This window comes from Cryptomeria japonica, chromosome 2, assembly GCF_030272615.1.
Source record: "Cryptomeria japonica chromosome 2, Sugi_1.0, whole genome shotgun sequence".
Taxonomy (NCBI): domain Eukaryota; kingdom Viridiplantae; phylum Streptophyta; class Pinopsida; order Cupressales; family Cupressaceae; genus Cryptomeria; species Cryptomeria japonica.
Window position 1 is genome coordinate 456,204,652 of NC_081406.1, and position 110,003 is coordinate 456,314,654.

The 110,003-nt window shown below is 36.6% G+C and overlaps 1 protein-coding gene across 2 annotated transcripts; it reads right to left on the minus strand.

Annotated features, from left to right (window-relative positions):
- Positions 1–1,563: 1,563 nt before the first annotated feature.
- Positions 1,564–93,219, minus strand: LOC131031612 (uncharacterized). 2 transcript variants are annotated; one of them, XM_057962775.2, is made up of 5 exons: positions 92,988–93,219; positions 76,510–76,571; positions 34,179–34,243; positions 29,249–29,297; positions 1,564–1,928 (listed from the first exon to the last, which is right to left on the minus strand). In XM_057962775.2, the coding sequence occupies exons 1-4, from the start codon at positions 93,062–93,064 to the stop codon at positions 29,271–29,273; spliced, it is 231 nt and encodes a 76-aa protein (XP_057818758.1). In that variant the 5' UTR covers positions 93,065–93,219; the 3' UTR covers positions 1,564–1,928; positions 29,249–29,270. The 2 variants fall into 2 exon arrangements, with proteins under 2 accessions (XP_057818758.1, XP_057818757.1); XM_057962774.2 differs by lacking the exon at positions 29,249–29,297 and having other exon boundaries at positions 92,988–93,217.
- Positions 93,220–110,003: the final 16,784 nt, after the last annotated feature.

Consider the following 110,003-nt stretch of genomic DNA (forward strand, 5'->3'; position numbering starts at 1 on the left):
CTTCAATGGTATCTTCATTAAGGTATTATAAAATGGTTTCAATAATTGCGTCGTATGTATGAATTCAATACTACTACCTATCTATATATAAATGAAGCAATAGAATTATATGAGAACGTCTTGAGCAAACAGAAAGAGACTAATTTTGAACTTCAAAGTTAAAAAGAAAGAGGATACCTTACTCATTGTTATAATAAAAGATTTGCAGGATCTTAATAAAGTTGACAACAATACTTTGATAGGAACAAAATAGCTAAGTGGCTAAGTGCTATTGAATGGGAGAATTAGATCAGTAAGAGGTACCTAACTGGGTTAAACAAAGCATTGAAAAGCTACAACTCATTACTATTTGATCTCAAGACTAATTGTATGAGCCTTAATTTCAATATTGTAGATGACGATATGAATTTGAATGATTAAAAATGGTAAAAAATAACTTCAAGATGCAGGTTACTAAGGAATTGATCAACATAGATGCTATTGATGGAAGCACAATGTAGACTCTTACCCATAGGAATGCTCATCATTCAAATATTTATTTTCTTATAATTAGGAAGTTTTGGGTGGTGATTTTAAAATATCTAGTTTCAGCTTATTTGCTGTAAATCGCTGTAAATAGTTAGTTGTGATACTTTGCACTCACCCTAGATCAAACTTTCAGAAAATCCCTTTTGTGCTTTCAGGTTAAAAGCACATCCCCTATTCATTCCAAGTTTTATCACACAAGGGAGGTACCCCTTTCAAAAAAAAAAAAAAAGTTTATCTAACTATAACATATCCAACTATTAGTGTGTTTTGTTGCTACCATTGGGCAAGTCATATGCACAAAACTAGCGACAAAATTTGTTCACTAACAATGTCAAAAGACCAAAATGTAATCTTTTCATAACTCAATTTTATTTGGCAGTTGATTTTTCTAGCCTTTACTTGCTCCTAGACTGACTGGGTGTAGACATTAATGTCAATATTTTTTTCCAAGTTTAGGGTCCATTAACCCTATTTGTCTTAAGAAAAAAAATAATCAGTACTTTCACACATTGACAGTAGGCTAGAATAATAATAGGTAAAATTATGCGTATTTGATAAAAAACAAAAGATTAACCATTTAATTTCATAGGTTTAATCTTCCATAATATATTGACATCACACAAAAAAATCCCTTTATAATCCAGGTCCTTATGCTTTTCAGTGTTTGCTTGATGCTTAACTCTCACACCGTCAACAATACACGGGCTTTTTTTTTAATCCAAGCCAAAAATATTAAGGCACAACTTCATATATGTTAATCGAAACAACATTCACCGGTAGCAAAATAGAATTCAAGTTAAGAGACAAATCACTTTGCTAAGGGCTTAATCATCACAATTTAAAACCGTGTGCTTTAAAGCAGGCATGTTTTCATTCAATAGCTACCCTTACGAAAAAATTTAATATTAATATAAACTCAAGTCTACTGAAATTATTAGCTATTTTCATTTATATCTAAGCTCATTTGAAGTCTACCTTGAGTCATTGCTGACAATAGAAGATTAGCAACTACAATGCTTCAAAATAATCACAATAAACAATAGAAGGAACATTTACATTTAAATTGCAAAATATGATAGTTCAAATTCTTCGAATCTATATATAAACATTTTCTTTAATCTTTAGATGTATTTAAGAATGAACAGAAAGTACGAATCCCATATTAGAACAACCACAAAGATCAACAAATAAATCATATACAGCTGTTGCGAGTTGCAACAATATTTAACTAGATTAACCACATCTATTCCCATAGGATGAAGCCAGATGCAAGAAATCAGAGCATTTTAGAATTAAAAGTTGTCAAAACCATGAAAGTGGAACACGCTAAGCCATGGACACAAGCATTCCCTGCACAGCGAAATTTATTGCCTTTCTTGATCTCTGAAGCCCTTTCCAATCTAGTCACAATATACACAAAATCATTACTAAAACTTGTGTTATCTTCTTGCCCTTACAATTATGCTACATTTTTAAGTTTTAACCCAATAACATGTCTAATGAGGTACATCACTAAATACTTAGAGCAACTGAAATGTTCAAAAAAACAAAAGAAGTATTGACAATAGAAATTGCAGATTCAACTAGGGGGAAAAATAACCGCTTCACAAAATTTACAGAGAATTAGCATTAAAACAAAGCTTAGTTAAACATCTTATATAGATGGTAGTGTTTGGAAGAAATTGATCCTTTTTATCCCTTATACAATTTATGCATCTAGTGTGCCATTGCTTCTACAAGTATCCTCCCACAAGGGTAGAAATAGATAGAATGTTAACCTTCTCCCTATCCAAATCCCCTATAGTGCCTTGAATCATAACTCAGATTTAAGAAAAAGACTACTAATACCCTTGACACCTGTAATAACCAATGGTGCCAGAAAGTGTTGGTCACACTCCATATCTTCTAAAATCTAAGAACGATTGGCTTTTGACTATGTGTTTTGCAAAGTATATGAAAAATTGCTAGTCCTTCATAAAGCGAAGTATCTAACTGACAATGCAGATCTACTAGAGGCTTTTAATGAAAGTTCAAGATTAGATGACTGAGAATAGAAGAAACTGCTAAATCTAAGAGCACACCAATGGAATCATTCAACTCACAGAAAGCCTTTTAATTTTCAGTATAATATCAAAACTATAACAGCAATATATCAAAACTAAATCATAAACCAATCTTGCATTCAATAAACTATTACTTAAATCACACTTGAAATTTACCACACCACATAAAACAATAAACGGCAGTGTTTTAATTATCATGTACACAAGGAGTTATGAATAAAAGACAGCGATTTAATTAATAATTAGCACATAGGGAGCGTTTCACAATAAGGATAATGTGCAGCAATTAATGTCTTTAAAGGGTAAAGATTATAATTTATAATAAAAGGGGTTATTAATGAAGGATATGTCCATTCAAAGAGTTATCTCCATTTAAAGAGACATAAAGATATAAAAAGGAGATGACTTCCTTGAAGGGAATGATGGAGCCAATCGGCATGGAAGCAGAGAAAGCAGTCAATCAAGGAAGAAACAATCAGTTTCAGATTTAATAAGAATAGTCAACAGACTTATATAGTTACAAGTATTTGGTATGATGCATATTACATATTACTTTTCTTGCTGATCCAACTAGCATGTCTGCAATTAAATAATATTTTGGAATAATAAGTAATTAGTAGAATGCTCTAATGTATATTATCATTCTTGCTAATATCCTTAATATATACATAATTAGTTCGTAATGATTCATTTAATACTTTGCTCCAACCAACCATCCCATTATGGGGTGAAGGAAGAAATACATGATAAGAAGGCAGCAGCGCTGACACCCCCATCAAGTACACGAACCCCATGGTGGGGCCAAGAGGCCGAATGACTAGGTTCTCATTCCATGCTCTTGGGCTTGATTGGAAAGGACAGGCTCCCGATGTCTTATACGATTCTGCAAGAGATTCCATAGTGTGGATTGGTTGGTAGGGTAAGCCTTTGATTGAAACCCATCATGCTCTCTAAATAAGGAAACATTGATAGGGGGTGCAGATACAAGCATCCCACTAGGTAGACCACCCCATGCTGAATGTCCAAGGTGCCTACCACTTGGGGCCAAGGGGGATAATATATCCGCTCTTGGGTTTAGTGTGAAGATTGCTTCAAGCCGATCCTATCGTGCTCATTCAAACTCTTTTGTGATTAGACCTATCTAATGAATTTTATGATAATTATTTGTATTTATATGTGTGATTACTAACCCTAATGGAAATAATTGAGATTTATGAATCATATAAATATGCATATCCATGTTTGATATGGTTGCTGGACTTAAATCAGAGTTTATCTTCTTAAAAGGCATTCTTAATGGTAAAGTTATACCTCTAAGTTTCTAACGATCTTACATTTCTTATTTGAATGGCATTTGTCATTTTAGGGCAATCCCACAAGGGGACATTACATAATTTCATTAATTTCCTTGTAGCATCAAAGATTGGCATGACTTTCCTAAAATTATGGATGCATCAGTGTTGTGACCATTTCACACATCGCCCCATTAGAATGGGGACCCCCTTTTCTTCGCTTTTGTTTTGCCTTTTCTTCGCTTTTGTTTTGCCTTTTCTTCTCTCTGCTTTTAGGGTTTTGAGTAAGTGGTCTGTCTGGGCTAGGGCTAAACCTTAGGGGTTTCTTTTAGACATTATTCAAGCTGAGTCTAGACAAATTTTGGAATTTGTTAAGCGTCCTCCCGAGGATTGAGATTGTTGAATTGAGGTGTGCTTGTCAGGAAAGTCAGATAGGTCCCAGGTTAGGTCTAGTCAGGGTTCTTTGGGTAAAATCCAAATTTTGTCTAAGTGTTAGCATTTTGAAGGTGAAACTATGTATTCTTGCCTAGGTTAATTTTGATCATTTTTTTTGAGGTAAGATGATGCCTGAAACAGAGAAATCGCCCCTGTCCTTCACTGGAGGCCCAGGGCGAATTTCATTCTAAGTGCAATCTCTTGTTTTGAGAAGGCTTGCTAACTGGTTCCTGGCCTTGAAGATGACCTGACTCTGCCTTGTGAAATGATTGAGACCTAAATTTTGAATATTTTAGCCAGAAAGGACAAAATCGCTCATGTCCCTCACTCAGGGACCAGGGCGAAAATGTTATTTTATGCATATTTGTCACTGACTTTTCTATTTTGTTTTGTGCAGGGTCTCCAGGAGAGATGATTGGACGTGCCTTGATGCTTTTGAAGATTTCGAAGGCATGAAAATAATGAATTTTGAAGGATTAAGAGAAAATCGCTCCTGTCCCTCTCTGAGGGACCAGGGCGAAAAGACTTAGCAGAGTCATTCCTGACCTTGTTTGGTCAAATTGAAACATCAAAGGCATGGTGGACGGCGAAATGAACGTAATAGAGCATCCAGACTTGATTAAAAACAATGAAATGATGGAGTTTTTGTCTAGAAAGGTAAATTCGCTCCTGTCCCTCACCAAGGGTCCAGGGCGAAATTCATTATATGCACAATTTTAGACCTTCCTTGGACATTAACTCTTATTCATAGCGTCAAGTAAGATGAAATCTTCCCTAGCAAAGGAATTTCGAGATGAAAAATGAGACAATTTGATCATGGTGACAAAGTTCGCTCCTGTCCCTCACTGAAGGACCGGAGCTTGATTTTTCAAATTTGCACTGTTCTTGTAGGATCAGGACAATTTTATAATTGGAAGAGATCAAGGAGGGCATGTTTTGTCCATTGAATATAATTTGAGTGGTCCACAAAGGAGGAAATCAACCCAAGTGACAATAGGCGCTCCTGTCCCTCACTGAAGGACCATGGCGTTTTTTCAAGATTGTCCTCTTCGTTTGAGATTTTGAGGCAAAACCTGACTTGGATGGGAAGGAAAAATGATGTTTTATGCCTTAGATGCGATTGAAGGTTTAAAGAACAAGGAAATATACCTAGAAGGCAAAAGGCGCTCCTGTCCCTCTCCAAGGGTCCAGAGCGATTTTCCAAAAGTGCAAATTTCTTGCAAAAGACAAGGCAAGTTTGTGATTGAAATGAATGGAATAAGGCATGTTTAGCCCGTTGAAGATAATTTGGAAGGCTAGCAAAGGACGGATAAGTTTGAAATTGCAAAATCGCTCCTGTCCCTCTCCAAGGGACCAGGGCGAAAAATCTAATAGTTAGCTTTTCTCTCCAAGATTGGACAAATCTAGGCCAAGGCGCAAGCTTGAAAGAGTGTTTAAAATGCCTTGAGGTGGAATTAAGAGGCAAGATTTACAAATTTTGATGATAATAAGGAAAATCGCTCCTGTCCCTCTCCAAGGGTCCAGGGCGAAATTTCCAAATGTGCCCATTTACCTTACATTTTGAATTGATGATTTTGTTCCCAAGACTCAAGATCAATCGTATCCAAGGAAGGGAACACTTTGGCTTACCTTTCAGAGGAGGCTATAAGTGAAGCTCTCCATCTCCCAGAGCATAAAGATATGATTTACAAAAGCTTAGAAGGAGCCAGGTCAATGTATGAAGATGATCCAGACACTTGCTTGAGCATCATCAATAAGAATTGGTTACTCAAAAGCCGTCCTCGCCTAAGCAAGATTCCCAACACACCACATAGGATCGACTTCCAAGAGGAATACAGAGATTTGATAACTTTTCTCAATCGAGTTACGGGGGCTCCTCAAGCCTTCTACTTTGAGAAGTGGATGTTCTACTTCATCCAAGTGATAGTTCAAGGGAAAGGAACGATTCATTGGGCTAGAATTATTAGCCATTGCCTGGATGTGCAGTTAAAAAGACTAAAGCCTACCAAGTCACTCCACATGAGCTCATACGTCATATATGCCTTGATCAGGAGTTTCGAATATGTAGGACTACCTCACAGGGGAGTGATCGGAAGAGGACCCGGAGAGGTGAGAGTTTGTGACTCTTATGTTCATTTGCATCATCCACCAGGAAGTGACTACAAGTTAGTCAATGATACCTTCACGATGAACGTCACTAGGATATTGCAAGGCGGGATTCACAATCGACTATCTCTGGATGCACAAGAGCTTGTAAAGAGGTATGGTGCTTGGTTCATCCAATTTCAAAAGTTTACATATATCAGAGTTCATGGGTGTCCTTCACCTCCCTACATGTTGCCGAGGTATCCGATAGACAGGATAGTGCTACTTGAGGTGACTAGGCAGTTGGCAACATATGCGAAGGCATTCAGACATAGGCATGGAAGTGGAATTCCCGTGCCCATCATATTGGGGAATTCAGTTGAGGTATGTCCTAATGCTCAGGCCTTGGATGATGCAGAGAGGGAATTGGCTTTATATTCATTCACGTTATTTGCCTTGAGGGAGAATTTTGATCCTTATGGGTATATGGAGGAGACAGCTGGTAGGAAGTACAAGCACGAATTTCAGGTAGAGGACTTTTGGATGAATCTCTCAAGTGATTTAGAAGTGAAAAGAAAGATGCATTCCAGATTACCTTTAGATTTCATCAGGAAATGCAAAGTTTACAGAGTGGCCGATCAAGCTCAGGACAGTGGTAGACATCTCCAGTCATCCTATGACAGAGAAGACAAAGCAGTGAAGATAGATTGGAACGAGCCTGAGATTTCAAACTTGAGAGTCTTGATGGCCCCAGTTTTGTCATGTACTCGCAGATGGGTGGATGTGCAACATCAAAAGTTAAGAGAACAGAACGTACCAATGACTTTTACTTTGGAGGAAAGACTAGAAGAAGGAGGAGCAAGCACAAGGGAAGACAATTCTCATACTAGAGGCGCGAAGAGGAAAGAAAGACCTGAGAAAAGGGAACCCTCCAAGAAGAAGCAAGAGGCCAATCGAGATCGCTCATCAGGCACATCTTCTCGACATGAAAAAAGGACAAGTCAAGTTGAAGGACAAGAGAAGATGGTACCTGAGGTTGATGAATCTATGGAGTCAATGGTACAGAATGATAAACCTGAAAAAGGGAAGGCACCTCAGCATTCATCAAGTCAATCTCCCCAAGTCGATGAGCTACATGAAGAGAAGAATGATGATGAAGTGACATCTCCTCTCCAAGAAGACGAACCATTGCCTAAAGAAATACAAGTTAGAGAGACGAGATCCGCCATTCCAAATTGGTTGAAGGAGAGACTGATGAGGGTGATTGTGATTGAGGATGAGGATGATGTAATTGACTTAGAGAGCCTTATAAGAAATTCTCAAGAGGCAACGGAAAAGAGGAAGGCCAAGAAGATGTCCAAGATGATCACAGATGAGACAGGGTCTAGGAAATTGCAGATTGCTACACCAGTAGTGGACAAGTATGAAGGTGAAATTCTTGCAGAAGAATATGATGTAGAGACGTTTGAACTTGGTCCACTCACTGCTGAGCAGGCACTGGATGAGGCAATCGATTCATTTGAAGCACTTAAAGACAAGCTTAAGGAAGAAATGGAAAAGAATAGAAAGCTTGAGAGAGAGAGAGGTGCTTGGAGAGGCTACTTTAGCCATCTCAATCAGCCCTTGGGACGTCAGGATCCAGCAGTGTCTCCTATGCAAGCGCTTCCCCTTGAATCAGTTGGCGAGGCAGAGAGAGTCAAGAGCTTGGTTCAGCTTATGAGCTCTTGGATTGACAAATCCCACACAGTTGCCGTTGAATTTACGACAAGAATGATGCAGACAATCCACCGGGCTATCCAGGTCCTTGAGATCGTCCACAACCTGATGATAACGGTGGCCGCTTTCGCTCACACTAGAGATGTTATCATTCCTGTTCTGCAAGTAATCAGGCAAACACCAAGGAAGATCCTAGCACAAGAAAAGATAATGGATGGAGGAGCTCATAATTTACTCCAGTGGTCAACTCTACTCCAAATGAAGGAGGTTCTTTTCGAGGATATCAACACCAAATGCAATCAAGTTGAGGGCGTCATTCATCCAATTCAGGATAAGGTGTTTGAAGTGTTATGTACCATTCTCGGCAAGAGGATCGAAGTTGAGACGAATGTGGACCTTCAAGAGTTGGAAGAGAGAGTCAAGGTCATCTTTTGCAAAGATGAGAATGTCATCACAGATGGGCAACGAGATCTAATGTTCACTACTATGCTCCTGATTGAGAAGATCAAAGAACTTGAACCTGGATGGGAAACGGCTCTTCTCAAGGCCTTTGATCAGGTTATCCACTTGGAGGAACGAATGAGGAATCTTCCCGAGATTCCTATTGCTGAGATTGAAGGAACTGTGTCCAGATTCGTTGCATATGCTAAGAAAGAACATTGGAAAGGGAATAAGGTTCTAGAAGAGAGGTTGTTATAAAATGATGTGGCATCTTAATTATCATTGGTCTATGTTCCCTCGATTTTTGTGCCAATTAAATATTTGGCTATGCATTTAATAATGTTCAACTAAAAAGGGAACTTTTTGTAACAAACCCTAATTAGGGTTTAGGTGTCAAAATCTCAGTCGTTGATCTTCTTTTGATCTGGGCCGTTCATTGTAATTGAGGATGCTATATATACCCTCACTCATTTTCATTTTGTCATTAGAGATAAGCAATTAGAAATTAGGAGATTAGAGCTTTTGGAGAGAAGAAAGTTATTTTGTAGCAAGATTGAGCATTGAAGAAGGAATTTCAAACAATTGTTGTCTATTTTGGCTTTGAGATCAATAAAATATTGAAGTTATGGTGTTTTATTGCAATTCTTGTGGCTATCTTCATGGTTGTTTACTTTCTTGAATCATTCTCAGTCGAAGTAGTATTTAAGTTTGAAGGACTAAGTGTTAGGCTTGATCTTTGGTGAGATTCACGTTCCAAACCACTAGCTTCTTACTGATTGTAAGGACGCCTTGTGTGGTCAACTAGAGATATCTAGATTGCTTGAACCTTCGATCAGTATTGAACTATTGATATGTACCTTCATGGTAGTGTCTATAATTCTTGATGATTCGAAAAATCACTAATCACCTTAGAAGATCGCATCAATTCCAGTAGAGTTGTAATTCCTTGGCAATACTAAAATTGGTAGAATCTTACCGAGTCTAGCCTACATTGAGTCATTCTTAGGATTAGATTAGAATTCATCTCTTGCAAACCCTATCTTTTGATCTTTTTTGAGAACTTGTTAGTTTTAGGAAAATTTTGTTCCTGCAGCTCGAAAACGTAAGGCCCCTTGAAGAAACAGCATTTACAACGACCACTGGTGCTTATCCACACGTAGAGATCCTACAACGAAGAACCTTGAAGTCACCCCGATTGATCCATTCTCGCGATATCTTCAACATTCGGAGGCTTTACTCAAGAGAGGATAAGGTACCCTTGGGTATTTTATTCTGTGTTTGATAGTGTACAAAATACACGTCAACAATCAGCCACAATTGAATTACTGTAAGCACTTTTCTCTCTATTTGATGAGGTAGTTGTTGAAGTAGGGCTGCAACATGGGGTCCAATTTATCATAGACAATGTTTCTAGTAGTGTGGTTTGTTGGAAAAAAAATTATGGAAAAGTATCCTACATTATTTTGGAGCCCATGCTCAATGCATTGTCTTGATTTGACCCTAAAATAAATTAAAAAACTTCATTAGGTTAAATATGTAGTAGAAGGGTTGTGGACCATTAGAAAATTTATCTATAATCACACAAAGGTGCTCAATATGATGCATGCTTTCACGAATGGAAATGAACTTGTTTTACTAGGGCTGATGAGATTTGCTACCCATTTCCTCACATTTCAAAATATGTCAAAAAAAAAAAAGAAACGTTCATTTTGACTAAGTGGGTTAAGTCTTGCTTTGCTAGTTGCTTGGATGTTTTTAAGGTAAATTCTTTGGAAATGATGTGTAGGTAATATAAGGCCTCCTCAAGTAATTGAGAGATTTTTTCTTGATGCAGAGCAACAAAGGACAGCTACAGTAGAGTTGCCCATGAACCAACAAGCAAACAGATTCTTCTCAAATGTATGTATCATCGACTCTAAGACATGCTTAAAATGAGGTATGTATCATCGACTCTAAGACAACCTTAAAATGAGGTATTTGCAATCGACTTTTACCTCTTCCCTCTTTGAAACTAAGTGGAATACTGATAAATTTTGGTATTGATCAGGGCAATAATGAAATATTTTTGGCAAGGAAGCCAAATCCATTTGATAGATGGTGTAGACACTAAAAAATGGTCAACGCCTACATCTCCTATTTTTAACGTGTTTACTAGTCATCCACATAATCCTTACTGCTTGTTGATCTTGTCGCATTCTTCTCTCCCATTTTTTGTCCAATTAATATCATTTTCTCCCAAATTTCGATTCAATGATATCAATTTGTCCCATTTTCTGACCAATTGATGTCATTTCATCTCCATTTCAATTTTATGACATCAATTCCTCCCAAAACATGTCCCAATGATGTCAATTTACTACCATTTGGGTTCTGCAATATCATTTTCTCCCAAAACCTGTCCAAATGGCATCATTTTGTCCCAATTTCAGTCTCATAACATCATTTTGACCTCATTTCTTGTTCCATAGCATCATTTCGTCCCCATTTCATGTCCTTTGACTTATTTTGACCTGATTTACCCATTTTGACCCAATTCTTCCTAGTTTCACTCAGTTTGACATAATTGGACCAATTTGAGGTCTTTGGATGTCAATTTGACTTATTTGCCTCCAAGGTTTAATTAATTTAATTAATTAAACCCTCTTTCCTACTAACCCTTCTAAAAATTAAATAAATAAATTTAAAATTTATTTATTTATTCCTTTTGCCTATTAATTAAATAAATTCATTTTATTTAATTACCTCACCCAAAATATGAATGATAAATTAATAAATTATATATATATATTAATTTATCATATTTATCTTCTTCTAAAATTGAGATAATTAATAAATTTTATTTATTAATTTTCCATAATATCTTCTTTTTATGAGAAGTTTACTAAATCATATTTATTAATTTCTCCTATTTATCCTCTCGCATGGGGATAATTCTCGTTTTTTATTTTTTTAATTCTTCTATTTATCCTCTTATGTGAAGATATTTAATAATTTTTAATTATTAAATCTCCATAATATCTCCAACCTACTAATTTGATCTTTATGAGGAGATAATTAATGATTTTATTTATTAATTCTCCATAATATCTTCTCCTCGGCTTTTTTCCATTGTACAAGAAATAAGAAGACACAGTCCCCAGCAAAGTCGCCAAAAATCTGTTGATTAACAAATTTTGTTCTCTTCAAAAATATAACAATATTGACTCCCAACCCGAACAAGAGAACAAACTATTAACAATAGTTGGATAAGTTGCAATTACCTCTACAACTTTCCTCTAGATTTGAGAGGTACAACTCCCTCTGATGATATAAATTTGAATTTTTCAGATGTGCTTTTAAATAGAAAGCAACAAAGGTGGGACTTTCAACCGGAAAGCCTTAAAGGACAAAAAAAGGGAAAAGATAGCATGCAAAGCAAGAAAGAGATTTTAACTAATCATCAGTGCATGTTACTATTATTTATTCAAAGATAAACACCATGCAACAGTGATTAATGGAGGAAAAATAAATCTTTAACACTCAAAGCATAGAATCTTGAACAAGGATGCATTCACTTAAGAGAAATGCATATTTATCCAACATAGCACAAAGTCTAATCACATCAAATAAACTTTTCAAAACCCCATTGCTTGATATTAAAGCAGAAAAAACTACTAAATCCAAAATTTCAAGAAAACAACACAAGTCTGTATTTCTAAAAACCTTCCTCCCCCTTCTTTTTTCCTATCTGCCTCCTTTTTATAACTAAAACCCCTTTAGCCATTTCCAAGAAACAGTTTCAGAGTAACGGTCTTGAAAATGACCGTTTTAAACACTGTTCAGAGTAAAACAAAATTACCAGAAAAACCCATCATTAACACTAAAGCCATATTGTAAATAACTTTCTAACTTCATACTTCTTCATCAGGTACGGGGTTCCTGCCAGCAATTCGTTTGTCGATCAGTTCAGCCTTTATTTCTTCTTCAATTAGCACCCCAAAGGACTGCTGCAAATTCATCTTCATCTTGTATATGCTCTCGGGCGAAGTCGGTTAAGTCAAAGGGGATGTTGTCCTGCATATGTTCAACATCGGGTTGTATCACCGGAGCTTTCCCTTTGAGCACCATCTTGTTTGTCATCTGAAAAAACTAATTACCAGGATTCCTCCTCACAATTATTTCTTCTCGCAAACATTGTTCCTGATTTTCGGCCTGCTCCGCAATTTTTCCTAATAGGGTGATGGTCTTTCTATATCCGGCAAAATCAGTTTGTTGTTCCATGCAAAAGATCGTAGCGCTTGGATAATATTCCCTTGTTCATTTTCCAGCCAATTTAGGTTTGGATTATCAACCGGCAGTTGGTTATCATGAGGCAAAACCATTCTGACAAAGGAAACTCATGATGGCGTGCATTACTATGGTCGGTTTCAGAGGGTGGTGCATTAAATTCCATCTACAAAGGTGATAATATCGAGCGCTACGACACATGCTGCCACCTTTATGTGCCTTAAACCGTTTAATCAACCATTAATGAGGGTACTAGCAAATCTTCATCCGATTTGTTTCTTGGAAGTTGTGTGACGTGCAGCAACAAGCTGACCTGGAAGCCTGCAGAAAATTTGAATTCTTCGATACCCCGATATTGGCCTACAAGGGAGTATCGGTCACTGGGAAGAAAAAGGAATTGGGAACAATGCGGATTTTTGGTTATCATCCGATTGCCCGATAAATAACGGTCCCTCCTTTGGAATCGCCGCATCGGGTGAATTTGGAATTCAAGAACCTCGAAACATAGTTTTGATGCACTAAGGTTTTACCGATAAAACATAAACGATGAAGAAAAACCATTAGTTAAATAGAGGCAGGCATTTTGAAAAATAAAGGGGGGCTAACATAACTGAAATCCAATGCATGCAGGGCGAATGCGAGAGCTTCAACATTTCATTTGTAGCCTCTAGTTTGTTATTTGGATTTTGTAACATTGTATTATTATTATTATAAGTTACTAGATTCAAAGTTGTGATTGATTCCTGGGTTCAAAATTTTAACTTAGAGACAAAGTGTGTACTATAGATTGTAATCAACAAAATCAATCAAAAGAATCCATATGTATTTTTTGTAGCCTCTTATTTTATTTCACTTTTAATCTCTCTACAATTTTTTGGCATGTAAAAGAACTCCAATTATTAATTTATTTCCTATTTTTTATGATTTTTTTGGCATTTTTTAATTTCCCCTTTTTTCCAGTTTAATCCCAAGGCATTGAACTACAATTATACTATTGGTTTGTGGCATTAGTTCCAATCCCAAGTCATGCTGCTATGGTTCAAAGCATAGTTCCCAAACTCGGACTCGGCAAAGCCGACTCGACTCATGACTCAACTATGACAAGGCAATGACTCGGCAAAATTAAAAAAACCCTTGAAATTTAGAGATTTTTAACGATTTAAAACTTGTTTCATGCACCCATTATTGAATAAAGCTTAAAGACACTATAACATCATCAAATAGAAGCTAATTTGATCACATACATAAACATACATCCATCACATGCGTAGAAATGTAAATTGTAGCTGAAGGAAATAAAAAACATAGATATATAGAGCTATAAATGTTGTCAAATGTATATAAAATCCATGACATCGAATGTTCCCAAACATATATGTAACTGTAAACAAAAACAAGTCTATGGCTCAAGCTCTAGCTCATCCTCATCCTCAGAGTAGTTTGTCTGCCTCCTACAAATGCGTCTAAGGTAGCACCTGGATGACTAAGTAGTCATAGTCTCCGCCTGTGAGGTGCCCCAATGATCAACATCAGTTGTGCCTGTGTCGGATCATGCTCTATCCTCCTCCTCTGCCATAGCCACAGCCTCAGCCTCTCTGTCTGCCTGGTCAGCCCACTCATGGTCCTCCTCAGTGAAGACGGGATCAGTAGACTCAGTGATCCACTCAGACTCTGGATCGATCTCAGCTAAAGTGATCAGAGAGGAGTCAGTGTCCAAAATTTGTCTAGTCCTAAGACGGAGGTTGTAATGAACAAAAACAAGATCATTCAGCCTCTCCACAGACAATCTATTACGCCTCTTCGAGTGGATGTGCTCGAACATGGACCAATTGCGCTCACATTCAGAAGCGCTGCATGGCTGAGTCAAAATACGGATGGCAATTTTCTGAAGGTTTGGGGTTGAGGGCCCAAACATTTGCCACCATCTATCTGAAATAAAGAAAAGAAAAAAAAATCAAACTCATTTCCAACTTTAAGGCTAGATTATAAAATCAAAAATTAAAATGCATAAGCAATAAACTTTAAAAAAATCAAACTCATTTCCAACATTTGCAACCCTTTTGGCTCCAAGACTGTCGGTGGTTCTCTAGCTCAACCTTCATATCCTCAACCATTTCTAACAAGAGGGGGCCACTTAACTCAGCATCAGTAGGGGCTTTAAACCCCGCACCACAAATGGTTATGGCATCTACCATGCCTTCCAATAAGGAGAACTATCACAAATAGATTATGATTAGACAAAGTAGAGTTCAACTTCAAACTATAAATTTACTTTTAAACTTAAAGCAATCAAATCAAAAAGAATTACCTGGCTGCAATAAATGGAATGTTGCAAAAGTACCAAAACTTGCAAATTTGTTTTCTTGCAGCATCATGAACCTCCTTGTTCCAACCCATGCTCTCAAGCAAGGGTTGTGCCCCAAGAGTACTGCATGGCACAAAATAACTATCCAACCTAGATTTCCGAACTCTAGGGCCAAAGGTCATAGTGCCACTAGGAGGAGTAGAAGTAGAATCACTAGCACTAGCAGAAGCACTAGGACGGAAGGGAGGCATGGAAGAACCCTCTCCAACACAGCCTGCAGATGTGGATGTAGACGCGGATGCGGATGCGGGTGCATGGGAGCCAAAGCACTTCACTCTTCCAATTACCTCTTCTTAGTTAACTTTTCTTATTCATGTGTTTCTAATTGGACATAACAGAAACGTTTTGCCTCAGCAGTTTGTTTTTTACATACCTCAATATCATGGCCAAGTATGCCGGCAATATGGTATTTAAATCTATTGATGCCACCAAAATTAATTTCTTTACAAAAAAAACATTTTGTTTGATTTTTTTGTCTGCCAATAAAGTCTTCAGTATATTTCCAAGCCTCATCCTTTTTAGGCATTGTGAAAAATGAATGTTTTTTAAACGTGAAGGCTGCTGCAATAAGAAAATTTTATAAAGTTATAAACTAATAGAAAAAATCAGCAAACCCTACTTTTTTTTAAGGAAAAATTGTAAATACATGTTTACAAATTTTTTCTTAAAAATTGTAGGGTTTGCACTTTGCTATTATTCTACTTCTCTCATTGAAGTTAAGCTAAAAAAATAAAAACATTCAAGATTTGGAAAGTTACCAAACAAATGAAAAAAATCCATTAACATACCTAAAAAAACTAACAAAATCTACAAAGTTTAACACTTACCTCTTTCAAATGAGTTGAGAAGTCTTGCTATGGACTCCTTGATGCTCTCAATGCAAGCCTATGGCCTCCCCAATGTGATTTGTGGTCTCCTTAATGCTCTTCTTCCCTGCTAGTTGCAAACCTATGGCCTCTTGTTTTCCTTCCTCTCTCACTTTTCCTCTCTTCTTTTCACAACTAGCAATTAGAAGACCTTTAAGGGTTAAATGAAAGAGAAATTAAAAAACAAAACATGTGAAAAAGCTTTTGTTTTTGTTTTTTGTTTTTTAAAATCGAAATTTGACATGCCGCCGGCCGAGTCCTGGAGCTCGGACTTGGCGAGTTTTGGCATAACTCGCCTGACTCGCTAGTCAAGCGAGTTATGGCCAAAAACCGTCGAGTCCGAGTCCAAGTCCCGAGTTAGCAAAACTCGCCGAGCTTGGCTCGACTCGCCAACTTGGCGAACTCGCCTGACTCGCAGCGAGTCTGGTAACTCTGGTTCAAAGTAGTCAAGATAGGACAACCTGCTAACTGGACCAAGTGCAGGTTGCTCCAAATTCTATTTCCACTACTAATAGGCAACAAGATGGAGATGAACACTTTTTAAAGGAGTATCTATGATTCCATTTATCTGAGTTGTACCATGTTGCACATATATCCTTGTGGTATAGGGCTACAACATACCATATTGCATCAGCACTTACAGATGTTGCTCCATTGCTGAACTTGTCACTCTTTGCAACCTCATGATCTATTGACACCATGTTTGGCACAATAAAAGTTGTTTAAAGCACCCACACCTTCTGTATGGTAAATACACTACATTGGACCTTGCACCAAGTCCCATCACATCAAACCACACTTCCATGGCCCATGTCAAATCAGCACTTGTCAGTGCTACTACAATGTGGGAGACCGGCCATCACACCTATAAAGATGCACCGTCTTGAGTATCAATTGTTAAGTGAAACCACATAGAACAAGAGTACAGCACATGCATGTCAGATGATAAACTACTTGTTCCCATATTGCTCTGCAAAACAAATAAAAAAATAAGATCTATAAGATACACATCAACATAACTTGCCTACATATAAGCTATCTCCATTCAGCATCAGCAAAACAGAACATTATTCTTAATGTCAAGATTCACAAAATTGAGTAGTTAATTTTGTCAAACTTAGCAAAATAGATAAACGAGAGAGTTCAAAGTAATTAACTCAATTTTTATATGCCTTCCACCATATAAAGAATAGTAAATAAGACACCAAAATATCAGTGTTGTACAGTTACTACCCATATACTTGTCCCCCAAAGCCTGGTGCTTTCCATTGTGTCATGTGTTAGTTTTTGTGTCTTAGACCAGCAATCAGACTTTCAGTATTTAATTTCAGATTAACATTAAGTAAATGATAAGCAAGTAAACGAAGGAAAGAAAACAAGTGCACAAGAGACCAACTCAATTACCCTGGGAAAACCTCCAAGGAGGAAAAACCCAACACTAAAGACCCACATGTCAGATTATGTATTCAATTATGTCTTGTAACAATACAATACTTAGCTCAAATCATGTGACTCAGATCTGGGATCTTCAAATTGCACACTTGAATGAATCAGATCTGCCCTTTTAACACACCAGGTCTACACTTCTATATTCACTAGGTCTGCTCTTTAATGCACCATCTAACAGCAATAAGGAGCACCAAAATTCGCTATATCTTCCTTGGATAAATTCGCCAAGTTCACCCTTTTATTTTCGCACACCAAGAAGCAGATGAATTTCGCTAAGAGCATGAATGAATGAATGTATTTTAAACTTGCCAAATAGTCTTTATTTATATGGTGCATATACCCTTTTAAGTCGGCTTTATTTAAATATATATTTGGCACCAATTTGATTTAGACTGTGGCGTGTTCATTATAGGGCTGGCCCTATTTAGGAGCACGCTATCTTCTTTGGCGTGAAGGGTCCAGCTCTTACACGTTACCCTTTGGCAAAAGGGCCCAGCCCTTTAGGGATTCGGATGTTGCCTTAGGCAATCCGAATCCCCCTTTTTATGAGCCTAGTTACAAACAACACTCCCTCTTAACTAGGGAAGAAAATGAATACATAATCAGAACCTTTAGAGTTCCATCTAGCACACAAGCATAGAATTACATCTTCCACCTAGCACACAAGCATAGGATGATTCTAGCACACAAGCATAGAAAGTGTAATACACAAGTGGGTCTTTACATAATTACAATTTTCCATCTAGCACACAAACATAGAATGGAACCTTCCATTCTTGCACACAAGCGAAGAATGGACAAACCCTGCAGTAAAGAATCACTGAGATTGAAGCTCCCTCTCAACCAGGGTTTCATTTTCCACAATACCAAGTCTGTCTCTGAAGTATTCAAACTTCACTCTGGATAAGGGCTTGGTAAGAATATCTGCAACTTGTTCATCTGTGCTGATATACTTCAGCTGAATGGTACCTCTTTGCACCAATGCACCATATCCCGAATGAAGTGATAATGAGTTTCCACATGCTTGGACCTGTCATGAAACACAAGATTTACCGACATCTTTATACAGCTTTGATTATCACAATGAATAGTGGTAGGACCACTAGGTTGACCAAACAATCCAACAAGAAGTTTGCGGAGCCACACTGCTTCTCTAGATGCAACAGATGTTGCAATGTACTCAGCTTCTGCAGTACTCAATGCTACCAAAGATTGCTTTCTACAGCCCCAAGAGATTATTGTAGAACCCAAGCTAAAGTAAATACTCGAAATGCTTTTCTTGTCCTTGACACTTCCTGCCCAATCTGAATCTGAATAGCCTTCCAAGGAGATTGAGGTATTAAGTGAATACTTCAGCCCATAACCAATAGTGCCTCGCAGATGTCTTAGAATGTGCTTGGCTGCAACCAGGTGAACAAGTTTAGGCATGCTCATGAACTGACTGAGAGCATTCACAGCATAACAGATATCTGGTCTAGTATTGACTAGATACATCAAGGTTCCGATCAACTGCATCTACTCAGATGGATCTGCAAAATCAAAGTTAGCTGCAGGAACACTCAACTTCTTTAAGTTAAATTCCATACGAGTAGACATAGGTTTACAATCCATCATTCTAAATCTTTTCAGAATATCAATAGTGTACTTTCCTTGACTTAGAAAAATTTCATTGGATCTTTGCCATACTTCTAACCCTAGGAAGTAATGCATTAGACCTAGATCCTTCATTTCAAATTCTGAGGCTAATTCTTTCTTACATCTCATGAGCAGTTTATTTTCACCAGTGAGAAATAAATCATCCACATATAAAACCAGAATTAGCATATCATTATTACATATTTTCAAGTAAAGGTTAGCATCAGCATCATTCTTACGAAATCCTAAGCTTAGTAAGTACTTATCAATTCTTTCATACCAAGCACGAGGAGCCTGTTTGAGCCCATATAAGGCTTTCTTCAACCTGCAAACATGAGAGTCTCTTTTATAGATTACATAACCTTCTGGTTGCTCAATATAGACTTCTTCCTCAATAACACCATTAAGGAAAGTTGTCTTAACATCCATTTGATGTAGCTCCAAACCTTTAGCTGCAGCAATAGCTATAATAGATCTAATAGAAGTATATCTAGCAACAGGAGCGAATGTTTCCTCATAATCTATTCCTTCCTTTTGAGAAAAACCACGAGCTACAAATCTAGCTTTATATTTCTCAATACTACCATCAGCATTATGTTTAATTTTAAATAACCATTTAGAGGAAACAACAGACTTACCTTTGGTCTGAGTACAATGTCCCAAACATCATTCTTGATGATAGACTCATACTCTTCATCCTTGGCTAACTTCCAAGCATGGTGAGTCATAGCTTCTTCGACATTGTGAGGTTCAGACTCAATGATGTTGCACATTACTGAAATTTAGTTGGCATGATTTTGAGGTCTCTTGCTATCTCTGAAGGTTCCTCTGGGAGCAGCAAATCTTTCAGCATCTTGAATGGTGTTTCTAACCCAAAGTGGCCTCTTCTTGCTGACCACAATATCCTTAGGTATATCTGTAGAGTCCATGGGTTCAACTGGATCATCCTGAACTTCCTGATCTGGGAGGTCAATAGACTCCTTCTGTATCTTAGGGTTAGTATCAACATTTGATTCTTGATTTTCAGTCACAATATCATCATTATCAGATAATGAACCTTTAGATCTTTTGGATGCAATATCTTCTTCAAAAGTTACATCTCTACTTACCTCAACATACCTTTGACGTGAAATGTAGATTCTGAAGGCTTTGGAAGATTCAATGTATCCTACTAAGATGACTTTCTTTCCAGAGGGATCCAACTTGGTTCGCTTTTCCTTAGGCACATGAACATACACAGGGCTCCCGAAAATCCTTAAGTGGCTGATGTCAGGTTTGATTCCTATAAAGGCTTCTTCAGGAGTTACATTCTTTAGAGCACGATGAGGACATCTATTCTGAATGTAAACTGTTGTTTTGGATGCCTCCGCCCATAGGAAGGGTTGCAAGTCTTGATCATGAATCGTGGCTCTTGCAGCTTCAACAATGGACCTGTTCTTTCTTTCAGCAACTCCATTTTGCTGAGGATTGTAGGGAACACAGAACTCCCTCTTAATTCCTGTCTCAACACAAAAACCATGAAAACAACCTTAGGTGTACTCACCTCCATTGTCAGACCTTAAACATTTAATTCGCTTTCCAGAAGTATTTTCAACCAAGGCTTTGAATTCTTTAAATCTATTTAGGACTTCGTCAGACTCTTTAGATTTAAGAAAGTAAATCCTCCATGTTTTCCTAGAAAAATCATCTATGAAGATAACATAATAAAGGAAACCGCTAGCAGATGCTACAGACATAGGACCACATAGATCTGAATGGATAAGCTCTAACTTTTCTTTAGCCCTACTATCACTTTTATGAAATGGACTCTTCACATTCTTACCCATTGCACAACCTTTACAAGCATCATCATGAGATAAATTGAGTTTAGGCATACCTTTAACCATTTTACCAAGAGTGGTGCAGATGTCCAAGTCTTCTATGCCATAGCTCGCATGATTCAGGAGCCTCATGAATGAGAGCTTGAACTGGGTTAGCTGCAAGCTTATACAAACTATCACATCTATTTCCAATAACACGAGCAGATTTGAAACTAGATTTCTTAGACCAAGCAAGTACTTTACCTTCAGAAAATGCTACTTGCAAACCCTTATCTTCTAAAGCAGAAATGGAAAAAAGATTTCTTTTAATTCCAGGTACAAAAAGAATATCACTGAGTTGTAAGGAAATACCAGAATCTAGTTTTAAAGTAGTACCAGAACCTTTTACCGAATATCGAGCATCATCACCGATTACCACATGAAGGTTGGTATCCTTTTCTATCAGATCTGAAAGATGCTCACGGTAACCTGAAATGTGTCTGGAGGCTCCACTGTCAATTATCCAAGTATCACTGTCAGTAGGAACATTGCTCGATAGAATAGAGATAAGAAGATAGTCCTCATTTTGTTCAGCGACTTCATTTAAATTGGCTTCCCTTTCCTTAGGATCATTCTGACAATCTCTAGCATAGTGACCATACTTATCACATCTGAAACAACGAATGTGGGAGGAATCTCTTAACTTCTTTCTTGGATCGTAGGAAGAGGGTCTAAAATATTTGCTTCTCTTTTCTTTCTTTCAATGCCCACCTTTCCTAGACTTAGCTGTGAGAACATGATTATCATCTTTGTGAGAGTTCTTGTGTTTTCCTCTTACCTCAATGCGAGATTCCTCTTCAATGCAATCAGATTGGAGATGCTCAAAGTTGGGTCGTTCAGCTCTTCCACCAATGCTACAAATGAATGGTTCCCATTCATCAGGTAGACCATTTAATGCAATCATAACAAGATCTTTATCTAAAATTTGGCAATCAAGAGTACTTAGCTTATCCTTCAGTTCATTGATCTTCATGAAGTAGGCCATGATTGAGTCTTCTTCTTTCATTTTGATGTGAAATAGTTGCTGCCTTAGAGCAAGAGCCCTGCTAAGGTTGTTAACTTCATACATTCCTTCCAAGTGTTTGATCATTTCCCTAGCTGAAGCAAATTTTGATATGACGGTGACAAGATGATTCCTGACAGATTCAATTATGATCTTCCTGGCCTTGAGAGAGTCTTTCTTGAACTGCTTCGGTTTTTCAGCATCTTCAGGAGGGGATAGCTTTTCTTCTTCTACAAATTTAAGCAGCTCATTCTCTTCAAGAATCAATAGAATACGGACTTTCCAAGCAGCAAAGTCAGGGGCTCCATCAAGTCTATCTTCAGCCCTCAAACCTGACATTTTAATCTGAAAACAAACAGCAACTAGATGCAACCAAATAATTTACTGAAATCTAAAGTTAGTAAAACCTTAGCTTTGATACCACGTTAGTTTTTGTGTCTCAGACCAGCAATCAGACTTTCAGTATTTAATTTCAGATTAACATTAAGTAAATGATAAGCAAGCAAACAAAGGAAAGAAAACAAGTGCACAAGAGACCAACTCAATTACCCTGGGAAAACCTCCAAGGAGGAAAAACCCAACACTAAAGACCCACAGGTCAGATTATGTATTCAATTTGAATTGTAACAATACAATACTTAGCTCAAATCATGTGACTCAGATCTGGGATCTTCAAACTACCCACTTGAATGAATCAGATCTTCCCTTTTAATACACCATGTTTGCACTTCTATACTCACCAGGTCTGCTCTTTAATGCACCATCTAACAGCAATAAGGAGCACCAAAATTCACTATATCTTCCTTGGATAAATTCGCCAAGTTCACCCTTTTATTTTTGCACACCAAGAAACAGATGAATTTCGCTAAGAGCATGAATGAATGAATGTATTTTAAACTTGCCAAATAGTCTTTATTTATATGGTGCATATACCCTTTTAAGTCTGCTTTATTTAAATATATATTTGGCGCCAATTTGATTTAGAGTGTGGCGTGTTCATTATAGGGCTGGCCCTATTTAGGAGCACGCTATCTTCTTTGGTGTGAAAGGTCCAGCTCTTACACGTTACCCTTTGGCAAAAGGGCCCAGCCCTTTAGAGATTCGGATGTTGCCTTAGGCAATCCGAATCCCCCTTTTTCTGAGCCTAGTTACAAACAACATCGTGAACCAAAGTGGAACCTAGCTCATGACCATAGGGATGGAAAAGGTTCACCAATCCATTCAAAAAGCCCAAGGCAGAGCTTTCCATCTGAACCAAACACCATATCTAAGAATGTGGCTGAGCCCACATCAGTCATAATATTGTACATCTTCCGATAATCCAGATGCAGCACTCTTACAAAGAATGATTTCATGGATTTCTCTTGATTATCCAATTCCTTATGAGGATTTACTTGGTAGACCAGCAATTACACATTGCAATTTTCCAAAACTGGGTTTGTCATTCCTGTGGTAAGGTCTTGGGCACCACACACTAATTGCTAACTAGTCTCGATGAGCTTTGTTATACATTCCTTTAATAACAACCAACACTGTGTTAGTCTAACAATAATATGTATATTAATATGGTAATCTGCATTTCATCCCAACACCCCTGTGCCCTCTTCAATGACATTTACAAAAGACATCGTGAGGACCTGTAGAACCAGTTATATCCTACTTTAATAACCACCAATACTTGATTTTCAACACAATGCTGGTATAACATGTAAATCCTAAGCTTAAATTAAATGTATATACCAAAACCACAACATCCTTCTCTAATACCAATCGACATGGATATTCCATTGTATGCTTAATTACTATGGATTCATTTTCTTCATATGTTGATCCCAAGTTCTATGCTATTGAAACACACTCAAATGATAAAACTTGATGCTTTCCACAGCACTTTTGCTTCTAATCCACAGCATACATTTCATCATGCAATTCTTGAAATGCTCCCATACTAATGCATTGCATATCATGTTTCAAACCCCAACTAAGGTACTACCAATCATGGGATTCTTCTTATAATTCTCGAAAAGATTAGTGCACAAGGATGTCTGGTTCTTTAAGTTCTTAGAAGACTTAAGTCAACTCTTAATTGTGTGTGAAGTAGTAGGTAATTTTTGGTACTTTTCAACCAAAGACTATCTAATCGGCAAAAAAAAGACAAACAAATCTTCAAATAATACTGCAGACAAACTGTTATGAACTATGCCTCTGAAAACATCATCTAACTACCTTTATCATGCTCCCAGTCACTTCTATAATTTAGTCTTTTAATATTAACCCTAAAAGGCAAAGTAATGTTTCAGATAGCTTAGCTTCTCAAACCCTAGTTAAGAGTATGAACAAGTTAGCAAGAAGTGTAGTAGTAGATAATTTTGGTACTTTTCCACTTTACTGTTCATCATGACTATGACCTGCTACTTTGCTTTTCTTCTTTAAAAAAAGGTTTGCACTTGTACTTTTAGGTCTCTTAATTGACCAGCCATTATGTGTGCCTTGACAATGGCTGGTATGTAGTTTAATGATCCTTCTTATAATAAAACTCAAGGGTTGGTGCTGAAAGAGAAGGTAGCAGAAAGGCAAATTGAATAATCAGTAATGCACCACAAGGAGAAAAAAAAGTTGCCTATAATGTGTGATGTTTTGATCAATGATAGAAATCATTAACAAGTCAATTTTCTTCTCACTTCACTGAGTATTTGTCGTCCTCCAGTTCATTGATTCTTCATTGAAAGTGAAGAAAGCTGACTATTTATGTGTGGTATTGGAGGAGGTTTTGATTGAGGTGAGAATTGAAAATGAAATCCAATTAGTTATTAACACAACCTCCAATTATGAAGCCATGAGAGAGAAACTTGTAGAGAGCCACCTGACAACTTTCTGTACTCCCTATGCAGATACAATGCTCTTGGATATCACATGAATACCTTATCCATACACAAGCCCAAATTTAGATAACATTTAATATTTGGATACAGCAACACACTGAATCCAACCCAGGATTACGAAAAAACACAAAAAAATTGCAAAATATATAAATTGTTGGTGTGTGTGTGTGTACGTGTAAAGACACAAATAACAAAATCAATATTATAAAGGAAAAGCATTTAAACCTAAATAATAACAAATAAGTATTTTTAGTGTTATGCTCTCTATTTTTAGATGTCGAATTGGCTGTTGATACTGATAGGTAGAATAAATTAGTTTTTGTTAGCTACAACCTTCACCTTTGACTTGAACAAAATTATGAGGACCAACTTAGATCCTTTCCAGCTAGAAGAGATCAATCCACAATTGAGCAGTAAATAGAGTGGCCATATGGGTAAAACAGAAGAAAAAAAGGAAGTTACAAGTCCAAAGTATGGTGTTGATTGCTCAAGTTCTATAGCGGCCAATAGACCCTCTTGTTCCCAGCTTATCATGATTCTTTTATTCACAATTTTGATGTCATGGATATCAAAATCCATTATCATTGTACTCTTGAATGAATTTTTGAGCTTAAATATACAGTGAACCTCCTTTCTTCCTCTTGTTCAACCACAGTGAACCTCATTTTTTCTTCTTGTCCAACCGCATTGTTTACCACCCCCATTGATAGATAATATGTTTATGAAGAGCACACGGTTATACTGAGAGGAGGGGGGGTGAATCAGTATAACAACAATCTTTTACCAAATTAAACTTTTTCAACTTCAATCATAAGTATATAACTTATCTTATTACCATATTCATTGCATACTAACATTCATATGTAATCTATCTAATATGAACACAAGATATATGAGTGGAAACCCTTACAGGAGAAAACCACAATAAATCAATGCTTTTATATATTTCTTCTTTTACAATATTTCGTAGGCACCAACCTACTAGAGGCACCAATCCCTAACACTGTTTGGGAGCACCAACTCCCAAATCTGAATTCGTGAGCACCAACCCACTGGAAGCACCAACTCCCACTTCAGAATTCTGTGAGCACCAACCCACTGGAAGCACCAACTCCCAAATCTAAATTCGTGAGCACCAACCCACTTCACTTAAATCTGATTTTCCACCTTGACAATGTTGCTAACTCAACAGATGATGGACCTGCAATATTACTATAAATTTTCACCACAAATCTGCTATAATATCTTTCTCAAATCTGCTATAAAGTCTTCTTCAAATTTGTTATGAAGTCTTCGATAAATCTGCTATAAAATCTTCTTCAAATTTACTATAATCTCTTTTATATCCTTCCTTATAAATCTGCTAATAATTTCCTCTGGACAGCTGCTGAAACTGCATTTATTCCTCTAAATTACTGGCCAAGGAATTCTTACAAATCATCTTTAAATCTGCATAATCTGCTTCATTAATCTGCTCAAACTCCTCTATTCAAATCTGCATAAGTTATTACATTAAGAGACAAACCCACTTCTCATTGACCTCCTCATATATTACTCTAACATACCTCTTCACCAAGAGAGGTAACCCTTCACAAAAATATTTTCATTTTTACTTCTTCACAACAGTAATAAATCTGAATTAAATATAACTTGCACACTACAGATACAACACTACTCTCTTTTCAGATTTATATTATCAGCATTATCTTCTTTTTAACATTTCTTACAATCTAAAAAAAATAATTTCAGATTTATATTCTTCACACACAACTCTTTTCCACGTGCCTGATGTTACCTTTTCAATATTTACACCCAGCACTATACACTCATATTCACTTACAACCTCATTTATTCACATCTGTTGTAATAAATCTGCTCTACTTAGAATCTGAATTTTATTTTATTTATTTCACATAGTACGCAGTACGCACAACATCTGTTACAAAATCTGATCCAATTTTTTCTTCAATCAGACATAAAGTCTACTCCAAATCTGATCCAAACTTTTGTACAAGATCTGCTCATAAGGCCTTCATAAAATCTTCATAAATCTGATATAAAGTTATTCTCATGTACTGCACACACGTAAATCTCAAGGATCTTTTTATTCCATATACAGCACTCCTACTTCAAACTTCTCACAAAGATTATTTATACCTTTGGATTTATTCATGAAAGGAGATGTCTATTCATTTCATGGGTCACATCTTTTTACAAACTTAATTACTCTCATTTAAATTGAACTTTATTTATTCCTTTATCGGGTTTAACTTCAGATTAGTCTCCTTCCATAATGTCACACCTCTTGATTAGACGGCATTTGTTTTTCAAACAAATTAAACACGTTTTGTCAAAACATTACTATGATTCGATTCTTTAATGGATTGCATTCCTTGTACTAATGAGACTTTTTCTTCCATTATCATAGCCTTGACTTTTATTACGTTAATATTGGATGTGCACAAACATAAACTTCAGAGGGACTACAAGAAACAATTAGTTCCCAGATTGTGAGTTTGCGTTTCTTCATGGTTTGTTATCAATGCATTATTATTAATGTCATCCACTGATTATAATTTTTCTTACTCGTAGTATATATCAAAACCCCTTGTTTCATTCTTCAAATTGTAGCCATTCATCTTTCATAATTTCTGCCATAAACAATTGATATGTTTCTTCATACATTAATTGCACCTCTTTGTATACAAAGCACCCCCTTTTTATTATCAAGTCCAAAACATATAGTAATCGCTTCTTAACAAATCATTCTTTAGCACGATATTAATATTTTTAATATGAATGACAAACGCCATGCATTTTAATCGTGGTTATAGCTGAATGGAAGTCGCTTTGATCAGATGTAAATCTTCAGCTTGAATTGCCATGTTATGTAATCGATCATCTCAACTATTATTCTTTGATATTGAAATATATTATAACCTTTCTATCGGGCTTTATTGATTTCTTTCCTTTTGTGATATTCCATCTTAGCTTTCTAAGTCGCTGCTCATGTTCCAGCATGATCGATGCTTTCTTACGAGACAATTATTACTTTGTCCATTAGTGATAATCGCTGCATTCTTTGAATCAATGTTTTGATGCTTCCTTGATGGGAATCACCATATTTATTTATTCAGCCATCAGACTAATAAATGGCCGCTCTTTGGTCATGAGTCGACTTGCACATTAAAGAAGTCTCTCATTATTATCACTGGCTTCTTAATCTTTACTTGCTAAATTAAATAGCATGATCTTCATAGCAAGCTGGTCTACATTCCTCAATCTCTGTTTCTATACTCCAACCAGCAGCATAAATCACTTGGAACATTGAATATGTTTGATACAATCTTATTTGAGAAGTTGGCTGTGTGTATTACGGCTATACATGATATCGTTTTGTTTATTAAGCATATACAACATAAAAGTGTATCATCGCTACACATGAAGTCAACCAATGTTCTTGAACCACTTCCGAAAACTTGTTATTCCATACATATAATATATCGCTGTATCAACATGATCGATCCCCAAAGAATTATGCATATAATGAGGTCTCCATCTTCAAACTTTTCATTTGCTGCTTGCTCATACATTAATGCTATGAAGTCGGCAATGTTGCTGATAACCAAAGTTGTAGTCTTCATTATATAATCGCTGATTCAGAGTCTTCTTTGTCTCAGTGCTATGTTACCATAAGTATTTGATTACTGTCACTGATCAGTCATGTATTACTATTGCTGTCATACAGTAGTCTTTGTCATCTGTTATATGTCATTGCTGCATATGATCACTGCATACCCACATCTTGTATATGGAGTTCATCTTCAATTCTGATCATTCAATGATTATGGAAATGTCTTCTTCATATAAATCACAGCTATCCATCACCTTTGACATTGATGATAGCCTTCTTGCATCTTTGACATCATTGACAATATTTCCATCAGTTTATTAGCAAGTTGATTTGGTTAAATATTACCTTGATATTAATTTGATAAGGAAAAATAACACACTGCTGTTAAATATGTTGTTTGTGTCAGACCTAAAAGTGGTTCTATAAAATGAAGACCCTCATAAAAGAAAAAAGATAGAAGACCATTCTAGATCCATCACAAAACAAGAATGCTGGTCTACAAAGTGGCTTGGGGTTATAAGCAACAGTTGTTTGTAAGAAGAGTACCACTGTGCACTAAGCAAGAGCTATGAAAAATATAATGCCAATTTGTGGTAAGTGAAGACTATAGCTAACAACGATATAGAAGTATAGTAATGGACAATACCATGTTATCTAATACATGCACACAACATTCACAGTATGAATACAACTATTGAAAAAGAAGAGATTTCGGTTACGGATACATACCTTTTGTGAACTTGTCAGCACATTAATCTCCAAATTGGCTAGTGGAACTCTGTGAGAAAAGGTTATAGGTGAAGTCAAGATTGATAGATGAAGACCTGAGTAAACCATAGTTGTGGACAACAGATACCCAGAAAACCTCAATGGTACAACTACTATTCAAATCTACAATACCTTTCTATTGACTTAGCTTTCACAGTGTAAGCTCCTCTAACCCTAAATCCGATTAAAAGAAATATATTTGCATAAGCAGAGCAAATAATGCATCTTCTTTTCTTAGGAAAAAAAAAGTGGTGTACATAAGTATGGACTAAAACCCTAAAGGAAAATCTCAATGTTAACCAACATCATTGGCCCAACCAATGGCATCGGCTAATACAGTAGTGTTGCAAAACATCATCAATCGAAGCAATATCAAATACAACCAAAAAATCAACAAAAAATAGAGTTAGGGGAATTCAAGGAATCAAGGTAACAGATATGCAAACATGAGAGTGATAGGAAGGAGGATGGTTGATGGCACATCTCTCACAATGTATTGTAAGCCAACCTATTCAAAGCCATGATATGTGTGAACATATATGTTCAAGGAGATTAATGATAATAGTGTCTATAAAACCAAAAAACGTGTATACATTATTTCTGTGACCAATATTTATTTACGAACTGTAGCCAAACTTTTTCTATCAAGAATCCAAGACCAAAATGGATTTGTCAATTCTAAATAAGTTTGAGCCTAACTACCCTACAAGGAATTAATTTGGTGGAAGCACATTCTCAACTCACCAAAGCAGACCCTCAAAACAATGCAACCAAAAATGTATGAGATAATTAAGTTGAATAATGATGCCATTGGAAGTCTATAACAAATTCCCAACTTAGAAATTCATCCTGGATCTAAGAGTTGAAAAAATGTTGACGTAACCCAAAGGATATATTATATATCAACTCAAATTGATTCTCCTCCTATTAAGGAAGATGCATGTGGGATATACAAGGAGTACTTGAATGGAAAAAGGTGGTAGCAAATCCATCTTGGATTATAAACAAAGTCAAATTCAGCAATGCCCAAAGAGGAAAACCTTTTTAAAGAACAAAGAACCAAATATGGGTATCTCTTGTGACCTTGCATTCAAACACCCAAGGATTTGAAGCTGAAGGGAAAGTCAACCTAAGGTATTCGCAAGACAAAAGGGTTGGCCAAAAAACTCCACTTCAACGATGCACTACAGAATCATTAGTTTGCAATAGATCACATGTTGAGGATGAGAAAAGTTGGGGGGGGGCAAACTTGAATTGGATTACCAACAATATCAAATTAGGTGATACCAAAAGAGGAAACCTTCTAGCATGACCTCAGGCTGAATCACCCAAAGATCTGAGATTGTAGGGAAAACAAACTTAAAAGTATTCACAAAGGTAAAAGAGTTGGCCAGAAAACTCAACTTTGGGAATGCAGTAAGGAATAATTAGTTTGCAGCAGAGCACATTTTGAAGATGATAGTTTGAACTCTCTATATAAGAACTTAATTAGTACTTCCAAAACCTCTCACCAGTAAATAAAAGTAGAGTTAATCATAAATGACTACACTGATCAGACATCATGAAGGAATGTAGTGCAAATGAATCTGTACAAACTAGCACTCAAAAATAGACAGTGAGACATATCCCTTGGAAGGATGCAATTAAGAAGGTTTCAAACTGAAAGACAAAATATAAAATATAACTCCCAAGTATAGATTGTCATGATTTGCATAGGCTCTCTTTTCTAAAAGAATTGAAACCTGAAAAGAGCATCCTCAGAGACACCATTTAGGACACACTGATATGGATGGACAGTATGAACCTATTACAACTCAAGTAAGCATGCTCACTAGCAAATACTACAAACTTTTAAATATAATTCTTGGTGAGGGAAAGCTAAGCTTTCAAACAATTTATGCCAGCTTAATCAACTAATCCTATGCCTCCCCTTGAAATTCTTTAGAGATAAATCATAAAACAAAACATCTATATATACCTGATTCGGAAGGCATACAATTTTATTCCTTTGCTTTCTCAGTCATTAAAATTCTGACTTTTCTTTTAATTTTTAACAAATAGAATCCAGTAGAGTATCAACGGTACATAATTTTCAGGCATTAATTCTAGAACATTTGCATAAAGCTGTACAAATCATATCATTCCAGCATGGCATACATGTTATCTCAGTGCACCATTTCATAAAAGATGCAGAAAATAAAATAGTATTTTATGTATTTGATGCATTCCTTTCATTGATCACTCACATCGTTTAAGCAAAGTATTTTGAGATTATTTGTTATGAATTGGAGATCACTTCCTTATTCTATTAAAATTTAATAAACATACTAAGGTATAAGCCAAGGAGTTTTTGTTATGCCATCCTTGGAAATATCTAAATATATGATGATTTTTTAATTTTTTGATGAGTATACATGATACAAATAACATGTTATGCATACTATGAGAAGTTTGACTTCTGTAGCATAGTTTTGCACATGCAATTAGAATAGCATAGCATTTAATATTAACCCATAGACGAGAAGAATATCGAAAAGTTTCAAAATTGCATAGGCAATAAATTAAGGTTTGAATAAGAATGCATCAGAAAATCAAGAGGGCAAAAATAAGGTCAAATATGTTGGTGGGGATAAAATTCCTAAATGAGCTACAGAATTTAGCATCAAGAATTATGGCTAAACCATTTTTCAGGTGGATGAGAATCAAGAGCTTGTAAGAAATCACAAATATTTGACTGGAACAGGAGGGTCTATGACTTACTTTGCTATCATAACTGAGTTTTACTGCAAGAGAATTGTATGCCTTAGATTGATCGTTAAATTGAAACCTGTACATTAGAATCTAAATAATTTTTGTAATGAAAACTAAGGCATCACTGAGGTAAAACTACATACTATTTAACTATAATTAAGAATATGAGGAACTTAATGTTAGAAGATTTGTCATTGATGTCAAGATTATACAAAGTTTATTTGAGCTGCCTGCCTGTGAGCTTGAGGTGCTTGGGTATGTGGTTGACCTATGTGTATGTCTTCTTGAGCTGCCTGAGTGTTTGCATCAGCTGGCTGTGTGCTTGCTTGTCACTCTTGCCAGCTACTCATGCCATGTCAGCTTTGATTATTCAAAGTTATGCAAATTGGTGTAAAATGGGCTTGACAGTTGATATAAAACAATTTTATTTTATCTCATTGAATGCTTTGAAATAGTTTTTCAAAGGCTGCCGTTACTTTCTTTTGTGAAAAAACGAGACGTGGTACTTAATTTTGTTTGATTTTTTTTATTGAACACGTCTTCTTCTGGAGCGATATTTTTTGAGATGCCGTTGAAGTTTTTTTTGGCAGAGGTCACGGTGATTTGGAAATTAATTCCCTGTCAGTTTTTTTATTTTTGATGCTGTATGAAGGAAAGATGCCTTTTAGTCTGAGCCGTTTATTTTTCTTAAAAGGTTATTTTATGCTTGTGGAGCCAGATACAAAATTACAAATGATACGAACTCAGAATCTTTATTTTCTGGATATGGCTGGACATTTGTCTCATCAAAACATGGTTATGGGAATTAATTTCGAATGACAGAATATGCCATCGAAAGATATTTTTATGAATTGGCAAGCATCATGGGAGAAAATATGGTGCAGTTTCCCATCATGAAAGCGCTCAGTTATGAATTGCTTTCATGAATGAAGAGTATCAGCGGCAATAGTTGTGCCTAAAAGAAAAATATAGACCATTGAAAAAGTTTAAAAAGATGCTAGTAAATTAAAAATGAATGCTTCTGGAAATGGCGTGGATTGCGGATGTAACAGCCTGTAGCAAAATTCGAAGTCAGAAAACTTCTCGTGTGTGTTAGTTTTGACTATGCACGTTGGGCTTACCAAGAAAAACTATGTGAAAATATTTTGGAGGATATGCTAAAAAAGGGAATGATGTGGTTGTGTTTTTTTCTTCTTGATCAGCCGTTTGTGATTTTGTGTTCGACTTTGACTGTAGTCAGGTTTTGGATTTAATTTTTTGTTGAAAATCGAATTAGATATATGAGGGGTGTTGTTGTGTGTTTTGATACTTATGTCTACTTAGTGCACTAAGTAATTTGGTAGCGGTTTTGTGCAGAGTGGTGCTGGAGTACATGGTATTTTTGGTGTTTGAGAATTTCTGTAGGTGGTGATGAACGAGATACGTCTTTGGAAGCTGATTTATGATATCTTTCAGAGATGTTTTTATTTAGCTGAAAATGGACGTTTTATTTATTTTTGGACTGAGAACTAAAACTCAAATAAGATATTCTCTTTTGGACTGAAGGATGTGCATATGATTAAAAAGTATTTTCCTTCTGTATGTGTTGGATTCTCTTAAATATTTTGGGAGAAGATGTTAGAGTTGATGCTCGTTGTAAAAGGGTTATAGACCTTGCTATTCTTTGTTGATGCTGTGAGGAGAGTTGGAGCTCTCTCTTATTGCTTTTAATCTGGGTCAGTGCCCATTCAAGCTAATGAAAGTATTTTGATGCCGTGGTTTTTCACCAGAAAGGGTTTTTCACGAGAAATCTTGTGTTCTTGTGTTCTTAATCCTTTTATGAATTTTTGGTGTCTAGTTGATAATCTGGATCAATTTTTGAAACACTGATTCACCCCACCTCCCCTCTCACAGTGTTTCCTGAGTGTCACTTAACACTTGGCATGATTATTGCATGCAATTAGGTAATTTCTGATCCTTCTAAAAACACAACCCCTTATTTATTTAGGTATGTATTATTGGAATCATGATTTCTATTTTCTGCTCTATTTGCAACATTTTATTCACCATATACGCAGTAAGTACAAAGAAATTCAATGAATTTATGTGAACAAAGATGGATAAAAATATATATACAAAGAAGCACAAGTCAGAACCTAACCTCAGATTTCCAGGTTTCCGAAACTTTTTTCAGTTGTTCAGCAAGTTCCTCCCTTTTCTGAATACCTGAATAACAAAGTCATGATTTGAATTACAATAACAGAGATACAGTTTAATTTTCAACAATGATTCACACACACTTCAGACACTTGAATTAAAAATCTCTCTTCCAAGCCAGAACAATACTGGGGGATACACATATAGCAAATGAATACTCCCATAGAATTAAACCACATGGCATAGTTGAAAAACTTGTGTAAAACATGAAATCAATATAGAGACAAGTGTTGCATCACAATTCTGAAGGAACACAAATGGACCACTGAAAGGGAGTGGTTACTCAAAACTTGAACTATCTAAAGGATTAAAACTCTAAAACAAAGATCAAGCAACAATGAGTAAAGATATTAGACCAATCTATAGATACACATAGAAGGCAAGCCCACAACACAAGATATACAAGGAAAACCCAAGATGGGAAAAACCTCAGTGAGAAATGCTACTAGAGTCTACTACTCTAATCCAGCTTCACGGTGGAAATAGTCTGATTACAAAGTTTATGGGCACCAACCCAAAGGAGAACCAATCCCTGATCTGAGCACCCACTCAGATGATTATAATAATGAAGAATTACAGATACAAGTTGAGTACCGTGTTACAAATGAGGTTTTGTAACACGTCGTGTTTTCCACGCCTGAAACTGAATCTACTCTTTTCAACTTACAGGCTTTGTCTTCTGCTCTTTGATCTCTGCAATAGCTCTCTGCACTATATCTTGTCTTTTCACCAACTCTTCTGATCTCTACAATACCTCCCTGGACTCTTTCTTGTCTTTTCACCAGCTCTTCTGATCTCTGTTCTGATCAAATCTCTACTCTCTACTTATCTCTTACTTTGCTCCACACGGTGTGAAATACAAACTGTATTTCTTACTCTCTTTTCTTGCTTCTCTTTCACCTGCAACAATGCACTTTTTAATCATCTACAAATTCAAATCGATCACAATTCTTTTACTTCTTAGAATTTTCCCTCCAAAACAAATTTTTCCCTAAAAAACAGATTTTCCCTCCAAAGGAAAATTCAAAACCACTTCTCAAAATCAAGAAAACAATCTGCCTTGATTTTTAGCTTTCTGATTTTCTGTCTTTCTATTTTCATCCAACTAATAGAAAGATTTTTTCTTTTCTTATTTTCAGATTTGCAGCCGTTCAAATCTGATGATTTTTACCTTTCTTTGCTCACCAATTTTCTCCTTTGATACATATCCTCTTTCAATTTCATAGACCAATCAGCAAAGATTTTTCCACTTAATTCTTAAATCTTTGCACTCATAAATTGTCCACGTGTAGAAGATATCCGCAATAAACTCACGAGTGAAATGCTAAACTAGCGAAAATAGTGGCGATAAATGTGGTGCGTTATCAGCTTCCCTTATCACAGTTTCACAACACCCTTGGTCAATGCAATTTGTAACACCTACGAAACAGCGAAGCTCATTCTTCTTTGTCTTCACAATGGCGATAATCACATTGTGTTATCTTCTTCACATATCACAGTTTCGCAGCAACCTTGGTCAGCGCAAACTATTGACCCAGGAAACAATGATAACTTTCTCTTCTCCATCCCCACTGTGGCAATAAACACTTTGTGTTATCTGCCTCTCTTGTCGCGGTTAGCAGCCGCCTTGGTCAACGTCGAGCGTTGACCTGCGAAATAGCGAAAACCCTTTCTTCTCTGTCTTCACTCTGGTGATAAATATGATGTGATCTTTGCTTCACTTGTCGCAGTTTCGCATCAACTTTGGTCAACGCAGTCTGTTGACCCGCGAAACAGCGATGACTCTCTAATCTCCATCTTTACTATGGAAATAAACACGGTGTGTTCTCCCTTGCTTCCTGTAGAGCCACAAAAGGCTTATCGCAATTTCGCAGCCACTTTGATGGCAGTTACTGTCTCACATGCGAAACTGCGATAACTCTATGGCAATAAACACGGTGTGTTCTACATCAAGTTCATTTAGCCTGCTCAACTTCTCAACAAGTCTGCTCTTCATCTGAAAACACATATCATCCTGCATCTTTGTCCCATGCATCTTCTCAACAATTGGTCAAGAGAGAGAAATGGGTCAACGAGTTCATCGAGAAATTTTCTAGTGTAAAGTCACTAAGGAATTTGATTTTCTTTTAGGCTAGTTAACATAACATTGGGTCTGGAAGATAATATAATCATTGACCATATATACACCATATTGAAAGATGGATTGCAAAAAACACTGAACCATGTAAATGGCTCATTATATAATATTTTTGAATTTATGACATAGTATTGTCCTACTCATTTTTATATTAAAACGCTAACTAAAGCAATGGGAGATATTTATAATATCGAAGCGAAGCGATATTAATCAATGAAATTTATAATTTAATATCGATATTAATCAATGGAAGCAATATGAAATATGATATTGATATAATCTCAAATTTTTTATATGATTCTGATATAGTATCAATAATTTTAGAATCTAGATTCTGATTTATAAATGTTCGTATGTTGCTATGATGAATGTTTACTATGTTACAATGTTACACAAATATATAATTCAAAAATATATTTAAAATTTCAGATATATATATATATATATATATTCCAGACCAAGGGGATAAGGGTCCCAAGTTCTTTTTTCATCTTCTCAGAAAGAAGCAAGCTAAGGAACATATTGACAACATTTGTGAGAATGGGGTTGATATTGTAGACCAGGAGGGAATTTTAATGGCTTTCACAAACTTTTATCTGACTTTGTTTACCTCAGAAGACAATGTTTGTGATAAGGAGGCAGCTAGAAGGAAAATTAGGGGTATTATTCCTTACAAGATCAACAGTGAGGATGCTTCCAAGTTAGGGAAAGAAAATACTTTAGAAGAAATTCAGAATGCTATTTTGGCACTCAAGCATGATAACGCCCCTGGTTCAAATGGGCTACCTAAAGAATTCTATTAAAAAAACAGTGATTGGATTAATAATGACCTACTCTCAATTTATAGGGAAGTCTGTGAGAAAGGATCATTGGGAAAAGATATTAATAGAGGGGTCATTAAGCTCATCCCCAAAGATGGGGACAAATCCTACTTTAAGAATTGGAGGCTGATTACCTTACTTAATGTTTCCTACAAGATTCTAGCTAAAATTTTAGCTATAAGATTGGAGGACATCCTTCCCAGAGTGATTAGTAATACCCAAAGAGGTTTTGTCAAAGGAAGGTACATCTTGGAGAACCTACTCACCTGCTGGGAAGCGATGCATGGGCCCAGGTTTCTAAACAAAATGCATGTATGTTGCTTATTGACTTTAAGAAGGCATAAGATAGAATTGAGTGGAAATTTATCATCATGATGCTGAAAAGCTTCAGCTTTCCTCCTTTAAGTTTATATTGTAGGATGGTGGAGACTCATGAAAGATACTACTGCTTGTGTTGAAGTTAATGGAGTCAGGTCTCAGAGTTTCCCTCTGTCCAGATCCGTTAGGCAGGGTTGTCCTTTAGCTCCTGCCCTCTTTGTCATTAATGTTGATGCATTATACTACCTTCTGAGAGACTACTCTCTTTCCCCCCAGTAAAAGGACTCAAATTTCCCAATGGAGAGGATCATTTGAATATACAGTTTGCAGATGACATTGCCATCTTGTTGTGTTTGGAAGAAGGCAATCTTGAGGCTCTTATGACTAAATTGGATATATTATGTTCAGTAGGGTTTCTCTCCCCAAATACATTATGTTAAGTTGGGACAAGCACCCACCTGTGTGGTTCAGCAAATTCCCTTTGATGTGGGGTGGACCTCAACACCAAATTAGATGCTTAGGAATAGCTTTTGCCACAACCCAAATCTCAAGGAGATGTGAGATTGGGTTATGACTAAGATTGACAAAAAGCTCAGGAGGTGGAATAGGCAATATCTTTCTTTGGCAGGTAGATTTTGGGTGTGCCAAAAAATTCTCTTCTCATAAAATATTTATTACTCCTCGGCTTGGTTGTTTGATGCTCATCAATTCTCTTTGTTTCAGAAGGTAATTAGAGATTCCTTGTGGACTGATGGCAAAGGAGGCTACAAAAGACATGCAGTAAGATGGAAGTGGTGTACTATGAGTAAATCCAAGGGTGGTCTTGGTTTAAAAGACATAAGGCTGCAAGGGACTGTGTTAGCTGCAAAATGGATACTGCATGCCTTCCAAGGGGAAGAACCGTGGAAGATTTTGGTCAAACGTAATATATCTCAGTCTGTCCCCAAGCAGAGCCACTCCTGGAAAGGGCTCCCAATGTGTGATTTGGTGTCAGGCAAATTTGCTGTGTATCCTACAAGGTCAACAATTTTCAAATCCATTTGGAAGGCATGGGACAGTATAAGGTCTCGCATAGATTATAAGGAAAATATCAATGGCAGTAAAATATTATTTGGTAATAGATCTATATGGTGGAATCTAAAATATAAGGATAAGTTTCTGGCCCTATTGCAAGGGTGTTCGACCAAATCTTGGGTAGACAAAGGCATTCAAACATTTGAAGATATTGTTGAAGATGGGAGATTGATCCAATGGCAGGTTTTTATGGACAGATTTGGTGTGCCCAATACTCGCTTCAAAACCTATTCTATTTTGAAGTCTGCCTGTGACTCCCTCTCTCTCCCCTCCCTATATGATGCTAGACCCCTATGTTTATCCTCCCTTGCTTGGACTGATGGTTCTTCCCTCCTTGCTGTTAATTCCAAATCTATCTACTGTGCTTTGTTTGATAGCAGTGACATCCTTGAGCACTTTATCCGGACCTGGCATCTTGACCTGAGCTTGTCTAGATGGCAGCGTGTATGTGACCATCTTTGGCGCAGGCCTATTGAACCCAAGATTAAGTTTTTCATTTGGCACCTCCTTCTTGATAGACTGCCTCTCAAAAAGCCTGATGGGGATTTTAATTTGTGCACCTTCAGAAGACTTCTGGAGACCCTTAGCCATTTATTCTTTGATTGCCTCTTAGCTAAGGAGATTGGTTTATGTTTGGCCTTGTTATTAATTCCAATGTTGATATGGTAAATGTTACTTGTGGTCATATTCCCATGTTGAAGAAAGACTGTAATTTCTTTTGGTCTGCCTTTTCATCTATTATACTTTGGAATATATGGAAGATTAGGAATGATAGTGTTTTTAACAGTAAGAGTAGGGCACTTACCGAGTCTCTGAGGAGACTCATTTTGCACAATGTTTACATGCAAGTTACCATAGTACTAAGGCTGGCAAAGAGAAAATTTGAAGACTTGATGCAGGATGGCCAAGTCGGTATTTTTAAATGGGAAGTGTCGCATGGCTTCTCTTGGGCCAGGCAGGAAGGAGATAGAAGCTTGTTCGAGAATGTGTTGCATAACTTCATGAGGGAGCTCAATGAGGCGAGGGGCAGAGATTTGCAGCAGCAAGAGGTGGTTGTTCTTGTGGCAGAGGTCTTTGTTCATCCTTACCTGGAGCAGCTGCTAGATGGCAAGGAGCTGGTTTGGAAGGAAGGGCCACTAGGTTGGCTTGGACTGATATTTTGCCTAACAGCAGGGTTCACGAAGATACTTTCCAGTTTTAGACTGTGCTTGGGAATCTATATATATGATGTAATCATGTCTCTTGATATTAGGATGACTTGATGTAATGTTGTTATTTCTACGACGATGTAATTATGTATGAAACTCTCGAAAGTAGTTTCTTGTGATCAGATGTTGTGACACTGATGAATCATTTTGTAGCTTGCTCCATGATATTAGATAGAAAAAAAAACTTCCATGTTTTGCACTATTCACTCGCACCTGCCTCCCTCCACAACCCAAAATGCCATTAATGACTTGATAAGACCTTGCAACTGCCCAATCAGATTTCTCCCGCCCAAAAATCATTGTTATCTCCGAAGGTATTGATTGAAAGGGGCCTCTAATGATAAAAGATGAAAGCAACGACACTATAATTAATTTGATGGCTTAAATTGCATGCCTTGGTACCCCATACCATCTCCTAGTTGTCATGTAAATAGATTTGGTGGGCTCATCTCCGCCTTACCCTTCTTTCTTGCCTTCCCTTCCATATGCAACTTAGTTTGACTCAGCCTTCTCAACTAGGGTTGTAGTTTCACAACCTCAGCTAGGGTTGTAGTTTCACAACCTTGTTGAATATGTTGTCATTGATGTCAAAGGTTGATGATCAAGGTTGTATAAATTTCCGAGGATTACTCAAACTATTAGAGAAGTGGAATGAGCTATCTAGTTGTTTGCTTGAGCTACTTGGTTATGTGCTTGAGCTACTTGGCTACCTGGTTGAGCTACTTGGTTGTGTGCTTCAGCTGCTTGGCTACCAGGTTGAGCTACTTAATTGCTTGGTTGAGCTACTTGGTTGTCTACTTGAGCTACCTTGTTGTGTGTTTGAGCTACCTGGCTATGTGTTTGAGCTACTTGGTTGACAGTTTGAGTTGGCTGCTTGTCCAAATCAGCTACTTGCTTGCTTTTGTTGTTAGCCAAGTCAATTTACCATGTCATCGTTTGAAGAGGCAAGTCAATTAATATGGGCAGCAATTGTTTATGGTTTATGTGTCCATAATTTAATATGCATTCATTCCATATATTCTCAACAGTTTCTAGAAGGTGTCATAATTTAAAAGTTTGGTGGTCTTGGTTATTCATGGTGTGAAGGCGTTAGATACTGTTTAAAGGGGTAGGGAGGTCCTTTTGGACCCACCCATCCCTTTTTAGTTTTAAAGATGTGTGTGGTTTTTAAAACCCATTTGGGGCAGCGTTGGGCCGTAGGGGACGACTAGCAATCCTCACGACAAACAAGAGATTCCTGGACGTCCCTTGGCCATCTCAAGGATTGCTAGTCATCCCTTGACCAATAAGGAACTTTTCGAAAACATTTCCACATTTGTTGTTAAAGGGGATGAGGGGGGATGTTTCTTAGTCATCCCTACATCCCCAAAATGTCGACTATAGGGGATGAGGGCAAAAAGGATAGGGGACGGGGACAAAAAGGCTAGGGAACACATCCCACATCCCTAGGGGGCACTACTATTTAACCTCTATTTCTTGAGCTATTATCAAAGACGCAAACAATATTGTTAACTCTTTTCATTGCTTTGGGAATTTTTGAGAAATTTGTAATAGCAATGTCATTCTCAAAATGAAAATCATTAATGGAACAAGAATCAACTAAGCATCCTTTATAGGTCCATGCCCACCAACATAGTTAACTTGTAAACCATTCTAACATGCCAATGGTTCCATATTTTTAATGTTTAGAAGATTGATAGGTGTTTCTTGGACACCATTAGAAATCATTGGAATAATTTCTTCAATTATTAAATCTTTACCTTCAACATGCAGCATTGATTTCTTGTTAACTTCATCAAAACAAAACATTCATAATGTAGAGCTCATTAGAAATCATTGGAATATCTTTTCCAATCATACAAACTTTTACCTTCAACCTTTGCATCTTCTTGTACCTCTGATTCAATTCTTTCTTCCATTTGTAGGTCAACTTTCTCTGGATCACACAATGATTTGTTCCTTAATGACTTGTGGCTTTGGTTATGATTTTCCCTCTTTTTGTTTCAACTCTCTTATGTAATCATATTGGCCTCTTTCACTTTGAGACCCCTTTCAAATTAATTCCAAGTACTCATCAAAATTTAATCATATTGGCCTCTTTCAGGTTCCACTTTTGTTGCTGCTCAATTTTTCTTTTCTGTTCTTATTCGACTTATGTTGTCATAATGTTCCCTTTCCCTTAGATTTATCCAATCCAAATATCTCAACAAAAACAAATGCAGATTATATTTAATCAGACAGCCCCAAATACTCTTCAAATATTTTGATGGCTTCAAATGCCTTTCAGATCCCATCGTTCCAATCCAAAATTTTCCTTGCAGGACTGCTCCTTCACACATTCTTCTGAATCTCAAAGTGGTGAGAAAACTACAAATCTTGATGTATGGCTGACACTAAGTTCATATATTAGGCATGACATCAGGCCACTTCCCTAGCAGGTTCATCTAATTGTTGTTCTTCATTTAGGGTTTTTGTATCCCATCCCTCTAGCAATTTGGCTTTATATAGCGGAAAGAATATCATCTGATCCATAGCTTCTTATTTTCATGGATCTCCATCAACAAAACCTTACAAATTGGCAGGAAGGTGGCTCTGATACCACTGAAATATAACAGCTTGTGAAGTAAACAAAAATTCTAACAGTATTCTCCATATTTGAGAAAAAGAATAGATTATACTAACTCAGATTTAGTTCCTCTAACCATATAACACTCAGGAACACAGAACAGTTTGAATGCTAACTCAAATAGTATTCATTTCACGTCTTTTATCAGATCAGCAATCATACGATAGTTAGGCAACAATGACCCTGAATATATATTTCTCTTACATCTGAGGTATCTAGAATTCATGCTCTATATAGTGGTGAATGAAAATGGAATCAGGTAAACTAAGTCCTAATCCCACTTTCATTCATACATTGACATAGGAAAGAGCCTAAGGAAGAGATTCACTTTGACTTGCTCTTATGAAAGAGAGTCAAAGAATACTTTTAGGGTTTCTATTCCTTAGCTTATATAAAAGAGGAATGAGTCAAATGAAAGATGCAAACAAACTAAGCTAGTAGAAGCGATGAGAACAACTAGAATAACAGTAAATAACAAACTGATACAGAAGTAAAACTGAGACACAGAGTACAGATCTGAGAGGGGAATTATGATGTGCACCTACTTAAATCTAAGCCCGATTGAGATGGACAGGGGCGTTGGGCACTCTAGTCCCTATTACTGTACTATGCCAGAAACTGGAAATCTACAAATTGAAGTGCTCTGGACCTGAACTGCCAAAGTCTGCACCTAATTGAGGGCGACTAGGGCGCTAGGCGCTCCGGTCCCAGAGGTATGGGCCCAAATTCTGGATCTGGATTTGTGCATGTTGATTGAGACTTCCTGAAAACTTGTAGCTCCATCGGAAACCTGTACCTGCAATTTGAAAAATGGTGTGTATGCGGCTATATAGGGTTTTGCCTTAGTCAAACCCCTTGATTTGGTGATTTCCACCTCCACAAATAGCAAATGTAATATTAAAAAGTGTGTGTGCCCTAGAATCTCATGTGTATAAGATTCCTATGAGCTAAAATGCAAACTAGAGTTTTACCCTATGTTTGGAGTAAAAAAAAACCTAAATGAACATAGTGTAAATGCTTCAAATCACAAATGCAATGTAGATCTAAAGCAATAATGTAATTCTGAAAATGAACGATATGTAAATCTGAAAACTCACATAGAGATATGAAAATAACATGAAACCATACCACACCCTAAGAGAGAGGTACAAGCCAATCAACAATCAGTGATCTCCTTATTATTCTTCAACATCTCCTAAGCTTCCATGATTGATGAAAAAGGTTGATGAAGACTTGATCAATGATGAATTTGCTGATTAAAGACTTCACATAAACTTGCACTTTCACTTCATAAGAGTCTCCTTCAATTGCTAGAGAATGGATCCTTCAAATGAGGAAAGAAAAGGTTATACATATGAAACCCTAAATTTAATTTTGATGATAGGCCAACTTAGTATTGATTAAATTTCATACAAAGTGGAATTTGAACATTATAATACCGCCAAATTAAGCTCTTGGAATGGGAGAAAAAGTTGAGACCGGTGTACCAGTTCGGCTGACTTTTTTCCAAATTTCTAGGGATGCAAGATATCATGATTACAAAGTCAAATCCAACTTGGTAGGTCAATCCAAGGTATTTAGATGTACAAAAATGTGTTATGAAGATCAAAATTAGGACTTTATTAGGATTAATTAAAATGAAATAATAAGGGGCACACTTAGGGTTAAGGGCCCAATTTTATAATATGTAAATTGGTGAGAAAGGACCTTAAATTTAATTAAATTAATAATTAAATGCTTAAAGGAACCTTGAAAATACAAAATGCAATGCAACACACTAAAGCGGGTGCTAACCTAAGCATAAAATTGGACAACCCTAATAAAGGGTGTACAATTTACGATGCTACATTTAGCCCCCACTTTAGCGGTCATATGACACTATGTGCATATGCAAGCTAAAGTACAAAAAAGTAAATATTCATGGGAAAAAGGATATGTCAATAAGATGTCGAACAGAGCCCCTAGCGATATTTGCAGTACAACATTAGGAACCACATCCTACAAAACCACATTGTTCGTTGAAATCAAAAAATCACCTAAAATACTTACTAAGGATGATGAAATTCGATGGTAGCTATATACTATTAGTGAGTTGAAACAGAGTATCATGTTTATCACATAGAACTGTGAAGGAAAATTGATGACAAATGCTCACAACGAAGCTCATTATAAGATCGAAACAAGTCGAGGAACATTTAGTAAGAAAGAGCGCTGAAGAACGATTCCAATGCAACCAACGGTGCGAGAATCGAAGTTCTCAAGATGTGAAGGATTAAGTACAAAATTTGGAAAAAGAATTACCTCTTAAATAGTGACAACTATAAAGGGGTCTTTGTGATGGATAAAAGGAAGAACGGATTATTATCCAAGGACATCCACCTTTGAGAATAGAGATCTTTGATAAAGATAACATCTTTAAAAAGGGAAGGAAAATAAGAATACACACCTTCTCCAATATTTAGAAAAAAGAAAAACTCTTAATGAAGGATTGCACACTTTCAGTAAGGAGAGATTGTTCATGAAAGATGTATTATTTCAAACAAAGAATAATTCCTAAACAAGGAACACACATATTCTATGCAAGAAATGACATCAAATGAAAAATGCAACTCAACAAAGGAAAGGTGAATCATTGAAGAAAAGATCAAGGAGTGAAATATCATTCTTGCCCCCAAAGCATAGAGACAAGCACACCAAAGAGAGATCATTTATAAGAGAAACACTCTTCAAAGAGAAGGAAAGAGATCCTCATCAGGGATACATTTTCCTACAAGGGGGATGGGATCCTCAACAGGGATAAACACGTCCACAACATTATAAAGGATACCACTCAAGAAAGAAAGGATTTGATGAATGATTATAGACTTCCAACACTAAGGGAGAGGTCCCAATTAAGAATATGTACTTAAGATCCTCATCAAGGATACTTGTTCCAATAAGAGGAAGGAGATTCCCAACAGTGATATACACCTCCACAATCAACAAGAGATCCTTATAGAAGACAATACTTCACAAAGGGAAAGTTTAATCTTAAGGAGGGATGTTTGAAATCATTCTTGCCCCCATACATAGAGACAAGAGATGGGACAAAAATAGGCTATTATGTTGCTTCCAAAGTATGATTGCACGTGAAATTGTACTATCATGAACAACAATGAGCCTCCAATAGGTAAGCTAGGAATGTCACATGGTAAAGAGCAACATAATAGCCACTAATGTTATTTAAATATATGATAGATTGGATGAAAAATTTGAATACGACATGCTAAAGGCTCTACAATCAATGAAGGTAAAACCATGCATAAGATGATAATTATTGAAATATTTTGATCAAGAAAGTTGTCTCTAGGAGAAGAATAGGCCACTAAGTCATGTTCCTCTTGCACACAAATTTCCTCATACATAAAAGATACCTTAGGAGAGGGACAAGTATAATTCATTAAGGCCTCCTTTCTATACGAGAGTGTATTAGAAGGTAAGGCCTCATAAATGGGATTGTCAACCTCTTGGGAAGATTCATAAAGAGACTTATCACTTATCATAATTTCCTTATGAGTGGGATGAGTGTTGAGAGATGTAGAGGATGATCTAATTGAGATGAAGTAATCATCACTACTAAATATAGCATTCACATTGACAGATGGTCTTTTAGATACTTTTGTGGGCTTTGCAGGATTATATCCAAGTCCAAATGAAGCTTCACGTATGTTATTTTCTAAAGGAAACTTAATCCCTTGTTCATTTGCACCACAACCATTGCCATTATATCCACATTTAGCTAAAATGTGAAAACCCGGACCATCAAGGGATGCCATATCAGAAAGAGATGGCGAGGCCTCATAGGTCTCAATGTCATATTTAGATGAATTAGAAGAAAATTTTGAAGAATCATTTGAATTAGAAGCAGCCACAAAATGGTTACTAAGTTGTTTAGACAAAGTAGGTTGCTTTTTAGTTTCCACCATATCATCTTCCTTTTTAGTCTTAGGTTCTCTTGGGGGGATTTTATATTCTCCTATAAAGGTAGGTGTAAAATCCAAGGACCCCCAATCATCTTCTAAGAGTACCTCTTCAGATGAGGAAATATCTTTAGGAGGAGATGTTGTTTCAACTTGAATGGTAGAAGATTTAGAATCAGATGAAGTTTTCAAACAATCTTGTAAATTAGTATCAACGAGCAATGTATGCATCTTCTTGTTATAAATGAATTTGACTTGACGATGAAGAGTAGAAGGGACAGCCTGCATACTATGAAGCCAAGGTCGTCCTAAGAGAAGATTGTAAGTCAGTCTATCGGGCATGGCGTGGATAGGCATAGGTAAAATAACAGGTCCTACCTTAATAGGCAAGGTTATAGTACCTAAAGATGGTTTAGCAACATTGTCAAAGCCATGGATAGAAAGAGAATCAAGTTGAATAAGCAAAGGATCCACATTAATCTTATGAAATAAATCGATGCCACAAATATTAAGGCTAGATCCATCATCCACTAAGGTTCTTCTTATAGCATTACCATTGATGTTGGATCTCATGAGAGGGTAACTCATCTTGTGTGAACACAATTTGAGCTTTAGATTCTTTCATAGGATCAATCAAAGAAGCCATATTATTAGGTGTCACTACAGATGGTACATTTAAGTTGTTTAAAGCATCTTGTAACATTCCATGATGTGGGGATGAAGTTTGAATCAGATCCCAAAGAGATATCTTGGAGGGAGTGGCTTTAAGTTGTTCAATAAGATCATATTCTTTACCAAGATGTTGTGATATACGAGGTGTTGATGGAAGACTAAGTTGAGAAGCAGGAAGTGAAGGGATAATCAGAGGAGGATTAGGTTGCCTATTGTTCCACGTATTATGTGTGGGCAACCAAATTATATCTCTCTCGAGTAATTTGTTTAGCATACTCATAAGGACTCTTAATGGGATAACCTCCTTGCACAGTAATAACCGGTTTGTTAGGAGTGCAAAGGGAATCATTAGTATAACCACCTTGAACCTCAAAGAGAGGCTTGTTAAGAGGTTGAGAATTTGGAGAAGGACTAGCACCTTGAACCGTGGAGAGGGGTTTATTAGTCGTTTGGGAATATTTCAGGAAGGTCTAGTAGAGCTGAAATTGTCAAGTGGTTCATAAAGAGGATTATCAACCTTAAACATTTCTTCATGAATATGTTTTTCTTCAGATTGAATGAAAGGAGAATCCTCATAAAGGGAAGTATTAAACCCTTGTGACCTAAGATCATTCTCATGTTCCAAAGTATCCTTACAAGGGAGATACATTTTAGTAGAAGGTCAACATCATTCGTATGAGGGGGATTATTGATAGAAGTGTTGATAGTCTCTTCTTGCACCAAAATGCTATCATGGATAGGATCAAATTTAGGAGAGAGACTAGCACAAGTCAGTAATGCTTCATCCCTAAAGGGAGGGCTATTGAAAGAAGGTATAGTGTTACTAGGAAAGTTAGCCATCATATCATCCTCTATCACCAAAGGATCCACATGGGGAAGGTACACTCTAGGAGAAGGATCAACATTACTCTTCAAACATTCATCCTTGAGAGGGAGATCTTTGAAAGAAATATTAACAATCTCTTCTAGAACTAGGTTGTCCCCATGGGTAGAGCCAATTTGGGGAGAAGGAAATGCTTCATCTTTAGAGAGAAGGTTATTAAAATGAATAGAAGGCGAGGTGTTGTTAAGAGCATTTGCAATCATATCACCCGCTTTTACCATAATATCATCTTCTTTCACCGAGGTACTTTCATTGGGGAGGAACAGATTAAGAGAATAATCAAAATCATTGTCCAATGGCTCATCCCAAATAGGGAGATCATTGAGATAAGTGTTAAAAATATCTTCTTGCACTATGATGTCCTCATGGGTAGGTACAATTTTGGGAGAGGGAATAGCACTATTTATTAATGCTTCATCTTTAGAAGGGGGAGCATTAATAAAGGTGTTATTGAAATCACCCTCTTGCCTCACAATGTCCTTAGTAGGATCATTAGGAAGCAGGTGAAGTGTTAGAACGAGGTCTAAGAAACTATAATGATGCAAAGACAAGTCAACTGAAGGCTGATATGTCATCCTAAGATTGACGGCATGGAATGGAGTTTGGCACAGTGCCCCAAAAAAAAAATTTGGCATGAAAAGATGAAAATGTCCTTTTTTTTTAACTTATAGAATGCAATGAAAAAAACAATGCAAAAAAAGAAAGAAAACTAGATGTCTAAGCAATGAAGATATTATGTGTCTAACTAAATGCAAGGATATGAACTAACCAATACAATTAATAAAACTGCATAAGCTAAATGTTCAAGAAATGATTACAATATGAATGTTTAAGAGAACACAAATCAGATCTAAAGATGAAAATCAGAATTAATGCAAGTGTAAGAATGTCGGGTTCACCAAAATGTGGTGGATGAAAATGAAACTGGGTAAAGTAAGTCCTAATCCCACTTGCATTCATACATTGGCATACGAAAGAGCCTAAGGAAGCAATTCACTTTGACTTGCTCTTATGAAAGGCATAAGAGAGTCAAGGAATACTTTTAGGGTTTCTATTCCTTAGCTAATATGAAAGAGGACTGAGTCAAATGAAAGATGAAAACAAACTAAACTAGTAGGAGCAAAGAGAACAACTAGAATAACAGTAAATAACAGACTGATACGAAAGTAAAACTGAGATACTGTACAGATCTCATAGTAAAATTCTGATGTGGACCTGATACTAAAATCTAAGCTTGATTGAGCTGGACAAGGGCGTTGGGCACTCTGATCCCTGTTACTGTATTGTGCCAGAAATTGGAAATCTACAAACTATAGTGCTCTAGACCTGAACTACCAAAGTCTGCACCTAATTGAAGGAGCCCTGGGCACTGGGTGCTCTGGTCCAAGATGTCTGGGCCCAAATTCTAGATCTAGATCTATGCATGTTGATTGAAACTTCTCAAAAACTTGCAGCTACGATGGAAACCTGTACCTACGCCTGCAATCTGAAAAATGGTGTATGCGGCTATATAGGGTTTTGCCTTAGTCAAATCCCTTGTTTTGGTGATTTCCACCTCCACAAATAGTCAATGTAATATTGAAAAGTGTGTGCCCTAGAATCTTATGTGTTTGTAAGATTCCTATGACCTAAAATGCAAACTAGTGTTCTACCCTATGTTTGGAGTAAAAAAAAACCTAAATGAATATAATGTAAATGCTTCAAATCACAAATGCCATGTAGATCTAAAACAATAATGTAAATCTAAAAATGAATAATATGTAGATCTTAAAACTCACATAGACATATGAAAAATAACATGAAACCATACCAAACCCTAAGGGAGAAGTGCAAGCCAATCAACAGTCAGTGATCTCCTTATTATTTTTCAACATCTCCTAAGCTTCCATGATTGATGAAAAAGGTTGATGAAGACTTGATCAATGATGAATTTGCTGATTGAAGACTTCACATAAACCTGCACTTTCACTTCATAAGAGCCTCCTTCAATTGTTAGAGAATGGATCCTTCAAATGAGGAAAGAAAAGGTTATATACATCCCCAACTTTAATTTTGATGATAGGCCGACATAGAATTGATGAAATCTCACACAGCGGGATTTGAACATTATAATACCGCCAAATTAAGCTCCCGAAATTCGGGGAGAAAAAGTCAAGATCGATATGGTGATCATACTGGTTCGGCCGACTTTTTTCCAATTTTCTAGGGATGCAAGATATCATGATTACAAAGTCAAATCTAACTCGATAGGTCAATCCAAGGTGTTTATGAGAAACACAGGAAACGTTGAGGCGGGGGGGGGGGGGTGAATCAATGTTTCAGATTTTAAAAAAATTGCAACCTCAAAATCCAATAAACACAATGATATGAAAGTGAAAGCATGACACATAGCAAGGACACAGATTTTTTCATGGAAAACCCTTTCAGGTAAAAAACCATGGCACTAAAGACTTCCATTAAAACAAATGGACACCAACCCAATTACAACAATGAGTTGCAACTCACTTAAAGAGCAACAACTCTGTGCAACAAAGGCACCAACCTAAATTTGAGCATCAACTCAATCAGAAGCTTACTTAGATTGTTTTTTTTAAATTGCAAGAGTAAAACCATGTTTTATACTCCATTGTATAAAACCCTTAAGAATCTTTGAACCTTCTACAAGACTCAATCATGAGTTGTATCCACTTTCCGAAAATTTGCCATCACTGAAAACAGTTGTCTTTTATTGTGCAAAGGTACTGCCATATATCAAACAAACAGCAACCCCTATGAAAACTCTCACACGGAGTAACAAAAACAATCTCATAGGCACAATACTCATAATCTCATATCTTCCACGGAGACAACATACAGACCATACGTCCTTATATTTTTCAAAACAAAAGCTCGACTCAATGTAACACTCCCCAACATGATACAAAAACCATTTCTATCCTAGAACGCACACAATATCCTCATGATACTCACCAAACAACATATATTCCTTTCCTCTTTATCCAACAACACATAACATATTGTCTTCAACCAAAAAAAAAACTCCATAACAATATTCGAAAAACCAAGCTTCTTACCATATTTGAACCATCATAACATCATTACACACACGATAACAACTCTATTCAAAACCGTAAAAAGAATTCACTACCACTAAACAATTCACCTGTAACTTGCTCAGAAAACAAAATTGACAAAAACGCATATCGCTCGGCACCTTCTCCACGAGTAAACAAACTCAATAAAACATTTTAATATCAGACAAGTGTATATGATATATCTGTCGATATAAACTTAATCTTACCTTTCTCAAAAGTCACAAAGAACAAAGGACGGTTTTTTTAACTAAAAACAATTCATCACCAAAAAAACCGATACTAGCAAGGATATAGAACCGCTTTTTGTTTTTATAAAAAACGACAATGTCAAGGACTCAAAATTTTGCCAAACCAAATCATTCTCACCAAAATGCTGCATACAGGTTCAATTTGAAAAGTATCTAGCACACAGCCAGACGTAGAACTCAAAACATGACTTCACCTTTTGTAAAAAACGACACTGCAACTTAGTGCCACCAAATCTAGCTAGGCAATATGCAACGGCACACTTGCACTTTAACCATTCGAACCATGCTCAGAGCCTGACATCAAAAACCCATTACAACTCCTTTTGATATAAAAACGTACCAATCATTATATTGAATAATGAAAAAACGACAGCACACAGAAGAATGAAGAAAAGAATTGACGCCTGCTTCAAACCAGACACTCAACCACCTATAGATTCGCTTAGCAAAGAACATCTAACACATACTCAGAAAACATAATGATAGCAGTGATAGACTTATAAAACACTGAGAGGGGGGGTGAATTAGTGAAAGCAAAAACAGTAACACTTTAATTGCAGACCGGTAAAAACATTTAATGACTTTGCATATAATCCAAAGTGTTATAAAAGCATTCACCATAACACAAATATTTATACGTGGAAAACCCAACTGGGAAAAACCACGGTGAGATGGAACTCACAAGTTAACTATCTGCAGAAATAGATAACTGACCGGTTAAGGTCTACAAATGCTCTATTAGAGATCTCAAGCCCTATTAGAGATCTCAAGCTCTGTTAGGAGCTATACCTGGTTAAAGGTAATCGCAGTGGAGGGTTTAGATCCAAATTAATGAATCACCTTGTTAGAGGATTTATACAAAGAAGCTTGTTAGAGCTTACCCGGTTAAGGGATTTTACTGTTGAAGTTGTTAGAGAACAACAGTGGGAATGCTCTAAGAATAGCAGCTTCTGCTGGTTTAGATCCTTTTTTGCACATACATTACTGTATCACCGACATACTCTGCAACTCCTTCAACAAATCGCATCAACTCCAACTCATATCATAACTTGTATCTTCTGTATCAAATATCTCATCACAATGTCTTTTTATAGATATTAGATTTCATGTCGGCTCCTAAACCTTGACACAATTTCGTAGGTTCAATGAATCTGGACAACCTTCCTTAACACGACACAAATTACCGCCATAGTGTCGATCGGTGGTAACACATCACAACTAGTGATAACTCATCAAACAAACTGGGAAAACCGGTTAGAACACCGATACCGGTTCAATGTTGACCGCTTCAAAATAAGATATCAACTCACAAACCGATTCACTTTGAATTTATACTGGATGATTGTCTCCACGCTCCTTCTTGACTTTATCTACTGCATCTCAAAACAGGTAACCCTGGAACAGATCAAAATCGATTGACTTATCTACATATACCGGTTATCTACATACACCGGTTTAGACTTCTTCATACATATGATACCGGTTAACAATACAATAACTCAATAGTACCGGCTTACCTTAACTGGTATACTAAGATGACTATGACAATTAGAACATATATGTGCCATCAATGACAACACATGAAGTCATCAAATACAAAAATCATCATCAAGCCAACAAGCCGCAATTTGATGAACACATACTGATTTTAAAAAGTAGTTGAAAGCACTTCGAACAGAAAGACAGCCAAACAACTCAAACACATTGCATGACAAATCCTAAAGGTCATAAAAACCATCTTTGACATCAATGACGAAACAATTGAATTAACAAACTCCCCCTTTGACATTGATGGCAATCCAACGTGAGCCAAAATGCTCCCCCTGGCAAATTGCTCCCCCTTTTACATCAATGATGAAACCAAAACTAAATAGCTGGAAATTAATCGATGTACCTGATCCGGCGCAATAAAAATGTATCATCAAGACCTCCCCCTGAGTCCATTATGTGAATTAGTGGAGTGAAATCACACCAAGTTTCTATCTTAGATGTTCAAATGTTTCTTTCATAAGCGGCTTAGTAAAAATATCAGCAACTTGTTCTATAGAGGTCACATATTCCAACTTAACAACTTGATTAGTAACTTGCTCTCTCAAAAAATGATACTTAATTGGAATTTGTTTAGTTCGAGAGTGCAAAATTGGATTTTTCAAAATACTGATAGCACTAGTATTATCGCAAAAAATAGAAATAGGATTAACATACTCAATCTTGGAGTCCTGCAAAGTGTGTTTCATCCAAATAACCTGTGTGCAGCAAGATACAGCTACAATGTACTCTGCTTTAGCTGTGGATAATGAAATAGAAGCCCTATTTTTTACTAAGCCAAGAAACAAGACAACCGCCAAGGAAGAAAGCATTGCTGCTTGTGCTCTTCCTATCATCTACTGAACCTCCCCAATCTACATCAATGTACGCTATTAGTGTAAAATCTGAACATTTAGGATAAGCCAAACTTCAATGTACCCTTATAATACTTAAAGATTCTCTTTATTGCTTGCCCATGAGTGTCTTTAGGTGTAGCCTGAAATCTTGCAACATACCTGTTGTGACCCCTGCTTTTTTGCTTTCTAGGGTTTGTTTTCTAGGTCTTTTAGGGTTTTGTCTGTTAGCCTTTGCATTTTGAGTGTCACCAAGGGGATCACCTGGATAGCAGGTCCTGCTTGAGTGATGTCCTGATCCTAAAATTTGGCTAAGTCTGGAATGTCCTGATCCTGAAATTTGGCTAAGTCTGGAATGTCCTGATCCTAAAATTTGTCTAAGTCTAGAATGTCCTGATCCTGAAATTTGACTAAGTCTAGAAAACTGAAGAATCCTCCAAAAACTAGATTTTGCAATATAACTCCTAGAGGTCTGAAACCACTCTCAAACATCCTGAAAGTATATATGAAATATAACTTAAAGTATAAAAATGTCACTTATACTTGAATGTTATATTCCATAAAATGATCCTGACGAAGAGTTCAAAAAGTCAAATTTCGCTCCTAACCCTTCCAGAGGGTCCAAAGTGAATTTCGCTCCTAACCCTTCCAGAGGGTCCAAAGTGAAATTCATTATAAAATTCATTTGCCATCTTGTTTGAGCTTGAAACCTTGTTCCTAGCCTTGAAAATGATCTAACCTTGCCCTGTGAAATGGTTTGAAACTAAAAATTTGAGCAATTTGGCCTAGAATGAAGATTTCACTCCTGACCCTTCCAGAGGGTCTAGAGCGAAAATCTTATTTGAGCTTATTTTTCACTGACTTTGGCTAAATTGTGATATGCAGGGTCTCTTGGAGTGAAGATTGGACATCATTCAAAGACTTGGAAGCATGCAAAATGATGAATTCTGGACAAGGAAGGCAATTGCGCTCCTGACCCTTCCAGAGGGTCCAGAGCAAAATTCCCAATAGCTCTCATCTCGCAATGAAAAAAGTCAAGTTTTAAGCATGAGTGAAACAAGAACAACTTCCTTTTGCCTCCTGAAGAAGTTTTAACTTTGAAGAATGAAAGATTTTGCTTGAAACCTAATTTTCGCTCCTGACCCTTGCTGAAGATCCAGGGCGAAAATTTTATGGGGGATGTTTTTGCTTAGTTTTGGAATGTCAAAGAGGTTTCAAGGTGAAAAATGAAACATTTTGAGTCTAGATTGCAAAATTCGCTCTTGACCCTTGCTGAGGGTCCAAGGCGAAAAGGCTTAGAAGGAGGCTTTCTTGCTTGGTTGGTTGAAATGAAGTATCAAAAGCATGATGAAAGATGAGAACCTACCTTGCAAAGGAGTTTCAAGTTGGAAAAATGAAGATTTTTAGTCAAAATTGCAAAAATCGCTCCTGACCCTTGCTGAGGGCCCAGGGCGAAATTTCCAAGTTCTTCCCTTTTTTTTGCAAAATTAAGACAAGATCTTGCTATTCATGATTTGGATGGGAGGGAGGCATGATGTTCTTTGCCTTAGAAGTGATGTCAAGTTAAAAGCATAAAGAAATATGCCTAAAATTCAAAATTCGCTCCTGACCCTCTCAGGAGGCCCAGGGCAAAAATCCTAAAATCTCCCATTATGCCTTGCAAAACGAAATCAAATTTGGATTGGGAGCAAGAAGAAAGATATTTCCTGGCATTGTGAGGTGGATTGAAGTTGGAATGATCAAGAATTTGCTCAAAAACTCAAAATCGCTCCTAACCCTTGCTGAAGGCCTAGGGCGAAAATTGCAAAGTCAACCTATTTCTCTTGAGTTTTTGCTAAGGCAAGGATGCACTAGGGTAAAAATGGCCTTCAAAAACATGATGAATAAAGATTTGCTTCCAAAACTTGATGATTCTAAGCCAAGGAAGAAAAATCGCTCCTGACCCTTGCTGAGGGCCCAGGGCGAAAATTTGAAAAACTCTTATTTCACCTTGCAAAAACAAAGCAAATTTGGATGAGATGAATGAAAGGGATCATTGCCTGACCTTGTGAGGTAGATTGGGGTTAAAATGATGGAGGAGTAAGCACAAATTTGAGAAATCGCTCCTGACCCTTGCTGAAGGTCCAAGGCAAAAACCCCTAAATGCACTTTCCCTCCAAAATTCAAGTGAAATCAAACCCAAACTCCAGTAAAAGATGCCATTTACAATGCCTAGGTTAAATTTTGGATTTATAAAAATGGGGTATTCAAGGCCTAAATTGAAAAATCGCTCCTGACCCTTGCTAAGGGTCCAGGGCGAAGTTATTGGCATTCTTCATTGATACCTTAGTCAAGCGTTGATATTCCTCAAATTCCCCAAAATTGCTAACTTCGAAGCCTTTGGAAAGGAAAAATTAAATTCGCATTTATTAAGGCTTTGGCAATTTAATAAATTAATTTTTAGGCCTTGAAATAATTAAAAATCCACCTTGGAGGCATTAAAATTAATTTTCAAATTTTAAATGAAGGTGAGCGCTCAAATACATTTATTTACTTTTACAAGCAAGTCGGCCTCCTTTTAAGTGGGATTTTATCTTATTTTAAAGCTAATTTGCCAAGTCGGCCATCCTTCAAAAAAGGGAGATTTTATTTCATTTTCATTTCCTTTTTGTCAAGTCGGCCTCAACAGGAATCAAGGTGAGCGCTCTATATAATGGGAGATGTTCTTTAGCAAATTCAAATCATTCTTGCATTATCTCTCGTGCGAACTTGAAGAGCATATTTGGAGGTGCAAAATTGAGCAAGCTGGAGGATAATTTCCAGATTTTGGAAGGTGTTTTAAGGCGAAATTTTGCTAAGTGTGGAGACTAAAGAAGGTGAAATTCATTTTGAAGGCTAATGGAGGCGTAATTCATCCAAGGGAGGACTATAATCTAAGCCTTGTCCATCAAAATCCGGTCTTCTTTCATCATTTTTCAAGGTTTTATAGTTAAGCATTCAAGGGGGAGGTATGAAGAATCATTTTGAAGTTCTTATTCAAGACTTATTGTGATCTCATTGCAATTTTGTAAAATCTAAGTCTTGAAAATCCAATTTCCATTCATAATTAATTTGAAAATGTATAATTCTTGATTTATCATGACTTTTTCAAATTAATATCTTAAGTTATACCCTTGAAAGGTCTTAAATTTCATGCTTTAAGGTTTGATGCTCAAAGACTAACTTTAATCTTTTGTGTAGGCATCAAATGGCGGCCCCGAAGTCGGAAGATCTATTACTTGCCAGACTCTCATCAAAGAAAATCAAGCCAAATCAAGGACGGTCTCCTCCAAGAAGATCAGGCAAGGACAAGGGCGACCTCCTCCCGTCTAGCATCGACAAGGACGGCCTTCTTCGGTCAAGCATCATCAGGAATAACCTCTTCCAATCCAGCATTCCAAGGCGAGGTACATCATCATCCTACACATCAAAGACAAAATAAGTCAGAGCAAGGGTTCGTTGAAGAAGCAGATAGTTTCAGAAGAGTTAATTAAAGCTAGCTTCTCAGCATCATTGAATTGGATATCTACCAAGTTGCAAGTATCAGACAAGGTGGCATCCCAGTCATCACTCCTCCAGTCAGGTTGATCCACCTCAGCATGTCCAGATTCAATGTACCTGACTCATGGAAGGTGGCACAAACTTCGATGTACCTACCCCAGCTATCCATTGGTCGAATTTTCCAGAGAAGACATGTGTCCAATTAATACAATTATTTCATTGGTCAGAATTGAGTTTGTTGTAACAAACCCTAATTAGGGTTTTCATTGTAGAATCTTGGCCATTGATCTCAAATTGATCTTAGCCATTGAATTGTATTAAGGGCACTATATAAGCCCCGGCTCTTCATTTGTAAAGGATAATAGAAGAAGGAATAGAGAGTAGTTAGAAGGTGAGTAGTCAGTTGATAGAATAGCAATTAGAGTAGAATAGGAGGACAAGGCAAGAAATTGTTGCCATTGATTGTAAATAAACTCCATTTTCATTGAAGTAATGGTGAAGTGTGTCATTTCTTGCAATATGCATGGTTTCTTGTTGAATCTTCAATTCTAGATGGTAGATGATTAGATCGAATGAAGGAAATTGTTGAATGCACCTGTGTGGAATCCGTCTAATCCAAACCACTAGCCGCTGATGGTAAGTGCGCCTTGCGTGGTCAACTGGAATAAAATGAGCTTAATCTTAAGTCGTTACACGTCTATTGTTTCATGCATTATCTTGAATGGTGATCAGTGTCAGATGGTGTACGATTTGAACATATTGGAAGCATTCCTTAGAAGATCGCACTGAGTTGGTGTTGAATTGTTCAGCCTGATGGTGAGACCCAGCCCAGTAGGACTCCACCTAGTCATTCATCCATCTTCTCGCATTCTAGGTAGTAAAGTAGACTTCTTGAACCTTGCATCTTTTGCCATTTGTTTGTCTTCCAGTTAGTAAATAAGACTCGTGATTCCAGCAAATCAGACGTTCAGTCATCAAGTGTAAGTCCCCTTGTGATTCCAGCAAAGGAGCTTATCCACACGTAGAGATCCTACAGAAAGGAACCTTGAAGTCATCCCGATTGATCCTTTTCGCGACATCTTCAACATTCGGAGACTTTATTCAAGAGAGGATAAGGGACCTTTAGGTATTTTATTCTATGTTTGGTCGTGTACAAAATACACATCAACAATACCCAACAGCCTGCATAATGTTAGGTCTAGTAGCTATAACATAAAGTAAAATGCCTCCCATAGACCTGTAATAAGTCGAATTGACAATCGGAGATTCATCCTCTTTACTAAGCTTACACCCTGTTACCATAGGTATACTAACAAGATGACAGTCTTCCATTCTAAACCTTTTCAACATCTCTCTTATATACTTGGTTTGGGAAATGAAGATGCCCTTTTCAGTTTGATGTATTTGCAATCCCAAAAAGAAAGACAGCTCTCCTAACATGGACATTTCAAACTCTTTCTTCATATTGGTTGCAAATTATTTGCACATACCTACACAGTCACTACCAAAGATTAGATCATCCATGTAAACCACTACAATCAACATATGTTTACCTTCCTCTTTCACGTAAAGGTTGTTGTCCACTACTCCTTTTCTAAAGCCCTGTTGCTGCAAGTACTTATCCAACCTGTCATACTATGCACAAGGAGCTTATTTACGCCCATACAGTGCCTTTTTCAGCTTGCATACATAGTCATGTTTGTTAGATAAAACAAATCCATCAGGTTGTTCAATATATACATCCTCACTTAAACTACCATTCAGAAAAGCAAATTTTACGTCCATTTGAAACACTTTAAAACCTTTGAAAGAAGCAAAAGCAAGAAATAATCTAATTGCCTCAAGACGTGCTACAGGAGCAAAAGTCTCATCATAATCTATACCTTCCACCTGAGCATATCCTTTGCATACTAACCGAGCTTTATTTCTTACTACTTGACCTTCTTCATTTAACTTGTTTCTAAAGACCCATTTTGTGCCTATCACATTTTTATCCTTGGGTCTCGGGACAAGCTCCCATGTCTCACTTTTCTATATTTGGTCAAGTTCCTCCTTCATGGCAGCTATCCAATGTTTATCTTCAGTTGCTTCTTTGAAACACTTAGGTTCAAACATAGAAAGCAAAGAAACATCTTCATCTTCAAAATAATTGGTGTTCCTTCTAGTAGCTCTAGTTCTATTTTCAAGTAAGATTTGATCAACAGGATGATTTCTTTGCACAAACTTTGAAGGAGTCTAAAAAATAGTCTTACCGTGATCATTTTTTGATTTATTTTCAAAATGAGTACCTGCTGTTCCAAACTGCAAACTAGAAGAAGGAGAGACATTTGTTTCTCCTGATTGAGCATTTTTTGGACAGTTTTGTGCATTACTACTTGTTGTCCCTGCTTGTGTATGTGAAGATGAAGGTTGAACAACACCTCCTGTTTCCTCATTTTGAACACTACTGTCACCATTTACATTCTTACCACAAGTGTTAATAAGCTCATGAACTTTAACATTGACACTTTCTACAATCTTATGCAACCTTTTATTGAAACACCTATAAGCCTTACTTTTAGACGAGTAGCCCAAAAAGATACCTTCATCTGATCTAGGATCAAATTTACCTAGATTATCATCATCTCTTTTTATAAAACAAGAGCTATTTAAAATACCTTACAGTTGTTGGTTTACCTTTCCATAGCTCATAGGGAGTTTTATCATGCTTTGCTCTCAACAAACCTTTGTTCTAAATATAAACTGTTGTATGAACAGCCTCTCTCCAAAAAGCATCACTCACTTGGCCTCATTCATCATGCTACGAGCCATTACTTGAACTGTTCTATTTTTCCTTTCAACAACACCATTTTGTTGAGGTGTTTTGGGTGCTTAAACTTGTCTCTTAATTCCATTTTTCTCACAGAAACTGACAAACTCGTTAGAAGTGAATTCACCACCATTATCAGAACGTAAACACTTTATTTTCAAATCCTTTCCATTCTCAACTAAAACCTTAAAAACTTTAAATTTTTCTAAAGCTTCGGATTTTTCTTTCAAAAAAGTCACCCAAGTCCTGCGAGAAAAATCATCTATCAAAAACATAAAATATTTTTCACCTTGTAAACTTGTTGTCCTAGTAGGTCCACCTAAGTCAATATGGACTAACTCAAGTGGTTTAGTACTGAAGTCTTTAGATTCAAAACTTGTTCTATAGTTTGCTTACCCGTTTGACAATCTTTGCAAACAATGTCTGCTGGTTTTTCAAGCTTTGGCATGTCTCTAACAGCTTCTTTCTTGCTGAATTGAACCAAATTATCAAACCTCATATGCCCAAGTCTTTTGTGCCACAACCAAGCTTCATCAAGATGACTCAAACAACACTTTTCATTATTAGAATCATCAAGAATATATAAATTATTTGCTGCTCTAGTTGCATTAGCAAGATGCTTTCCACTTTTACTTATAACACACCAGATTGAACTAAAATAAAGATCATATCCTTGATTGCATAACTGACTGACACTCAACAAGTTGTGTTTCAAACCTTTAACAACAGAACGTTCTCAACGTTAGTTTCTCCATCATTTAAGACGAGTACCTATACTTGCAACTCTTGTTGAAGAGTTACCTCCAAATCTGACTTTACCTCCATTAAGTCTTCTAAGGGTCTGAAATTTGCTCTTGTCACCAGTCATATGCCTGGAACAACCACTATCTACATACCAGATATCTTTCACATTTTGTGCTAGAAAGGCAGTTTGGACAACTAAAGACATTTCTAAACTTGGCTTCTCCTTTTTCCTCCAAACTTTGACATTCTCCTTTGCTTTCCCTTTTGCATCTACCTTTTTGGATGAATTTGTCAAAACACTTACAAAACTTTCCAAAATGACCAAGGTTATTGCACTTATAACAAACAATATTATAATTTCTTAGAGGAGCAAAAGGATTTTGATTCACAAAACTGAAATTTCTTCTAGGAAATATTCTGCAATTTACAACCTTGTGACCAAAATAGCTGCAAGAAAAACAATAACCATAGAAATAATCATTGTTAGATCTAGTAATATGAGTTTGTCCAACATGAGAAAACTTATTACCATTTATGTTTTTAGGATTAAAACCAGCATTAGGCTTATGTTGTTCACCTTTAGAAGATTTAGAACATTGACCTTCATCAAGGCCAACTCCACTCTTGTCAAGAGATTGTTTTTGAGAACTCAACAGACCATCCAGAGTCATAGTACCTTTTTGAAAAGTGTTCTCATTACTAAATTGATATGAGGACTTTTCAAACTTTCCCAATGAGACAACTTCATTTTCAAGCTTTTCACAAACGGGCTCTTTATCCTTGAGTTGTTTTCTAAGTTCTTCTTCAAGCTTTTTGGCTTCTTCAATCTGCACTTTAAGATCTTTAATCAGTTTTTCAGCAACCTCTAATGCAATAATTTTTTCAAAAACTTTGTTACCTTCCTCTTGTAGCAGCATTTTAGACTTTGTTTCTTCTTTCTAGGCTTCTTAATTTCATTGAGGGCATAAATAAGTTCTTGTTCCAAATCAACTTCAACTTCTTCGTCATTTTCAGACGAAGTTTCTTCATCATTTAGTGATTCTCCTTCACTAGCTTTTGATGAGCTGCTCTCCTCTTTCGAATAGAGACTTCTTTTGGAGAAACAAAACTTTTTGCCTTTCTTCAAGAATTTCATCTTGCTGTTTTTGTGCTCATTTTCATAACAGCTGTCCTCCTCCTTCTCATAAGGACATTTTGAAGCAAAGTTTCCTTTCTTTCCGCAATTGAACCAAGTTAATGACAACTTGCCTTTAAACTTACTAGAACTCTTCCTAGATTTTCTTGCAAAATGAGCTTCTTCACCATCACTTTCTTCCTCTGAACTGTCACTAGATGCAGGACTTTTCTCTTTACCCTTCTTTGATACTTTGAAGGCAGTTTCCCTTTTTGAAGATGCTTCAGCTTTCGTTCTCATTTCATAAGACGTCAAGATTGATCGAAATGTTGTCATTGATGTCAAAGGAATTAGATGTCTTTGATGTCAAAGATGTAAGAAGACAATTAGTACTGTCAAAGGTGATGATTAAAGAATTGGATAGCTGTGATTTATATAATTGGATAGCTCTGATTTATATGAAGAAGACATCGAGAAGGCATCTCCATGATCAGATTAGTGATCAATATTGAAGATGAACTCCATAAACAAGATGTAGGTATACAGTGATCAAAGCATAGTAACTGAGAATATATACTGTATATTCTGATATATAATACTGTACATAAACAGCAAGACATGACTACAACAACAAATGGCTACAGAATACATATATATTTATATACAGCAGCATATAGAGACTCAGTAGACACAGAATACATATATACAGTGTGTGTGTATATACATGGCAATATATAAAAAAGATGACAGCATATTTATGACAGTATATACAAGTCACAGCATAAAGAAGACCCAGATATATAGATATGTATACATATACATATAGCCCATATGACAGAGTCTTTGGTTGCAGCCTTGATATCAGCAAGACTCAGATATCTATATTTCTGAGTAAAGATTCAGTATATTTTTCTGAAAATATATCTCTATTGATTAAGATATACATTTCTGAGTATATATTTTTGAGAGCATGATTCTGAATATAGATTCAGATTACTTCAACGGCATTCTACAACACTTGTTGAAGACTCAGTTAAGTTGAATATATAAATTTAAATGCTGTTCGAACTAAAGACAATCCTGTGCCAATATGCCCAGCAAAAAGTTGAAGAGGAAAGTACGATATGAACAGCGTTTTATATATTAAGGAACCTCACAGTAAAGAGGGTTATCATTTTGATATGCTGGCCAATTCATTAAAGAATATGTGCAATTAAATTATAGAATAAAAAATAATATACAGCAATGATCTCATAAAATCGAAGTGCTTTAGGAAGTGCAAACTTATTAAAGAGCTACGATTTCATTGGCTAAGAAATAACTAACAAAAGGTGTGGGGCTCACTAGGTCAGTGATTTGGAGTAAATGTGGGACCCAGTAAAATATGAGTGGGACCCAGTCAACAATTTATTTTAAAGAGGTGGTTCTTATTTAATATGAATTGTGATTCATATAAAGTGGTTATATAAGACAAAATAATCATGGAAACCAAACACGTAAGTTAGTAATGATTATCAGTAGAAATTAGTAATGTTATAAATCAAATAAAAATATAATCCTAGTTAGTCGGTGGTTATGATAAAGCAAACATCACTGCTGGGACACAACCTTTCAATCACGGGCAAAGTGAAAAGACATAACTTCTCGTGAAGATATATATTATGTTCAAGAATGAATTCTAACATGTTAAAAATAAAAAATTAAGGTACAGCAGTGTGAAGAGTAAGTGTGCAGCGTAGTGTGGTGTGGAATATAATGGTGAAGAAATAACCAAAAGTCAGAAAACAGTAAAGAGACAATATGTGAAGTATATAATATTGTTACGTGTGAGAATTATAAATGTATAGTGCTGTGTATAGGTGTGGTGTGTATTAGCCAATCAAGAATATACACCAGATATATAAGGAGACTTTATGGCAGCATAAGAAGAGTATAATTCTAAAATCATACTTCAGATAGAAAAAGAGATGTGAATAATCAAGATATAGAATATCTTGCAGAGATGAAGAATATTTGTGTAAAGGATAAGGCAGAATTTGTGAAGAAATGAGTATGCTGAATAAGTGGGTTAAAAAGATATATCATTCAGAATTCTAAAGCAGATCTTGAGAAAAATATTTGAAGGTAAAGTGTGTGGTCTCTGACGTGTGAGAAGTATTGAAATAAATATATATTTAAGACAGTATAGTGTGTGTTAAATAAAAAGCATGTGGTGACATTAAATGCTGGAAATAAGAAGCTGCTGATAGACAGTGGATGTGAGGAATGCTGAATATATAATTCTGAAAGTAAGAGAATTCTGAGACTATAACTCTGGAAATATAGAGTTCTCAGAAGTGTATAAGGAAATGAGGTTGGTTGAGCATATAAGGGAAGAATATATGTGAGTAATGTGCAGTGTATAGATGTGCTGTGTGAAGAAAACTCTAATGCAGAAAGGCTACAGATTTGATAAGAAAAATAAATTTCAGAATTGATGAAGAGTGTTTCAGATTTGTATTGATATAGGCAGTCCATATATGAGAAACAAGTATAAAATATGTGTGGAACAATTATATGCAGATTTGATAAAGAATATATGCAGATTTGAAAAGATTGTAATGTCCATCATCCGTTGAAGAAGCAACATTGTCAAGGTGGAATTTCATATTTAAGTGAAGTGGGTTGGTGCTCACAGATTCTGAAGTGGGTTGGTGCTCACAGATTCTGAAGTGGGAGTTGGTGCTTCCAGTGGGTTGGTGCTCACAAAATTCAGAAGTGGGAGTTGGTGCTTCCAATGGGTAGGTGCTCACAAAATCAGATTTGGGAGTTGGTGCTTCCAGTGGGTTGGTGCTCACAAACAGCATTAGGGGTTGGTGCCTCTAGTAGGTTGGTGCCTACAAATATTGTAAAAGAAGAAATTTATAAAAGCATTAATTTGCCATGGTTTTATCTTGTGTTCTACTTGTGTTCATTTTAGTTAGATCACATATTAATGTTGGTGTGCAATGAATATGTTAATGAGATAAGTTATTAACTTGTGATTGGAGTTGAAAAAGTTTAAATTGGTTGTTATACCGTGTGCTCTTCAAGGATCACATGCAACTTATCAACTATAAGCTTATCAAGTTCAGCCATCTCTTCTTTCAAACAGCATTTTATGTGTTTGAAGTTTTGCATTTTTAACCTTTGCATCTCCTCCGTATGCATTCTGAAGTTTTTCCCATGTAGCCTGAGCTGAGTCACAGCGCATGACTTTAACAAACTCTGACTCAGACAACCCACACAAAATGGCATTCATGGCCTTGGCATTATTTTCAAAAGCCTTCTTTCTATCAGGATCTGTGGGTGGATTAGGAGGAGGTGTGAAGCCATTTACAAGATTCGGATTGACATCAAAACCTAGAGACATAACACAAAAATTTATAAAAATTTGCAACCTCAAAAACCAATAAACACAATGATATGAAAGTGAAAGCATAACACATAGCAAGGACACAGATTTTTTCATGGAAAACCCTTTCGGGTAAAAAACCACGGCACTAAAGACTCCCATTAAAACAAATGGGCACCAACCCAATTACAATAGTGAGTTGCAACTCACTTAAAGAGCACCAACTCTATGCAACAAAGGCACCAACCTAAATTTGAGCATCAACTCAATCAGAAGCTTACTCAGATTGTTTTTTTAAATTACAAGAGTAGAACCATGTTTTATACTCCATTGTATAAAACCCTTAAGAATCTTTACACCTTCAGCAAGACTCAATCCTGAGTTGGAATTCACTGTATGATCAGAGATCTGCACATTTCACCCCTAACAAAAACTTTCAATAATTTCAACACATAGAAGTTGTATCCACTTTCCAAAAATTTGCCATCACTGAAAACATTTGTCTTCTATTGTGCAAAGGTACTGCCATATATCAAACAAACAGCAACCCCTTTGAAAACTCTCACACAGAGTAACAAAAACAATCTCATAGGCACAATACTCATAATCTCATATCTTCCACGGAGACAACATACAGACCATACGTCCTTATATTTCAAAACAAAAGCTCGACTCAGTGTAACACTCCCCAACATGATACAAAAACCATTTCTATCCTAGAACACACACAATATCCTCATGATACTCACCAAACAACATATATTCCTTTCCTCTTTATCCAACAACATATAACATATTGTCTTCAACCAAAAAAAAACTCCATAACAATATTCAAAAAACCAAGCTTCTTACCATATTTGAACCATCATAACATCATTACACACACGATAACAACTCTGTTCAAAACCATAAAAAGAATTCGCTACCACTAAACGATTCACCTGTAACTTGCTCAGAAAACAAAATTGACAAAAACGCATATCGCTCAGCACCTTCTACATGAGTAAACAAACTCAATAAAACATTTTAATATCAGACAAGTGTATATGATATATCTGCCGATATAAACTTAATCTTACCTTTCTCAAAAGTAGCAGAGAACAAAGGACGGTTTTTTTAACTAAAAACAAATCATCACCAAAAAAACCGATACTAGCAAGGATATAGAACCGTTTTTTGTTTTTATAAAAAACGGCAATGTCAAGGACTCAAAATTCTGCCAAACCAAATCATTCTCACCAAAACGCTGCATACAGGTTCAATTTGAAAAGTATCTGGCATACACCCAGATGCAGAACTCAAAACACAACTTCACCTTTTCTAAAAAACGGCACTGCATCTTAGCGCCACCAATTCCAGCTAGGCAATATTACAATGGCACGCTTGCACTTTTACCATTCAAACCATGCACAGAGCTTGACATCAAAATTCCAATATAACTCCTTTTGATTACAAAACGTACCAATCATTATATTGAATAATGAAAAAACAACAGCACACAGAAGAATGAAGAAAAGAACTAACGCCTGCTTCAAACCAGACACTTAGCCCCCTGTAGATTCGATGAGCAAAGAACATGACACATACTCAAAAAACATACTGATAGCAGCAGTTCGATGAAGAACACATGTTGAGTTAAAAAGTAGCTGAAAGCACTTCGAACAGAAAGAAAGCCAGACAACTCAAACACATTGCATGGCAAATCCTAAAGCTCATTAAAACAACCTTTGACATCAATGACAAAACAATTGAATTAACAGTTTAGATGTGCAAAAATGTGTTTTGAAGATCAAAATTAGGGCTTTATTAGGATTAATTAAAATGAAATAAAAAGGGGCACACTTAGGGTTAAGGGCCCAATTTTATAATATGTGAATTGGTGAGAAAGGACCTTAGATTTAATTGAATTAATAATTAAATGCTTAAAGGAACCTTGAAAATGCAAAATGCAATACAACACACTAAGGCAGGTGCTAACCTAAGCATGAAATTAGACAACCTTAATAAAGGGTGTACAATTTACGATGCTACATATATATATATATATATATATATATATATAGAGAGAGAGAGAGAGAATGAATTCCAGATACCTCAGATGTAAGAGAAATATTTACTAGAGCAGAAATTATAACCCTGGGACCTCTTGATAGCACCTCAGCTCGCGATGATGGTATCGATAATAGAGATTATGTGCCTGCATTAAGAAGCAGAAGCACCAATCGCTCCTTTATATTATTGGCCTTAGACACTAAGAGAAATCTGCCTTACTTCTGGCTTACACACTGCTGATTGGATTGCAACTTGATGCCCAACATCCTCCTATATCCAACTTCAAGACCACACGATTATCATCACAGCTAAATCAGGGTCTTGTAACTCCTGAAAACATTTCCCGTAGCCTTCTTTCTGATCGTACCTGTTCAGAACTCCAATTGGACTGAACCCAGAACAGATGCCTTCGGCCTTAACGATTGATGCAGAGATGATTGGATACCTATAATTTTTATTTATTTATTTTATTAAAACATTGGTGGCCAACCTCATAAAATTGGGGACATCACATGTTCCCTACAAGCTAGTAAGATCATAGCTCTAATACCATTATAATGCCCCCAGCAATATATTTTGCAAATATTTTCAAATCTGAAATGAACTCAACAAATAATATATTAGAATAACCTCCATCAAAATCGCATGTCAAAGACTATAACATAGAATGTTGTTTTTTAATAAAACTATGTCATTAAAAACACTCAAAGTTTGCACACATGAATTATAAATTCACTAAAAGACTAGTATTAATTCTTATTCCTGAAATATGCAGCAAAATGCTGCTACAAAACAGAAATTACAGCAATTCCTTTGATAAGGAAATCTGGAAAATAAATTGTGAATGTTATAGCTCCCTTCTTCACATTCTTGCAAATACAAACTACTGAAAACATACTAAAACCCAAAATAATATTTGAAGTGCAAATGCAACTTCTGTATGAGATTGCCCTCAAGAAACCAAAGGGCTTTCATTCTCTAATCTCCAAGAATTTGAGGATTTTCGTCCTTAAATCCTATAGTTGAACACAAGTGCTCAAACTCTACAAAGAATTGATAAATTGACAAAAGCTATCAATTGAAGAAGCCACATATCTTATATAAAAGTTGGGACACAAATCCCAACATCCCAATATTGCCAATAAACAATAATAATACAATATTATAATATTAGCTCATTTTTAGTTATTCCCTCTTTAATTAAGCTCCACTAAATGGGTTTTCCCTAAACCCCAATAGATTCCCAACCATTTTTAGCTAGTGAAGAAGCCCTTCTTTCACTCACTCACAATTGTCAAATAATTATGAGCTGCTCCTTCAAGTCCACAAACATTGATTGCCATCTGTAACTCCCCAATTATAAGTTGTCATAGAATCTATCATAACCCATCATAGATTCTTGTGCTCCATTTATGAATTCTCGTAGCCCATTTGGATAATTAAACAATAGTTTGGTCCCATTTTTCAAATATGCAATAATATAATTAACAATGGAGATCAAAAATTAATTACTTCCTTTGAAATTCCTTTGAGTCTGTGAGACATATCGAAATGAGTTTTTGGTCCACAAACATAAATTAAGTGAAAATAGGACATTAAAAACACACATGCAAAGGCTCCCACACACACCTATAATTTATCTAGATTCTCATCTAGAAAGTTAGCAACTTAGCAAGATAATCAATAACAAGAGAATACACCCTCAATAATAATCACATGACAGCTAAACTCTCCAATACTTGCGTTCACGCAGAATTAGCCCCAAAAACATCCAGGGTTGCTCCTTTGCCATGAGTAAATCAGACTTGGCAGAATCAGCCACACTCAACAAGAAATCAGCTTTCAAATAGTTTTTTAGATACAGCCAAACTCAACCCTCAATTTTTCTTTTTAAAACTCTATTACTAAATGCATTTCTATTTGTTGAGTCTCTTGTAAAGTTTTTCTAGTGTCAAATCTAACTCTTTGCCTAGCAAATTCCAAGTTTGGTGACCATCCTTCACCATAGACAATACCAAAATTCTCCCAAAGCATGACAGTAAAGTTAAACCACAATACATAAATCAATCTTTAAAGAATAGTCTCTTAGCTAGCAATTCTTTCTAAATACATATCCCAGTGTTCCGGGAGATGCATCTCCAACCCATTAGGACATGTCTCTGGTATCAGAGACATGCCCAGAGACGCCTCCCACAAAAGTCTCTCAATGTCTCCTTGCATCTCTCGTGGAAAAAGAGACGTCGACCAACTAATATGGTTGCCAAGTAATAATAATTCTGAGATTCGAATGAAATGGGTAGCAGGCAGAAAGTGACATTAAAAAGCAGTGGCATACATTATGGATGCTTCATTGCCAGTTTTTGTCACCATCTATTGTGCATGTATTGTAAGTAAAATATTAGAAGTGCACTAGCAATTTAGGAGGCACTTGGTGCCCATGCTCTTTGTCTTTTAAAGCACTCTCTTTTCATTCTAGCTGAGTTCTAGCAATATCTTTGCCTAACGTGTTAGAAAAGCAAGAGGGATTGCAGCTCTAGGGTGCCACCCTCTACATACATGTCATCAGTTACAAACAATTTGCATTTCATGTGACTTCATGATACCAGAAACATAAGCTTACACCTTCTCACGTCTGCAATTTTCTAATATTTTTCAAATACAACACAAAATTGCTTTTGCAGATCGTGCTAAGCCTTTTTTCAAAATATTTATATTACAACTACATCTATTGTTATTATTATATATTATTAAATAAAGAAATGGCGTCTCCATGTACTTGTTGACGTGTCTAAAGTCGCATTGCTGCAACTCTATCCAGCCAATGCAGAATAGAATGATCTGACCGAGTATCCTATCCTCTCTTGTATAAGGAAGCCCTAATGCTGTTTTGAATCGATCAAAGGGGACAACCTCAAGGTTCCAAATGTTGGTTCTTGACTGCAGGATAGCTCAACGGTCGATGTGTTTTGCTGGGAGCACAAGGGGACTTATGTCTTGCAACAAGTTGATCTACTGCGATTCTCAGACCGAGAAATAAAAAGCAAAGGGGAAGGGATAGGAGACCTAAAACTAACAAGATTGGTATGCAGGTAGACGGATTCAACATAACCAATTTCTTCTTGGCCAAAATGGCTCACAACCTCGCAGGAACAGTGCAATCTTCAAAGGGACTTGGAAGATTTTCAAACTGCAAATGCATGGCTAAGCACCCAATTATGGCGCAACTCAGACGGACACCTGCAATTGAACTAAACGCAATTAAAGGCTCAGACTAACCATACACAAGAACATACAATCAGTATATCCTCAATTGTATGAGCCTGAATCCATCAAATACCTGCACACCCAAAAAAGAAAGATATCTAAAATGCTTAAAGAAACCATGCAAACAGAAGAAAACAAAGACAATAAACACCATCCTTCAATGTTCATATATTTGCTTCAGCTACCATTACAACAATTTCTGCAACATCTCTATGCTACTATTAAAATTTAACCTTCTACAATCTAGCCTATTCTAACTGCCTAAAAAACTAACAATAATCTAACAATCTAACTAGAGTCTAACCCTTTCCAAGAGAAAGGCCTCTGCCTTTTATAGAATTTAAAATTTGAACTAGTGGCCAGGATCGACTGCATCCAAGGGCTGCAATCTACCTTCCAGAAGCTAGCAGCCTTAACCCAAGCCAACTCAATTCTTAGTTATCCCTTCAACCACTATCTCAACTGTCTACAACTGTTTGGCATTAATTCGGTCCTCCTGGTGGTTGAACATAACTGACCTGTGTTCCACTTTGCTTCAAAATATCTTGAGCGGGACCCACAGGCAGTTTTACATTGTTGGTAAACAGATTTGTCACTGTGAATTCTCCTTTAAAATTGACCCTGTTCGCCCGAAGAGAAGTGACAACCGTTCCAACAATTGGAGAGATTGCAATCAATCTGCAATCTTCCTTTGCGTTTGAGAGGGGCAGCTCCCTCGTATGATGGGGGTATATGAGATTTTTGTGTACTTTTAACCTGAAAGTACATAAAGGAGAAAACATAGAACTAAAGAAATATAAAGAACAGAAACCCCAACAATAGACATACGAATACCAATTGAGATTTCACAATAGATAACGATTACAAAGGGGAATTTAAGCATAGTATAAGTTTAACTTGCAAACATCTCAACATACGAAGAGATGGGTAACTCTAGCACATCCAAACCAAGATACCAAAGCTTGATTGTGTTTCATTACATCAATTGCATGAATTGTAAGCATTCCAATAGATGTCAGATGATCTGCACATAGACAAAAGATATCACTAATTTGACATACGAAAGATTAGTAATAATAACTTGAGAAGCACATCTAGCACATACGAGCCAAATGCATCCTTTATTATCTTCATGAAATTATACAATCTCAAGAACTCTTCTATACAAATTGCAAACACAAAATTCATCAAACTATTTCTCTAAGAATTTCTCCATAGTCTCCCCTCTGTCCCCGTCTCCCCAATTACAATGCAAAAGCCTTCCATTTATAAGCTTGAGAGAATAACTAACTTGATAACCAACTCATAACCACTTTGAATAACCACCTAATCTAACCACTTTGTGTAACTACTTAGATTAACTTCCTAAATAGCCACTTAGGAAAATCACCTAGGTAACCGATTTAAGATAACAACCTTAAGTATCAACTTAGGATAACTACACAAGTGGCCACTTTTAATAACTACCCTTTGTAGAAATGAGTTAGGATAACTATTTCTTAGGGACAGGTTAGGATAACTAACTATTACAAGAATTGAGTCCAAATTCTAACTTGTAGTTACATGAGTAACATAGCCACTTCTTCAAAAGAACATCTTGAAACTTTCAAGTTAGGATTGGAGTGAGGTGCTTATCCATCTTCATGTGCATCTTTGGTACTTGTAACCATTTCACCATCAACTCTATGAATTTCATCATTAACTATATGAGCAAATAATCTTGAACTTGTTCATAAGAATGAAAAGCTCTTTGATTGCACTACAAAGTGTCTTCACATATTGAAACATTCAAGGCAACAATACCACTACGTCAACAACCTTCAATCCTCCTTTTTTCCTTCCTTTGAAAGTACCATAAGCTACACATTTGAAAGCTAGAACATTGGAGATTGTATCATGAGATGATCCAATTGTTAAGATATTGTTTGACTATCATAAACTTTCCCACACTTCCATCTTTGAGTAATGAATTCCAGTCCATCAAGATATCAAGTCTTTATTGCTAATAGTTCTCTTCATGTATGATGTTCCAACTGCATACCATAGTGTTGTTGGGAATAAAAGAAGATTATGTCCACACAACCACCACAAGTCTGATGAAACCTCATAATAATATCGTCAAGAACTTTGATGCATGCATGAATAATGAAATACATCTCCTTCGCGCACCAAGAAAGCATGTCCACACAACCACCACACCTCTAACTCGGCCTATCATATTTGCTTGAAAGTTTGTACATCGACACAAGATGAAAGATGTTAGCAAAGACGCTGGAATCTGTCTTTACACTCGCGACTTGCATTTACCAGAGAATTTCTAAAGGTTATTGATACCTCTATTTTCCGCAAATCTTGTAATCACTGCATTCCAATCGATGACAACTCTTTTGAGAGATTTCAGCAACAATCTAGTTCCATGCCTATGCTTCCAGTTTGCATGTCAATCTATGCATTCAAAACTATAATTACTGACAGAAATCTCCTTTCCATTATGCCTTGATGAATGTTGATAAACTATTCCAAAGATCTCTTTTCAGCTAGAGCGGGAAGGATATTAGCAAAGGTTGCACAAAATTTGGTTTTGAACCTGCCAGTTGCATCGACTTGAAAATTTCTAAAGACTTGTTTTTTTAACAAACCGATTTGTGCATATTCTGCAATCTTTGCTTGTCATGAGACCACATTTCTTTGAGTCACATTACCAAACTTGCGGGCAAGGGAGATATCGACATGGTTGAACACCTGCTAATTGCATTTGCTTCAAAGTTTCTATAGCATCTTCAACAAATCCATTTTGTGCACTGAATATGCCATGAGATGTTATTTGTGGAAAACCGACTGCACAACTTAGCTTCAACCTTGAATAGTTACATTGACACATTCGCCTTCAGCGAATTTCTCCATGTCCGTGGAGGAAAGGGTCGACAAGGGACTTCAGCTCCTTTTGCATGCACAACAATGATTCAAGAAATCGTGAATAGCAACTTTATCTGCACTTGATATCATTTGCTTGAGGATCCTGTTGATCTTTCACGTACATTGAGGTGCACGTCTGTGGAGGAGAGGATGGACACGGATCTTCAGTTCCCTCACATGTATATCAACGATCCAAGAAACTAATCTCATTCAAAATACTACGACTTCATCTGTAAGTAACGTGCAGATTCGGCATCAAAACTGGTTATCTTCCTTGCATGCATGCATTGGTGAAAGCTTCGAAACGGCTGCATGAAGATTTGGCACATCTATGCTGCGTGATACATCTGCAATTTCAAGACTATCGACCCTTCTAAACTTTGGAATAAGGAGTTAGTTATAAAAGTAACCGTGCATTCATTATCCTTCAGTCGTGGACCACGTGGTGCGTTCACGATGCCAGATGGAGGTTAAAGCGAAACCGCAGAAGAGATGTCATCTTTTAAAAATCTCCCAAGTTGCCGATGAAGATAGAACTTCAAGTGTTATGGTCACTTTATTACTTTAGCCAACTGGCCGATGACTTGATAATTTCGCTATTATCCGATAAGATTGATTCTATTCGCCAATTAGCATTGCCAATATCGATCCACGAAGAAAGCTGCCGGTTAAGGTGGATAATGGGATGATTAGAGTGTTTGAAACTAATCTCAACTTCATTGGTGACTTAAGGAGAAAACACAAGTTGCCGACAACCACCAATTTAAACTTTGCTTTAAACACATCGCTTGCTAGTCAGCTCAAATTTTAAAGTTGGTTGCTCATATTTGTATTCGGCCTATTTATCTTTTGGCCAACTTCACCGACATCATCTTGGGCATTTGGTAAGTTTGATGCAACAGCCGGTTTTGAGTGGAGAGAGTTTCGAATTTGAAAGTGAATTGGATATTAATCATATGGCCAATTTTCAACACTTTGCAAGGCCTTCGGCTAAATTGAAGTGATTTTTCTCCTTCATGGTGAGATATTTAGCATCCTGGGATGACCAAGGATATTTATGACCAAGAGGCTATTAATTCAATGATTTTGACATGAAAGTTTAAATTTTTACTTGTTTGAAAATGAGGCTAACATACATTAAACAATTTCAGTTTTTAAAACTGAATTTCTGGAATTAAATCCAGCAGTGCATCCTTTGAGAATGCATACTTGCTGCATTTTGAATGTTCTTAGGTCTTTTGTTTCAGTGGTGGATTTCAACTTTGTTGTCTATGGCACGCTTCCCAATGCCTCGTCTCACGCTCTGTGGTGCGGTCTTGCATTTCCTCTTCTCGATGTTGATCATGATCAAGTCTTCAATTTGAGCTTTAGGTTGACACTTTAGCTCTTCCTCGACGTCGTTTTCCTACGAACAATCAATTTTACCTTTAATCAATCAATTTGAAAAATTAAATAAATTAACTTGACAAATGTTAAATTTAACTTTAAACGATGTCGGGTTTCGTCTCAGTGGAGTTCGGGATTGAGAAGCCCTTTGTGAGATGTATCTTTTTTGGGGCATACTGGAGGTTTTGAGAGATTTTAGTTTTAAGTTTTACTCCTCCACTTTAACAATTTTGGGCAAAATAGGTGAAATGCGAGATAACTTAAAACTTGAATTTTGCCCACTTTAAACAATTTTGGTCATTCTAGTCATTTTGCGCGATTACATTTAAGTTCAAAATGCCTTTGTGATGAAATTCGGCCAAGTGGAAGAAAATACACAATTTTAGTGTTTTGATTTAAACCGCCTAACCTCTAGAGAAGAAATTCGGCCAGATTGGACCATTCTGCAAGATTTTTAACTTAACGCATTTCCTACCTTTTTCCGCTTCTTCTCTTATATTGCGAACTTGGACTCATTGGATGATTTCAGCTTAAAGACGACTTTTGGCGCGATTATGAACTTCATTGTATTTTTCGAGTTACATTGTCATTTTATGAGTTTTAAACATTCACAGTACCCACATCTCTTATTTTCAAAAAATAGCTGTACCGGTATTATTACCAGTCTCCTGTACCAGTACCAGTACCGATCTCCTGCAACCTTGATATATCCTCAAAAAGATACCCTCCAACATGTTTTTGTCTTCTTCGTTTTTCCTACATCTAAAATATTTTAGAATACAAGAATAAAAATTAAAATAAGTACAGGACATCTGGCCACAATCAATAGAATAGTTTCCCTTTAGAAGTAATCGACATCTTAATGCATTCCCTGGTTCTATTTAGCTTTCACAAGAATGCTTTCTTGATAATAGGTGAAGCTGTAAACTTTGTGGCCCCATTGGCCATAGGGTTTTTTGGATGTGATTGAAAAGTATTTCATTTCACTTCATTTGCATAAAGTAATTCTAATCTCTCTATAAATCACTGCTCACGTTCTCATTATCTATATAAAATATACTCACGTGGATCTCTGAGTTTAACCACACAAAAGGAGTTCAATCCAAAATTTAGAATTGTCACAGATTCAAAGTCAAGAACTAATAGGACAGTAGAGTTTCTCTTCACTGAACTAAACTCTATTTCAACCTTGTTTATCATATTCCACCATGAAACTTGTTAGTGCATTCTAACAGCATTTAATACCACTAAGGATTTTCAATTAAACAAAAGAACATTGTAAAAAGTTTTATCCACTTTAAATATGAAATGCAAAAAGAGCTAATCTAATTCAATCCAATTACTCTTCAATCATTCTAATATTCTAAATTGGTCTTGGAAAACAATTATTTCATTAACATGAGAGGTGAACTGAGCAATTTTTAAAAACTAAGGTAGAAGAGGAACACAACACATAAGATCCTTATCATGCAGTCCATATTCGGTTTGCTTTACAATTCTATCAAATTTTAAGAAAACTATAAATAGAACTAGTAATATTAATTTTACACATATTTAAAGCATAAAAAAGAAAATGAAATTACTATACCAACTTTGCTTGAAAAGACCTTCACACATCACAGTAAAGGCTTTCTCGCAAAAGAGTGAATAAATTGTACGAGACAAAATAAAAATACCTTTCTGAGATAATTCTTGAATTGCTTTTGATGATTTCACTGCAAATCTCTGAAATGAATGACTGCACAGATAGTTACATTTTAGGATGTTATTTATGCCTTTGAAGATTCTACAATAATAATGTACTGAGTAAGAAATCACAAATCTAATAAAAGTAGATCAGCTCAGCTGATGCCGTTATCAGACTAAGAAACCAATTGAGATAACAAAAACAAGCTATATTTAGAATTCCCACCCCAAAAAAGATCCACTTTAACTAGTTCCACGATTAGAAGTCAACACTTGACTGACAGGTTATATCACAGTGGTTTCCCTTGAGCAATATGATTTTATTTTAAATAATGCACAAGGCACACATGATGTATGAATATAAAAGTGGAAGCAGATTGAATTATTCAAACATAAGTGATCTAAAGGAGTGAAGGGTACATTTTGGCTGCCAACAGCCACAAGGAGCAGATAGGAGGATAGCTCGACAAAAAAGAAGAAACTGTGTGGATGAAGAAAGAAGGAGATAGGAGAGAGAAGGATGCTAGATGAAATAGCAATCCCAACAGAAGCAAGGGAACAGAAAAGAATAAGATCAGGTTGATCAAAGAACTAATCACCTGATGAGATAATCCAGTTTGCAAGCAGCAACAGAAGACTTAACCTTTGATATCAGGGAGGATAATATCCTGTGCAGGTAAAGAAATCAGGATAAAGAATATTATGCTGTAAGTTTGCACAAATGTGACCACCGAATGAACTCCCTCAAATCATGGGCAACGTCCAAATATGATTTTGGACTGGTTTTGGACAAAATCCAAATCAGACATCTACTGAAGGGTTTCTTCTTGCCAATATTAGGATCATCTGTAGAAGAAAAGCTTCCGTGGAGGGACTTGATTCTATTGAAATGAAAATTTGAACACAAAATTGAATGACTCATTTTGATGCACTAAAAGCAAAAGTAAGCCTAACTGGTCAGATCTTGCCACCAATTAATGGAAGGTGCACATATTGAAAGCTATGTGTAGTTTGATAGAAAAACTAATTTGTGTCACAAAATGAAAAACAGTCTCTACTGTCATCGTACAGACAGCAATGTATTAAACTAGACTTTTGAAATCCCAGATATTTCATTAATGATCTCATAAACTTTGCTTCAGCCAAATGGGCTTCTTTAGTTGTGGCTACCATACCATTCTCCCATACTGAATGAAGCTAAGAAAGCATGATTGGTGTGAGTGTAAGACTACTCCCCTTTCTTTGGTGTGAATGTGTTTGTGACACGTGTGACTATCTCCTAGCACGGCGAGCGTGAACCCTTTTGGTACCACGTGGTTGGGTTGTATTTGGGGTTCCAAGTTCTTCAAAGGAGCTTCAAGATCGTAGTTGCATTGGTAAAGGTTTCAATTCATTTGTTTACATTTTGTACAATGTTATAAAAAGTGCAATTCAAGGACCTTTGAGTCCTCGCACCACGTTGTAATGTAGTCATTGGACCTCCTTAAAGGATGGATTGTAAATATGCCACATATGTGGTACTAATATTATAAATATTTTTACATGTATCAATATTGGGACCAAGCACGCATGCTATCATGTATATCTTTTTAACTTCTAGTACAAATGGAAAAAATGAACTTAGAGCATCTCTTTTGGGTTTTAAAATGAATTTAAGTTTGGATAACATAAAATCAAACATAGATAACTCTAAGATTTCTTTTGTGTCCTTATGTGAGTTTGGTCATAGGGACTGTCTCATTTAGAGATTGTTTAGGGTCCCTCGAGTGGTTAGGTAGTAGACGAATGGTGTGTTACACAAATTCACATTCATCTCTCATGCATGTCTTGGAGTCCGTACATGTTCCCTTGCCCTTAGGAGACTTCTCCTTTGTGGGTTCATGTGTCTTGTCAATTGGCAATCTAGGATGGTTGTGAATTCCGAGATGCTTTTTGTCATTTTTCGAAGTCAAAATTTGGCTGTCCTTGTTGGTGATTCCTATTCATTTAGCATGTCCTAGAGACCGAACCCTAGCTTGAATTTGCTCACCAATCAAGACACCAACACTAGCCCAAGACTATAGAGTCAATTTGTGGGCAAAAATGGTAGTCAAGGACTGCAACACCAAAGCAAGACTACAGCGCTAGACCTGGACACCTGCGCCTAGACGCAAGTGTCCTATGGTGCCTCGTTTATCATCATTTGTTAGGATATCTACCCGTTTCTTGGAAAAACCCTATACACAAAAGTTGTCTCCTTGACCTCTAGAGTCTTCCCACATTGTCGTTTCATCGAGTGCCATACATCAAAACTTACAACATCTCCCTCCCTTGTGAAGCATGTTGTTGTCTAGAAGTGACCCATTGTTGTTCTAGTGTGTGAAGGAATTGTACCTCTTGATTAGGCAACCTCTTGTGTAGGTTGGTCCTTGGCTTGATAAGTGTGTCTAACTATGGATTGGAGATTGATGATTACCTCATCCTATCTTTGTGTGGTCTTGCGAAAGAAAGCAGTCATAGTCTAGTACTCGATCATTGTCTAGGTGTTGTTCCTCTCTTGTAAATTCTCTATGGTGGATTTGTCCCACAATTGTTAAGTCTTTCACCAGTGCCACCTTGCTTGTGTAATGGTGAGGTCAATCTTCTTGTTGTTACCTTTGTGTTATTATGTTTCTTACAAAACATGTGCACAATGTAGTGCAAGTACAACATGATGTCGCATCTTCTATGCTTATGTTGTTGGTTCAAAAAATGTTGTTCTATCACGTTTTGCCTTGGCATTTCGGTTAAGGCATTAGAGAAGATGTTAAGGAAGTAAACTGACCATCTATGTGGTTCCAATTTTGAGTGATGGTGCAATTAATAGTGCTTTTGTTTGTTGGAAAAAAGGATATGGTGTTACTGGAGTTTCCCACTAGAGAGTTACCAGACTATGATTGATTATTGCACCTACTTCTGTTTTCTTTTTTTATGTTGTTATGATGTGTATCTAGAGCTACATTCCTTTAGCCTATATGGCTTTCTGTTTAGCTTTATTGTTGCTGGTTTTTTGGCTCATGCTTGGTTAGGTTTTTTCTATATGGATATGTCACCCCTATGTGGGTTGGATGCACAAGTGTTTTTTGTATTTGGTATATTCTCTTGAGGGTTCATTTGACACTTCATTTAGGTCTTCCACAATATCATCAAATATTACAACCATACTATCATCCAAATGCATAAATGGGTTTCACTTGTGCATACAATGCTTCAAACGAGGATATGTTAATTATAGATTACAATTCATAACAATGATTATGTCCATAAATAGTTTCAGTCATGCATTACCATAGAATTAACATTGAAACTAACTTAGTTGACATTGGAAATTTTATAAAAGATCTTTAGAGCATCAAAAAATTGTTTATTTTTTGTGATTGTAGATATTCATCAGCCACAAATAAAATGAAACAGTTTTATTTTCTCTTATCATTTTCTATTTTACTATTATTGCTCATCATTCTTGCATATGCAGTTGGGTAACTGCATGAATATCATTCAGAACAGCTCCAATTAGCTACTCATATCTCTACAAGGCATTCAACTTTCACAGTTTATCATGGCTTCCAGCCTTGGCACCTTCTCAGATCCAATTTCTCTCTTAACTCCAGACACATCCCACCAACAAAAGGAGCAGAACAAAGCTTCTTCATCATGCATGGGCCAAGCTTCACATCAAAATTCAGGAGTTTCTCCAACAGAATAAATTTAAAATTAGGCACTCCATGACAATCACCATGCACTCCCTTTCCAAGTCGCTGATAGCATTTGGTTTGACATGGATAAGCAGATTTTTCATAGCAAACAATATCACAAGTTGAAACCCCATCAACTATTGGTCTTTACAATATTCTTCAAGCACTTGAACCCAAAGCTTTTTGGTTATATCCTCCAGCTTAGCATGGCATCCAGATGTTGCCAATGCGAACCAACTAAAGTTAATGTTTTACAAGACATCTCACTTAAAGCTTATATCACTCATCTTGTGGCTGCCACTCCAATTCTCAGTTACCGATTGCTGCAGATATATTTCTCAATGATTAGACTCTGTCAATATAGGAGAAAACACTACTTACCTGGTTGACCTCTAAGACAATTTAGCAACATTGAGCAAGTGATTTTCCAGAACTGTTTTTGAAGAAAAGATTCCTCGTCTGCCCCAAAAGCTGAGAATGCATTCCTCCAAGCAGGAATGAAATGGTATGATTCCTTCCTCACAGTCCTCACTTTATAATATTACCCTCACACTTGGCCCAATACACTAGAGCCCTTCTGGCTGCACCTAACTTAAACTAGCTGAGGTATAACCTGCATACCCTATTCCAAGGTTTTCCACATGTGCTCAGCCTTATCCAAAAACACAACTCTGTGCATACCAGACTATTCAATTATGGTATAAAGAGGTAACACTATCACTTTCAGTGTCTAACTCCTCTTTTTCTCTGTAATTTGCGTGGGTTTCCTACTTAGGTTTATCAGTAGTAGATCTAACAATGAAGCAGAATGGGAAGCGGTTGTTGCTAGGATAGCTTTGGCTTCTTTGTCCGGTTGTAAGCATTTTGTGGTAGAATGTGATTCTTCTGTGGTGATTCAGGGGCTAAATAATATGAATTGCTCTAACTGGAAGCATAGACATTTTCTTGAGGAGGTGTTGATTTTGTGTAAAGGTTTTGACAACATTTTGTTTACACATTGTTACTTTGACCTTTTGAGATGGGAATTTAATTCCCCATCTCTTAAATGCTTCTCCCTTGAATTTGATTGCATGATTGAGGTAGCATGTCATTTTTAAGAATAAGGGCAGATGGTCATTGTTTTGATGACCTCTTGAGTGCTTTATTCTTGGCACGTATGTCAATAATGGTCCTTAGGTGACAGTAAGTTTCTATTTATGGAATTGGTGTTGCAGATTTTTAGCATTCTCCACTTTTCCCTGCTGTTAGTTTCCTTGCAGTTGCAGCATTTCTTGCTGGGGATGAGTGTTGGATTTGGTAGCAAAGCTGCTGTTTTGGCATTGTTCAGTAGTCAATGGCTCGTCAGTGCCATGCTCAAAAGCCCAAGGATTTCTACCTTAGGGGCATGGTCACAGATCAATGACTGTGTTCTGTCATTCAATGCTCATATGGTTAAGAGTGTGTTGGGTCCTTGTGGGGATGGGATAGTGTTGTTCGGTCCTGGTCCTTGATTCATGAAGATTTTTGTCAAAATAGCTTGTGGAAGTGTCATCTGCAAAATGTGAGACATTGGTTGTGTAATGTCCCATTGAATTTTTAATATTCCGAAGGAAATATTTCTAAATATCCAATCAAGTTTAATTTTTAATTTCTATACAATAATTTATACACCAGAAACTATACTTTTCCAATTGACATTTTTATGATAATTAATCAAATTTGCACAATTAATATCTCCTTTAAAGATAGAAATCAGATTTGCTGATTAGCAGCAAATTATTAACTTTATATGTTAATAATGTCTACTAGAAGATCAGTCAATTTAGCACAATGGTGATTTCCATGTGAAATCAGTCTTGAAAAATTGTAAGGATTTGCCCTTCAATTCCTGCCATGAGAAGTTTCATCCTCAGGTTAAATGAACCGCAGTTCCATGCTCCAAAGGAGTAATAATCAGATAATAAAAAATATTTTTTTCATATGGTGGTTAATTCCCCATGTTTGGTGTCACTTATATATCTTTTTCCTTCAATAGTCATGATTCTTCACATGCTCCTTGACTTTTGATAAAATTAAACTCTATGTTGCCAAGTCACGGATTTTCTCTGTCAATTCCAAATACAAAACATACTGGAATTGGGGTCGGAAATGAATCTACTGTGAGTGCATCCAGGGCTCCATTATTTGGACCTTGAAACATTTCCATGAACAGTAGTTTGTTTCTGCACGTTTCAATGGCTGTGTGGTGATTCCAGACCGATTCCAGTGACATTTGACTTTTAAAAAAGCAAAAAAAAAAAACTAAACAATTAAAAACAAAACCTCTACCCCAGTCAAATTGTTCATCATTTCTTTTATGTTGGAAATTGTTGTCATTGATGTCAAAGGTGTTCGAAGACCAAAATTGGAGGATAGATTATGTCAACGTTATTTTCAAGCTCTGTTGGACAAGGAAGAAGGCAATTTAAATATATTAAATTGCACAATTATCTATGCATGGGTCGAACCATGTTTGGAGAAGATAAATAAATAAAAAAATATCATGTAATACAAGGGACAACCTCCTCTTAATGCCACCCTATTTAAGGGAAACTAAAATACTTTTAAATGTTTTTTTAAAGAGGGTCAACCCACTTGAGAGGTGTGCCCTAACTTGTGGGTTGCAAATAAATTAAAAAAAATTAAGAAACCTTTTGCTTGGGCCAACCTCGTTGAGATGAGCGCCCACTTTGGGCAAGGAAATAAAAAACATTTAAATGTTATCTTGGCCAAGATCATTTGGGTTTCATTTGAACATGTACTCATTGCATATTATTCCCATGAAGACCTTAGAGCAGATTAAGGTGCATGTATGAGCAGATTTTAAGGTGATTTATCGCAGACCTGTGAGCAGATTTTAAAGTGAATTATTGCAGACCTACGAGCAGAAAATATTGAAGATCATATGCAGATTAAAGAAGCATTTTTTAAGAAGAATTGTTGAGGAGAGTTAGGTCTGATTCAAGAAAAGAACAAGTATTCATCACATCATTCTTTTGGAGGTTGGTGCCTCATATTCAAGGAGACTGGTGTCTCTTGCAGAGTTAGTGCTCAGTATTGCTATTGTGATTAATTAGGTTTTGAAAAGTCAAAGTTTGTTTTTATATTGATTCACCCCCCCACAATAGGGAGTTCTTAAATACAACACCAACTTCACAAAAATTTGCAAGGAACGTGTCTATAATCAATGACAGACACCATTAGCCTCCTACATGCAACATTTCCAAGTGCCTATAAGTTTGTTTCCGTCTATTTTAATGGCTTTTTGTTTCATTTCAACCTACAAAAAGAACAAAACCCTACTCTGCATGTTTTTTCTTTTCTTCAACGTTCAACCTATAAAAACATTAAAACCAAACTATTGACAACTAAAAACTTTGAAACCTATATTATTATTATAAAATAAAAACAAAAACCTCTACAAGTTAAAATGTAAACCTAATCAATGTTACATACAATTATAAGTTTGTTTTCGTCTATTTTAATAGCTTTTTGTTTCATTTCAACCTACAAAAAGAACAAAACCCTACTCTGCACGCTTTTTCTTTTCTTCAACGTTCAACCTATAAAAACATTAAAACCAAACTATTGACAACTAAAAACTTTGCAACCTATATTATTATTATAAAATAAAAACAAAAACCTCTACAAGTTAAAATGTAAACCTAATCGATGTTACATACAATTATTAATAAATAAATATAAATAATTTATATAATGTTTCATTGTTTTATATAATTTTAATTATTTATACAAAGCTAATACTATAAATTAAAATATTATAATAGTATGATTAAAACTTTATATAATAATAGTGTGATTAAAATTTTATATAATAATAGTAGTGCTACCCAAGGAGGCATTTCCTGGGTAAAACTAGGCGTCCCGGAAACAGAAACATCCTGAGGACGGTAGGGGACATTGTCTCATGTATTAACTATTAAGATACATTGTGTATATGAATTTATGAATTTCAACTCTCATTTGAACTCTCAACTCAATTGCTATGAATAATGTATATGATGAGTGATTTCTCAATGTTATCACATGAATATTTGATATTTTCTTATATTTTTAAAATTTCCCTATTTTTATATAGCCATCTCCTCTGTCCCCAAAAATGGCAAAAAAAGACTCTCGCAAACCCATTTCCCCGTCCCCCTATCCCAAAAACTCGAGGTAACATAGAATAATATAGTGTGATTAAAATTTTAAAAATTATTTGTAAATGACAAATATTATTATTATATTTATTTTTAAAATTATTAATTTATTAAATATAATTACACAAATATTTATAGTTAATTTATATTAGTAAATTATTGAATGACATTATTAAAATATAATTCCATATTACAATAATATATATTATCTTCTAAACAAAAAAGATTTAAATATCAATACTAAATAATAAAATATTAAAATATATAAAGTTTAGGTGTTATGTAGATTAATTAAGTTTAATGTGTTTTTCAAACTTCTCTTTACAAATTGTAGGCCTGTTGCACATAGAGAAACTGTTACAATTCTAATTCTATTTCTATTTCAAATAGTTCTAATTCTATTAGCAAACCTTCGTTCAACTTTGACCCAATTTCACTACTATGGAGATAGAGAGAAATGGTTGAGTACATTCCAGGTGGGGGGTCATATGTTTGGATATGTCTCGATTGTTATAAACAATATACAAGTTCTTAAAGTCAAGTGAAAGGGCATTTGTGTGCAATTCTTGGATAGGGAATTAGAGCCTATCTGGGATAAAAAAGGTGCATCCATATCACCTTCTAAATTAGCAAAATATATTAAGGAGCAAGAGGAAGTAGATGACTTTAGATGACACTTGGTGAGATCGTGTGGAATATCTTCTTAGTTTCACCAAGCCCATCATGAGTATGATCCACTTTATTGACACGAATAAGCCATGCTTGGGGGAGGTTTATGATTGCATAGGCTCAATGATTGAGAAGATGAAATCCATCATAAATGCAAAGAGCAAAATCTTGAAGAAACCTTCTTCAAAGAGATGCAGTCAATTTGTGTGGAGCAATAGAACAAAATGACCACCCCACTCATTTTCTTGCCTTTGCATTGACTCCAAAATATTATAGTAAAGAGATCCCTGCTATGACAACAAGGATGCCAAATTCAGTGAAGGGTTTAGGAAAGCTCTTACTAAACTCTTCCACAATCCTAATATGGAAGATGCAATTACAGGTGAATTTGTGGATTTTGTAGCCTCCAGTGATCAAAATCCTTCTGCTCTTCGTGATGAGTATATTACGGACGCTCACTCTTGGTGGTATCTCAATTGCCACAAATTGCGATCAAAATTTTGTCACATGTTTATGAATGTTTACCCACTCTCCAAATTTGTTGTCATTTACAAATTACTATTTTCAAATCTGAAGTTTGATTTGGAAAATTGTTTTTAAAAACACTAATGAAAGCTCCCTTTGCTTCAATAGGTTGCTAGTTCTTCTTCAGCTGAACAGAATAGGGCTATATACTCCATCCACTCAATGAAGCACAATCAATTGGCATCAAGAAAAGCGTAGGAGCTAGTTTATGTGCATTCCACCTTGTGCCTTCTTACTCACAAAAATGATGAACACAAGGAAGGGGCAACAAAGTTGTGGGATGTAGATCTGGAGCGTACTAACTTGGAATTTAATGGTTTTTTTTATAATATGTATTGCGTCTCGCCTCCACCATGTAGGGAATACAAATGCCTTAAGAAAAATCATCTTACCTTAAGACTTCACGATTTTCTAAAGAGCGATCAATAAAATGATACAAGATAGTAATCGGTAGAAACAAACATACATTAATCAGCAGTCATCATATTAATAGCAGCGATTTGCATAAAGGATTAATCATAGAATTAAAAGAGAGAAACTAATGATTATTCAAGGAACAGCAATCCCTCATTGACAGCAATTAAACATCCCAAGCAGCAATAACCAATTTAAGCATTAAGAGGTGTGATTAAGGGAATCGTGAAGCCAGATATTGTTTTTATGCCAAATCTTCACATATTAATATAGGCTATAATATGATGACTATGTATGATGGCATACTTGATCTCTCATATATGGAATATAAACAATAATGTGTAATCCCTCATATGTCTGTTTAAATGCTGCATACAACCATGATATTGATAGTGAGGGAATACAAAGAGGGAAATAGTTATGAGGTCCTCTTCTAAGCACAACACCTCATGGCAGAGACTGATAGTCCCATGAGGCCAAGGGGGTGCAAGGAGCGCCCCACCCTTGGGCTTAGAAGGGAAGGATGTTCCAGACACCCTATTGTAGTTTCTCCAAAACCTCTACCATGGTTGACTATTGGACTAAGGAATCCCAATCATAGTGAGGAGACTACGGTGGCATGATGAGGGAGAATGGTTGTGGATGCCTCACTGGGTACACTACCTCATATGAGATGGTGAAAGGCCACATGAGGCCAAGAGGGATGGGATATCGGCTCTTGGGCCTAGGGTAGAGGATCGCTTTAGGTACCCAATCATGCCCCCTTATCCTAACTCCTCTATGATTGAATTCCGTTAATGAATTAGATAGATCTTATGATTAAGTCAATGTTCCTAACCCTATTAGGAAACACCTATGCTTGTATATGCGTGTATACCCCATGTTTGCATATATTCATGTGTATGCTTCATGTTTTTATGTGTATGCTACGTGTTTGGTTCATACCTAATGTGTTTCCAGCATGTCTACTCCATGAGAATCTATAATTATTGTAAACATATTCCTATCATCATGAGATTTCTATTTTTGGTTGTTATAGAATATGAGAATAACTAGAGTGAACCAAAAGAGAGATGAATTTATTTAGGAAAGAACATTGCGTTTAAGGTCATAGATGTGTGTCATGTTTCCAATCCTCTTCTCAATATATGGGAAGTTTGCCCTTGCTTTGTCAGGAAGAGATATCCATAAGACCAACCAAAACAGTTCTTACAATTACAATTAATGAGAGAAAACTTGTCTTAAAATTACAAACTTCGCAAATTTCCAATCGTTGGTCGAGATAACTCGATTTAAAAGGCGCTGTCTCAAGAAGGCAAGTTGCTAGATGCCCGTTCAAGTGTTGTGTGGATTAGTTTAGGTATCCTCACATTAAAAAAGATTTGGTTAAAACTATCATTCCTTGAAGACAAGCAATCTCGAGAAGGGCAGACTATCATGTCCCCACCATAAAGGGAGTATCGATGCCTTAAGAATAATCACCGTACCTTGAGACTTTACGATTTTTCTAAAGAGCGATCAAAGAGCATGATAACAAGATCAGTCTGCCCGCTAATGGGCTTGCTAGGGTTGATCCTAGGACAAGAAGAGAAGGAGTGCAACGGACTAGCCCGTAGCATGGATGGGTGAAAGTGAATTTTGATGGTGCTTCTAAAGGGAATCCAAGACCCTCCAGGGCCGGATGTGTTGCTCGGAATTCGACAGGAAATATCCTTGTAATTGAATCAAAACATTTGGAATCAGGAACTAACAATGAATCAAAAAGCTCAAAGTGCATAATTTACACTTAGAAGGTGATTCTCAAATTATAATCAACGCAATTGCAAATGGGGAAGCGAAGGTATGGAAATTGAATAAAATTATTCAAATTATCAAAAAAAAAACTTGAGGGATTCAAAAATTTCAAAATCTCCCACGTTTACCGGTAGGGAAATGTTTTGGCTGACTCGCTGTCTAAGATGGTGGTTGATGGGGGTGATGGATGAGGTGGCAATATGAGGGGGGTGCATTTACTCAAGCTCATTTTTGGCGGCTATGAACTACAAGAAGGGACGATATGTGGCTAGGTGGCAGTTGATGGTGACTTGTATTTATGTTTCGAATGATGTGAATACACCAACCTTTATTGCCATTTATGGATGTTGTGGGAGTTGTGTTTTTTCGCCATTTGATATATTGTCGGGATGGTCTCATTTTTTATGTTCACCGAAGGGAAGGGGGTGTCGAAAGATGGAGGCAAATTTCAGTTTGAAAGCATCCAAGCAGCAGATGTCGTTTTGGGGGAAGTCACCCTAGAGCATTTGAAAATTATCTTCACCACAGATGATCCCTTCTTTCTCTTGCAGGTGCGTTCGGTGCTCGGGTATGATTACATCCTTGCAAGCCAAAAATATTGAACGAACACAAAAATTTCCTCAATGATCTGTGCATGGAGGCTCAAATGTGATACCATCCAAGAGGTGAAAAGGATTATGGAGCGGTGTGTGAAACCTGAATGGCATCAAGGGTTGGATACATTCTTGGAATATGCAAAGCCGGGTCAAGGGTTCGTTACGGCACTCGGGGATTGGGTTGTTGTGCCCAGATAGCCCCCACATGTCCATCCTTTCATACTGTGGCGAGCTCTTGAGGATAGAAACGCAAGGAGGCATGAACTGTGGTGGGTTGGCGAGTGGTTCACGACTATGTAAATGATTGGGAGCTTGTTCTTGCTTCGGGCCTTCCGCAAGATAGGATGGACCTGACTAAGCTCAAATTCAAGTTGGCCGATTATTGGCAAGACGAAGAGGTCGAGATCGGAGGGGAATCACGATGGGTGGTCAAAGTTCCAGAAGGAGGCAGAGGCGAGATGATGGGACGCAGACAAGCCAGGGAGGTGAAGTTCATGGCTAGAATTGGGGGGGGGGGGGGGGGGTGGGGTGGTTCTTTTTGAAAATATACTGTAATTCGGATAATGTCCGCTCTTGTGTATGGTGAATCTTTTGGACTGATAGTTTTGTTTTGATAAGGATATGGGTAGAAATGAATACATGTGTGGAAAGGGTAGGGAAATGGGCCGGTTGGTATGGATTTTTTGCAGATTTTGTCAAGATGAAATTATGTAGAAACTTTTTATAATTAATAAAATATCAAAATTTACCGACCAAAAAAAAAAAACAAGATCAGTGTTCAGTAGGAACAACCATACTTTAGACAGCAGTCATCATATTAATAGCAGCGATTTTGATAAAGGATTAATTGCAGGAGTGAAAGAAAGAAACTAATGATAATTGAAGGAACAGCGATCCCTATTAAACATCCCAAGCAGCGATAATCAACTCAAGCATTAGGAGGTGCAATTAAGGGAATCATTGATGGTAACTAATAATTATGAAAAGACATCACTAAAAGTCAGTTCTAAGGGGACACGATCACTTATGAAAGGGCAGTTATCTCCAAAGGATGCCTACCTTCATGGAAATGTTAAGATATATATATATATATATGGCAGAAGACCACAATGGGAAAGATCATGAAGGAAAAAGAATAAAAACAAGTATATGTATAAACAGTAGTAGTTCATCTCTTAATATATCTGCAATCAGGCATCTAAAACAGACCTGAAATCATTAATATTGCAGGCAATGGCATTATTACTTAATATATGAAGCCAGATAATATTTTTATACAGAATCTTCACATATTAATATAGGCTTTAATATGTATGACTATGTATGATGACATATTTGATCTCTTATACATGGAATATAAACAATAATGTGTAATCCCTCGTGTCTGTTTAGATGATGCAAACAACCGTGATAGGGATAGTAAGGGAATACAAGGAGAGGAAATAGTTATGAGCTCCTCTTCTAAGCACACTGCCTCATGGTGGTGACTGATAGTCCCATGAGGGCAAGGTGGTGCAAGGAGTGCCCTGCCCTTAGGCTGAGAAGGGAAGGATGTTCCAAACACCCTATTGTAGTTTCCCCCAAACCTCTACCATGGTTGACTATTGGATTAAAGAGCAACAATCATAGTGTGGAGAATATGGGTGGCATGATGAGGGAGAACATATGTGGATGCTTCACTGTGTGCACCACCTCATATGAGATGGCAAAAGGCCACATGAGGCCAAGAGAGATGGGATATCTGCTCTTGTGCCTAGGTAGAGGATCGCTTTATGCACCTTAGGATGCCTCCTTATCCTAACTCCTTTATGGTTGAATTTTGTTAATGAATTAGATATAATTTATAATTAAGTTAATGTTCCTAACCCTAGTAGGAAACACCTATGCTTTTGATTAAGATAATGTTTCTCGAAGGAAAGATCTATTTTATGGATTATGTTTCAATGATTACCTAACATTTTTTCAGGACCTAAACCAAGATTAGTGTTGATAACTATATTGCATTTCTTATTTCAATTGAAATTCTGATTTTAGGGCAAAAACAAGGGCATTTACAAAAGGGGACACTTCATATTGGTCTTGTATATGTATATGTGTGTGTGTGTATGTATGTATGTGTACATATGTATGAATATATGTATACATGTGTGTGTATATATATTATATATACAATAGAGATACTAAAGAATACACAACCGCAGGTCACATATCAGTGGATAGATGCACCTCTACCAAGGCAAAATATAGAGATCATTGAGCAAACTAAAGAGTCTCAAAGATAAGTGCCAACACATATTATCAAAATTTGAGTTAACCCTATTTACACCCTTTATAGTCATGAAATTTGTGAAAGACATGGCCTTTTGGATTTCAGTGGGGAGATTTTTATAATCTACATACATGGTGTGAATACCATCTTATGTTAGGCTTAGTGATTTCCTCACATGAACTTTTTTTCTCTGATTTTTGGAAGCATTCATATATTTTGCTTCATGTGGAGCATTTGACCGAACATATATATCATAGTATCAATCTTCTTTTCAAATTTATCTGTAAGAACTTTCACCAAAGGAGTTTTTCCCTAACACTATTTGTCATATTCACTTCTTTTGTCATTTAAATGAAATAAGTTCTCTCTGATAATATCTGCTCGCTCTATTACTAAACTCCATAAGGAAAATTCATAGGCAAGCAAGATTCAGCTCTAGTAACATTTGTAAAGTCCTATTTGGATTTTTAATATCCCGGAGGTAATATATCATAATATCAAATCAAGTTTAATTTTTTATTTCTGTACATGCATCAGAAATTACACTTTTTCCAATTGGCATTTATGATAATTAATTGAACTTAGACAATTGAATATCTCTATTAAAGACAGCAATCAGATTTGATGATAAACAGCAAATGTTATTAACTTGAAATTTTAATAATGTCTACTAGACAATCAGTCAACTTAGCAGAATGGTGATTTCCATGTCAAATCGCTCTTGCAAAATTGTGGGTTTCTGTCCTTCAATTCCTGCCATTAGGGGTTTCATTCTCAGGTTAAATGAACCACATTTCCATGTAATATTCAGATCATTAAGGATGTGTTCTTTGTATGGCAGTTACTTCTCCTTGTTTGGTGTCTTTTGTATATCTTTTTCCTTCAATGGTCATGATTCTTCACATACCCCTTGACTTTTGATAAAATTAAACTTTAATTTTATATTTTATATTTTATTTTCTGATATTTTAATTTATTATTATTATAGCCCATTCAAAAAAGGGGGCATCCTCTTGCCTAATAAGTGGGGCCTTGCGAAGTTGAACGGTGGTGTGGAGAAAGTTTTGTCAACAAAGGTAGGTTCATGTCTCTGGTTTCAAAAGGTGGTGTTCGTGCTGCAGGTGAGGAAGTGTTCGGTTCACAGTGACCAGCAGGAACTCAAGGGTGGTTTTGATAAAATCGTTGGTTACAACTTACACATATCAGGGGGTCAGCTAAAAGTTACCAGCTCATTTATCCTGTCAATGTAGGAAGATGGTTTGCTTCTCCGTGCCAAGAAGAGGGAATTCATGGTCTGAAATTTATAGAACTGGACGTTCATGCAGAGGTACCGCTTTAATGGCAAAGTGGGTGGTGCTACTGGGGCAATGACCTTGGACACGGCTAGTTGGGGTGCAACCCAGTGGCGGGTGTGGGTGGTTGGGATGTCTTTCAGGCAAGTGGTGTCCCCTCTTTTCTCTAGCATACCCAGGCTGTTTGATCCTCTCTAATTTGGTCTAGCTGGTATCTGTTCTTTCACTAGCTTTGTAGGCTTCTGGGCCTTCGGATGTATGTGCTTTGTTAATTGGTCGATTTGACCATTTTGTTACATTTTGTATGTATTCGTTTTTTGTATCTTTTGTCACAAAAGGGACCCTATAGATCACTCACTATACCATAAAAACAAAATTGCAGATCTCAAAATAATTACAATAACAAGCTCAGTGCAATGTTTTGGGTCTATGTGTTACCGATATGAACTTACTGATAGCAATCTGCATATTGTACCGATCAGAAAATGATTTTTAAAAAGCATATAATAACCCCTACACATGCCAATTTGGTTGGGGTAAATTAGTTTGTCAGTCTCAGGGCAATTTGCTGCCCATGATCTCCTGTTGTGATCCAAAACATTGATATGATAATCACTACAAAGCTCACTCCAAAATATCTACAATTTCAATTAAAGTGGTTGTCACCTTAATTAATAAATTTATAGTTTGAGCTGGCAAAGCTCGGGACTCGTCTGCAAATAGAAGATTCAAGGTGGGCCGTGGAGAAATTCAAGGTGGGCTATGGAGAAATTCAAAGCGGAGGCTATGACGGTGATGCCACCTATTCACCCAGCTCTAAAACCAAAAAACTCCACTCTCCCTTCCGCCCTATCCACCGTATTTCAAGTTTAAGCCCTTGAAGTGTTTTTATCATTTTAAAACTTATTCCTTTGGATATTAATTCTTCACAAGTGTTTGACGGGAAGAGGACAAGCACATGAGAAAGGAAACCGAAAAAACTATTGAATTTATTTTCACAGAGCGAGAGAAGTACCTGTTGGCAAGGCGATCGACCAAAAGTTCATTAATAACATAGTGCAGTACCCTGTTCATGAAATTTCCCCCTGCCATTTTTTAACTCGGTGCCCTCAACAATTGAGGCTGTCGTAGGGCTCTCACGGTAGAGGCGTATCACTTAATATTCTTTCAAACCTCCGACAAGCACACCCAAATCTTCTCAACAGTTCTTGCTTCTATTGTGCTAAGTTCGAGCAACTCGTTATTAAACGAATTCTTGATAAATAAATTTAAAGGGTAACGCAACCATTTGAAAATTTAAGGTCTAAAAAGTAGGGGCTCCTAGTTTTAAGATTTCAATTTATTTGTTTTATAAATATAATTTTTCAATAAAAGTAACATGAATCATTTATAGCGAAAGAAAATATCTATATATTTTTGTGAAGTAAAAAAAGTATATGTCTTGAATTTCTTATTCATCTTACATTTATTTTTGTTTTATTAATAAATATAGTGTCATAATATTTAGTTTAAGAGGTATCGTGTTTAAGTTAATCAAACCTAGGCTCAACCTCACTTTAATATTTATGTTTACAATGGTTTGAACCCATTTTTGGTCTTAGCACTTTTTTCTTTTCTAGTTTTGCGATTGTTGGAGCATTCAATTTTATAGGGAGATTCTAGGGACTTTTCTATTATATCCTATGCAAAAACACTAAACGCTTTGATTCTTGGCACTTTGTATTGATGGTGTAGCCATTTTAATTTCATTCGACTAGTTTGTCGAGTGTAATCACTTCAAATCACTATAGTTAATATCGTTAAGGGTTGTCATTTTATCGACCCCCTATCTCATGCATTGGTGTGTATATGAGTTAATCATTTGTTTACTTTAAACCTTCCTAGTTGTGGGTATATTATGTACTTGTGTAGGGTTCTTATTGGTAAAATATATTCTTTATCCCATAATATCATCCAATTTTGTAGGTAGATCCAATATTTTGATGCCCTATAAGTTATTCTCATAGCCACAACTATGAATGCATCTATTCAATTGCTAAAAAATATCAAATATGTTATTATGGCTTGATTTGGATTGTGTCACTTCAAATATGTACTTCTCAATTGAATGAAGGAGATACAATGTTGTGAAAGTTATTGCAAACGTTTTTTTCATTGAGGTATGGTGATGGTTGCCATCAATGCAATTATTTGATTTGAATTTTAGAAGTTGTTGCATATTTTTGCAAACTTTATAAGTGTTCATTTTCTATATCCCATAGAAGTTCTTGTTTCATTCAAGGGGTTGATCATTGCGTTAGTGATGGACTTATGTAAATCTTGGATAATTATTTAGGGTTTCAACTATTGAATGTCAAGTTTTTAAATATACAATGGGTTCTAAAGCATCTAAAGGCTAGTGATTATTGTGGATGTCTAGGATAAGGTTGTTGAACACTTCTTGATGTTGAGAGGGGGTGAATCAACATATATTAAAACTTAACCACTCAGATGTCTTTCATTCCATTTACCATATGTGTAGAAATAAAGTACTTGAAAACATAAAAGCAATCACACATGAACACTGAGATTTTATGTTGAAAGCCCAATTAGGGAAAAACCATAAAGAGAACTATCCCACTATATGAAAAAACAAGTTACAATGTTCAGGCTCAATGCCAAGGAGCTCACTGTCCCTGATGTGGACTTGCAAGACTGAGGTGCACAACCCCAAGAGAAGATACAAATACTTACAGATACTGAAGATCATTTCTTTAGGACAAGATATAATACATATGAAAGAGAAACATCAATATGATTTAACTATGGGCAACCACATCCACTAATATGTTGAATACAATTCATTGTCAAAACATGTCTGAAATTGCCATAGTTATTGCTTTACTATACTTGCAAACCTTTGCACAACTTCACATACACTTCACACAACACACACAACTCATACATGCATCTACAAAATGATTTTATTCCTTTTATACCATTCGCAACCAAGGCAACATAAATTAAGTCATCCTAATTAAATGTAACATGTGGGATCAAAACAGTCAGCCCAAAAACAATCTTCAATGTAATGTGGAAGGAAAAATGAAATGTGTGAGGCATCACGCCATGTCAACACACCTTCATGTCCATCCCAAATCAACTCCTATAGATCTACATTCTATCGCACAGACCAAAACGTTATAGCTCGCCTCCAAATGATAAAGCAATTAAGACACACAAACACAACTTACTCAAATTACAATGTGGATCATCAAAAATACTTGTGGATGCTCAACATAATATCACTTGACATAAACAAATATGAATCATCAAACCGCATCGCCAAATACTTGAAGGCAAAGGAATCCAACACATTCCTCTACACTATCACTTTGTCACTGTGTAGACCTGGACTTAGATCAACACAACTCCAACTATAGGCCAAATGAGAATCTAAAAACAACAATATATCACATATTTGCATCCACCAACATCATACTCCAATCACATGAACTAATGAAACATATGAGCCACAATGTGGACCAAAATCTGAACGAACTTGGATAAATTGTTCACTAGAACAATCACACTTCACTAACACCAACTACAAACCACTAAGATCATCTCCAAAGCTCCAACAAAGCTATTTTGTAACTTAATATACCATCTAAAGTGACTGCAATCAATCACCAACTGTCTGCATAACAACTGAACTATTCCACTTTTATTACACTTGCTCTAGAACACATTCGAGCCAAAGATATCACCAAGTTACATATCTGGAGATCAACAAGTTTGACATCAATGACAAGAAGAATTCACATTTTTTCATATTTGCAACAAGAATGTCTATATGGCTATATGTAATTCTTCAACAGAATATATAACAATTCATATATTTTCTCTCTTGTCACATTTGCTAACATGAATGTGAAGAATATTTGATAAATGTCACGACATTTTTTAAAACATTGTAAACCTTGAAATGATCAATAATTTCTTTCATATGGATTTGTATATCATAACTCTAGATGATTAAGTATGTTTTATGTCTGGTGTCTACTCTCTTATGTATTTATGTTTTGATTGTCCTTCCATGTTTGTATTCATTATTCCTCCCTTCTTGTAAATTGTGACTTATTATCCACATTTGAATTGGAACTGATCATAGGAAATAAATGATTCAATCATGCTTCTAAACAAACAAAATCAGTAACTGATAGTTTGATGTTAATTTTTTTATCTCTACGTTAATGATTCAGTTACAAAAAATATAAAAAATAGTTGTTTTTCTTAGAACTACTAGAAAAAATACTTTATGAGTCATGTCCTTGTGTCATCATCTTGTATATCTGATAATAATGTTATTATCAACTCTATGAGAGGCATATGTGTAGTTGGCTAGTCTTTAACCCAGTGACAACTTTTGGGGTTGAACCTATCATGGGTACAAATACAAAGCTATTTTATTGTTTCATTTCTACATTTGCAACCCCATTTAAAATCACCTATAGGAATGTTCTTGTGGATTTAAGTTAAGCCCAAAGTGTAGGAGAGCAAGTATCCATACTTGTTCATTCGAATGTAGCTCTCCATGATATATAGATGAACCTTGGTTTTACTTTCATGATGACAACCCTTGGCCTTGAAAGTTAAATCATGTTTTAAGATCTTATAGTAATGCTTTTAAGACCCAATACCTTGATGTCATCACTCCTACAATTTTGTCCCTTAGAGAAAATTATAGAGTGGTTTCATTCACCTTGACTGGCATATGTTTCCTTGGTTCCTAAGGTGACCCCGATTCAAATATGAAAATTATCAACCAACTTGAATGTAACTTTCAAATTGTGCATTTAGGAATTTGCATATTTAAACACAAACCCTAAGTTGTCATTAGAATAATTGTGAGGATCATCATAGAGGGAATTGGCACATCAATCTAGAGTAGTTAATGATCATATTAGATTGAATATACCTATACATCCAACTCTTATTTTAGCATGTGATTATCTTTTTATTATTCATTATGAAAACAAGAAAAGGGAATTTGGTTTAGGCACAAATGTAAGGCTAGAAACATTTGTTTTTTCCTATTCTCTATGTTTTTGTGTATCAAAGTCATATAATACTATAATGGTTGTGAATTTGGAATTGGTATTTCAACAAATAAACCACTAACTAACCAAATTAACCATACATTGAAAGAACTGGGTAAATCTATAATGCCCCCACTATGAGGCCCAGAGGACTCAATCAAATAAATCAATGAAAAAGCGAACAATTTTTTTTTTGAAAGATAAACCATACATATGCATTGAATTACATGACACAACATGATGAAATAATAAGATGAACATATAATAACTAGAGTAGTCCTCAAGGCCCCACAACATCGTTATTCAAGCATTACTGTCACAAACCGTTTTATCTATAATTACTTGCAATTATTAAATTATGAAAATGATTTATATTTTATGATTAGATGAATGAAATGGAAATGAAAATGAAAATGAAATTGAAATTTGATATGGATTAGGATGTAAATTTAAATGCAAATGAATGATTTAAATTATCTTAATTAGGAAATTTGGGATTGTCATTGCTAATGAACAATCGAGTGCAAGTGAATGCAGGAATAGGTGAACGTGAATGAAGGCGAGAACTTGGTTCAGGTAGAGTGATGGAATCTCACACACCACATTAGTTTTCATAGAATGCATCTTGCATAAATGAATGTTTTAAGTTGCTTGAAATGAAATGTTTGTTAGAATTTGAACGACGAATTCTTTCAGGGAATGCTCTTAATTGATGTCATTGATTTGAATTCTTTCAAATGATTAAGCATATATTCTGATGATTGTTATCCACATTGTTTATGCAGATAGGATATGTGTGTGTGTATGTGTAAAATGTATTATTAAGTGAATTTATAATATTGATCGATCATCAAACTGTATGTAATATATTCCATGCAATGATAATCAAATATCAATTGCATAAAATACATTACATGCATTGATATTATCGTATTATGCTTTGATGATATTGTATTTGGCATTGATTTAATGGGTCGATATTAACATCAACCATGTTTTTCAAACCAATTCTTACACTGCATTAGTTTGAATGAAATGGGACTATGTTTGCAACCAAACTCACACATATCTGGCGGTTAAGTCAACCGCCTCAGCTTTCACATTAAATAAACCATGATTGAGAGGAAATGCATGCCTCGCACGGGCTGTTGGAACTGTTTGAGTGGCAATCAAACATAAAGGAAAGAAGGAGTTAAGCCACGAAATCAGGGAAAAAGAGACACCCAACCAACATAAGGCTTGAATAGCCATTACTTAGCAGACACACATAAGGGGGGAAAAGAATACAAAACCCCAAAAGTCATAGGGAGGCAAATGGAGGAGAGGAAAAGAAGTGACATTAGTCATATTCTTCACCAATCAAGTCAAGAGAATAGTTGGATACAATGCCTATCTTTTGTAGAATCAACTCAGAGCTCACAGGTAGGCTCCAAAAAATTGTGATATTTTTTTGAAGTTTAAAATATAAGTTATCTGTTAATCTCCTATGAATAGATGCACTGAACATAGTTATATGATAGCAGACTATCATTTATTTACTATTTGTTGAGAATGAATTTACTGGCATTCTCGTATTTCTGATCAAATGTTGAAGATACATTAGCAATGTGTATAAACATAGTTATATGACAACATACTATCATTTATTTACTATTTGTTGAGAATGAATTTACTGGCATTCTCGTATTTTTGATTATACATATATACATACATGAGAATTATTTTTACATATATACTAACTATATTCATGTTCAAATCTCAACTGAATGACAATAAACTTGATGAAAAAACACAAAATCTGAGATATTCTTTCAACCAACTTTCTAAAATAATAAACTAGATAGAAAGATAGAAAACTTATGAGTTAATAAATCTGAACTAAAAATATTGAAAAAGGGGGTAAAAACTTTATTGAAAATCAGACACAAGAATTACAAAGAGAACCAGAGCCCCGAGGCCCCAAAAAGATCCACAAAACCAGCCCCAGATCAGCCAGCTTCATATCTATCCATGTCCTCAACAAAAATCTTTTGCAAGTCCTGACAATAATCCAAGGAGAGATGCTCCCAACCTTCAACTTTCCAATCACTACCATGTTCTGAGGCCCACTTAGCCAGGCAATCAGCTGCTCTATTCCATTCACGAGGAATGTGGATGAAAGACACCTGCTCCATTAAAGAACTAATTTGAGAATCTGCTGAACAATTCCTGCCAACTGCCATTGAATCCCACACACCTTCTACTCAGTCAACAAGTTAACAACAATTTGCGAATCCGATTCGCAAATAACCTTCCTTCGACCCAACTCCCAAGCATGCTCTAGGGCATAGAGAATCACAAATCCCTCCATAAAATTATTAGACTATCATCCTTTATGCACCGAAAAGAGGAAAACCACCTCCCCCAAACTATTCCTACCAACCCCACCAACTCCAGCAGGGCCGGGGTTACCCCTAGAGGAGCCATCAGTGTTAATCTTGATAAACTCATCCTGAGGAGGTAACCACCTTCCCACCATTTGAACCTTCTTCATAGCACGCCTACCTCTTCTAACACAAGCGGAGGCGAGAGACAACTCTTGCAAACCCAACCTACTCAAAATCTCTACCTCTTCTCTACCCAGAGGAAAGTTCACCTCACATTTAGCTTCCACCATTTCCCGGATCATAATAATGATTATATTCCACACTTGTTGAACAACTAATCTAACCTCATGAAAGATCCTTTTGTTCCTCTCGAGCCAGATCTGCCACATAATGAAAATGGGCCCAATATACCAAACAGTCTGGAGGAAGGAGGACAAGATAGGAGGTCTGCCCAAGCTGCTCCAGAATTCCACTAGAGAATCCACGTGAACACAAGGGTGCTTCCACACCCCCACCAATAGTGCCAAATAAGCATAGAGAAGGGACATCTGAAGAGCAGGTGTGAGGAATCTTCTTCCCCATTACCACACAAAACACAAATAGAAGGCCCCAAGAATCCCCACTTGCGGATGTTGTCCCACGTTAAGCATCTATTCAAAGCCAAAGTCCAAGAAAATCAGTTACACTTCAACCAAAGAAAAATTATTCCACACCTGTTTCCACCACTGCACCTCTCTTCTCTCCAGTCTTCGGTTCAACAGCTCCCGGTAACCACTAGCCACAGTAAAGACAGCCTTAGGATTTGGATACCAAGCAAGTCCATCCCTACCCTTGAGGGAACTACAATGTCTACTCACCAGAATGCCATGTAACTCTACACACTCTTCCTCCATCCCAGCAACCGACCACTCATTAGGAGCCTTCCACCACTCCAAATCCAATCACCCGCACCTATAAACAGCCTTGAAGTCACTCACCCTTGACCACCCTGCCTCCAAAAACCTCTGGCACAAATTCCCAAGGTTAGGAAACTGGTCAAGGATGGGCAGGTATCCATCCCAAGAATCATTTCAGAAAAGGACCTCTTCCCCCCTCCTGCAAATCCAAAAGAGACCTACCTTAATGAGGGAAGCCCCCCTCTCGAGAGTATACCAGATCGATGAACCTTTTCCCTCAAGCGGATATCTAGGGATTTCCTCCATCGAGATCCTCTACATATATTTAATGGCCAAAATCCTAGCCCAGCCTCGATCCTGCTCAACACACCACCTCCAGTATAGTTTAGCCGCCAGAGCTTCCCCAAATAAAATAGATTGCCTTAAGCCAAGCCCCCCCAACTGCTTCGGGCTACACACCAAGTCCCAATTGATAAGACTCCATTTGGAAGAGGACAAATTGCCTGCCCATAAGAATTGTCTGGCCAAGGAGTCCAAACCCTTCAAGAACCACTTAGGAGCCACCTGAAGCATACATCGATAAATCGGAAGAGCCTGAACCATCGACTAAATCAGTTGAACCCTCCCAGCAAAGGATAACCACCTGTGAGTCCAGTGTGTAACCTTTGTGTGAAATTTATCCAAGATACCATGTCATGACTCCCTAGGAGGGTTCCCAGGAGAAATAGGGATACCCAAATAAGTCAAGGGCAGAGAGCCAACTTGGAATCTTAAGATAAGAGAAATCCTCCTTTGAATAGTTCCAGGAGTGTTGAAAAAGAGGATAGAAGATTTATCCTCATTGATCATCTGGCCTGAAGCCACAAGATAAACATCCAAGACCTTACGCAGATTAGTAGCTTCTCTAATCTAAGCAAGTCCCATAAGGGTTGTGTCATCAACAAATTGCAAATGAGACTATGGCTGCAAGTCATTACCCCAACTCCAACCCTGAATAATGCCCAGACCCACATTATACTTAATCAGCCTCCCCAACCCCTCAGCCATAAGAATAAATAAATAAGGGGAGAGGGGGTCCTCCTGGCAAAGACCCCTAGAAGCACCAAACAGCTTAGTATGATCTCCATTAATTAGCACAGAGAAGGAAGTAGATGTAACACAACTTATAACCCATTGGATCCATTCATCAGTAAAGCCAAAATCCTTGAGGATCTTCTAGAGGAAGGACCATCAAAATCTATCGTAAGCCTTAGCCATATCCAGCTTGATAAACATAGCTTTTTCCTTGGAGGTTGCCATAGAATGAATGGTCTTCGTAGCAATGACCACACCATCCAAAATTTGGCATCCTTCCACAAACCCACTCTGCTCCTCAGAAATAACATCCCCCAGACACTTCTTCAACCTATCCACTATCAGCTTAGAGATGATCTTATAAATCACATTGCAGAGAGAGATAGGGCGGAACTGGCCTAACCTATCGGCCCCATCACACTTGGGGATTAGAGAAATGAAGGTCGCATTCAAAGCCCGAAGCATCTACTTATTCTTCTGAGACTCCTGGACTACTTCGAGTAAGTCCAGTTTGATGATATCCCAGAACTCTTGAAAGAATTCAACCGGGAACCCATCCGGTCCAGGGGATTTTCCTTTCCTCATGTGAAAAACAATCGACTCAAGTTCTTCTAGCAAAATAGGACCCAAAAGCTGCTCATTCATCTCCCTGGTGACAAGAGAAGGAATGCAATCAAGAACCTAATTCTCCTCCACTGATTCCCCTTGAGAGTCTTCACTGAAGAGGGACCGAAAATACTGTAATGACTCCATAGAGATCTCCTGCAAGGATAAACACTGTTCACCTCTATCATTGACCAAAACAAGGATGGAATTTCCATGTCTTCTTGCTTTCACTGAGTTGAAGAAGAAAGTAGTGTTCTTATCCCCCGCCTGAAGCCAATCAATACGAGCTCTTTGTTTCCAGTATATTTCTTCCCTAAGCTCCCACTCATCTACAACCTTGACAACCATGTCTTCCTCCCTAATCAAGGCCTCAGACAAACCATGCTCTTTGATTTCACTAGTGATGCCATTCAGCATGATTTGAGCAGCTTTCTTAGCCTGAAAATTGTTCCCGTAACCTTGACGGTTCCACTGTTTAACCTGAAACTTAACAAATTGTAGTTGCTTGGCAAAAGTGTACATAGCAGTGCCAAAGGCTGGCCTCCCTTTCCTCCACCACTCTACTACAAGAGCCTGCAAAGTAGGATCCCAAAGCCACATAAGTTGGAATTTGAATGAAGGAGAGTGAGCGACCCAAGCTGAGGAGGAAATCAGCTTGATGGGCCAGTGATCTGACCCTCTCCATTCAAGAATCTCATAACTTGTGGTCCACCCCCCACCAATCCAGAAACTAGAAATTAGAAAACAATCCAGCCTCTCTGCAATCCAATGCTCCCCCACCCTCCTATTGTTCCAAGTGAATAAACCATTACCAAGCTTAATGTCAACAAGATGCAACAAAGATATACTATCCTGAAAAAGGATAGAAGAAGGTTCCAAACGTATAACACCCCCCTTCTTCTCACTCAACTCAAGGATGGCATTGAAATCTCCCGCCATAATCCAAGGATGAAAAGGGACCAACCTTCACATACAAGAAATATGAGACCATAAGTTTTGCTTACCCTGAAGATCAGTAGGGGCATAGATGTTAGAAAACAAGATGAATTCTCCATTCTCAAGACTAGAGACAATCCCAGATAACGAAGATCTGGAGGCAACCCACCAAACAGGGCGAAACCTTAAACGATTCCAAAGACAGGCCACCCCACCAGAGGAACCTATTGCCCCAATACATTGACATTCGTCTCGTCCCCACAGCTTCGACACCAGACCCATCATACCCTCCACCGAGATTTTAGTTTCTTGCAAGAATAGGACATCAGGTGAATGATTCCTAATCAAATCTTGAACAACTTTTTGTCTAGGGCCACTGTTCAAGCCCCTCACATTCCATGAAAGCACAATCATTTTGGAGGATTGGAAAAGTGAGAATCCAGAGTGTTTTCTAACCCAGACTCAACCAAATTCTCTCCCATCAATTTGATCTTATCCAAATCCTTCTTTTTGTTGACCTTTGAGATCTTCTCCAAAGCACTTTTCTTAATATCTTTCTGATGAAGACCCAGGTGAGCGGAGGGCTTATAACTTTTACCCCCAGCTGGATCCAATTTCAGAGCTATCGTAGAACCCTCCCCCCCAACCAAATTCACCTCCAAACCAGAAGTGAGTCCCAACTGGACCCCTACTGGCTGATCCATCTCCATATGATGGCTTTCAACCACTTGCAGAGCCTGGGAAGGGTCCTCAATCACTCTTCCTGGAGCCCCCCCTAAAGCTCTTTGGTCCAAAGGGGTAAACCCCGGTTTCACCTCCTGCTAGCTGAGGTCATCAAAGGCCTCGAATCTGTTAAAGGTTTCCTCCTCCTATCTCTCCTGTAAGGGCCTCTTTTGTCCTCGATTCCTATTCTTTGTCTTAACTGAGACAAAACCATCAGCACTTGCACCCTCGACCGTCATAGCAACTTTTCCTTTATCAGCCCCGTCTAGGCTGTGGGTCGGCCTCTGAGGTTGGCACTCCACCGGTTTATATCTAGGGCACTTGTGCTTTAAATTCCCATACTCATGACACAGACGACACCGAAATGGTAAAGTCTCATAATCTAACTGTTGAACCCATGAATAAGAACCCGTACACATATCTATAGCATCTGGAATAGGTTTACTAAGATCAATTTCAACACAAATACGTGCAAAGGGTCATTACCTTTCTCCCCAGGGTTTGTGTTGAAGATCCCACTGGCTTCCCAAGAAGTGCAGCAAGCATCCAGAGCACATCCTCCCGACAACATTCCACTGGAAAGCGTGGTAAACGAACCCATACTGAAACCCTATTCGGGAGCTCCTCCGAAGGGTTAAACCCCGCATGCCAAGGTTTGATGAACAACCCCACCTGGTTGTAAAAATGCAGGCCTCTTTTAAAAACCCTATTGCGATCCTCCATGCAATTGAAAGTAACCATAAAGTAGTTCTTTGCCAGCAACATAATCCCCATTTCCCCTTCCAGAGCCCAAGTCCTCTATGCCTAGTTTTCCAAAAACTGCAAGGAAACCCTCATTCCCAAAAACTTGCAATATAGCGAGTGTTTTGAAAAGTACTCAACGTCTTCGTCTATCATTTCTGGAGGAATAACCAGCCTTGGCCTCTCACTGCATCTCTCCAAGCAACCATTAACCTTCAAAATGTGAGAGCTACCAGCACTACCAAACCCCGAATTTGAGGAGAAAAGGTTATTGTTAAAAGTCTTCATGCTCTGGGATGGGGATTTTGAGCCCACCGCAATACGAAAATCCATGGCGAGCGGAACCTTCAAGGCCTCACCGCCAATACTCGACATTAGATCTCAAGAAGAAAGGAACCCACACCCCAAAGGGGCCCACTAGAATGAATGGCACCCAAGACTCCACCCCTCCCAAGTACCCCTGGGATGGAGATCCAACCAAGGCCCCCAACCCCACTAGAAACCCTCAGCTTGCTTGAAAAAGCTCCCAAGCCGCGCAACCTGCACCCTCCCGTAGCCCACCGCACGACTCCCCACTCCCTCGGCTACTCCCTACTCTGTGCAGACCTCCACTGCGCACCCTCGACACCCTGCCCACAGCTGCACACACACTCGATCACAAGCTAGGGCATCGGTGCCCTAGCTCGGCCCTCTGCAACTCCCGCCCGCGCGACTCCATCCAAAAACCCCCCTCTCACACATTATTTCTAAATCTTTTTATTGTTCACCTGAACTGGAAATATGGAAACACTTTTTAAATACAAAATTTTGAAACATTCTTGGAAATTTAGGAATATCTAGATGTTATTAGAAGTAATTCCTGTAGTAAATTGAAATCATGTAGCAGAATTTAAATTACTTATGTAGCAAATTTATAGTTGATCTATAGCAAACCAAAATAGTCATGAAGTTGAAACTGAGTTATAGTTTTCTGTATTTTTATTATTGCTTGGAAAGCAAGTTTATGACCATTATTCTTTGTTTACATTCAGAAATTGTGTTTTCATACACTGGTAAACAAAAAACTTATTAGTGGATTTGTAAATATTATGAAAGTATACTTGAAATTTTGAGAGGAATAAAACTGCAAGAATGTGAACTTATTATTTTTTGTAATTTATATGCAATATGTGCATGCATGAGTTACGCCTTCTTTTACTTGAACTTATTTAATTTACTTTTAAACTAAAAAGATTGATTGTTACTTGCAAACTGAATCTATGATTTGACTGTATTTGAACTAAGAATGCTTGTGAATGAAAGTGCATATCATATATATTTAAAGATGAAAATTGAAAGGAAATAGGCATGATAGGCGATTGAATATGCTTGTCATGTATTTTGGGGAAAGTTTACATTCCGGGATGGGTGTCAAATTGTTGACATTATGGGTGAATTGATTGTGTGTTGCATTGATGTTTTGTCATTGATGTCAACACTAGCTGTTATCAGCAGATAGATTTACACTGGCTATTATGGATGGTTACCGACAGACAGGTTAATGATATAAGATCTAGTGTTACCGGTAGAAGAGATTATCTGTTGGCACTTCCGACATGTTTGGATCAGTGAAGTATATTGGATTTCATGTGTTATATGCTCCATGAGCATGTTTTGGTCAGTTGGTATTGGCTTGATAATTGGATGTTATCATACACATTGGTAAACCCTTACCGACAGAGCTTTCAATGAGGAATTGTGACACGATGCATTGGTGGTGTTGGTGAAGCTTCTAGATGGATTTCATGATGTTGAAGATGTTTGTTGATCATGTTTCAATTGCTTGAAGATGTTGCTATGGCGTGGTGGACCCAAAATAGGTCTGGTACCTATCTAGGTTATGGATCGATATCATGCTAGCGTGTACTCTACATGTTACTTGGATGTTTTGAGATGTTTAATGGATTTGATATTATTGTTTTGATCTTAAGCCGACATGGCATATCATTGTAAAAAGGAATTATGTAATGATCTTATTGTAATGTCTTTAGGTGGCCGACCTAATTAGTTTAGGCCGTAGGGTTTGTATAAATAAGAGGTATAAACTCTTTGTAACGTATCATGGTTATTGGAAAGGTCATGGTCGAGGAATGTAATGTGTGAATATTGTGATATCACTCAGGCAAAGGAATTGATTGATCATTGGTGATCGAATTGGATTCAGAAGAGGATTTAGTCCTCCAACATTGAGCTTAACCGAGACTATAATCAGGCATGGTAGATGTTATTTCTAGCAGTTCACTCTATTAGATTGTTGTCCATTTATCTTGAGAAGGTTTTAGTCTCTCTGTAGTCAGTGATACTCATTTGTAATGAGCAGTATGCTCTAGGCAGTGTGCCTTCCTGCAAGTGCAGACCCCTCATTATAACACATACTTTCTGCAGAAGTATCATTTGACTATGGGTAGGTTTCCCACCGTGATTTTTCCCTTTTTGGGTTTTCCACGTACAAATCATGGTGTTATGTGGTATGGCTGCTTTACATTGATTATCTAGTTAATTGCTAAGTTGTATTGTTTACTAGTATCTGTTCCTACCGGTATCTATTCCTACCAGCATTTGTTTGTGCTTTACTGATACTTGATTTGTTTAAGGTTATATTATGGATTAAAGGTCATAATTTGTTAACAACTGATTCACCCCCCCCACCCTCTCAGTTGTTCACCGGTTATCCTAACAATTGGTATCAAAGCTTTGGTCCTCTTTTGCAGAAGCTTAACCGCTTGAGGTAGATCTCACGGGAACTAACACAACTAATCCACCGACAACTATTTTCAGAAGAGATATCCCTAAGCTTGACAGAACAAATTATGGGATATGGAAAATTCGAATGGAGACTCGTCTTAGATGTCTTGGCAAGGATATTTGGGAGATCACTAAAAAAGGATACACACCTTATGATTTAGCATCTGGCAATCCTGCTCCTGCAGACTTGGATAAGAATATTGAAAATGATTGCAAAGCTAGAGAAGCCCTCCTGTGTGCACTTACTGATCAGTAGATCATGGGATTGACTGACAAATCATTGGCTAAGGTTATGTGGGATAAATTGCAAACTTTGAATAAAGGTGACCCTACTGTCAAAATTGTTAAACTTGATGGTTACCCGGTAAGATATAGAAACTTAAAAATGAAAGAAAATGAAAGAATTACCATGTTTATGGAAAGAGTAAATGAGATTGTTATGGGAATTAAATGTTGTGGAGGATTTATAAGTGATGATGAAATAGTTTCCAAAGTCTTGAGAGCCCTTCCATCGGCTTACAAGATGAAGGCAACTGCAATTAATGAGTTGAGAACAATGACAAACACTTTAGTTAACAGAGATATTTTGATTGGGAAATTATCTGCTTTTGAGCTTGAAGAATTTGGATCTTCTGGAGTTGTAAAGTCTAAACCTTCTTTTCATGCATCATCATCAACATCTGCCGGCAAAAGTGATTGGAGAGCCTTATATGCAAAAGAACTAGAAGACATGAGGAAAGAAGATGAAGAGCTTGAGCAACTTGAACCCTTATTTTCTAGAAGAGTACCTAAAGGACCAACTAGAAGTAAGTATGAAGGAAAAGAACCTTTTAAATGTTTTGTATGTAATAAGATTGGTCAATTTGCATCTAGATGTCCTGAAAGAAATGCAAGGTTTAAGGAAAGAGTACAAAAAAAATTTAAGCCTAACCAGAATAGATATAGATTCAAGAAACAATGCTACATAGCAGATGAGGAAGGAGTAACAGATGACTCTGGAGATGAACCAACAAAAGACTCTGCTAGTGGATATGAAAATGGAAAATAATGGGTGTTCTATGTTTTAAAGGAAGATGAACCGGAACCGGCTATCAAAAATGAAGAAAAGCCCCTGGCAACAAAAAATCAAGATAAAGATGAATGGGTAATTGATAGTGGAAGCTCACACCATATGACTGAAGATAAAAGGAAATTTTTGTCCCTGCAAGAATACAATGGTGGTCAAGTCAGATTTGGAGATGACAAGGCATGTATGATCAAAGGTAGAGGTATTATTTCTTTGGATGGAAAGCATAATACTGATAAATGTCTATTATGTAGAAGGTTTGAAGCATAATCTTTTGAGTGTTGTACAATTAGTTGATAAGGGTTTTCAACTTCAGTTTAAGGATAGAAAATGCAAAATCATTAACAAGACTGGTTTGGAAATTGCAACCGGTATTCAGACAGGAAGTAATATCTTTCACTTAAATACTGGTAATAAGACATGTTTGATTGCTCATATTGATGAAAGTTGGCTATGGCATAAGAGATTGTGTCATGTTAATTTTGATTACATTGTTAAGATCAGTTCAACTAAGGCAGTTAGAGATATACCTAAGATTATGAAGCCTCATAATCCGGTATGTAAGGAATGTCAATTGGGAAAGAAAATTAGAAGTTATTTTAAGAGCATACATGATAAATCTAATGATGTACCTAATTTGATTCACATTGACTTACGTGGTCCAGCAAGGACTAGAAGCTTTCAAGGTGATAGGTATTTCATGCTAATTATTGATGACTATTCTAGAATGATGTGGGTGACTTTTCTAAGGGAGAAGTCTGAAGATTTTGAGAAATTCAAGATCTTTAAAGCGAAGGTTGAAACAGAAACTGGATTGAAAATTAAATGTCTGAGATCAGATCATGGCAGTGAGTTCACTTCTCATGAATTTAACAGTTATTGTGAGACAAATGGAATCAGAAGACATCTATCTGCACCTAGGACTCCTCAGCAAAATGGAGTAGTTGAAAGGAAGAACAAAGCCATTTTGGATGCAGCTAGATCCGTGATGATGGAAGGCAAGTTGCCTCATATCTACTGGAGAGAAGCAGTGAGTACAACAGTCTACACAGTGAACAAAATTCAGTATTTCAGAATTTTTGAAAGTAAATGCTATATCAAAAGAGATGATTCAATTGGAAAGTTTGATCCTAGATGTGATAAAGGATTATTTCTTGGTTATTCAATTCAAAGCAAAGCATGTAGATGTTATAACAAAATATTGCAAAAAATTGTTGAGAGTGCTAATGTGAAAGTGGATGAACAGTACATAAATCATTCTATATCATATGACAAGGAGCCGACAGTGCAAATGATCATAACAGAACTGACAATGCGTCAACCGGTATAGGAAGTTGAAACAGTTACACTGGCACAATCGGAACATTCAACTGTGACTGATGATCAGAGTGGTGAACCTGAAGTTCAAAAGACACCAAGGTATGTAAGATTAAATCATTCTGAAGATCAAATTATTAGAGATAGAAACAAGGGAGTTGTGACAAGAAGGAAACTAGCAAATGAAGAGGTATGTCTTATTTCTCAAGTTGAACTGGCAACTGTTATTGAAGTTTGTAAGGATAAACATTGGTTAAAGGCTATGGAAGATGATTTAGATTAGATAGAAAAGAATAAAACTTGGTCTTTAGTTCCCTGACCTAAAAATAAGAATGTTATTGGAACTAAATGGGTTTTTAGGAATAAACTAAATGAGGATGGTCAAGTTATAAGAAACAAGGCTAGATTGGTTTGTAAAGGATATTCTCAAATGGAAGGAAT

Bases quoted from the DNA above. Each gene is read 5' to 3' on its own strand.
- LOC131031612 (XM_057962774.2), bottom strand. From the start codon at position 93,064: ATGGCAGGGGGAAATTTCATGAACAGGGTACTGCACTATGTTATTAAT. The intron at 34,244-76,509 runs GTATTTTTATTT...TTTGTTATTCAG, and splicing joins TCAAGAATTATCTCAGAAAG to GTATTCAGAAAAGGGAGGAA. The intron at 1,929-34,178 runs GTTAGGTTCTGA...TATTGTGACTAG, and splicing joins CGGAAACCTGGAAATCTGAG to ATTGGAAAGGGCTTCAGAGA.